We start from the raw sequence: 144,179 nt of genomic DNA, 5'->3' as shown, positions 1-144,179 counted from the left end.
TGTTATGCCCCCTTGATATTAAATGTCCATATATACTATTTTATGTATTTCCCTCGAAGGAAGTTATTCTCAAATAAAAACCTAAATAATTTAATATGTATACATATTTCTTGTAAACCATAAATACATCACTAGAGTGCTAGGTTCTTCCGGTATTGTTCTGGCAAAAGATAACCATTCAGAAGTGAACATTGCCAGATTTGAATTGTCAGGTGCCGACCCATAGTCTCTTTCCACTTCCCACTACCTTCAGCCTCACAACATACCACAATTGGGAAGCCAAAGTCCCACTGGTTCCATGCAATTGGGACTCCTGCGTGGGATTTTTTTCCAGTTTTATTCCTAGTGCCTTTTAAAAAAAGGGGAAAGAAAATTTGTCAAACAGATGGTTCTTTAGAATCAACAACTTGATATTCATAGGAGCACAAAATGTTGAAGAGGTCAGTTTAAAAAATAATAATTACACCTTTGACTTGGTAGATTAAATTGGTACAAAATATATCATGAGGACATTCTGAAGAACTTATATGAAATCTAAAATATTGTTATTTCGAGTCCATTCAATAAATAAGGAATATTTTCGAGTGATCTACCAGGAGCACAAGAGCTTAGAGAGGTGATAAAACCTTATAATTCTACGCCTGTTATATCTATCTCACTTCCCCAATCTTCACAACTTTACATAAGCTAGCGGTTTTTAATTTGCGCCTTGTCATTGGAGTTAACGCAATCTGCTTAACTTTAAGTTGTGTTGATTGCGGAATCTACATCCATAGGCGCCAGATATTATTGAGCTTTAACATTCTTCGCTTTTTATATGTTGGTTTGAATTAAATTTAAGCTTTTTTACCACGAGTACAAATTTTTTAAGTGCCAAATTAAAAATACATAACCTCAATGACAACTAATACTAATCTTGATAGCTGATTAAATTTACAGGTTTCAAGTTATCCTAGACCTAGACGAATACAGGATTTAAGATTAGATAAAATAAGTATGTTAAAACGAAGATACATAAAAGATAGATAAAAAGATACATAGTTCGTGATAAATAATTATCAAATTACATTTTTAGTAACATTTCGGAATCAGTCCTGCCTACATCCAACTACCATTTTGTCACTCTTGGACCGAAGGATGACAATTCACACAGTTTCAGCTGAGAGGGGATTTTGTTATATATTTTAGGACCGTGATATGAAAAGATTTTTTGATAAGCCGCTCTGTTGCTTGTTGGAACGGAAAGGTCATTTCTTCCCTTACTTCTGGTTTGATGTTTGTGTTCGGCTGTTTTCATTTTGTTTTTATTTTTATGATCATGGATAACATTTTTTATATAGCACTGTCGGACATCTAGTACATTAAATTCCTTGAAGAGAGCGCCGCTCGAATATCTGAAAGGTTTCCTCATAATAACACGTAAAATAGATTTCTGTGCCTTCAAAAACGGGTTTAATGTTGTTCTTCCTGTACCTCCCCACCCAATGCAACCGTAGGTTATGATTGAGTTACAAAGCCCGTAGTATATGTTTTTTAAGTAGTATTGTTTTTTTTTTTTAATTTCCCGTAATGAAATAAGTATGTGAATCAGGTTGCGCACCCTTTTAGCTACATTTTCAATCTGGTTCTTCCATTTGAGGTTATTATCAATTATAACGCCTAAATATTTAACAATAAAAACAGCCTCAATATTTCAGCCTCGATTCTAAAGATTTTAATATTAAATGATGGTGAGTTTAACTGTGAAGGAAGTAAATATACGTAACTATTTTATTTTTCATAAACAATATAACAAATAAATTTTAATTCTATATTTTACTAAACTTTTAGTGACAGATAAATGCTATAATCTTAAATATATTCTAAATATCTCACCATAATGTTTCTACATCATCACCAACGTATTTTTAACAATATGGAATACAAAGTATTATAAAATACATGGTTTCAGTCATTCGCATGAACTGTGGTTGCTTGCAAAATTAACAAACGGTCCAACAAAGTCCGAAAACAGGACTCTTTAACCGTCAGTGCATTTCCAACAGCGCGGCTTGAGAAATAAAGATGGCGGTGGCCTAGCACAAAAAACAAACAAAAAATCTACCTAGATACTTTATCAGACGATATGAACAAAAGCAAAACCCTTAACGGCCCTCCACACTAGTGAAAAAATTATTGTAAAAATGTAACAAAAGAACCTCGCCAGGAGATTCAACAGGTGCAGTCCTCCGGTCGAGAAGCAACTATTCCAAACTGCATGCGCTTTTTCAGGGTGCTGTTTAGCCTCCCTTGGCGATGCAGTGCCTCACAGATGTTGGCAGACGGAAGGGTGTATTGGTCTGCTGCCTTGGTGCACCACAGAGTAGCCGGGATGAGTCAGCGCTACCGGAGATCAGAAAACACTCTTGTCCAGGCCGTCGCCCAGTGGCGGGACGCGCCCCTACACCACAGAGGGAAAATTTCCTTCAAGTCACCGTAGTCGTAGAACAAGTGCTAAATATGTTTTATTTTCAACTTAATATCATATAATTTATTTATTTGTCATTATATCCCTCGTGTGTGCTGGCTTTTCGTTACATTTTTACAATAATTTTGTCACTAATGTGGAGGGCCGTTAAGGGTTTTGCTTTTGTTCATATCGTCTGATAAAGTATCTAGGTAGATTTTTTGTTTGTTTTTTGTGCTAGGCCACCGCCATCTTTATTTCTCAAGCCGCGCTGTTGGAAATGCACTGACGGTTAAAGAGTCCTGTTTTCGGACTTTGTTGGACCGTTTGTTAATTTTGCAAGCAACCACAGTTCATGCGAATGACTGAAACCATGTATTTTATAATACTTTGTATTCCATATTGTTAAAAATACGTTGGTGATGATGTAGAAACATTATGGTGAGATATTTAGAATATATTTAAGATTATAGCATTTATCTGTCACTAAAAGTTTAGTAAAATATAGAATTAAAATTTATTTGTTATATTGTTTATGAAAAATAAAATAGTTACGTATATTTACTTCCTTCACAGTTAAACTCACCATCATTTAATATTAAAATCTTTAGAATCGAGGCTGAAATATTGAGGCTGTTTTTATTGTTAAATATTTAGGCGTTATAATTGATAATAACCTCAAATGGAAGAACCAGATTGAAAATGTAGCTAAAAGAGTGCGCAACCTGATTTTCATATTTATTTCATTACGGGAAATTAAAAAAAAAACAAGACTTAAAAAACATATATTACGGGCTGTGTAACTCAATCATAACCAACGGTTGCATTGGGTGGGGAGGTACAGGAAGAACAACATTAAACCCGCTATTCAAGGCACAGAAATCTATTTTACGAGTTATTATTAGGAAACCTTTCAGAAATTCGAGCGGCGCTCTCTTCAAGGAATTTAATGTACTAGATGTCCGACAGTGCTATATAAAAAAATGTTATCCATGATCATAAAAATAAATAAAAAATGAAAACGATGATCTAGGCAGGACTGATTCCGAAATGTTACTAAAAATGTAATTTGATAATTATTTATCACGAACTATTTTTTTTTATGTATCTTCGTTTTAACATACTAATTTTATCTAGTCTTAAATCCTGTATTCGTCTAGGATAACTTGAAACCTGTAAATTTGACTGTCCTAAAACGAGAATCCTTCCTAGTTGGACAGTCAAAAGCATAAAATGCAATCAACATTATAAAAAATAAATAAAATAAATTAAATCTTCTTTGGTAAATAGGTCTCTTTAATTTTAAATTTTTCTTCCCGCCAAGTTTACAGCTCAGCCTGAGAAATAAAGATGGCGGTGGTTAGGCCGATGAGTGAAATAGTACACGTACTAGCCCTTTATCAAACGACCCGAGATTAACCTGACTTGTTCCAATTTAAAGTAAGTATGAAATACGGAAACTCAATTTAAAAATTCTAATGAGCTAATAATCGTTAATCTAATCAGCTTAAGTAGGAAGACATGTTTATGTATAGTAATTTCTCGATCTCTAATTGAATACCGTCTCCCGTTGCCATCCTACGCAACTTCAGAATACATTAAAATCGGATTATTCATAATGACCCCTGACTCCGCTAATTAAGACATGAGCATTGTGCTTTTTAGCTTATTTATTGTAGATCGTGCAACCATTATGCATCATAGCTCAGACGTTTTGGCTTAACACGTCTGACTCTTCCTACTCCACCAATAAAGAAAAATTATTATTATTATTAACTGGACCTAATTGACATGAGGGTTTTCAAATTGTTCCAAATATTCGGAGGACTTTTTGATTACAAATCTGACACTGACACAGGCCGGTATTTCAGTTGCTCTTTGTGCTTGCTAAGTGAGATATTTAAGTCGTTAAAGTTGCTCAGTGCAAGAAACTAGAAACCCTGACAAGACAAACCGAGTATTGCCATCACTAAAAATTAGTGATATGATACCGGGCCATATTTCTGTCTGGTAAAGCTGGGTTCCCCTGCTTATTTACATATTTTGCCTAGTTCAGATGTTTCAGTTTTAGTTGATCAATTCTGTTTGCAAGTCTGAGCCCTCTTTCAACAGAGTTGTTCAGTTTTTAGTTGAAATCTTGTTCAATTTTTGTGGATAAAAGTCAATAAACTAAAACTGAAACGTCAGAGGTTGATTCAACTTTAATATTTTTCACGATAATTTAATATCTCGTCGAAATGACTACCAGAAAGCGGTAAGTGGTGCGCATAAATCGGATTCGGTAGTTTTAACTAGAGCATTGGATATGGTCAGAGATGTGCAAAATGGGTACCCAAAACCATTTGAAATGCAAAATGGAAATGGGTCAAAACTTTTCCATTTGAAAATGCAAAATGCAAAATGGTTTTTAGAAAAGCATTTCAAATGCAAAATGCAAAATACCTATTTTCAAAATGCATTGAAAATGCAAAATGGTTTCTCAGGTCAAACAATCAAAATAATTATAGAATTTTTAAACAATTTTGTCATTTAATAATGGACATCAATGTAGAACAAACATATTACATGATGGTAAATCCAAAAACACCACAACTACATATTATGAAACCACAAAAAATTTGCGCGGGACTAATGTTGTCATCGTAAAAACATAGAAACTGCTATCTAACATTTAATATTACAGCGTCATGGCCCCATGTTCAGTATTTGAATCAGTATTTTTTGTAATGGTATCAATCAATTGCCAGGGCTCCTACCAGGGAGCAACTTGACAAATGTAAATTATCTCTCATAGCGAGGTTGAGGACCGACTGATATTTGGGGCTTATGAAAAAAAGATGAGTGGAGATAGTAGGATGAATGTTGCAAAAAAGCATTTAAAATGGAAAATGCATTGAGAAAAGCATTTAAAATGCAAAATGCAAAATGGTTTTTAGAAAAGCATTTAAAATGCAAAATGGAAAATACCCATTTTGCATTTTGCATTTCCATTTTAAATGGATTTATTTGAAATAAAGCACATCTCTGGATATGGTTTTATTGTACAATGTGGCAAATGAAGTTCTTTTTTTTACATTAACTCCACACCAGAGTCCCTGACGAAAATAATTTTCCTCAGTGCCTATGTCATCTTTGGGGATGCGGTGTGGAGGGTCTTTTTAAAGAGAGGACGGAGTGACTCCCACAACATGAGTAAGACTCATGTTGTAGGAGGAAGGAAACTCAAAGCCCAGCAAATCGTTACACAGCCGAGCTGTTGAACTCAAGATCGAGTCTTAGAAGCGACCCGTTCTCATATGAGAAATGTCAACCATGTACTATGTTGGACGGGCGTTTGGCGTGTTTCGCGTCTATGCACCGGTGCTGAAAAGATCAATGACGCTAGTTCCGCAGAGCATCTTTCATTGTAATACCGGTAGAACAATGACATCATACCTAACTGACGCCTGTGCTCTAAGGATTGCAATTCGTTTGTTGAGAGGTTCTTTAGATTGTAATCGGATGTTTTTTTTAGGCGGCCAAGACGCTTTAAGGGTTGTGGCTTGTTTTCTGTAATGAATACATGCAAATGGTAGTGGCCATCGATCAACTAATAGGTAATTATCGATAGCTGTAGTCCCGGTGATGTGCATATATACACTATTTACTAATGACCTGAAAACGTCCATAAACAATATCCGAGTCAAGGATGCCCATAGACAAGTCACCTGACCCTAATTACAGCATTTGTTCTCTTGGCTATGCATTTCCACAATTTTCGTAATTTAAAGTGACGGATGATTCACACATGTGACATGGAGTGATTACCCATCCGGGAACAACGGGGGCAGAGGTCGGGAAAGAGGCGTAAGTAATTAGTTGATTGAGACATTCATTTGCATAGACATACAAGACTCTTCATTTCTGTACATATAGTAGAATGTGTCACTCGATACCACCAATAGAGCAAGGCCGACTACAGTACCTACAGACCTTGGCGCACGACGGAGAGTGTCGCGTGATTAAGTCAGTGCCATCGAGCAACAACAGTTTGCAAATAGCGGTGTTGTTTATGCTGATTTATGTGTTTTAAACAGAGTGATTAGACTATTTAAAACATTTTAACATCCTGAAAATATTTAAATGTATCCTACTTCCACAGTGAGGTTGTCTTCTAATTTGGAGGATTTTTCTTATTTTATGAAAATGTATTAAACTTAAAGAGTTAATAACGACAATAAAATAAGTTTTTCGATATCTTCAATAATGAAGAAGTTCTGAGTTTTAATGGTGAACTTGTCATGAGTCAAAATTCATTGTAATTCAAATACTGCTGCGCCTATAATATTTGACTTCGACATCTTCGGAATTTTTCAAAAATCAAAAATCTGTTTTGAGCATGTTCTAATTAATATTATACAATTGTAAATGAAATTTAATTCCGTTGGATGAAGCAACCTCATTATAAAAATGTTAAAAACAGAACAAATAATCCGTCGAAAGTTCTTATGTAAATAGGCGATAACCGATTTATTCCATAATAGGTATCGATCACAATTCGAGGGATTATCTGTTCTGTTCAGTGTAGCTGTTATAGGTTTTCATTTTTCATACGACATTAAATGAAACAAGTCTTTAAAAATTTCCAAATGTTTATTTAAAACTGTTATCATATAAATATTTGGCATTATTTACTTTGTACAATATGTCTGGTTTAAAATAAAACAAGAATAATAATAAAAACTTCTCAAAATAACAAAGGAACATAAATAACATATTTCAAAACCAAAACGTTCATTGTTCTATTATTTCTATCTCAACTTTTAAAAACACAAGAAGAATTATTTGAAAGTTTACATTAAATCGATTTGGTATTCTTTAATTTTTACAATAATATGTCTGAGATAAACAAATAACATAATAAAACACTATCTTCTCAAAATAACAAGGAAACATAAATAATATACAAATAAGTTATGTGTTATGAAAACAAAACGTTCATTATTCCTTCGCATCTTTAAAAAAAGATTATTTTAATATGTAATCATGTGGTTTGCTTTGTACAGTATTATGCGAGTTAAAAAATAAAACAAAGAAACATAAATAATATAGGTTTACCTAACATTAACATGTTATGAAACGTTCGTTGTTCTTGACAGAAGCTGTTAGGTGAGCGCCTATTAAACGATTACGTCTTCTGACATAATCTCCAATTTGTGGGAATTATTTTTAAGTGGACAAAACTACTCCTGTCTGCACAGAAGACAATAGGTCACCAAAGGATAGGAATGGGTCAAAAGTAACGCCATCTTGTTTCTATATTTGACAATTTGACAAGGAAAATTAACGAAATTGCTTACTTTCGATGTATCATACAGAAAACTAGTAGGTAAGTAATGATTTAGTGAGAGATTTTATATTGGGTAGCTACAAAATGTGCACCAAACTGTGGCTCCATAGAAATAATTGTTGGCTACCAAATTGCTTAGGATAATTAAAATAAAGGTGAATTTAATTATTTTTGGATACCAAACAGCAAACACAATAAATTAACACCATGTTAAGATAAATGAAAGCAGTTTAGGTCGTCATAAATAACTAATTTGGAATCTTGTAAGCTTGGTATGAAAATAATTCCTGTTCATCATTGGCATTATAATAACCGGTTGGTAAAAAGGGACTGGGACATGGTCAAGCGGCTTGATCGCAAGCACGTAGTTTTTTTGTCTATTGTTGTCTATTGTTGTCTATTATTGTCTATGCTTAGCGGCTTGACAGCCCGCATCAAGCCTCTCCGTCAAGCATGGCCACGCCTTCCTGTGATTTCGTGGTGGTCTATGTATATGTACTTCTATGCCTTCCTGTCATTTCGTGACTCGCGGCAAAATGGAATCTGTCAAAGACAAAGCGTTCTTGGCTCTTACGTTAGCTTTATGTTTGAATAAAATAATAAAAAGAAACGAATTTGGTGTCAAGAATGGTACAAGTTAAGGTACCGCTTTACCCATGAGCATTTGCAAAGTGTATTACAAGCTACAGCTATTTTTTGTATGAATATCTTGTGCGGTATTCATACAAAAAATATGTTTTCTCCATTGAAAATTCAGAAAATTATTTATTCTACAGTTTGATTATTAATGACCTTGAAAACCGCTGTCATAATTATTAAAAAATACTAAAATACTTCCAAAATTTTTAAATTAGATGGATTTCTACAAATTGAACACAAAAACAATAACTAAGTACCTATTTTATTCAATTTATATCATTGTTTATGATACGTGATATTTATTTGTCTATTGTCGTTTGTCTATTCCCACAAAAATATAAATTCGCATCAAGCCTCGCCGCAAGCACGTAGAATTGCGCAATGCTTGCAAGCCAGCTTCGGTACACGGTCAAAATGCTTGACACAAAGTGCCATAGACAATAAACTACGTGCTTGCGATCAAGCCGCTTGACCGTGTCCACATCCCATTAAAATAGAATGTTATTAAATTAATATTGGATATTTCAAACATTTATCACTTTTGATGACCATATCGGAGAATAACACCATTTTTAATTTGCGACATTTTTCGAACGGTCACAAAAACGTTGATTCTCGTTAAAATATTAAAATATCAAATATTCAAAATGGTGCTGAATTTTTTGACAGGAGTTTATAACACCCCAACCATTCATAATCCCAATGCTAACATACATATTTAAGTTAAGTGTAAAATAATATTACTATTACATATTATTTAAATCGAAGTAAGCACTCTCTATTATTTTATATGATTTATTCTTCATTATTTTTTCTCAGCTGGCAGCACTGGAATATTTTCAAATTCTGCCTGCTCCAAAATATACGAAGAGTGACACGAGGGTAAACGCAGCCATGGAACCAACAGATACGTCAACATTCGAAGCAGCATTTCTGCAAACTTTTCTAACTGCGGACGTGGAGAGGTCTCTTCTGTTGAGTAGATTATGGATGCTGTGTACCACTTGCCTGCCCAGCTGCTGAGGTTCTCGTGAGAGGATCACGGAGAACAGTTGAGACTCGGGAAGACGCTGGCAGAAGGTCAGGACTAGATGATCTCCTACCGCCTTCATCACCTGAACTGTGCCGGCGAACTGGTTGTATTGGCGCTGAAGGAGGGTACCTGTGTATACATAAAAAATGTATTAAAATTATGGTTTTCAGTTGGTACCTTACCCCTATCAATGAATAATGAAAGATGATGAGGAAGGTTACTTTTGATTCGTTCCTTTACCATGATCCGTAGTTCGGCTCGCGGTTAGGCTCGCAAGTGTATATGCATCATAAGAGATTTTTTGGAATGGTTTGTGGCAAGATACAGCTTAACACGGTTAAAGTTGCAGGTTGCAGCTTTCAATTGGTGGCGCGTCGCTAGAAACTGTGTTAGTACGGATTTTAAAACTAATTTGTTGGTGCCCCCTTTAACCGGGCCAACGTGTGATGACCACAGATGATAGAAATAATGGAGATGGGCCATGAACCATCAAACATCATTCCCCATACTACCGCAAATCGCATTTACGTACAGTGGAGCCCCGCCTTCTTCACACCAAACGCATAACTTTCATTGGTTCCGCTGCTTTGATGGTCCGTTTGCTTTGGTCGTAGCTCGGTGACAGTCGGTTTGCTTCCATACTTGTTTTTGTTATATATGGTAGAAATTGAGGTGATAAGGATGGAATGATAAGTGAAGTGTCGTATGAATTCCAGTGCCGTAGCAGAGTGTATCATGACGCCACTAGCCTTGCTGACCGTTCTGCGGGCCGCTGCTGATCCAGAAACCCCGCCGGCTGTTGTTGAACTTGAGCGAGTACTCGATGTTGTTGCCCGCCTCGTCCCAGTAGAGACGCAGGTGGCGGTAGTCGCGGTCTCTGAAGTCGTGGCCGCTGTTCATGTTGCTCATGCCCGCGCTGCCGCCGTACGAGGAGCCGTACGCGGCCTGGTTCCAGTTGTAGCCGTAGTCGCCCGGCCGCACGTAACCGTCGGTCGTGGCCATCTGTAAACATATTACAACATTACAGCCTTAAAACATTACAACACTACTAAATCAAAATAGTACAACTTTACAACATCGCGACATTACAACATTTTAACTTTGGATTTTGGCAATATTACAACATTGCACAACAACAATAACAACTTTACAACAATATTTTGTTGAAACTTTGAAACTTGAAGCATTGCTGTATTACAACTGTACAACACTGTAACATAAAGATATTGCAGCATTACAACATCATGAAAACAGTTAAACTCTAAGCAATTGGAACATTGCAACATTACACAACACTATAACGTTGCAACCTTGCAAAATTGCAGTATTACAACATAACACAGCATCCACAAAATTATTTTCCTCAGACTCTCATGGGTGGAGTTTGTTAAAAAATATCAACAACATTAAAACAGTTAAATTTTTCAACATTGCGACATTACAACATTGCAAAATTCTAATATTGGAACTTTGCAACTTTTGCAACGGTACAGCGTTACGACGTTGAAACGTTGAAACTAACATTGCAGTTTTGCAACATTACAACAATGTGACAATACAACATTGCAACACTACAATATAGTAGCACTGCAGTACTGCAATATTACAGTATTGCAACATAGATATTGCATTACAACATTACATTATTTTATTATTTAATATTATGTATTTTTTCAATAATGAGTACATTTACATAGCGTGTTAATAAGGTAGATGGTCATAATAGTTGTTCCTCGCCATAAAGAATTCTAAAAAGATTCTTGTGTATGGTAAAGTAATAAGTTCAAATGATAAAATAATATAAGTAATAAAATAACATACGTAATATATCATAAGAAAACACAAAATTTATGAAAAAATAAAGTTTTAAATGATTTTAACATCTTGAATTGATGCAATGGTTCCACATTTAATATGTTTATTATTTTTGAATGATTTGTATACCGCCGTTTTTATGCAAAACTACCTCAAGGGCGCTGGAAATTGAGAATTTGGTTACTGACCTTGGCAACAATTTATTTTCCAATTTTTTATCAAAATATAGTTATAACAAAACACGTCGGTCATTAGAACTTAAATATTTTATTTATGTATCCCAGTTTAGCAATTCGTTGAACATGCATATATAAGAGGTTAAAAATATTAAAAAATTGTGTATTTACAATGATTTATATGACATATATATAAATATGTCATATAATTATATATTATGTACAGGTTTTTGTGCAAAGTTCGTCGAAATGTTGAACAAACATCAATTTACCAAATTATGGCCACCGGGCCGTGAATTATATTGTCCCTGACCGCCGGAGTTTGGCTGAAAACAGAAAAATCCAAACTGAAAAACATATCTTGCCTCAAGCCTCGCAGGAAACGAATATGGAAATGCCGACATTGTCGCGATACACAGGTAATAAAGATGGACAAGCAGAGGCGATCAGTGAGATTCTGAGCTAAGCAAACAACTTTTAAAATTACGCAATACCAGTGGCGGGTAAAAGTTTCGGCGCCAACTTTAGGAGCTAAAATCTAGTATGTCACATCCATCTTGTAAATATATATGGCGTTGGGTAGGTACCTACCCAAAAAGCATTGTTTTGTGGCCGATTGCAGAGAGATAAAGCCATAGATAAAAAATAAACAAGAAAGACGGATTGGAACACCACCATCTTTATTAATGAAGGCCCGCAGTATTATTTATTAATACAGTGGTTTATTTATATACTAAAATCTCTTAAACCCATTGCAAGAAGTCCGAAACCAGGTCTTTTTAACTGTCAGTGCAGTTTCTACGGCATGGCCTAGTTCTGAAATCTGCCAAACAGTTCACCCGGTCAAGGTTGGCGAATTTTTTTACAATCATTTCTATACAACACGAAAAAGTGAAAAGGCAATAACAAAATAATAGTTTCGCGTAAAGTGGTAAATAGAAAAAACACACAGTTAAGCGATTTAAAAAAAGTTTGCTACATGCGCGTAAAAAAAAATAATTGCGTAATGTTAAAATCGGAAAGATTCTTTCATATGTTTTCAAAACAGTATTTCATTTTCGGATGCGTTCAAAAACAGCGAATCTATTTGAAAATTAATGTCAAGCGGGAATATTTTTCTGTACCCGAGGGGTTAATTGAATACATATCTTAGCCTGAAATTTCGTACAGCATTTTTAAAGTAGATAGGTACTTATTTTGTCAGCCTAGACATAAATTAAGTATCAGGACGGTACAAATATTTTATAGTAGGTACCTATCGAATTTTCTACTTACGAGAGCATTTGGTTATACCCGCATTATTCATAAAATGAAATACGACACCTTTTGGAATATATGTTTTTTGCATCGCCTGAAATAGGCGGTCCCTGACCCCCGCATTCCCGATTTCTACGGATTTATAAGAAAATATCTATACATTTATTTTGCCGAAACGTTAACTATATGAAACTCCATCGATAGAAAAAAAATCGCAAAATAAGCTCCGAAAATTATTAAAAACACGTTTTGTTCTGTTATTTAATATGTTATAGGCATGAAAAAATTCACAGTGTATATTTAAATGCAACTAAAGCATTTGTCGAGAGATTTTTGCTCTATTTCAAACTAGTCGTGTTTTAATAAATATTTTCACCATTTTTGCTTGATTGTTATCGTTTTTTTTAATATTAGCGCGCTCCCTCTAACATTCGTATTTACATATATCCCTTTTAAACCATCTTTGAACGCTTACTACGGGGCCGTAAGTGGCAATTTTAACCATAATTCGAAATTCGTCATTGAGGAAGTGCATCGCCATTGCATTAATGCGGTGAGTATTGTGTAATCGACTTTGGCGAGTGCACTGAGCAGTTCAAAGCAATGTGTTAGTGCGTTAATGGCGTGGATGTGCGCTTTCGTGAAAATAAACGATTATTAATAAGGCAGGACGTTTTGAACATCTTTACTAATTTATTCCTTACTTTTGGGGTATTATTACGCTACCTCCTCCTTAGAGCTAACGTTTCTGACAGTATTGCGGTGTAAATCATCAGGGAAGATGTCACCGCTTTGCTGTATGCGCTGTGATCTGCTAGCCAGGCTACATTTGAAAATTATGCGACCCCCTCTCATCAATTACGGTAGGAGAAGGAGTCAGAAAAAATTACTTAGCGCCGTAATTACGCGGCTGTCTTCTGTCAAAGTGACAGATCCCATACAAAGAAATGATATTCGGCGGCAGTTCCCCATTTGATTTGACCCCCTCTCTTGAGTAAGAATATAGCGTGGTGTATTACTCCAAAATATAATAAGTATATGCTACGCCCAAATTATGTGCGCATAATATAGCGTAATGTGTCTAAAGCTAGATGATTACTGATGACGATGGAAACTGAAAGGCTGTCCGAAACTTTTGCTCAAGATAGAGAATAAAACGCAACACCGCGTAGTACCCCAAAAGACACACGACATAATATTAAAATAATTAGTCAGTGGCTGAGTTGGCATCGCGTTTGAGTCACACCCAGGTGTCGTGATTTCAACTCCTCGGTTGGCTAAGTTCTCCATCACAACAAAAACAACATTTTCTGTTTTCTGTGGTGGTATTAGGAGATTTTCAAATATTGTCAAGTTTTTCGTAACCCGAGAATGTTTGACTTCCTTTAAAAAAAAATGATATTAGATCAGAATATATAATATATTTCTTTCGATATTCGTGGCACAGTGGAGTACAAAAACAGGAGTAACGGGTTAAAAACTCGGCCAAATAATAGTTTACTTTTTATCGGTTATAATTCACACTTTCTATATTTGAACCCAATTCCATAGATGAAGACACTCTCAGAATGGCCCTGGTGAAAATAAATGTTACTTCTTTAGTAAGCAGATTTGAGTAGCTAGGTTCTTGTCAACCTTTTTTATTATTGCTCCCTTCCACCTTTGTGCTTTCTTGAACCTCAAAAGATTCCCCAAATGGGTAACAACATAAAAATGTTGAAATTTGTTGAAAATACTTAACTTTGTGTGCCGTAATTTCTGCAATCACAGTGAAACTAATTTAAAAAAGGAGTACATAAACAAATAAACCTACCTCGTAAGAAGTCTCCGACAAGTGTATGACAGGGCAGCTGTCGTACGTGATGACTCCATCTTCTTCTCTGAGATGGGGGATTATTTCAACCCCGTACCACATGCCCATTATTTGCCCCAAGTCGAGGGTATTTTGGGGCTTGAGATCCGTGCAGAAAGGCTGTTCGAAACCGGTCGCGGACACTTTTCTTGAGACCAAAGTAAACACCACTAGAGCCAAGCTGCACCACGGAACTTGCATTTTTGCTTATTTTGGAATCGAATAATTCGAATTTAAAAACCAATCTTGTTATCACTGAGTTATTTTTACATAAAGCTCTGAAACACATTTTTACACACGTTGTTATTATAATATTTTTAAAGTTTTAGGCATAACAATTTATTTTTAAAGACCCACATTCGATAGAAAAGATAGAAACTATTATGTATATGTATTGTGGATATGTAAGCGCTACCTCAAAATTTACACAATTGATTTGGAAATTATTCATTGAATAAGGAACTCCAGTGAAAAATATTATTCCACTTACATAAATATAAACGCGGTGTACCTAAATATTACGCGGAGCGTAAGATCAGAAAGTGAAAACTGACTTATTACCGTGGCGTTTGTATCTTTAAAACGGTCTTAAACCAAGCTCAAGTACCACACTAACGTTAAACCGGCGTGAAAGAATCTAATTAGTAAGAATTTATGTTAGATAAAAAATATTTTTGTAAATCAAATACGCCGATTACGAACACATAAGTTTTGTCAAACGAAAAAACTAATGTGTTCGTTTGACAAAACTTATGTGTTCGTAATGTCGCTGTGTCGTTCACATCCGGCACGTTATAGATTTGGTACGTTTTGGCGGGCCTTGAAAAATGATTAATTAATGAATTGGTTTAAAAAAATATATATGTAAGATGAAATTTATTTATAAAAATGGTCTGAAGTTCCTTATTACCAACAAAATTAAATTGAAACCAATTCTTCCTCGGGCGTCCCCGACTTCTTCTAACATTCAAACCATTCTCTTAACACTCATGACACTAATAAGAACAAACTTTAAAATTTTCAGCAAAATCGATTCAGTAGTTTTTGAGTCTTTAGGGAACAAACTAAGAATCATTCTTATAAAGATACCTCGTGGACTAATAAATGCTTGTTGAGATTGTGAGGCCTTTTTAAGATATACAATTCCGTAGAACATTATTTTGATGTATCTCATAATTTAAGCCAGAGGTTCCCAAATTGGTCTATATACCCCCAGGGGTCGATATCGGCTTGCTGGGGGTCTATGTCAGCGAGAAAAAAATTTGGGGGTCCACGAGATTCAAATGGGGGTACATACGAGCGGACCCCCATTTACCTCAAGTCAATATTTAGGAGTTCCGTAAATGACACAATACACGTAACACAAATAACACAGTTTATGTAATACTTAGATTAGACTGAGAAATTACTTATTTGATATTTGTATGTTTATATATCGTAAAGTAGTTTATTAAGGTATATAAATAGATTCTACGTTCCTTTTCTTGTCAGGATTAATATATTGAACCAAAACATTAGAAGCCGCGAATTTTCCTAGATTTCCAACTTGTTTTTGAAAACCGTCCAGGGTAATAATGACGTTCAACATTTAGATGTACTTTACACAGACTTCAAAGATAAGTTTGAGGAAATTTTGACTGTGGAAATGGAATGCTTAAGAATCGGATATCATATGACAAGAAGAACTGATCGGAATAAGCGCGAACAAAGAACTTAAGGGGCAGTTCTGTAGGACCAGCTACAGAAAGAAATTCCCGTTGCTTATCCTGCTCCACTTTCATTTGGTGTAATACCTTACAAGGGCGCCCCTGTCTACACAATGCAAAAACGGAGATACTATATCGCCACCCGGTTGTAGGGCAGGCAAGGGAAGGGAATCTTTTTACGAAGAAAATAAATGATTATCACATGGGACGTTAATAGTTTTAGGAAAATTCAATATTCGGCAGGCAGGGGGTCTACGGAAAAAAAAGTTTGGTAACCTCTGATTTAAAAACCTCTGATTTAAGCGCCCGAAAATAATTTTTTCGACTTGATTACAAAACATCGCCTTTTCTATACTTTCTATGATTATAGTCTGCATGTATTATATGTAAACCTTTTGGTGGAAATTCTCTAAAGGATAGTGAAAACCCCATCAAAATCCGTTGCGTAGTTTAGAAGAACTAAGCACACAAACAGACAGACGCGGATACCGACTTTATTTTATATGATTTGGAAAATGTTTGTCCAGCATTCTGTTCTGTTAGATTAGAATATTAGGTCATATGTGGGTTAAATATCACAAATAAGGTGTATTATTTAATAATATTGAGAAGTGAGTATCTTATTATTATGATGTTTTGTTATTATTGAGATGAAAGTTCTCAAATGGATTCGAAAACAAATTATTTTTCCTATTTAATTTTGTGTGATAACTCGATGACATTGTGCACAATCGTGTTATGTAATTAATAATGACCATAATTTTATGTAAATACAATTACTTTAGGTCAGTCGGGGGAAGTGCGGCATATAAATTAACGAGTTGGTTTCAATTACTAAATTGTAGCGAATTCAGTAAACTTTTAGGAAATAAATGGCTTATAACGCGTGAACTATGATGAGCATTGTAAAATGTAATATAATCATATTTGTAAAAGCTGTTACCTAGACGCACATACCCCGTGAAATGGGGAAAATGCATCTATTTGAAAAATATTTATTACAATAAATATAAAAATTTATTAATATACTGAACTTGTTGAAATGGACAAGTGCGGTGTACTGCTAAAAAAACATCTGCCCTGATGTTTTTTTTAATATAAGAAGTAGCGCAACTCGGCATAACACCCAAAAATAAACCACTATAATACGTTTGGCCGTGAAAATCTCAAATCATATCTGACTTTCGTATTTTGTGTTTTGTTATTGCCGGGTAATTCGCAACCTTCCCCTACCCTATCTCCATTCCCTCCCTACTCCTTATCCTGACAACATATCCCAATTGGAGATACCATAGTCTCACTGGCTACGGACAGTCGGGAGCAGTTGGGACTCTTGCGCGGAATTCACATTATAAAAGAACACGAAATACGTAACTTGATTCGTCCAAAATCGATAACAAAATTGAAAATATTAATTTAAAAAAAAATTATTGATTTTAAATTTTTGCGTCGCACTTATGCACTGTCATCGAAATATTCGAAAATAATATTTTTTAGGACTCGATTCGAACGTAAAACTTATTATTATAGTTTAAATAACTATGCAGATAACGACACTTTTATATTTTAGGTTTCAAAGAGCATTAAATGAAATATTTATTATTAAAGTGAAAACTTGTAATAATTACGAGAACGCAAGTTGAGTTCCTCACTGTTCACAGGTTCAGACACTAATAGGAAGATGAGTTTAATTCGAGTGGTTTTATCAACTCACTTGGTTCACACCTCTTCATCTGGACCCACCCACGTCCCCCCTCCACTATCATCTCTAATTTACCACTCTATACTAGGTACCTACTTGTTGTTTCATTCATCTAACACTAATCTAATTAACCGGCGCAGTAGAAATATACGTAAAACGCACGTTTCTGGATCCTTGCTATTGCTTAGAATTTAAGTGCACTTGGCGTTTGAAGGGTTAAATTTATTAGGCGCAAACTAACTACCTAACTAACCATCAGGCCGTTTCTCTGAAGGAGTAGGCAGATAACTCGGTCTTGGCACACACTTCTTGCCTCATTCACATTCATACATCATCTCATACAAATGCACCGACTCAAGTGTCTGATTCACTTGATCATGCCATGTCTTCCTCGGGCGTCCCCGAATTCTGCTACCATTCACATTTGCGTCATATATTCTACTTACACTCCTTTCTTCGCTCAAACCATCTAAGCGTCCCTTTCTTAATCTTACTCATTACGCTTACATCAGCCTTGCACTCTTTGCGGATCTCTATATTTCTTACACGATCATACATGGTTTTTTCACATATACGCCTCAGGGATCTCATTTCTACAGCATTCAGTCTCAGCGCAAACTCAAAACATCATATTGCCTATACATATATTTAATTTAGCCGTGGCTAGGTTAACATAGTAAAATTAACCGTTCCTACACTAAGGACGTGTTGTTTCGGAGAATCTGAACAATTCATCAAATTTCAACGTTCATTTTCAAGTTCTGTGAAAGATTTTTTCAAGTTCTGTTTTTATTTCAGTTTTGTCAAGCAACTAGCCTACAATGATATAAAAACAGAACTTGAATAAGTCTTTCACAGAACCCGAAAATGAACGTTGAAATTTGATGAATTGTTCAAATTCTCCGAAACAACCCGTCCTAAGTGCACTTAATTTCAAACATATATTTTTGAATAATTCAAACAAGTATCATCAAACCCTATTGTTACCCTCATAAACTACCTTCCCCTATCTGACTTTTTTTTAATCCTTAAAGATAGATCGCAATTTTTTGGCAGAGTATTGGCACATTGCTAGTCAATCCAAGGGAGCCTGCTATGCCTCAATACAAAGGATTATCCCATCAAAACCGTGGTCTCAACAATTCCCCCATTTATCCAAAAAATAAATTTCCTAACTTATTCGAACGAGGATTGGACATTGTTCTGTTCCTTCTCACCGTTTTAAAATTCACGTGCTTGACCCCTCAGATTGTACATTCTGTGTTCCAGAAGTGGGAACTTTAGAATACATATTTTTTGGTTGTCCCTCTCTAAACAAATATCTTCTCTCCTATCAAGCCTTATCTATAATTTCCTTCCCTCCATTCAATATCTCATCTCTTCTGAATCTAAATTCGACTCCAATCTTGCATATAATTTAGAAAGTTGCCAATTAAAACAAAATTAATATATATAAATTCATTTTCCTCAATCCATAATTTGAAATGATGACCTAGAATGCCCTTGAAGGGGGAAAGACAGAATCATTTGAAAAAAAAAAACAAACAAACAATACAAATCTGACTCAGGCAATTGCGTCTCTGTATGAGGGAAACTTTGCATGTGTTAGGGTGAACGGTGGTTTTACGGGGTGGTTTGATATCACAAAAGGTGTTAAACAAGGCTGCGTAATGTCACCGTGGTTATTCAATCTATACATGGATAATTGTATGCAAGAATTGAAAGAGGTGGGATTGGGCAAGAATTTGAGTAATTTGAAAGTATGTTGCCTGTTGTATGCTGATGATGCGGTGCTGATTGCTAATAGTACCTATAGATGATTTACAGTCTCTCGTGTCTAGGATGAACGAAGTATACATGAAGAATGAGTTAATGATGAATGTAAGTAAGTCTAAAGTAATGGTGTTTGAAAGAGAGAGTACGAAGACAGTGTGCAATATAGTTGTGAATGAGGAATACTTGGAGCAGGTGGATGAGTTTGTATATTTAGGAAGTATGTTCTAGAGAGATGGGAAGGCTGACAGTGATATTGAAAGAAGGGTAAATGCAGGTAACTCCGATAATGGAGGACTGAAAGCAGTTGGCGCTAACAAAAAATTGTCCAAAGAAGCGAAGTTAGCAGTCCACAATGGAGTGCTGGTACCTACGCTGATGTATGGAAGTAAGGCATAGAACTGGCAAATAAAGGATTAAAGTAGATTGAATGCTGTTGAAATGAGATCCCTGAGGCGTATGTGTGGTAAAACCATGTTTGATCGTGTGAGGAATGTGGAGATCCGCAAAGAGTACAAGGCTGATGGAAGCGTAATGAGTAAGATTAAGAAAGGGACGCTTAAATGGTTAGGGCATGTAGAGCGAATGAGCGAAGATAGGAGTGTAAGGAGGATATATGATTCAAATGCGAATGGTAGCAGAAGTAGGGTACGCCCGAGGAAGACATGGCACGACCAAGTGAATCAGATATTCGAGTGGGGCCATGTCAAGAGTCAGAATAATAGAAGAGTATATATGAGACGATGTATGAATGTGAGTGAGGCAAGAAGTGTTTGCCAAACCGAGTTGTTTTGCGGTCCGTCCTCACTGCCTATCCTTGCGGCAAACGGCGTGATGGTTAGTTAGTTTCATGCAATTTAAGTTTAATGTTGGTTGGTTGGTAGGTACCAATAGGTAGCAATGACTAAATAAAATGTACGTTATTGTACATATTTTGAGATTGCGCTTTTTCCAAGTCCAACCTACTTTTTTGAACCAAGTTAAGTACAGTTTTAATTTGAGTAAAACGACATTTTAATCGCAATATAAATAAAAATAAGCACGAGTACACAAATGTCTTAACCTAACTTATCAACTTTTTTTCTGAGTTACTCGTCGGAAAATTGTTATTTCTGTCGCATGCCGTCATTCTGAAACTAAACTGTAAAACTTATTTCTCATCTTATACTGATAAAAGTACACAATGTGTGGATACATTGATACATACTAACGTTACTCTAGCCTGTTTATATATAAAGGGTTAATTATGTGCTGATATATAATTTTGTAACACAAAATTGCTCTCAACAAAAAATTTAGTTTATACAATCTGCTTACAATTGATCTTAGTCGTGAAAAAACTTTGTTTATTTGTAAATCCCACTTGAAAAAGAAATTAATATTGACACCTAAATAAACATATTTTCACATTGAAATCCTTAAATTATCTAATACACAATTCAAAATGATAATAGAGGTATCAAAATATCTCCAAATCATTTGCCGGTGGCATAGCACTATCTTGCACACAATAAAATTATACAAAAATGTGGTTTAGTTGTTTTCTGTAGGTTTACGGCTTTCAAAGGGGCCCCCCGAACTTAATACGCCCAAGGGCCCATTCACGGCTTAAGAGAAGCCCCCGAGCAACTGTCGGCTTGTATATTTATAGTTTATTCTGACTACTTCCTTGTTCTTTCCCTGTAATCTCTATAAAAAAAATTCAGCTGTCCCCCCTAGCTTGTAATCTGGCTACGTCCCTGAGTAGGTACTTATTTCGATCGTTTCAATGTTAAGTGCCCACCCAACTAGAATTTTCGGTAAAGGTAATTAAATTAAGTAGGTATCTAAAAATTATTCATAAGTCGCGTTCAGGAATTAGAATAAGTTGGTCATTAATTAGGATCAGTAATGCTGATCGCTGTTGACAGCTGTCAGTTGATTGGGATGATTGTTGGACTTGTTGGGTTGACGAAATGCAATATGAACTATTGTTCCTCCTGACTTCTGAGGAGAATAACACGGAAGCTGTGGGAGATATATTATGTATAATGAGATGTGGACAAAGGGTCACTCCAACAGTCCAACATCATCTTGAAATTATTCAACTGAACACAATAAGTGTCTTGGATAAAGATACAACTAGCTATTTTTATTTACGGAAAAACCGAAAAATCTAAATCCTTCCACAACCGAAAATAATTACAAGTGGCTAAGGATGTTTTGAATTACCTAACTACTCATAGATATAAATTTATTTCGATTAATACTTTAAAAAAGTTAGAAAAAATGATAAACTTGATGTTTGTTTTTCACTCAAAAAAATCGCATTCGAGTTTGAGAGTTCGTTTTCAGCCCCCGCATTCCGAATTTCTACTGATTTAAATTGAACGCTTTATGATCCTAAAAAATATACGTTGTTTATGAAGATAATGTCTATACATTTTAGAGACGAAACACATTTTTATTATTTATTAAAAACACTTTTTTCTGTTATTTAACATGTGGTAGGTTCTTATTTTTTATAATTACCTAGTGTTACTAGCTCTGTACCGTTTATGTTAAGCCGTTCATGTTATGTTTATGTTAAGTTTATTTATGTTACGTTATGTTATGTTTATATTGTATAATCATCAGTATATTTATATTCTATCATTTGCTGTATTTTTTTATAAGATAAATGCAAATTGAATATGGCACCCTTAATGGGTGAAATAAATAAATAATAAGAAAAAAATAAAATAAAGCGAGCCTTAAAATTATATATAAATAATTCGATTCTTAAACGTTTTTAAAATTAATCATTTTATGATTTGTTTTACTTTGACTTATACGTGGTTTTCAGAAATACAAAATAAACGCCTTTCTTAATAATTATCTTCCTTGCAAATGCTTTTTAAAGCAACAAATAATATATAAAATTATCTTGGAATTAGAAATTTTGTAATGTTCCAATAATTTCTGAACACCGTTTGGTTGAAGTAAAAAAAATGCACTTGGAACATTTAACAACATTATCTTGGTGTTGCCATTTATAACCATTTAAACAATCACAGCCACATCAAATTTCTGACTACTAAAATAATGTCATACATATACTTTTTGTAAAAACGTCACATTGCATGCTGAAAGTAGGAAGTTACTATGTTTCTCATTATTATGTTATAGTAGAAACCTAATTATAATGTATTTCCCTTTTTTTATGTAGATTGCACCTCCCTCGAAGAAAATTTCCATGGCAGCTATTATGGTATTAATTAGAGATGGGCGCACAATTGCTAAGTGAGTTAAGCCGAGGCCGGAGGATCAGTCATGTGTTATTGCTTACTCCATACCTCTATACTTCGTACAGAATTACCTCTGTACCCACTGGGGTGATTCAGTACTAGGCTAGGGAAGCTAAACTGTAGTCCGCGGACCCAATATGGTTCGGTAACATATTCAAGGGCACGAGGATATTGTCAGCGCCACGGTACCTTGATACGTCCGCGCCCGGAGCGGTCTGCTCAAATATGCCAAATGACTTAGGGTAAGCAAGAACGCCAAAATGTCAACATAGATATGATGACAGTTTTATTCAACAATCACTTTATACATAGTTTTAGTGATTTGTCTTTTATGTTGTATAGTTTTAGTTTTTATTTTTTTGTCCGGGTTAAATCTGTAGCGTCGAGAAAAATCTAGATTAACTAATTAATAATAAACCGCTCGACCTACTTAGTACCTACTCCCGAATTATGTACCTGCAGTCGAAATCGCATCGTAAACAAAGCAATCTACGTACTGCAAGCATAGGAAAAACTAAACCCTTCCACACACTTTTCCACGAATGATCATCTAGTCAATCAACATTATGCAAGTGCATTATATAAGCAAAATAAATACAAAACAATACTAGAACAACACGTCAACTCACCAGAGATCAAATGGGAAAATAATTCACCGACTCCAGATATTTTCATATCAGAGGGTTCGGCTCGGTAGAACTTCTAACAGGGCCTATAAATCCTACTGATCCCTCAACATAAATATTTAAAAATTCTTTCGTTATGCTACATGTATTCAAAATGACCGACTTTTGCATCTTTTATGTTACTGTTACATGCTTTAATAATATTGTTTCATATTCAGTTTAACTATATTTCATGCTTCAAAAACTTTGTGTATAATTTTTCGATAGCTCACTAGATATATTATGTTATAAGCCCGGCTGGGCGTATAAACAAATAAAATAAAATAAATAATGATAATTACTGTAATTAAATAACACTTCTTTCTAGAATGGCATTTTACAGTTGCAATCGACTAAGGTAGGCGACACATTACGCTATACGGACCATGGCTCGGTCTATTTCAGCATATCGCTCGCCATTTGCTACCAATGGGAATGTAAGGTCAAAAATAGGCCAAGTCACGAAAATATAGCGCGCTTATAGTGTGGTCTGTCACAGGCTTAAAACATGATCAGTAGATACCTAAATATATCGAGCCAGTTTGCTCCTTAGATGCTTGTCAAAGAATGTATATTATTTATTAATTTTCGGAAAATCGACAGGTTACATTTATTTGAGTTTGTACGTAAGTATTATATAGCCAAAATAAAACCAATTATGGATTTCCTCCTTGTGACTTTACCTATACCGAGAGAGTATAATAAGGAATAAGTAATTTAAATTTGTAAGAAAGGAATATGAAATCAAAAATTTATACAAAACAAAAGATTATATAAAACGAAAAATTTAGAAAACAAAACATTTATCAATACATTTATAGCCATGGAGAGAGGTTGTAGATATAAATCAAATCATAATAGAAATATAAACAATAGAGACATTACATTATTCACAAACCATCAGAGAAATATTATTTTATGGACCTCTTGTATTCGGTAAGTTCGCAACTGAAAATATCTATCTTGGATAATACGCTATTGTAATTATTGCATAGTCTGTTCAGAGTGTTCAGGCAAGAATTCTGCTTGGAGTTCGTTTTGCACCGATCCACCCTGAACATGACAAATGAGCGTGTTGTATTATTATAGCTAAGACCAAGGTTCATAGAAAATGTACGCTAAATACATTTTCTAGGAACCTTCACCTAAGTCGATTAAAATCGCGCGGAAATCAAAATAATTGTTTACTTTTGAACGGAGGCAGATTTGTTTCTGGAAACAAAGGTTCAACGTTCATGATATCACTGGCAGGTACCAATCCCTTTTGGTTGTCTGTGCGTCCTACGTAACTCTGGTTCAATTAACTCAAATTTGTTTTGAATTTAAGAGTCATTTTCAAAATCATACTGGTTGTGTGAAGAATTCAGACAAGCGATAGAATACCTATCCATTATATAATATTTTTACAGAAAGTTATTTAAATTGTGTAATTTTCAAAATTGGAACTGATTTGTCAAGAATACAGACTATCCTGTGATGTTTCTCGAGTCTGCGCCGGTATAATTAATAAATTCCGTTTATTAAAACGAATTCGTCTAAATTTAACGTTTTAAAACGACAAAGTAGCCTAACAATTGAATTTGGGAGCCACCTCTGGGCTGGAGTCCCACAATACTTGATAAAACCTACTCTATTCTGTTCAAAGGAGGGCAGTCAATCTGATTGGCAATCCATTGTTAACATACCGATTGCCACCTCTGATGCACAAACGCAATGTTGGCATGCTGAGTCTGTTCTACAGGTATTTTAATGGAGGCTGCTCTAAGGATCTAGCAGCATTAATCCCCGATGCACGTGCGTGAAGCTCGAGGTACACGAGAGGAACACCCGTTCACAGTTAAAGTTGGATTTGTGAGAAGGGGCCGCTTCTTCGACTCGTTTTTGTATATTACTCGTATGTCAAACGAGTTACCGGTATCTGTTTTTCCTCCTTCGTATAATCCGGGACACTTCAAGACCCGCATTGATAAATCCCTCCATACAGCCCCTATCTTAACCCGCCTCACAACGCTGACAAACCGGGTGGCGACATAGCTTCCCTGCCTTTAAACTGTACAGTCATGGGTCCTCTTGGGAGGTGTCACATAAAAACATCGATAGCTTAGTTTGTCGTATCGATTCCGCTCTTACAATATTAAAGTCAATGTAGTTGATCTTAAAAATGTATTGACATGTATTCGCTGCGATAAATATGATTTAAGGCGATGCCATAGGTAGTAATGCAAAATCATGTGTTTTTTGTTTGAAAATTTGGTCACCTAGAAATTTTTCAGATGCTTTAATTAAATACTGCGAGTAGAATACATCTTGGCCTTTGAAATAATCGAGTATTTTTTAGATAAGTCTTTTTATAATCCCAGAAAAAAATAATATATAAGGCCTATGAAAACTGCTTTAAAGTTCAAAATCTCCTACTTACGAACCCATTTTCGGTTATGATTTTATTGTATAATGTGGAAAATTAAGTTATTTATAAAATTAAATATTTATGACTGAACATCCACAAAATAAAATAAAAGGCACTTTTTGCCATGTTTTTTTCTTGCATAAATCAAAACAGGCGGATGGTGTTAAGCGGAAATTTAAACCTTATCGCCATCTACGTAAGGGTTGTTATTGATGGCGGCTCAATTTAAAATATTACACGACGTAGTGCATCGCCTTAAAGCAATCCATCATGAACGTAAATAACATCCGACCGTGTCATTATTGTAATCTCTAAATAGTATAAAATAAAGTCGCTTTTCGCGTCTGCCTGTTTGTGCGCTTAGTTCTTCTAAACCACGCACCGGATTTTTATTTTCACTATCATTTAGAGAATTTCTTCCGAAAGGTTTACATATATAAGTACGTGTATATTATAGTTATAGAAAGTAGAGAGAAGTCGATGTTTTAAGATAAAGTCGAAAAAAAAATTTCGGGCACCACATTGCTAACACTGTCTAAACCTTGTGAGATACATCCAAATGATTCACTATGGAATTGTATATCCTAAAAAGGCCTACAGAAATGTTCCTAGTGGTATATGTCTATCTCCTAAGGATAACCCGCAGCAACGCCGGGTACACATCAGCTAGTTATTTATAAAATGACATGAGTGGTTTTGGCAAGAAAAAATGGACACCTCTGCCATAGACAAAAAAAATAATTAAATATTTCGGCATTAATTCGAGTTCACCCGTCCTCCCAAACGGCCAAATCTCGTAGGCCGTTTGGGGGTCAAAGGTTACCCCGTCTCTGCTGGTGGCTTGCTCATTTTTGTGTGAAATTATTATTGTAGACATAATAAGAAGGCCACTGAAGATATTAACTGACATACGTGTTTTGTAAGCGTGTCTGTGTGCTCGAAGTAAGCTCAATTTTACCTTACTTTTTGTGAAATTGAACAAAAATTTCAAATATCAATATTCCTTCTTGAACAAATAATTTAACCACCGCCATCTTTATTTTTCAGGCCGTGCCGTGGACTTGGTGGGAGCAAAAATTTCAAAGTAAGGATACCCATTTACACAAGAAGGGAAGAAGTAAAAACAACATTCCAGCCTCGATTATAAAGATTTCAATACTAAATGTTGGTGAATTAACTGTGAAGAAAGTAAATATACATAGATGCATCTCATAAGGTTTAGCTAGCGTTAACAATGTAGTGCCCGAAAATATATTTTTACAACTTGATTATAAAACATCGACTTTTCTCTACTTTCTATAAATATAATACGCATGTATTATATATTTAGGCCTTCCAGAAGAAATTTTCTAAATGATAGTGAAAACTCTATCAGATTCCGTTTCGTAGTTTAGAGGAGCTAAGCGCACAAACAGACAGACGCTAAAAGCGACTTTATTTTTATGCCATTTAGAGATTTGCTTTAAGGCGATGCAATATGTAGTAATGCAAAATCATGTGTTTTTGGTTTGATAATTTGGTGGCCTAGAAATGTTTCAGATGCTTTAATTAAATACTGCGAGTAGAATACATCCTGGCCTTTGAAATAATCGAGTATTTTTTAGATATGTCTTTTCATAAACCCAGAAAAAATAATGTATAAGGCCTATGAAAACTGCTTTAAAGTTCAAAATCTCCTCCTTACGAACCCATTTTCGGTTATTGTATAATGTGGAAAATTAAGTTATTTATAAAATGATTGAAAATCATTTAAATATTTATGCCTGAACATCCACAAAACAAAATAAAAGGCACTTTTTGGCCATGTTTTTTTCTTACATAAATCAAAACAGGTGGATGGTGTTAAGCGGGAATTTAAGCTTTATCGCCATCTACGTAAGGTATGTTATTGATAGCGGCCAGATTCAAAATATTACATGACGTAGTGCTTTCCTACAGCACGGCTTGAGAAATAAAGATGGCGGTGATTGAATCCATTGGACTTTGAACTGTCAGCTTCGTGTAATTTTGCAACAGTTGCGTTCGCCACAGATTCATTTCTAGGGATTGTTTGTTCATTGGAGGAGGCCCATCTTTCCTAGACATAATTATATATAACATTCATATAAATGTCTTCTGTCAATTTATAGTTATGTAGGATAGGAAAAAGGATTCTGACTAATAATGAGCCAATAGTCATTATTAAATTACATCTTACAGCTTGACACGCTTAACTTTGCAGTTGATGACGTCATCTCTACTCTTGGTATTGGGGATACTACAGCAAAATAATTCTCTGGACTTGGCCATATTTTTACTGAGCATCTATTGATCTATTTGAATTTAGGTTTGGTTTCCGTGAATGAATGAATGCAAAGCTTGAAAGTGGAAATTAACTCACTTACCGACACCCGATTGAACTGAACCTCTGCAGATAGGCTCGTTGTCGATGACAAGGCACTCTATCAACTTTAAGAGAAAATCACACATACACACGAGAACTTATACGCATTTCTCTGAAATACTAAATAAATTTCGGTCCTACTCAATTGGGATTTGTCCCAGTAGTTAGTACTGTTGACTTCAGTTCCTGGGGAGGAAGATTCGATTCCAAGTAAAACCATTTGTTACAAAGTTTTATTAAACATTTTATATTGATATGGCTGAAGTCGTGAACTCCATCAAAACCTTGTTCCTGTCTTGACTTGACATTATCTCTATTGTTTTTGTGTCCTATTTTTGTCATTATATATTTTATTGTAAATTTTTTCCTTGTATCAACATTGTGTAATATCTAATGTGTTAATTGGACTTGGTCCGTTAGTCACATATTCTTGTTGCTCGGGTCACCAACGTGTGGATAAGTCCCTTCTTCTGTGCTGGTTTTTTTTAAAAGTTGTTTCTAAAATCTTTTAGAGTTTTTTGTGGATCTTAAAGGGAGGTACACATGTAAGCGAACATAGCACTCCAATGTTAAGGGGAATTTAAGCCTGTGACACATCGCGCTATAAGATCGCTATATTTTCGTGGCTTGGCATATTTCAGCATATCTCTCGGCATACATTAACCATGTATCGCTCGCCATGCATTCCTATTGGTGGTTAGTGAATGCCGAGCGATATGCTGAAATAGACTAAGCCATGATGCGTATATTAGAGTAATGTGTCGCCTACCTTAATTTAGAGTTTTTAAAATAATAGTTAACAATTAAACATTAAAATGCATCAATTTATTTATAGCAATCCATTACAAAATCAAATAATATAAAAATGTAATTCGGTAAATAAGCACAAAATCTCTGAAATGAGTAATATTTATTTTCACAAAGCTGACGATATACTTTACATTGTAAAACAACCCAATTGCAAATTTTTAACAGCCTATTAATATATTTTTTTAAATAAGTAGGTACTCACATTTTAAGAAAGAATGTTTCAAATCATAAAAGCAATGGAATTATGTTTTATTATAATATTTATGGGGAATATTTTACTCAAACTGTGACGCTTTTGTTAGATAAATTTTTTTTTAATCAATTTAAAAAAAAATAAAGCATGACAGAAAACTAGCCAATCGTTGCTAAGCGACCAACCGGTGTGTACATAGATTACACGTTAGCATTACTTTCTAGTGGGAAGAGGTTAAGGCTGTTATCCCACGGGTCGGTAAAGAATCGACAAAAACCGAGTACTGTACGGAAGCGGTATACCGAGAACTCACTGATACATTTGCATTGGAGCCTGCAAACGGATCGGGGGGCGAGTGAGAGCATACAGCTCTCTTCACTTATACAGCTTTTATCCTACAGCACTCGGTTTATGTTGATTCCTTACCGGCCCGTGGGACGACGGCCTTGTAGGTTACTTTGTCTCTTTCTCGCTTAGGAAATGCACGCACAGCAGCGTGAATCGGTACAAACAACATTGGTAACGCGGTATGAGTAAAATTTTCACCCTTTGAATGTAATAGTGATCCATCAGAACTCTCTAAATGTAAAAGTGACCCATCATGAATGAAGTGTTATTCATTTTAATGATGAAGAAAAAGGGGTGGTTGGCGAACACGATCTCCTCGGCTATGGGAAGCTCTTCGTCACCTGAAAATCAGTGAAGATTTTAAAATAAACCACTTGAATGCATTTCTAATTGAGTTCGTTCTACTGAAAATACGGAAACGCAAAAAAAAATGATCAAATGCAACAAATCCTTGTGTTAACTCACGATGACCCTGAATTTAAGTTAAAGCGATGCAATACGTAGTAATGCAAAATCATGTGTTTTTGGTTTGAAAATTTTGTCGCCTGGAAATGTTTCAGATGCTTTAATTAAATACTGCGAGTAGAATACATTCTGGCCTTTGAAATAATCGAGTATTTTTTAGATAGGTCATTTTATAAGCCCAGAAAAAAATAATGTATAAAGCCTATGAAAACTGCATTAAAGTTCAAAATCTCCTACTTACGAACCCATTTTCGGTTATGATTTTATTGTATAATGTGGCGATTTAAGTTATTTATAAAATGATCGACAAACATTTAAATATTTGTGCTTGAACATCCAGAAAATAAAATAAAAGGCACTTTTTGGCCATGTTTTTTCTTGCATAAATCAAAACAGATGGATTGTGTTAAGCGGGAATTTAAGCCTTATTGCCATCTACGTAAGGTGTGTTATTGATAGCGGCTGGATTCAAAATATTACACGACGTAGTGCATCGCCTTAACACACTCGTTCCGAAGAGGCTAATGCACTTACCCCACACGGGGATTTTTAGCAATACTAAGGACGGGTTGTTTCAAATAATTTGAATATTTCAAGTTGATTTTCAAGTTCTGTGAAGGTTGGACAACTGGCCAATAATGATATTATAACAGAACTCTAATAGAACCTTGACAAAACTTGAAATCATCTTTGATATTAAGTTTTTAAGGTCTTAATTTTTTTTTGCATCACGCACCTACTCTATAATTTAGGTAGGTCATCCCAGAAAAAAATATTCAGTAATCAACGTATGTATTCGGTAGATGTGCATTTAAAAAAATGATCTCGTTACTATTGTATAAGATAATAAATAATAACACTATCGAATTCCAACGACATTACTCGCCCTCCTATATAACTCGCTTTTTGATAAGAAAAATAACACATCGACTTACAAAATATCATATTCTGGTTCATAAAAATGTTTCGATTTCGCAGAAGTATTAAAAATAATCGTTACCCGTGTCCTTGAAAGCCCCCCTTCCCGCGTCTGCCCACAATTTAATCCTTTGAATAGCATTGCTTACAGGCATATTTTTACCTCCTACAATCATTCCGTCCATTTGAGCTGTCTTAGTGAAGATGTTCTTTATTCCCATCTGAAACAGTAATAATGAATATGCAAGATTATATATATTCACGGTAGATTCCATAGACAATAAAAACAAAAAGAGATAAGGCACAGAAACTGCAAATCGACGAACCGGTTTACGTTATGAATGCCATAATTTTTTCTTTGGATAAGTTAAAGTTTTTCCTACAGTTTCGCATTAGCAGAATTAAAATAAAAAATTTCATTACACAATAAAAAATATAAGCGTGAACCACCAAATTATATATTTTTTTATAAAAAAATATGAACGCATATGAAAACAACTTAAGGCGATGCATTACGTCGTGTAATATTTTAAATCGAGCCGCTATCATTAACACCCCTTACGTAGATGGTGATAAGGTTTAAATTCCCGCTTAACACCATCCGCCTGTTTTGATTTATGCAAGAAAAAAACATGGCCAAAAAGTGCCTTTTATTTTATTTTGTGTATGTTCAAGCATAAATATTTATTTTTTTTTCCGATCATTTTATAAATAACTTAATTTGCCACATTATAAAATAAAATCATAACCAAAAATGGGTTCGTAAGTAGGAGATTTTGAACTTTAAAGCAGTTTTCATAGGCCTTATACATTATTTTTTTCTGGGCTTATAAAAAGATTTACTTATCTAAAAGATACGCGATTATTTCAAAGGCCAAGATGTATTCTACTCGCAGTATTTAATTAAAGCATCTGAAACCTTTCTATGCGACCACATTTTCAAACTAAAAACACATGATTTTGCATTACTACGTAGTGCATCGCCTTAAAAAATACTGTTTTATAGCTAAGATTATTTGTGATAGTTGCCGTCGATTGACTTTTTTGTTTCTTGTAAAATTATTTACAAAATAAATAAAAACCACTTTATTTCTAGCCTGTGCTTGCCAACTAATTTTTATGACCATATTCGTCGTGATACTACATATACGTACAAATTAAGAATAGACAAATGTTTGGCTTGTATATTTCTCATACCAGTAATGTTGTTCATATCCCATCTCCTTAGTTTCTATTATCTATGGCCAACTCGTTACAAAGTTCCTATTGATTTTGTGTCTACCAAGCTTTGACCGAGAGCGCGAGTAAACCGGAGTGGTAAAATCAGTTCAAACGAATCGTTGCTCAACGTTTAACAGCTAATCAATTATAAGAAGTCGATCCTCAAATTACGAACTAAGCCACTATGGCCCCGTATATCAGTATTTTTTTGTAATAGTTTCACTAGCCAGGGCTTCTACCAGGGAGCAACTTGACAGAAGTAAATATCTCTCATAGCGAGGATAGGGACTGACGTATATACGGGGCCTATATTGGGCCGAAGCCCAATGATCAACAAGGTCTCACCAAACTTGCAAAAGTATTTTGCAATACGAACTTGGCGAATTAACACCTTTTTTAATGTCTGAAATTTCTAAGGTCGACGAATTCAATAACGAATCCATTTTCAGCTAGCGATGTTATTTGCATCTTGGGTTGTGGAGGTTTTAAACATCAATTAAACTGTAAAATATAAGACAAGATGCAATATTATATGCGACAAGAGAAGAGGGTTAGATACTTTCAGTATCGCCATGATGAAAGACCATTACCATTCGCTGCTTTGAAACGCTGCTTGAAATGATTTTAGCCGTGTTTGGTGACCAGATATTTATTTATTTTTTTAATATTCTCCATAAAACGGTTATACACCAATATATCATGGAGAAGATTACAAATTAAAATGTTTACAGAGGCAGTTTTACTATTTTGTGACATGTGTTAAAAGATAGTTACTGAATTGTCTTATTGGCGCGTTCTGATAGGCAGAAGTCCTCGCTTTCGGAGCATATAAGAGTGCATGGGATCTCCCTCGAGTATAATTGTTAGGGACATAAAAGTTAACCTCTTTCAACATAGGCGGATTGTGTATTGTACCAGAGATTAACTTAAAAAAGTGTTTGCCTAAAAATATTTTTCTGCGGGCTTCTAATGTATTGAAATCGAGCATTCCTGTTAAGAACAAGGATGGATACAGGAATGGATAATATGTATATTCCCTCATATACAGGTAACGCATAAACCTTTTTGTACTTTTTCTATTTCTAAGATATGGTTTTGTTCAGAAGGGGCCCAAATAATGGAGCTGTATTCCAGGATGCTGCGGACAAGTGTTATATGTTCATATTTTTATTTTTATTTTTATTTTATTTTATTTGGAAAACCAACAGTTATAATCATTACAAGGTATGGTGTAGTAAGTGTTAAATTATTTAACCAATAATAGGTTTTCACTAAGGTATTTTAATTATTTAGTGAACATATATAATATTTATGTTAGAAAAAAAGTTACAATTAGCCTATAGGGATGAGATGGCGGAAGGGAGGGGGATGGGATGGATCTAGTCTGTGTAATGTGTAGCATTTACGTATGTGTATTAATAAAATAATAATAATGATAATATAATTATTTATTGATTTTAGGTTTAAAATTGTGGGGTGCTGAGTTAAATAAGTCTAATTTACTGTATGAAGTATTAAAATTGTATGAAGCACGGTGAATAAAAGCATTTTGTTTTGAGTTAGTGTTACATTGAGGGATGTTTAATGTGTGATTTTGTCTGGTTTGTCTGATGGGTACTCTTAATTGAATTCTTTCTAGTAATTCCGGGCAATCTATCACAGAGGTGGCAATTTTTTGTAAAAATAGTACGTCTGCGGAGTTTCTACGACTTTCCAGTGACGAAATCCTGAAAAACGCTGCTGACTCCTCGTGACTCAGATGAGGACGATAGGCCCGAAAATCAAGGTATCGTAGAAAACGATATTGCACTTTCTCAATCCTTTCTATGTGTGACTTATACGTGGGATTCCAAACTTGAGAGGCGTACTCCAGAGAACTGCGTACATACGCAAAGTACAGCATTTTCATGGTATTTACTTTTTTAAAATTTTTGCATGTTCTGAGTACAAAGCCAAGTACCTGGGAAGCTTTTGCAACCATGGATTCGATATGGCGCTCAAAAAGTAATTTTGAATCTAACACTACTCCCAGATCCTTAGCCTCTGTCATTTTGCTCAGTATTGTGCCGTTAAGGGAGTAATTAAAAGAAATGGGATTTTTATTTCGGGTGAAGCTGATGGTGCCACATTTTTTTACATTTATTTGCAGGTTGTGTTCTGCACAATAAATATTTAGGCGATTTAGATCTTCTTGCACGCGGGTACACTCATTGATACACGTGACAGGGGAGAATATTTTCATGTCATCTGCGTATAATAAAGTTCTGGAGTGGTGAAAACATTTCCCAATGTCATTAATATATATATTAAAGAGTAATGGTCCCAATAATGACCCCTGGGGTACTCCCGACGGCACGGTTTCCCAGTTCGATTTATAGCCACCGACAACTACTGCTTGGCTACGGTTTTCAATATAGGACGAGAGCCATCTGAGGAGGTCTCCGTGTACACCGATTTGTAAAAGTTTTCTCAGCAAGATATCATGAATAACTAAATCAAAATCAAAAGCTTTGCTATAATCAGATGAATATGAACAGCCAGTCTTCATCTCCTTCCTGCCCCACTACTTTAAGCATTACAACATATGGAGATGCCATAGTCTCACAGGCTCCATACGGTTGGGAGCAGTTGGGACTTTTGTGAGGTGATTACATAAAAGGTGTGATACTGGGAGTATGTGTCTATGTTAACCTTTTCCAGTTTCCCAGGTAGCAGCACTGCCATCTCCAGCGCAAACCTCGGCAGGCTGACTGCAACAGGGGTGGGCCTGGTGAGGTTTTGGGCTAGAGCCAGGATGTCCTGGTGCTGCATCACCCTCTCTTCGAGGGGCAGCAGTCCACCCACCTGCCTAGGAAGGAACACGACCATGGATATGCCGGGAGTGATAAAGGGGATATCCACTATCTGAACAAATCGAATTACATAATTCATTACCATTAAATGTCACATAATTTACAAAGGGTTCTAAAAACAATTTTTTTTTTTAAATTTAGGATCGCTACAATATTAGAAGAAAAAAAAACAACAACAAAAAATTAATACAGATATAAACGGTGTCTGGAAATTTTTAGTATAAGCGGGATGTGAATCTATATTACATTTTTAATAAATTTTGTGTTATTTAAGCCGGATTGTGGGAACCATTTGAAAAGAAAGAAAATGCAATAAATAAGACATTTGTAAACATCAAAGTACAATTGGCAAAATATAAAAAATAAATAAAATAACTTTTTTTTTTTTTTTTTTTTTTTTTTATTGAAATTTTTTTTTGATACATATATATACAGGTACATACATAATAACAAAAAATAAAAGAGAGTAACAAAAAAAATCCCACAAAGGCGAGGCCTGTGCGTGGGCATTATTATTTGTATGTGGATATTTAAAACAGTGGTTTAAATAAAAATAAAATATTGTACATGGTGATTGATTTTACCGTAATTTCAGTTACTTTTTACTAAAATTCCAAAAATATTTAAGTGCTCAATGAATATTAATTGGTACAACAAGTATTAATTGATACAACAAACACATAGCAGACTTTATTATATATCTACTCTTAAAGCTAATTAGTTGTAAGTATAATTAATGGCTTTGTTAATAACTTATAAGAAAAAAATATCTATTTTGGCTGTTTTGAGCCAAGTTTTGATATATTTTTTATATGAATGAAGATTTTGACGAGTGGTCTCTTTAAGGGTTGAACATACTGAATTATAGATTTTTGGAGCAATAAAACTAATGTGTCTCTGGGCCTGTCTAGTTTTACAGTGGGGTACAACATACTCACAGGCGCCACATCTTCGACTGGAACGATTAGTAGAACATTAAAATAACATATAGCCTTTCTTTCCCCTATTCATTTTATCTTTTCATTGTTGTCATTGTCTATGTCTATTATTTTTTAATGACACCATTGTCTCTATTGACACCATTGTCTATGTCTATTATTTCACTATTGACACGATTGTCTATGTCTATTATTTATAATTAGTATTATTAAAACACTGAAGAAGTGAGCGTTGCTCATGAAACATGTTGGTAAACAAAAAAGTGGTAAAAACGAAGTATTTTATTAATTTCAATTAAAACAACATTGTTTGATTTGAGCTTTCGCTCTCGAGTAAATGGAGATGAGTCCGAAGTTGGAATTTTCTAGGCAATTTGAAAAAAATCAGTCGCTAGGGGGTTAATATAAACTGTTTAATGTCAAGTGCATCGAAGCGTAGACTCGGCTACGAATGCTTTTTTAAACCCTAATAAGATATGTGTTCCGAATCACAATAATAAGCCCCAATATAACACTGTCAATAAATTAACTGAATTGAAACGACCGATATGAATACCATATCAACCAAATTTAAATATAAAACAACAGATATTATTACCATAGCAACCAAATTTAAATATAAAAATACCGATATAAATACCATAGCAACCAAATGATATTAATAGCATAGCAACCAAATTATATAAATCCCATAGCGACCAATTTTAAATATAAAACAACCCATATTAATAAGATAGAAACAAATTTTAAATATAAAACAAACGATATTTATACCATAGCAACCAAATTGAAATGTAAAACAACCGAAATTAATACCATAGCAACCAAATGATACTAATACCATAGCAGCCAAACAATATTAATATCAAAGCAACCAAATATAAATATAAAACAACCGATATTTATACCATAGCAACGAAATTTAAACGTAAAACAACCTATATTAAATCAATAGCAAACAAATGATATTAATACCATAGCAACCAATTTTAAATATAAAACAACCGATATTTATACGGTGGCAACCAAATTGAAATGTGAAACAACCGATATTAATCCCATACCGACCAATTTTAAATATAAAACAACCGATATTAATACCATAGCAACAAATTCAAAATATAAAACAACCGATATTTATACCATAGCAACCAAATTTAAATGTGAAACAACCGATTTTAATACCATAGCAACCAAATAATATTAATCCCAAAGCGATCAATTTTAAATATAAAACATGTGATATTAATACCATAGCAACCAAGTATAAATATAAAACAACCGATATTAATACCATAGCAACAAATTTATTTATAAAACAACCGATATTAATACCATAGCAAGGAAATTTAAATATAAAACAACCGAAATTAATACCATAGCAATCAAATGATATTAATACAAAAGCAACAAAATGATATTAATACCATAACAACCAAATGAAATTACCATAGCAACCAATTTTAAATATAAAAAAAACGATATTTATACCATAGCAACCAAATTGAAATGTGAAACAACCGATATTAATCCAATAGCGACCAATTTTAAATATAAAACCACCGATATTAGTACCATAGCAACAAATTTTAAATATAAAACAACCGATAATTATACCATTGCAACCAAATGTAAATAAGAAACAACCTATATTAATACCATAGCAACCAAATGATATTAATCCCAAAGCGACCAATTTTAAATATAGAACAACTGATAGTGTTACCATAGCAACCAAATTTAAATATAAAACAACAGATATTAATACCATAGCAACCAATTTTAAATATAAAACAACCGATATTTATACGGTGGCAACCAAATTGAAATGTGAAACAACCGATATTAATCCCATACCGACCAATTTTAAATATAAAACAACCGATATTAATACCATAGCAACAAATTCAAAATATAAAACAACCGATATTTATACCATAGCAACCAAATTTAAATGTGAAACAACCGATTTTAATACCATAGCAACCAAATAATATTAATCCCAAAGCGATCAATTTTAAATATAAAACATGTGATATTAATACCATAGCAACCAAGTATAAATATAAAACAACCGATATTAATACCATAGCAACAAATATAAATATAAAACAACCGATATTAATACCATAGCAACGAAATTTCAATATAAAACAACCGATATTTATACCATAGCAACCAAATGATATTAATACGGAAGCAACCAAATGAAATTAATCCCATAGCGACCAATTTTAAATATAAAACAACCGATATACCATAGCAACCAATTTTAAATATAAAGTAACCGGTATTTTTATCATAGCAACCAAATCGAAATGTGAAACAACCGATATTAAAACCATAGCAACCAAATTTAAATATAAAACAACCGATATTAATATCATAGCAACCAAGTGATATTAATCCCATAGCGACCAAAAATATAAAACAACCGATATTAATACCATAGTACCAATTTCAAATATAAAACAACCGATATTATTATTATTTTTTATATTAACTCCACACAGGAGGCCCTGAAGAAAATAATTTCCCTCAGGGCCTATGTCATCTTTGGGGATGCTGTGTGGATGGTCTTTTTGTGGAGAGGAAGGAGTGAACATGGGTCTTGAAGAGTCCCATGTTGTAGGAGGGAGGAAACACAGAGGCCGGCAGTTCGTTCCACAGCCGAGCTGTTGAACTTAAGAACGAATCGTAGAAGCGACCCGTTCTCATGTGACAAATGTCAACCGTGTACAAATGTTGGGCGCGCGTTTGGCGTGTATCCCGACTACGCACCGGTGCCGAAGGGATCAATGACGCTAGTTCCTCAGAGCATCTTCCATTGTAATACCGATAGAACAAGGACAGCATACCTACCTGACGCCTGTGCTCTAAAGATTGCAGTCCGTTTGTTAAGATTGGGGAATCTATCAAAGGGACCGCCCGTTTTTGCACAGAGTCAAGGGTTTTTTTCAGGTATTTAGGGGCGGCCTTTCAGGACAGTAGGGCGCACTTGCGATTTGTACAGGGTCAGCAGTTGTGTACTATTAAAGTATCTGCGGGCCCTGTACAGTACGCCCAGCTTCTGAGAGGCCAGCTTTACTCTGGCTTCGATGGAGCCCCCATACCTGAGCTGGTCACTTATAGTTACACCAAGCATATCAATGGAAGGCCTGTTCGGAAGATTGCTTCCGTTGAAGGAGACTAGGTTATCATTTAGATCCCTTTTAGACGTAATCAGACAGGATTGGGTCTTTGAAACATTAAATTCGACGAGATTATTTTTACCCCAGGAGGAAATACTCTCGAGATAACCGTCCATTCTCTGCTTCAAAGCCCTCCGAGCCGTTGGAGTTTGTGTGCTCTTTGGGGGCTTGTCAAACAAAAAGCTATCATGAACTGTACTGTCATCCGCGTAACAATGAATCGGTGCACATGTCAAAAGGTCATTGATGTGCAACAAAAACAAAGTCGGAGACAGAACCGATCCCTGTGGGACGCCAGCATTTATAGAGTGTGAGGATGAGGTGAAACCGTCAGCAACTGCCTGAATCGACCTATTCCTTAAAAAGTTAGCAATCCACGTACACAGGGATGCGGGAAGTCCGTAAGAAGGCAATTTGTTGACAAGTCCTCGGTGCCAGACCCGGTCAAAGGCCTTGGATATGTCTAGTGCGACCGTTTGGGTCTCACCGTGATGTTCCAGGCACCGCCCCCAAACATGCGACACATACGCGAGAAGATCACCGCACGAGCGGTTCCGCCGGAATCCGTATTGACGGTCGTTGATAATTTTGTTCTTCTCGAGGTATGTGAGCAGTTTGTCATTGATCACACGTTCCATCACTTTGGACAGAACTGATGTGATCGCTATGGGGCGGTAGTTGGCCGGGTTGGAGCGGTCACCTTTCTTGGGAATAGGGTGAATGACAGCTTTTTTCCAACCAGAGGGCACAGTGCCACACTTCAGGGACATTTTGAAGAGCTTTGTCAAAACTGGAACTATTTCCGCAACACACCTCTGCAATACCAGGGCAGGTATTCCATCAGGTCCACTAGCTTTGTTAACATCGAGCCCCCGTATAACGTGGAGTACATCCCGATGCCGGATCCTCAGCTTTTTCATATAGAAGCCGCAGTGAGGAACCGACGGCGGAACAACACCTCCGTCATCGAGGGTCGAGTTTTCCGCAAACATTTTCCCTAATAAGTTACCCTTTTCGGTGGCGGTGTTTGCTAGTGAGCCGTCAGGTCTGGTAAGAGGTGACAAACTGGGTTTGCAAAGATTCCGACCTATTGAGCCCGCAAGGGACCAGAATGCTCTGCTGCCATGCGGGCAGGCAGCCAGCTTTTTGCTGATCTGCAGGTCGTGTTCGAATTTTGACCTATTAATGATTCTCTTGCATTTCTTTGCCGATTTGTTGTATGCTGATCTGCTTTCGGGCGTTCGAGATGTGTTGTAGGCTCGGTAAGCCGCGTTTTTTCGTCGAACTGCTTCGGAGCATTGTCGACTGAACCACGGCTTTGAGCCCACACCAGTTTCTTTAGAAGTCGATTGTATGAAGCCATCCATCGCCGATTTGATGACTTCACCAATCTCCTGGGCACATCTTGAAGGGTCCGAAGTCCGAAAACAAACAGCTGACCACGGAAAAGCATTGAAATGGGCCCGCATACCGAACCAATCTGCTGACCTATAGTGCCACACTTTTATCCTCAGCCTCTCATTGGTTGGTCTGAGGCTAACGGGGATTGATGTCGTCACTAGGCAGTGGTCAGATGATCCCAGAGGCGCTGTGACGTCAATTTTATAACCGTGTGGCACAGTAGTTAAGAATAGGTCTAACAGATTGGAACGGTGAGTCTGGACATCAGGAACCCTTGTAGGCTCCTGAACCAGTTGCTCTAATCCGTAGCAAATGGCAAAGGATTCCGCCTGTCGGCCAGCCGAGTCCGTTGGGCCAGAGAACTTCAACCATGGTTCGTTATGAACATTGAAGTCCCCCAGAACAATAAACTCGGCCGAAGGGTAGCGGGGCAAGAGATCATCAATAGTATCTCTCAAATGTTTGAAGAGCTCGGAAGTGTCTGATTCGCTATGGTTCGGTGAGCGGTATAGACATGCGTAGAATCTTGCCGTACTGGAAAGATTGACGCGCACCCACATTACGTCGAATCTGGAGTTTTCCAGACTCAATAGTCGTACACAGTTGACGTCAGCTCGACTATAGAGGCAGACTCCTCTTTTGAGTCGGAACTTGCTTGCAAGGGTAAAGCCCGGGCAGTCCAGATAGGAGGAGTCTGGCGGCTCGGCTATCTGAGTTTCGGATAGGAAAATAAGGTTGTAGTACGAGAGCCCACGACCAAAATTTTTGTCTTATAGCAATACGGCCAAAACCGCATCAAATCGATAGATATGATTATCCTGAACTCGAAAATACCAATATCAGACATTTTCCGCGTAGCGTTTGATCTGACCGAATTTTCAAAATTGTTAAAGAATTTTACCGAACTGCATCATAGCAATATGTCTGATTTGCAGACTGTAGTTGAATGATAGTTCTGAGATACCGGAAACATATTTTTCAGACGTTAGTGGTGTAGAGCAAACCCGTAAAATCACTTAAAAAAATTAAAAATGAGACAAAAAAAATGTCTCATAGCAATACGTCTGAAAATCTTTTTTATTAGTAAATTTTGGTTATTTGATGCGAACAAAACAATTTTCAGACGGAAATGTGAACGCATTAAATTTTGAGACCGTTTTGAAAATGTTAACAAATTTTACCGATCGGTATCATAGCAATATGTCTGAAAATTGTTGGACATGATAAAATAAGTTGTCCACATGTGAAAAAAATTTATATCAGACAAATTAAGTAGTGTAAGTAGTGTAGCACCTTCTCTATCAGACAACTTTTCGATACTCAGATATCATTTAAAAATCGTATTGAGGCATCTTGAATTTTCTGTTACAAACCAATGAATACGTTGCGACCCTGAATTTATTAGATGATAATTAACAAAGAAATAAGTAATGACATCTGTCATCTGTCAAAGTACATATAATAGACAAGGGAGATTCTTGAATATCTATGAAGGCTGTAAATTTAAAAAAAACATTTAACAGAGGCGTCGGCCAGGCGACTGCGAAACGTTATTTTCGTTTTTGGGAGTATATGCTACACTTAAAGTGTCTGAAAACAGGTTTTTGGTAATCATGGCAGCAATACGAAAAGTTGAAAAAAAAAATTATCCGTATTGCTATGATACAGGTCGGCTAAATTTGTTGACATTTTCAAAAATGCGCTCAGGCTATATGCTACGCGCAAAATGTCTGAAAACAAACTTTTTCGTAATACAATTATAAAATCTATGTACATTTTCACTATCAGACGTATTGCTATAATACCGACTGTCTTTTTTTTTGACACAGCAGAAATGGCCTCCCACGCAGTTGCTACACTTTCGACCGTTACTACATACCTAGTCGGGTTCAGAATCATACAATCTAACGATTTTATAGGGTTTTTGCCGTATTGCTATGAGACATGGTTTTGGTCGTGGGCTCTCGTACTATTGGGACGTTGGGACAAAAGATGGTGATGACAGAATTTAAATTAGTGTGCAGACCGCGAATGTTGGTAAAATTTACCAACAGTTTTGGCCCGCACCGGGGACGCCTGCTACTCGCCGCTGTAATGATGTTAAGTTTGTTTTTATGTATATTCATGATTTTAATTTTTTTTTTTAAGTGTATGAAGTGAAAGGAAGGTCGGGAATGGAAAGGTATGAGGGGTGGGTAGGAATATGGGGTTCAGGCTGTCCAGGAGTGATGAGCGTTTGGTTCCAGCCCACTCACTGCGGTGCTAGGCGATAGGCTGGGAGAGTCCGGCTGGAGAGGGCATCCAATGCGCCCCAAACGCTGCTGCTGGGTCCCCTCCGGTCACGAACCGGCACAACAGCAGTGGCGGGGTTTTTTCACTCGCTGATGGGGCAGCCCACCCTTAGTCGTGAGCCTGAGGGTCGGGCCCCTGTACTATCGAGCGGCCCGGACAGCGGTCACCGGTTGTAAAGGGTCTCCCTCAACCAGCATCTCCCAGCCGGCCCGCCACGCAGAAGGTGGGCCGACGCACCCGCCACCAAGACCTGGGCAAACCTTAACCCATGAACCCGGGCACCCCTGCTAAGTCACCAAACGTAGCGAACCACTTGGGGTGACCTGTGGCAGAGGTGTTGGTCATCCAATAAATGGTTCCCAGGGCGGCGGTACCCATTCCCGCCTACCAAATTGAAACCATAGCAACCAAATTTAAATATAAAACAACTGATATTAATACCATAGTAACCAATTTTAAATATAAAACAACTTATATTATTAATGCAACGAAATTTCAATATAAAACAACCGATATTTATACCATAGCAACCAAATGATATTAATACGGAAGCAACCAAATGAAATTAATCCCATAGCGACCAATTTTAAATATAAAACAACCGATATTTATACCATGGCAACCAATTTCATATATAAAATAACCGATATTTATACCATAGCCACCAAATTGAAATGTGAAACAACCGATATTAATATCATAGCAACCAAATATAAATATAAAACAACCGATATTAATATCATAGCAACGAAATTTAAATATAAAACAACCGATATTAATATCATAGCAACGAAATTTAAATATAAAACAAGTAATATTAATCCCATAGCGACAAATTTTAAATATAAAACAACCGATATTTATACAATCGCAATCAAATTTAAATCTAAAACAACTGATATTATTACCATAGCAACCAAATGATATTAATACCATAGCAACCAAATGATATTAATACCATAGCAACCAAATGATATTAACCCCATAGCGACCAATTTTAAATAAAAAACAACCGATATTAATACCATAGCAACCAATTTTAAATAAAAAACAACCATTATTATTACCATAGCAACCAAATTTAAATATAAAACAACTGATACTAATACCATAGTAACCAAATGATGTTAATATCAAAGCAACCAATTGATATCAATCCCATAGCGACCAATTTTAAATATAAAACAACCGATATTTATACCATAGCAACCAATTTCAAATATAAAACAACCGATATTTATAACATAGCGACCAAATTGAAATGTGAAACAACCGATATTAATACCATAGCAACAAAATTTAAATATAAAACAACCGATATTAATGCCATAGCAACCAAATAATATTAATACCTAAGCAACCAAATGATATTAATCCCATAGCGACCAATTTTAAATATAAAACAGCCGATATACCATAGCAACCAATTTTAAATATAAAACAACCATTATTATTACCATAGCAACCAAATTTAAATATAAAACAACTGATACTAATACCATAGTAACCAAATGATATTAATATCAAAGTAACCAATTGATATCAATCCCATAGCGACCAATTTTAAATATAAAACAACCGATATTTATACCATAGCAACCAATTTCAAATATAAAACAACCGATATTTATAACCATAGCAACACAATAGATAGATATACCATAGCAACCAATTTTAATTATAAAACAATCGATATTTATACCATAGCAACTAAATCGAAATGTGAAACAACCAATATAGTTACCATAGCAACCAAATGATATTAATATCATAGCAAACAAATGATATTAATCCCATAGCAACCAAATTTAAATCTAAAACAACCATTATTACCATAGCAACCAAATGATATTAATACCATAGCAACCAAGTGATATTAATCCTATAGCGACCAATTTTATATATAAAACAACCGATATTAATACCATAGCAACTAATTTTAAATATAAAACAACCGATATTATTACCATAGCAATCAAATTTAAATCTAAAACAACTGATATTATTACCATAGCAACAAAATGATATTAATACCATAGCAACCAAATGATATTAATACCATAGCAACCAAATGATATTAACCCCATAGCGACCAATTTTAAATAAAAAACAACCGATATTATTACCATATCAACCAAATTCAAATATAAAACAACTGATATTAATCCCATAGCAAAAAAATGATATTTATCCCATAGCGACGAATTTTAAATATAAAACAACCGATATACCATAGCAACCAATTTTAAATATAAAGTAACCGGTATTTATACCATAGCAACCAAATCGAAATGTGAAACAACCGATATTAAAACCATAGCAACCAAATTCAAATATAAAACAACCGATATTAATATCGTAGCAACCAAGTGATATTAATACCATAGCAACAAAATGATATTAATACCATAGCAACCAAGTGATATTAATCCCATAGCGACCAAGTTTAAATATAAAACAACCGATATTAATACCATAGCAACCAATTTTAAATATAAAACAACTTATATTATTACCATAGCAACCAAATTTAAATATAAAACAACTGATATTAATACCATAGTTACCAAACGATATTAATATCATAGCAACCAAATGATATTACAGTCATGTGAAATCCTTACAAAAAAAGATTTTGTCATCATTTTTACTGGGACAAATGAAAAATCACCGAAAAATATAATTAGTCACTTGTACTACATTGTAAATAATCTTCACCACACCAATGTTATAGTGCACTCGGTACCTAAAAATAATCATTTGAATGTTTCCAAACTCAACCACGAAATAAGGTCTCACGCTGCTCTATTCAAAAATCATTGTCAATTCATCGGACCAATTTTCCACGACCGAATGAATGAATATGATATCTCGAAATCGATGAGTTTGGCAAGAATAAACATAATTGAAATAATTAAGAATAACCACCGGAAAATTTTATATAATATCGAGAAGGAAATAAACAAACATGAACCCAAATCTACCTATACGCAAACTCCAAAAGACTGGATCCCGATAATGCCGGAAAAATCACCAATTTAATGTTAAATTAAAAAAAAACATTAAAAAAAAAAAAAAAAAATGGACGAAATGAAATCTTATAATAATAAAAAAATAACGAAATAGTCAATCGACGACCACCAATCATATCGAAACTTACTATTTAGAAACAAACAAACTATTTTGACGGCCGGCATAGTCCAGTGGTAACGCATTGGACTGCCATTCCGAAGGTCGCGGGTTCGAACCCGGCGTGCGCAAATAAATTTTATTTGATTAATTTGTGTTATTTCACAATTAATTAATTAAAATAATATATAGTATATTTGCGGCACGTTCCAGAGTGGAAGATACTACCAGTATCGCTCTGGTGTAAGACCACCATTCAGAATTGAAACGTTGCTCCAAATGGCTTTAGCCGTGTTTAGTGACTAGATCTGAATAGCCAGGTACTTCCCCACCTTCCTCTTTCCCTTCCCCACTTACCTTCAGCCTCACAACATCCCCAAATTGGGGATGCCATAGTCTCACTGGCTCCAGACAGGAGCAGTTGGGACTCTTGTGAGGTATTCACTATAAAAAAAAAAAAAAATTAAAAAAAAACTACATACACGGGTAGATGACGTAACTCTCTACAAACAGTTGGCAACAAACAAAAACCAAACTTCAATCTCATTCCTATATCTAAATATTAGAAGCCTGAAAGGAAAAGTCGACGAGATCCTGTGCTTATTAAAAACCATTAACTACAAAATCAACATCATACTTTTAACAGAAACTTGGCTCAAAGAAACGAACGTACCATATATCAATATTGAAGGCTACAAACACGAGGCATCCTGCCGACCTGAGGGCATCGGTGGTGGAGTATCCATATTTATTGAAGAAAACTTAGAATATAATTTAATCAACAATATAGTAGATCCAGACAACAATTTCCTCTGGATACAATTAAACAAACTAAACTTAAACATTGGAGAGATATATAAAAAACCAAACACCAATTTCCAAGATTTTATAGATAAGTTAAACACACAGCTGAAAACTCACAAAAGGTCCATAATACTAGGGGACTTTAATATCAACTTACTTGACTCCACAAACATACACACTTGTAAATACACAGAAATCATCAAGTCAAACAATTTCAATATAATAAACAAAAAACATGCGACACGTATCACAGAAAGCACCAACACCATTATCGATCACATCATCTCAGACATAAATCTTTCATATTCTATAACAAACTGTGACACTTCAATATCTGATCACAACCTACTGATTCTTGATATACTGCACACCTACACTAAAAAGAATTCACAAAAACCCTCCTATAAATATACGAAAATTGACTATGATAAACTAGAAGAGGATATTCGACAAAACCCCTTTTCTATAAATAATAACGAGGACTTGGAACTGAACTACAATAACTTTGTAAACTATCTAATAAACAAAATTACTTTTTACAGTTCAACAATAATAAAAACAAATAAAACCTGTCTTCCTGGTTGGATAACAAAAGACTTATTAAAAATGATTAATAAAAGAAATAAAACACTTAAAAATAAAAAAAGAACCCTGTAACATATTACTGAAAACAGAATTTACTAAAATACGTAACCAAATAACTATACAAAAACAAAACTCTAAAAAACAACACTATAGCAGACTATTTAAAAAATGTGAAAATAATACCAAAAAAACTTGGAACCTAATTAACAACATCATCAAGAATCAAACAAACACGCAAAGCAAACCATGTAAAAAACTAAAGAGAGATAATGAAATTATCACAGAAGAGATCAAGATATGCGAATGCTTTAATAACTACTTTTGTAATGTTGGCGCCTCTTTAGCTGGTAATATAATTAACAAATACACCCATGAACTGGATGAAAAAATTACATTAAAGTATGAAAGTACGGAGTCAATATACCTACAACCCGCAACTGAACCCGAAATAATAGCTTTTATAAAATCCCTAAAATCAAATGCGAGTGCTGGTCATGACCAATTAAAATGTGTAACAGTACAAAAACTTACCCCGCTATTAACACCTATACTAACTAAACTGATTAACCTGAGCCTAAAAGAAGGTCAATTTCCGAACAGTTGTAAAATCGCAAGGGTTATCCCAATATATAAAGGGAGCTCGAAAACTCAAACATCAAACTACAGGCCTATTTCTGTCCTACCAATTCTATCAAAAATATTCGAAAGAGTAATATACGATAGGCTAAACAACTTTCTGAAAAAAAATCATTTCTATATGCCAAACAATTCGGTTTCAGAAAAAAGTCTAACACTCTTTCTGCAACTAATGATCTTATAAATAAACTTAGAACTAGCATAGATAATAGAAAAAATGTCATAGCAATTCTTGTAGACCTTCAAAAAGCCTTTGACACCGCAAGTCATGAAATACTGATTAAAAAAATAGAAAAAACAGGAGTAACCGGGCCAGCTATCAAATTAATTAAATCATATCTATCAAACAGAAAACAATATGTTAGCATACAAGATAATAACAGTCAGTTAGAGAGTATAAACTATGGAGTTCCGCAAGGATCTATACTGGGACCCCTCCTATTCCAAATATATATAAATGACATCTGCCAGTTGAAACTACATGGTGAAATATTTCTATACGCTGATGACACTGCAATATTTTATTTCGGAAAAAACTTAGAAACTCTATTAGAACAATCTCAAGAGGATCTTAATATTCTAAACAGTTGGCTAATAAAAAATATATTAACAATAAATATTAATAAAACCGGCTACATGATCCTAAGCTCACCTAAAATAATAATACCGTCGCATAAACCTCTACAAATAGAAGAAAGGGACTTGCTTATTCTAGACAGCGAAAAATACCTTGGCTTACATATTGATAAACATCTGATATTTAAACAACACGTAGAAAAATTAAAAGCAAAAATCATCCCACTAATTGGTGTATTTGGTAGAATTGCCCATCTCCTACCAACGGAGGTAAAGAGGGGCTTATATTTTAGTTTAATCCAGTCCCATCTAAATTATTTAAAAGAAATATGGGGAAACACATACATTACATACCTAAATGATTTACAAACAGAACACAGTACAATACAGAACAAAGTTATTAAAAAACTCTTCAATTATAAACCGGACACTCCCACAAAAAAACTGTATCAGAAAATGAAACTTTTGAACATTAGAAAATTGTACGAATACAACATATGCCTCCTAATCTACAAAATCCAAAATGGACTTATACACACAAACACAACATTTAAACAAACGTCACAAGTACACGAACATTATACTAGGCAACATAACAAATTGTACACACATGCTGTAAGGACTGAAAGTGGCAAAAGAGGCATTGGCCACGAGGGTGTACAAATATACAATCTCCTTATAATAAATAAATTATTATTATAAGGAGATTATAACATAATAACATTATCTCCAGATAAACTTAAAACGGAGAGTATAAATGTATTCAAGAAAAAAACTTTTTAATCTTAAGTTATTAGAACAATATTAGAAAACTATCTATTTAATGTTATATATTTAAGTTAAGAAAGTGAAATGTAAATTACTTTTAACTTAATAAATAAATAAATAAAAAATATATAAATATTAATCCCATAGCGACCAATTTTAAATATAAAACAACCGATATTTATGCCGTAGCAACCAATTTCATATATAAAATAACCGATATTTATACCATATCAACCAAATTGAAATGTGAAACAACCGATATTAATACCATAGCAAAAAAAATTAAATATAAAACAACCGATATTAATACCATAGCAACCAAATGATATTAATACCATAGCAACCAAATGATATTAACCCCATAGCGACCAATTTTAAATATAAAACAACCGATATTAATACCATAGCAACCAAATGATATTAATACCATAGCAAAAAAAAATAAATATAAAACAACCGATATTAATACCATAGCAACCAAATGATATTAATACCATAGCAACCAAATGATATTAACCCCATAGTGACCAATTTAAAATATAAAACAACCGATATTAATACCATAGCAACCAATTTTAAATATAAAACAACTTATATTATTACCATAGCAACCAAATGATATTAATACCATAGCAACCAAGTGATATTAATCCCATAGCGACCAATTTTAAATATAAAACAACCGATATTTATACCATAGCGACCAATTTTAAATATAAAACAACCGATATTAATACCATACCAACCAAATATAAATATAAAACAATCAATATTAATATCATAGCAACGAAATTTAAATATAAAACAACTGATATTAATCCCATAGCGACAAATTTTAAATATAAAAAAACCGTTATTTATACCATAGCAACCATATTTAAATCTAAAACAACCGATATTATTACCATAGCAACCAAATGATATTAATACCATAGCAACCAAGTGATATTAATCCCATAGCGACCAATTTTAAATATAAAACAACCGATATTAATACCAAAGCAACCAATTTTAAATATAAAACAACCGATATATTACCATAGCAACCAAATTTAAATATAAAACAAGCGATATTAATACCATAGCAACCATATTTAAATATAAAACATCCGATATTAATACCATAGCAACCAAATGATATTAATACCATAGCAACCAAGTGATATTAATCCTGTGATGTTTTGGACATCCACAAAAATAAACGATAAATAATAAAATAACGTGCTCTAAAAATTTTTTGTTTAAACAACGACGGAAGATTTATTGACAGACAGGCCTTGAGTAAACAGATTCCCACGGGAAAGGAGAGATCGGAGGACAGTCGAGTTTTGAACTTTGGTGGATTGACAGCCCCGAGAAAGGGATACAAATCAGAAGTGTTGTTTGAAATTGCAGTTAATTATTGAATTCAAATGGTATTAGAGAATATTGCGGAATATTGAATTAAAGTGAAAGATTATTGATCCGGTGTTTGTGTGAAGTGAAAGTGATTCGACTCAGTGGGAAAACAATTAATAATAATGACAATAATAATAATTGGATAATTTGTAGAGCGCCGTTTTGTAAAAACCCACCTCAGGGGCGCCAGGTGTTGTGCAATCGCGATTGTGTTATAAAGTTGTGTTGATTTAAACGTGATTTCGTATACAGTTCGAACTAGATTGCTTGTCTTAAAAACATGAAAATAATAAAAATATTGATTGCGTTTTAAAATAGAGTGAATGTACTTAAAGGCAGGAAGTGTTTAATCGGGCTAAGTTATTGATTTGGCGAGATGGCATTCTATCCACGGAGACCGAAAACCAGAGAATCAAATAGATTATTAACTGTGGGTTCGAATCCTAACAGATTAGGGAGGTACAATTTTATTTACAGGAATATTTAATTACCCTTTTATAAGCGTAGGGAGGAGGTCGAAAATTAAAGTGATTTAGCTATATAGTGTAACCAGGTAAGCTTCACGCTGAGAATGAGAGGTGCCTAACTGGGTGAGTTTTTTATATTATTTATTAAATTCCAGAGGACCCCCTTTAAAAGACGGATTGTCAATCAGCTGTGAGTGAGAGACAGGCCAATGACTTTTCATATATAGGCCGAGAGGCGCGGAGTACAGTCAGTCAAAGGGGAAGTTTTGCTAGCGTATGCCGTCCCAAATTGAAAGCGATCGGATGCAACCAGACGGAACAAAATGAAAACTTTTCTTCTGTTATTTGACTTTCTAATTTAATACTTTTTCATCTATTGTTTGACTTTCTAAGTTACGAATTGGGATGCACGAAAACAAATCTAAAGTCGAAAGAGGGAGATGGTAATCTCCGAAATAAAACTACCAACCGAACAACTTTTCTCAACAGGTATCTTTCGAGAGGTAGGCAGCCTCTTTAAATTAAATGCAAAAAATCAAACCAATTATCCGTTTATACCTTACCTGAGAGGATAGGTATTCAGTAGAAGTTACCCATACCTAATACACGAGGATGCTAGTAACCTCATAAAATAAATACTGGAACCAAATATTAAAATACAGACAGTCCTCATCCCAAATTTGGCATATCGAGTAGACCTTACATATATCTCACATGATAATTGGCTGAATGGGTAGGCACACAACCTATCGTTAATAAGCAGGCAGAATGTCGACAAGATCGTCGTGTGTTATATGTGTATTGACCTAGAAAGGGATGTAAATCCCCGACGGCGTGGGAGTTACAACGTTTTCTGGAGGTGGCACGTAACTTAGGACCTTGCGTGTCACATTTTCGCGACTAGATTCGTGATAAAGGGATGTTATGGTTTTCCCCTTCTACACTCAGTAAAGTAGTTTATCCTGGAGGTGTTTGAGATTGGGGCAATTCTGAAATTGGTGAAGAGACCTGGTTTTCTTTATTCTGGCGTGAAGGTTGCCGATTTGGAACAAGGGGAGACCCGGCCGGTTGTGATATCCAGACACGCAGATATCGATCGCCTTGCTCAAATTATCATCCATCAGTTTTGTTTGGTAAGCGGAGGAGCCAATCTTAACTTGAAAAAAATTCATTTCCTTTCCTCTCCTTCCCCTCCCAAAATATATACATGGATGGCGCCGACAACTAACACCATAAATTTATCGTATGTATATCACATATATAAAATCTAACACTTTATTATATTCACATTACCCTACGATAGGTAGAATCGAGTAGCTAGGGGGGGGTGAGCAGGCGACTTAGAAGATAAGGTTTATGAAATGGTTTTGAAAAACAGCGGTAATGGATTCAACTCACTCTATCTCAAAAGAACCAAGGGATACCACACAAAACATAAATAACTAGGTTTCTAAACCGAGAAACAAAAACCCAACACAACGTTCGGTGAAGCCTTTTTATACTGAACCGTCACGTGAAATGAGTACGTTCAAGGTCGTACGTCGCGTAGACAAACTAGGATGTACACACTTGAAGGGGTGTGTAATAAAGAGAGAGGCAAGGGATTGAAAGACGGCAGGGAGGACCTTCCTACCCCGGATATATACATAACCAAAGCCTTATGGAAAAGTTACCTATGGGACTTAAAGGAAAATTTATCGTAGAAAGAAGAGAAGGAAAGGTTTGAAGTAGAAAGGGCAGATCATTACATCTGATGCCGCAAACCAGGAGAGATAGATATAAAAGCTGGCTTGAGTTCATTACTGTTGTTGAGAAAAAAAAATGGATTTCATAAACCTTATTAATTCACATTAACAGCAAAAGAAATGGTACCTATCGTCAAAAATGATAACAGAGACATCGTACTTCAAAGGCAAAATAGAATAAACAGACAGACCCGGAAAACATTGAATTCATTGTGACGACAAAAAACATCTAAAATGTTCATAAACAACGAAGCCAAAGGATAAACAAACATCGAAATCGGATTAATTATAACACAAGAATAAGATAGCTGGGACAAATCTAAAATAAACATTGCATCGGATATCGTGAAGTATATGGCATATTTTATACCATTGATATTAGAATAACTGTAAACAATTATTGTTTATTCCAGATCTAAAAGGCAGAGAATGTTTAAGTCATAAATAACACAGACGGACAAAAAACCATCGGATCACAGCCGAGGACACAAAATAAAAACAAATCAACATGGAAATAAATAACACTCGAATATAATACAAATAACGCATTGAGATGAAAAAACACAAAGTTAAGTCAAGTACTATTATGTTTAAACAAATAACTCAGAGTTTAAAAATAAACAAGTGTGACATGACATATTGAATTTCTACCCATAGAGAGACAAAAACACTTGAAAAAGCTGAGGGCGGAAAAAAACTCACCAGTAGAACAAGCCGATAATCACGGGAACCAAAAAAATAAACAGATGCTAGGTTAGAAACGAAGAACAGGGGCGCTCAACATTTTGGAAGAATTAAAATAAAATTTAAAATAAAAATAAAAAATAAATACAGAGGTATTCGAGAAACGTAAATTACCTATAGTTATTTCTAATCCCATCGACTAACACGAGGAAGCGAGATTACCCGTTGGGCTTAGAACTAAAGGGAGGCTGTGATGTTTTGGACATCCACAAAAATAAACGATAAATAATAAAATAACGTGCTCTAAAAATTTTTTGTTTAAACAACGACGGAAGATTTATTGACAGACAGGCCTTGAGTAAACAGATTCCCACGGGAAAGGAGAGATCGGAGGACAGTCGAGTTTTGAACTTTGGTGGATTGACAGCCCCGAGAAAGGGATACAAATCAGAAGTGTTGTTTGAAATTGCAGTTAATTATTGAATTCAAATGGTATTAGAGAATATTGCGGAATATTGAATTAAAGTGAAAGATTATTGATCCGGTGTTTGTGTGAAGTGAAAGTGATTCGACTCAGTGGGAAAACAATTAATAATAATGACAATAATAATAATTGGATAATTTGTAGAGCGCCGTTTTGTAAAAACCCACCTCAGGGGCGCCAGGTGTTGTGCAATCGCGATTGTGTTATAAAGTTGTGTTGATTTAAACGTGATTTCGTATACAGTTCGAACTAGATTGCTTGTCTTAAAAACATGAAAATAATAAAAATATTGATTGCGTTTTAAAATAGAGTGAATGTACTTAAAGGCAGGAAGTGTTTAATCGGGCTAAGTTATTGATTTGGCGAGATGGCATTCTATCCACGGAGACCGAAAACCAGAGAATCAAATAGATTATTAACTGTGGGTTCGAATCCTAACAGATTAGGGAGGTACAATTTTATTTACAGGAATATTTAATTACCCTTTTATAAGCGTAGGGAGGAGGTCGAAAATTAAAGTGATTTAGCTATATAGTGTAACCAGGTAAGCTTCACGCTGAGAATGAGAGGTGCCTAACTGGGTGAGTTTTTTATATTATTTATTAAATTCCAGAGGACCCCCTTTAAAAGACGGATTGTCAATCAGCTGTGAGTGAGAGACAGGCCAATGACTTTTCATATATAGGCCGAGAGGCGCGGAGTACAGTCAGTCAAAGGGGAAGTTTTGCTAGCGTATGCCGTCCCAAATTGAAAGCGATCGGATGCAACCAGACGGAACAAAATGAAAACTTTTCTTCTGTTATTTGACTTTCTAATTTAATACTTTTTCATCTATTGTTTGACTTTCTAAGTTACGAATTGGGATGCACGAAAACAAATCTAAAGTCGAAAGAGGGAGATGGTAATCTCCGAAATAAAACTACCAACCGAACAACTTTTCTCAACAGGTATCTTTCGAGAGGTAGGCAGCCTCTTTAAATTAAATGCAAAAAATCAAACCAATTATCCGTTTATACCTTACCTGAGAGGATAGGTATTCAGTAGAAGTTACCCATACCTAATACACGAGGATGCTAGTAACCTCATAAAATAAATACTGGAACCAAATATTAAAATACAGACAGTCCTCATCCCAAATTTGGCATATCGAGTAGACCTTACATATATCTCACATGATAATTGGCTGAATGGGTAGGCACACAACCTATCGTTAATAAGCAGGCAGAATGTCGACAAGATCGTCGTGTGTTATATGTGTATTGACCTAGAAAGGGATGTAAATCCCCGACGGCGTGGGAGTTACAACGTTTTCTGGAGGTGGCACGTAACTTAGGACCTTGCGTGTCACATTTTCGCGACTAGATTCGTGATAAAGGGATGTTATGGTTTTCCCCTTCTACACTCAGTAAAGTAGTTTATCCTGGAGGTGTTTGAGATTGGGGCAATTCTGAAATTGGTGAAGAGACCTGGTTTTCTTTATTCTGGCGTGAAGGTTGCCGATTTGGAACAAGGGGAGACCCGGCCGGTTGTGATATCCAGACACGCAGATATCGATCGCCTTGCTCAAATTATCATCCATCAGTTTTGTTTGGTAAGCGGAGGAGCCAATCTTAACTTGAAAAAAATTCATTTCCTTTCCTCTCCTTCCCCTCCCAAAATATATACATGGATGGCGCCGACAACTAACACCATAAATTTATCGTATGTATATCACATATATAAAATCTAACACTTTATTATATTCACATTACCCTACGATAGGTAGAATCGAGTAGCTAGGGGGGGGTGAGCAGGCGACTTAGAAGATAAGGTTTATGAAATGGTTTTGAAAAACAGCGGTAATGGATTCAACTCACTCTATCTCAAAAGAACCAAGGGATACCACACAAAACATAAATAACTAGGTTTCTAAACCGAGAAACAAAAACCCAACACAACGTTCGGTGAAGCCTTTTTATACTGAACCGTCACGTGAAATGAGTACGTTCAAGGTCGTACGTCGCGTAGACAAACTAGGATGTACACACTTGAAGGGGTGTGTAATAAAGAGAGAGGCAAGGGATTGAAAGACGGCAGGGAGGACCTTCCTACCCCGGATATATACATAACCAAAGCCTTATGGAAAAGTTACCTATGGGACTTAAAGGAAAATTTATCGTAGAAAGAAGAGAAGGAAAGGTTTGAAGTAGAAAGGGCAGATCATTACAATCCCATAGCGACCAATTTTAAATATAAAACAACCGATATTTATACCATAGCGACCAATTTTAAATATAAAACAACCGATATTAATACCATACCAACCAAATATAAATATAAAACAATCGATATTAATATCATAGCAACGAAATTTAAATATAAAACAACTGATATTAATCCCATAGCGACAAATTTTAAATATAAAAAAACCGTTATTTATACCATAGCAACCATATTTAAATCTAAAACAACCGATATTATTACCATAGCAACCAAATGATATTAATACCATAGCAACCAAGTGATATTAATCCCATAGCGACCAATTTTAAATATGAAACAACCGATATTAATACCAAAGCAACCAATTTTAAATATAAAACAACCGATATATTACCATAGCAACCAAATTTAAATATAAAACAAGCGATATTAATACCATAGCAACCATATTTAAATATAAAACATCCGATATTAATACCATAGCAACCAAATGATGTTAATACCATAGCAACCAAGTGATATTAATCCAATAGCGACCAATTTTAAATATAAAACAACTGATATTAATACCATAGCAATAAAATGATATTAATATCATAGCAACCAAATGATATTAATCCCATAGTGACCAATTTTAAATATAAAACAACCGATATATTACCATAGCAACCAAATTTAAATATAAAACAAGCGATATTAATACCATAGCAACCATATTTAAATATAAAACATCCGATATTAATACCATAGCAACCAAATGATATTAATACCATAGCAACCAAATGATGTTAATACCATAGCAACCAAGTGATATTAATCCAATAGCGACCAATTTTAAATATAAAACAACTGATATTAATACCATAGCAATAAAATGATATTAATATCATAGCAACCAAATGATATTAATCCCATAGTGACCAATTTTAAATAAAAAACAGCCGATATTAATACCATAGCAACCAAATTTAAATATAAAACATCCTACATTAATACAATAGCAACCAAATTTAAATATAAAACATCCGACATTAATATCATAGCAACCAAATTTAAATATAAGACAACCGATATTAATACCAGAGCGACCAATTTTAAAAATAAAAGAACCGATATTTATACCAAAGCAACCAAATTTAAATATAAAAAAACGATATTAATACCATATTAATACCTTTTTTTTAAATATTTCTAAGATTTTAACTGTGACATGTTATCATTGTTTATGGTATATTTATACCGTTGATATTAAATAAGTAGCAACCAAATTTAAACATAAGACAACCGATATTCATCCCATAGTGACCAATTTTAAATATAAAACAACTGATATTAATCCTATATCGACCAATTTTAAATATAAACCTACTGATATTAATACCGTAGAAACCAATTTCTTTTAAATTTGTATACTATCTACCTTAAAACACCTTTGCCTAGTTCTTCAAACCTTCATTGGAAAATAATGGATTTTGATGGAAAAAAATCTCTAAATATTTCTAAGATTGGACTCCATTGCATTTCATCATTTAAATTTTTTTACACTTGAGCGGTACCTACCAGTTAAACGCCGATTCTCGGCCTTTTTCCGCTTTTGATTCAATTTTTATCAGCTGTCAAGCATTACGGTTAAATATAAAAAAAATATTAGAATTGTAGAAACATACAAAAATAAATTACTTTTTTTCGCTCTACTGAAAGTTCGTATAGTGACGGAGGAATCACAATCTTTGGAATATAGACAACAGGTAAGTGGGGATGCTGTGTTTGTTCCTTTTTTGTGCTCCCGAGAACTAAGAAGGCGTATTCAAGAGGCTGTAACGATTCACCAAGGATTAAAGTGCCAACTGTGGTAATGATCACAAAACTAGGATTTATTTTCTTTTATACAGGGTGTATCGGCACGTGCCCGACAAACTTTATACAGCTATTCCTTAGCACATTTGGAGTAAAAAATGTTATGGGCACTTTGCTGTGGGGTAACATTTTTTTTTCAATTAAAAACAAAAAAAAAATTAAAAAATCCACACTCCATCACTGACATTGGCATTGTTTCTCGTGTTCAACGGCTGTTATTAGCAAGTATGTCAAAAAGCGTCCTCGCTCTTTCATACACACTAAATAATAATAGTTAAAAATGAGACGAATGGTGCCATCCCATTTCGTTGTGATTGTAAAAGCGCGCCAATGTATGTAGGTACGTTCGTACATTATTCAACGAAACTCGAATAAAATATGGCCAGATGGGTTTTCAAACTTTGACAAAGGATAAAACATTGGTGACATGTGGTGAAAATATGAATAAGAAATTTTTTATTTTAAAAAATGTTACCGGACAGCAAAGTGCCCATAACATTTTTTAGTCCAAATGTGCTAAGGAATAGATGGTTAAAGTTTGTCGGGTATGTGCCGATACACCCTGTATAAGTATGTGCTTATATTAAGGCTACGTAGTAAGCAATCGAAAATAAGAAGAAGATGATTTAAAAGGGAGATTTGAACATACAAATGTTAGAGGGTGCGCGCTAATATATAAAAAAAACGATTATAATTCATGGGGGAAAGCGAAAATGTTTAATAAAGCATGACTTATATAAAATAGAGCAAAAATTTGTCGACAGATGTCTAAAGTAGCATTTAAAGAAATGACGTAAATTTTTTCATACCATGAACACATTCATGTTATGTGTTACATAACAGAACAAAAAGTGTTTTTATTGAGTTCGGAGCAAACTTTGCGATTTTTTTCTATCGAATGAGTTTAATTCAATTACCGTTTCAGCTCTACAAATAATGTATCGACATTATCTTAACAAATAACACATATTTTTTTAAGAGCTTAAAAACTTAATGTGTTCAAATCGGTAGAAAATCGGAATGAGGGGGCTTAAGTGGGTAAAATGTAAAATAAGTCACCTGTGCATCCAATTCCTCGTTATATCCATAAGGCATAACTCCGTTAACTCTGTACATCTTGACTTTAGTATGGTTGACTTTATCAGCACCCAGGATAAAGTCCCAGGTCCCATTCAGTACTGTGGGAGGGTACAGCCACCTGTTTTTGTAATACACACTGTTCACAAAAATTACAGACGTCCCCGCAGGATCTAAGTCACCCTCGTCGAATATCTCCTTCATCTTTCTCTTAGTTTGCGATGCTACCTGGTGAAAAAAATAAATTTGTACACCAATCATGAATAATAGAAATAATTTATATGGCGTGCGGAATGTTTCAAACTAATATTGCTTCCATGCCCCATCTCTCTTGTTTCTATTGTCTAAGAATGTTTCTAAGACACACAGAAACGCCCACAACTCGAAAACAATAAATACATTACAATAATATTTTACCAATGTGTTCAATGTTTTCACAGACTCGGTTATATTGGTGAAATCGAGTCTGTTGATTGACATGTTGAAAGTATTCGTTGCTACGTCCTTAAAATGATCTGTCACTTGCAGGTCCTTTCTTATAAACATCATGTTCTCAATTTCCAGCTTCAAATTCTGATCTCCCGGTGATAGTTGATTCATGTAATAACAAAGCACGTCTTCTTTTTGCTGTAAACCAAAATATATTAATACACCTGTGTTCCAAGCTCGGGGCCGGCCCTGGGCAGGCGCAATTGGGGCAATCCGCTCTGAGCGCCGACTTGCCAAAGACGCCAAGGAGCCAAGGTGCTGATAACACCTAACACAGCACCCTTGAGGTTTTTATTAGTACCAGGCGCCGTTTGTCACAGGGCTCAGCTCCCTGTCCATCCTCATACCTTCAAACTTTGGGGAGTGTTATTCTGTGACAGTTTTTTTTTCATTAGTGCATAAAATACACAAAAAATTTATGTTAAATTTATTATTTTTGTGCAGTTTATAAAGCGTTTGTATAAACACTCCTTTATAAATATTACTTTTCCTTGCACGGTTAGCTGTTTTAATGTTCTGTTGAAAATTAATTACATTGATTATGAATTTACACAATTTTATTTGTTTACATTTGGAACATGTTTCCAAATGAATAACAGTAGTTTTAGCATGTACCTAACAACTCTCGGATATTAACCAAACACGTGCATTACAACTTTCAAAAGTAAAGCTATTGCTATGTACACATGTATACATGGTGTCCGGAAACTCGTAGTACAAGCGGGAAACTGGTGAATCTACATCACATTTGGAGTCGATTTTGTAGTGTAATTTTTTTTGATTTGAGCTTTGTTTTCGAGTAAATCGAGTCAGAAGTTGATTTCTTTTTGATCAAATTCTTATAAATTATTACTGAAGATCAAAGTACCCAACTAATTAAAACTATTTAAAAATTTAAAAGTAAAACAAATAATGACGAAAAAATTTGAACCCTGAAATAGCCGAAAAATATATTTTTTTGGTTTTTTTTTTTTTTATAAAAATGCTCAAATCAAAAAACTTTATGTTTATTTGGGTTCCCCGTGTGGTATACATTCTCCAGTTTCCGGCTTGTACCACGAGTTTCCGGACACTATGTATATTCAAGCTCGACGGATTGGTTCCATCGAACATATTGACATGGAACCATACTCGTCGTTGCGTCTACACGCTCGAGCAGCTCGACACAAGACGCCATAGATATTCATCTATACGCCATCGAGCAAGAATTACGGACCTTGAATCTTTTTCACATTGAACATCGAGCGAGACGGTACACACATTGAGACATGTTCGAATATGATTACACCAGACAATGTAACAGACTAATAAATGTTGTTTGTTATGATGGAGGACGAATTGAACCCATGCCTGCTGGGTGGGAATCAAATATGTTGCCAACTCAGCCCTTGACCGTCGAGAGATAGATAGAGTAATGTAGCAAGACTTTACCTAAAAAAGAAGTTTCCTACCTTCGTGCTCATATTCAAGAAAGTCCCGTTGTTCAGTTCTCTTAAGGTATCTCCTGAAGTTCCCAGGGATATGGTAACCAGAAGTAACTCTAACCAGAGAGGTGACACAACAAAGCTGAGCGATTCCTTTCCCAGGTATTGTTGCGCTTTCGCTGATACATCGTGAGATGATGCCTGTAGGTTAAGTAGATTTTATTATCAATACGTAGATCTGACAGCTGCTGTGCGCACATGCACAGGTGGGGCCACCAAATTTCTATTACCAAACTGGTTGCGCAAAAATATAAAGGTAAACATATATATGTACTTTCATTATGCACACATTAGTTTTGCGCCCCTTGAATTTTCGGTAACACTAGTGTCGTGTGACTATTTTCATTTTGTAGAACGTAATCAAATATCCGTTCCGTTAATTACCCGGCGGGATTGATGAGGTCCACAAAACAAAGACTGGCTCGTAGACGTAGATAGCCCTCTCTGACCCCCTCACACACGAAAGAAGAATTATTAAAATGTATCACTTTGAGAATTTCAGCTACGTAAGTACTGGAAACTATGCTCATCCCCCTGTTCTTTTCGGGTTGGGGTATGGGAATCTATTTGACAAGGCACCTCCAGACGAGCTCGTCCTGTCCCCATTTCAGTGGCCTAGGTCCAATGCAGGCCAAGCCTCTCTTTGCACATCATCTGGAGTTACTTTCCCCAATGTAAATATCATTTAATAGTAAAATATTTGGCAAGTAATTTATTTCACAGACGAGGAAATCAATAATCTGAAAGTATGTTTATGATACGATGTTGATTTCATTAACAGTGTGGAAAAGATCTGAGATAGACAATAAAAACTGGTTATCAACCGATAGCCACCATCGACCTGGATATAAGAATTCCATAGAACATTGACACAGCAACGAGTTCAATAGAAGACGTTAGAGTTTGGACTAAATTACTGGACTTCAACTTGGCCAAACTCGTCAGTGTCAGTAGTGGAATAAGGTATTTTTAGTATATGAGGCGTAATTTCAGCATATGTATTCAATTAATTTTAAGTATTTAAGTGATGATATTATTGTCAGTAAATACACTCTCGGAAGGACTGACGCGGTAGCCAGGCGGCTACTGATGTTAGCTTAATTCTTCAGCAAAGTATGGAGCCACGGCCATAGCCTGACTCCTACAGTGGTGACGCCGACTTGACCTGACTTCTACAGATCTCCTAGTCTCTCGGGTCTAGGATGAATGAAGCACGTACCCAAGCAGAAGAAATTAACGATGAATAATAAGACCCTTAAATAATTTGGACATGTTGAGCGGATTTTCAAAATTTCATTTATTTTTATATTGACTTCACACAGGAGGACCTGACGAAAATAATTTCTCTGAGGGTCTACGTCATCTTTGGGGATGCTGTGTGGAGGGTAGAGGAAGAAGTTAACATGAGTCTTGAAGAGACCCATGTTGTAGGACATAGAAAACACAGAGGCTGGCAAATCGTTTCACAGCCAAGCTGTCGAACTCAAGAATTAGTCGCAGAAGCGACCCGTCCTCACGTGGCAAAAGTCAACCGTGTAGATACATATGTAGGATGCGCGTTTGGCGGCCGAAGGCATAAATGATTCCAGTTCCTCGGAGCTTCTTCCATTGTAATACCTGCAGAACAAGGACAACATACCTACCTGACGCCTGTACTTTAAAGATTGCAATCCGTTTGTTACGAGAGGGAAATCTACCAAACTAGCCCGATGAAAAAGGCAGGGACACCCAGGTTCACATGATATGGACAAGTGATGACATGTTGTCTTATTCTAATAAGTGAATAATTACAGTCAAATCCCTTGAAGCCAAAATTAATCAAAACTAATTACTAAAAATCGGTAACCTACTGTGTTTCGAGAAATTAACTTTAATAACTATATTAGGAAATGAAATGCCTGCTTTTAATAATAACTGATTGCGAAATGTTAGGTTTTATCAATAGGTAGAATATTTATGATGTGCGACAAAATTCTTATCAAGTGTGTGAATGCATACCTTAAAAAACGGGTTGTCAAAATATGTCAAAGCCGTTTGAAGATTTGTCCATAATTCTTCTTTGCTGGCCGCACTAGCAAAACACAGAATAAACAAAAACGTTACACTCTGAACACATCTCGCCTTGTGAAAGTCAGCTGTTGAAGAAACCATTTTAATAAAATCTTTTGTATACGTAACTAACCATTTTCTAAAGCAGGCAACTCTTATCGCAAATAAAGCTACTGTGACGAAATTGTTTATAAACGTAATTGAAACTATTGGAGTAAGGTTCAATCACTATTATATATTTGAGCCAAGGTCTATTTCGATTTCTAGAGGTTACTAACTATAATTTGTTTATCCTCGGACAGAAGTCAAGTCCCTTGAAGTTCACCAGGTAGAGTTGAATGTTTGGTTATGTCTCCTGGTTCCACAATGTATTTTTCCAGTTGTCTTAGCCTTTTTCCCGTCAAAGCGGGATATTTTTTAATTTGTTTTTACGCCCAGCCGGGCTTTTACATGGATTTTAAGAACAGAATTTACCTAGTGAGCTATCGAAAATTATACACAAAACTTTTAAAGCATGATATAACAGTAAACGAATAAACTGAATGTGAGACAATATTAGTAAAACATGTAACAGTAACAAAAAATAATATAGAAACTAGAACAATACTACATATAAAACAAATCACTAAAACTACATTAGAAACGCTACTATAATTTGTAGGATTCAACAAAGTGCTGGTATAGATTACGCTTAATTCTATAAATGGAATCTAAAACTTGTTGCCCAGATCATGCATCATGTCATCATTGGTTAGCGAGTGTGTCTGATTAGTTGGTTGTGTGTGTATTGCAGAGGAATGCTACATTTTCTCTTGTGTTTCTAGTCGGCACGTGGAATTTAATAGTGGCAACGATGGCAGGACTGTCAATTAAGTTGGGACCATAGGTGAACAGGTGTACGTGTCTACATCCTTTCCGGAATTTAATAGTGGCAACGATGGCAGGACTGTCAATTAAGTTGGGACCATAGGTGAACAGGTGTACGTGTCTACATCCTTTCCGGAATTTAATAGTGGCAACGATGGCAGGACTGTCAATTAAGTTGAGACCATAGGTGAACTGGCATACGTTTCTACAACCTTTTCATTTTTGCTACAGTTGATAATGATTTCAACTCCCAGCTACATGTGTCTCCTGAGGTGGCAGTGTCATGTAAGTAGTCCTAAAAACTAACCTTCAAGCGGCCTTGGCAGGGATATGACCTACGGTAAGGTTGACATTTGTTAGATGAGAAAGGGTTATTTCAACGACTCGTTCTCGAGTTCAACAGCACATCTGTGAAACGAATTACCGGCCTCTGTGCAGAAAGGAATGAACATGAGTCTTGAAGAGACCCATGTTCATTCCTTTCTCAAAAAGGCCCACCCCACAGCATCTTCAAAGATGACATAGGCTCTGAAGAAAATTATTTTCCTTCATGTGAAGTTTTGGAACTCACTCCTAGCTTCATATTCCGTTATACTGACCCAACATGACCCAACTCAAATAATTTACTTGATCGTGCCATGTCTTACTCGGGCGTTCCCGAAATCATCTACGACTCACTTTCGTGACATATTTCATTCTCCTGAATTTTCTCTGTATATCTGCTCAACATGTCGGTTTAAGTGTCTCTTTCTTAATCTTGCTCATTAAGCTCACTTCAGTCAAGTAAAAAACATCAGTAAGAAAGTCATGCAGGTTTATCAAAAAATATTTATTTAACAGTTATTAAATAATACACCACTTACAGCACATTCTAAAATTTGTATGATATATGTGAAAATACAACGGAATGTTTGATTAAAAAAATTATTAAATGTTGGTACTACAGATTGACAGACGTAACTTTGTAGATATTGAAGAAACCAGTAAAAAATATCTCCTCTGCTATTTAACACAATGCTAAAATCTCAACTTTGTCACCTGGCAACTCATAAGAATACTACAATTACATATTTACGTTTTCAACAAGAGTTCATTATAGTTCATGGATGCCAAACCTTTAGAATAATGCATCGCTCATCCCTTTTCATAAGTTTCCCATTTTTATTGCTTAACCTTTGGAACGCCAAGCTCCTAAAATCCATAGCGCGCCAAGGGTAAATTGGCTCAGTCATAGAACAAAGAATAACACTAGAATTACCTTCATACAAATTTGAATGGAAACCAATGTTTTATTTAGCCCAATAGCCCAGCGCTCCTTCTCACTTACACTCGCCTGACATCGTAGATTTCCATCTCATTTGAATTTTGTAAAAAATTTTGAATTGGAAATTTAAGCCTCACGGAATCAAGGATCACGAAACAAGCCCACACGGCTCAGTCTATTTTCGTAATAACTTGTTTTTTTGCAAAATGATGTTTTTATGATTTTATTATATTTTCATAAAACTAAATAAACGAACTGTACAATAAATACAAATAAATATTGAAAACTATTGATACAAAGAAGATTGTCTATGGTGGGCGGCGTGGATTCGATTTTTATACAAATCTACAGTTTTATTCCAAGATTGATGAAATTTTTGCACACTAAAAACAAGAGAAATATGAGATTTCTAAAAACCACACCCATCCCCTTTTGATAATGATTGTATTCACCTCTGTGAATACAATTGTTGTCTTCGTGAGAAAATCACCTCAAGGGCGCTTAACCTCTCAGACAAAGGCATTTGTATGCTATGTGTTCCTTTGCGAACTGTCAAAACGCGGAAATTTTTGTGTTATTCACGACTTTTGCTAAAAGCATCATAACTCACGTCTTGGGAAACGTAGCCTCATTCTAAAAAATGTTTTGGAAAGATTATGAAATTCACTATCGTATTGTTTTGTTATACGTAAATATTTGCGTTTCTAAATATACATTTTCTGAAAACGTCAAAAATATGTAAAAATCGCTGACCATTATTTCAAAGCTGTGAAAAATGTACTTTTTTCTGAGTATCATAAAGAAATAACACTTTATATATTGAAGAAATATAATTAAAAACTATTGGTCACCTCAAAATATTAACCGTCCAAACTAAAATATTTTTAATAAATTATTTAAAAACGCAATAAATTACGAACGAACAAGCTGACAGATTCAATCGACTCAGATAATGCACCTCAAGATTCCATAGATATTTTTGAATGCAGACGCGTAGCGTTATTCATTATCGATACTCTGTTTTTTAAATCATGGCAATCCGTATACTAGTGATGGAAATAAATCGATTTTTGTAAAATCTCGCGCGCTTACGTGAAAAGACGTACTAATGTCTTGACCGCTATTATCATATTTACGTCTTTTGACGTTCTAATGTTCCGAGTGGTTAACAACTTAATTTATGCATTTAATCTATTCCTATCACTTGACTTATAACTTATTACTTGGGGCTTATAACTAAGTTTCATAGCTAGTGCCTTACTTCTTGATGAAATTTAGTTCACTTGACATTCAAAATAAGAGGAAAATGACTGTCTATCGTTGATGATGCTTCAACAATCACGGCGCAGGTGTCCATAGATAAAATAAATATGTTGGTAAGTCAAAACAAGAATATTTTCGAATGTCTTTATTATAAATATTTTTTATAACATTAGAGAAAAAAAAATATTACTAGGAATATAAGTACATATCTATCCTGGGAAAATACGTAAGACATATACATCTTTTAATATATTAAAAAAATTATCTTGTAAGACTGTACAATTTACAAAAACATTTTGCTAAAAGTAAGTAAGTAAGAAAATCAGCCGGCATACAGCGGGCGATTGGCATTTTACCCTGGGCACAAAAGGAGTATAAGGTCACGAGAGGTTGGCATTCCAAGGGTTAAAGGAACTCTGACCTATACATTTTTAAAAAAAGATCATTTGTTTCACTGATTTCACTTTTTATCTCTGTGGTTAATATTGTCTCTGGTTTAATACTGTCCATTGTCTATAGTACAATGGCCATGGTACATAGTCTATACCTATTTGTCTATGAGCGTTCCTCTGATCCGTTTGGGCTCAGCCTCGTGGGGCCCGGGAGTCCCCACGGGCCTCTTGTTCATGCCCTTCCTCTCGAGCTGCTTCTCGATGATGCGGGCATTGTTGGCGTAACTGTCCGCCACCTCTCTCTGAAACACACAGCCATATATTGAAAATCAGGCAAAGCAATAAGCAGGGTACTCACCAAGAGTGTAGCACCGTGTAACGTGTAAATAGGGTTGCCAGCTCCCGTTTTACGAATTAGAGGATTTTATACAATTAAATAAAGGACATTTGATGAAAATAAAGGACATCAATATTTTTTTTAATAAAATGCTGTTATGGTATCAGTAGTTACATTTATTAATTCTTTAGGGTGAATTGCCTAACACAAAAAAAAAAAAAAAAAAAAAACATTTATTAATAAAAAAACAATGTTAATACACAATGTTAATCGAAGCCAAGTAAGTAGTACAACCTTAATTAGTCATTTTGCATTTAAAATAATAAATAAAGTTAATACTTGGTATTACTTGGCTGCTCTAAGAGCTTCTTTGTTTTCATAATGAAATTATAAAATTGTTTGCATTTCATGTTGAAGTTCGACTTTATTTGTAGTTCTGCTTTTACAGTATCAATATTTAACTTATTTCGGTTTTTGGTCCACGTATTCGTACACAAGGAAAAAATCCTTTCGGCTTGGGCATTAGAAACGGGGATGGAAAATACGTATTGTACTGTTTTTAGCAGATTCTTGTTTTCGTCTGTAGATTTGAGAATACAAAGTATTGTCCTCTATTGAAGATTTTAAATTAGAGGACAAGATCAATTTTTGGGTCTAAAATAGAGGACGTCCTTTAAAATAAAGGACGTCTGGCAACCCTACGTGTAACGTAACTGATACTGTATCAATCTGCAAGTGGGTACGCCTTTAGTGTTCGCAGTGTGATCGCAGTGAATCCGCCGTCGGCGGCTCGCTACGATCACACTGCGCTCCACCCGCGAGCGGCTCGCAGTAGGCTCGCGCCTACGTACTCACTTGATACACTATCAGTTACGTTACACGTTACACGGCTAGATGAGTACCCTGCTATAGATGTACATAATATGTATATGTATAAAAATAAGTTGACACAACACCAAAGTTTCTCCTGTCAAGTGAAGTCCATTGAGCCCCACTCGCGGATTCACTACATTAGCTGATTGCCGAATGCAGTTCATCATAGTATAGGGAGTACACATATTATCGACGCCTGTATCCATCCTTGTTCTATCAGGAATGCTTGATTTTAACACCTTAGAAGCTTGCCGAAAAATATTTTTAGGAGTTATTTTCTAGAACTATGGCTGTAATCCACCAATATTGAAAGAGGTCAACTTATATGTTCCTAACAAGTATACTCGTGGGAGATCTCATGCACTTTTTTATGCTCAGAAAGCGAGAACTTCTGCCTATCAGAATATGCCAATCAATAGAGCGACTCACTTGCTTAACAATGCTGCATTGTCCATGGACATTTTTAACGTCACTTACAGACGGTTTAGCTTTTATCTTTTGACTCATTTCATAAAATATATATGAAACTGTCTCCATGACCTTTGAATAGTTCTACTTAGTTGTATTTTCGTATCAACGTTTTCTAGCTGTACCATTGTAACACAATAACATCATGACAGCATACTCGCGGCCTTGTGTCGGTATCGGAAAGAGCCGAACCTATGGTCCCTTCTCCGCACAACGCACACGGAAGTGGAATACACTTTGAAATGGCATTAGCGTGGGCCTAACAACTCTATATTATAGAGCTCTATGGGCAAAGCCAGGAATGAGTACCAGATTTCTGCTTTGTAGCTAATTTTATATTTGAGTTGACAGATTCAATAAAACACCAAACAAAATGCACAGTGCACAACTCACCGCTTCTATCTCATCCTCCTCCTCGTCTATGGTGGACACTGTGACAGAGCTGAACTTTCCCATGTTCTTGGTGTGCTTGGTGACCATGATCTTCTTCGGCTGCGCCACCGCCACCTGGCGGTAGATGTCTGTTAGGGGGCCCTCGCCCGATGACTTGATGAGGGAACCTGCGAGGCAATTCAACTGGTTATTGGAGAACTTGCAAATCAACCCGCCAATTCCCCAGATAACCCTAAAATTGTCAGAACAATTTGTTGGGATTTTGGAGAACTTCGCAATTAATCCTCCATCCTCCAGCTAACCTAACAATTGTCAGGATAATTTTTTGGGTTATTGGAGAACTCGACAATTAACTGTCCAATTCAGAAGTCAACGTAACAATTGTCAGGACTTGTGTTGGGTTATTGCGGACTTTGACAAGTAACCCTCCAATTTTGCAGTCAAACTAACAATTGTCAATTGTCAACCTCACTAAACCGCCACAGTCACTGTGCGTATATGGTACACAAACGGAGCATAAATGATTCTTTATTGCGTTAATGTGGATATTTTCAAACATCCTAGAAGAATGTCCCTTCAGTTTCCCAGATGCACATTTGAATTGAACCAAGTGACTCCTGATGCTCTCGACTGACTGAGTAACCTCAGAATCCCACTTTGAACTCCACCACACGAAGAAGAATATGAGACAGATATTAAAAAAATAACTGAAGATATGTGATAAGAGGAACTCAATGATAAGGGCATACGAAAATAGCTGCCCTCTGAAGACAAGTACCAAGGACAAAAGAGGACTGCAAAAGCTATGGAAACTAGTAAAACAAGCTTTCAACATGGCCAAAAAGTCTGGAAACTGGGATGCTCTTTAGCAATACCAGAAAGAATACAAGGAAGCGATCCGGAAAGCCAAAACTGGCTCCTGGGAGAAGTACTGTGGGGAGGTGGAAACTATCCCGCAGGCAGCAAGAATTCAGAAAATTCTTGCTAAAGACCAAGGGGCAGCTAAAGGCCCATTCCGGAAAGTAGAAGGAGGCTTTACCAACAATTGGGAGGAGGAGTTGGAGGAACTGCTGGGGAAACACTTTCCCGGTTACAAAAAGTTAGAAGCAAATGACACCGGTCCACCACCAGCCCGAGTTACACGGGATGGTAAGAACTGGAACACTGCGACTAAAACAATAACTCCCTCCAGAGTTAAATGGGTGATCAACGGGTTCGACCCATTTAAAAGCGCGGGAGAGGATGGAATCTTTCCAGCACTTCTACAAAGGGGCCTAGATACAATCCTACTTCCTGTGACTAAGATATTGAGGGCATGCTGTGCCTTCGGATTCATGCCCATATCATGGAGGAAAACAAGGGTAGTGTTCATACCTAAACCGGGGAGAATCGAGTATGACCAACCAGGCGCATTTTGCCCAGTTAGTCTCACCCAGTTTCCTCTAAAGACTATGGAGAGGCTAATGGATAGGCACATAAGGGACGGGGCACTGAGAGAAAGGCCACTCCATGTGTTGCAATTTGCCTATCAACCAGGTAAGTCACAGAGATCGGTTCAAGACTGAGGGCAATTAGTCCAACAGCTGGAATGAGGCAGGAAGGCAAACAAGCCCAATACTTCTTCAGACAGCAGTTTATAGTGATCTACCTCACAAGGGAGGAATGGGACACGGTTCCAGGTCCAACCTCCAAACAGGAACTGGTTCACAGATGGGTCCAAGATGGAGGAGGGAACAGGGGCCGGGGTCTGTCTACGGGGTTCCAAGAGGAAACTTAGTATACCTTTAGGGACACATTGTACTATTTTTCAAGCTTAGAAGGAGGCCATCTTAGCCTGCGCACAGGAGAATGTACGTATCGGGTAAAGGAATAAAAACATATGCATATGCTCTGATAGGCAAGCAGCCCTAATGGCACTGGAAAGCAACTCCAGACTGGTGATGGAATGTAGGACCATTCTTGAAGAACTTGCTACCATTAATAAAAAAACACTGATCTGGGTACCGGGACATAAAGAAATTGAGGGCAATTAGCTGGCTGATGGACTAGCAAGGAAAGGGGTGAAAGCATCACTTTGCGGGATCCAAGCCGGCCGTAGAAGTAGCAGCTTGCCACACCAAAATACATATTGAATACATATCTCGGCACTGGGAGGAATGTGAAAGGGCACCCGGAATGAGGCAATCCAAAGACCAGCCCCTAGGCGAACCAGGCAACTACTCAATATGGACAGAAACTCACTGGGATAACTGGTAGGACTACTAACGGTATACTGCCATCTCAGGAGACACATTCAGTTTTTGGAAGTGGAAAACACCAACAGATGCGGAAAATGTGAAGAGGATGTAGAGACTCCAATTCATCTTTGGTGCTAATGTCCTGCTCTGTTGGGAAAAAGGCTCAGATACCTGGAAAAAAACACATTGTAGAACCAGAAGACATGGCCACATTTCCAATGACAACCCTGGTGAACTTTATAAAAGAGACCAGGTTACTGTTAAAGGAACGAGGTAAAATGGGAGATAGCACAATGGGAAGCACAATTCTCACGGGAACTTTATGTCAACCATGTCCTCTTTAAATAAAAAAAAAGAAGATGTGTTACCTTTGATAATGAAATTAATATTGCTGGCGCTATCATGCTTGTAATATATGGGCAAACTGCATTTCTTGCACTTGAGCCTGAACTGGCGCTCTATTCCCTCAGGCCACTTGAGGTAGACAGGTTCGTCTTCGTCACAGGTTATCTTGTGCGCATGCTTCGCTCCGTCTATCACACGCGCACCATCCTTCTTACGTAGGGGTAACTTTTCAATGGCGCAGTCTGGAATTATACAAAATAAGGATATCAGAATACATTCAATTCTGTTTGTACACTGTATTTTTTTTTTCCAACTAATTTATCGAAACGACTCTGTGTTCGAGACACAGAGTATTGAGAATGAGGTCATCTTCCAATTCCAGATTGTTTCTATATTTCGTTTTTATCGCAACCATAGAAGAAAAGTTGAGCCCGGGTATATATGACAATGGAATCAATATTTTCAGGGCTTCTGCTGTAATTTCTGGTTATTCATTCCGGTTATTTCAAAGTATGGAATGTATTGCATTGCAGTATCCCTGCATACATTCCGGAATACACTCTTATTATTATTTCCGTTTAGTCCAAAATTGATCCAATCAGTTGCAAACTCTAATTCTAATTTTAACAATTGGTCTGACATTTCAAGATTTTTTTGACCATTGTAGAAATTAATGCAGCATGTTTTTTGTGAAAAATGAATAAATTAAAAGGCCGGGGGGGTCACGTGGGGTGATAAATATATTTTTATACAAAGGCGCCTTTAAAAATTTTGAAAACCACTTTTCTAGATAATGTTTTGTATCACTAACGTGGCGTGTAGATTCTATTTAGAATTATTTTTTAAAATTGAACATTTGTTTACATGCTAAAAATTTCTGTTAGACCATAGACAACATAAATAAATAGTAATATTCAATCATTTAATTGTTCCAAAAGAAAAATTTTGGCAACTTACATACAGAATTTACACTTTTATACAATGTATATTATAAAACCAAAAAATATGAGATAAATGGTGAAATTTGGATTTATTGGCTTTAAACTACAGTCAGCAGTTTTATGTTTATGATTCCGTATTAATATTCCAAATCCAAAACCGAACGCCTGGAAATCTCTATCCCTCGAGTAGTTAACTAACTAACCATGGTGAGAGAAAGCTGGTGGAACGCCACACGGCTTTCTTAAGTTTAGCTCCTTGCTTATTTGCATTTACGCATTGTCTCATACATAATCTTCTGTTATTCTGAATCTTGACAGGACTCGACTCAAGTATTTGATTCACTCGGCCGTACCATGTCTTCCTTTACACGTCACCGACTTCTTCGAACATTCATTTACGTATAATATATTCTCCTGGTGCAACGTATGTTAGATAATAACACAATGTATCAACTGTCAAACCTAACAATTTCAGACTTGCAAATTGGTAACTTTGTATTAGAGCTGTTCAAGGTTGCTCAAATTTCCTAAAGAATAAATTAGAGCCAATGAGGTGGGATTAGTCATATTTCCAATTTGTATCTCTCCTCACTGACGTAAACTATGTGAATATCAGAACTATTAGCAGGTTGGTCCTACAGGCAGCCATCTATGTTGATGCCGTCTTCCCGTTCTCCTTCCCGAGCCAAGGACAATGTCCCCAATATACCCACCCCCCTCATATCAGCCTTAACACAAACCAGAGCGAGTGAGATAACCGCTCATTCGCTCCAGTATATACCAAAGCTAAAATGAGGGCGATATGTACACTAAAGACAAGCTAGTCAATGATAAAGAACGGGTATCTGCCTCCAGGAACAAAGATCAAATTTTGATTACTACCAAATGAATAAACATCGAAGCGTAGGGGTAACGTTTTGCCATAAAGATAAATTATAAAACATTTTAGAGGTTATACGATACCTAATATCAACGACATTTGCCCGCATAAACAGTAGTAGATGTGCAAAGGTTTTGTTTCGCTGTATTCCTCCTGATCTTTGGTGTCTGAGCACACAATACTGCGTGAAACTACTTTCGGCATTTTGGCAAAAGATGTGTTGAATAAACCAACAAAACCGACTTTGAACGTCGCTTGTCAACTTTGTTTTGAGTTTTGACATATGAATTATGATTCAAATGTTGCCATCATAAATCATGGCTATGTTGCCATACTGCAGGTGCAATGTTTAAATTTTCCTGAATAGGGATCCTTTCAAATTTTATTATTACGCATTGTGGAAAAATAAATTATATTTAACTACACCCTACAAATATATTAGACAGAGGAAACAGTTATGATTTTAATATTCATTTAAAAAGCAGTTTTAGCAGAAAAAAGGAAACAGCTTTTATTTTTAAGCATTGACAGACCTCCACTTTACTCAAGGGTAGGGTAAGGTCGTAATATTTACTAGCAAGCTGAAGGTCATGGGTTCAAATCCCGGCATGTGTAAATAAATTTTAGAGTAAAATTAAAGAGTTATTTGTGTTATTTCACAAATACTCATTTAGAATAAAATATAATATATTGGCGGCACGTTCTAGAGGGGATGATACTTTAAGTATCACCCTTGTGTAAGACCACTATTCAGAAATGAAACGTTGCTTGAAGTGGTTTTAGCCATGTTAAAATAATGTAAAGTATCTCTGCGGCACGTTCAAGAGAAGTTTCTGGTAGTTTCTAGTAGATACTCTCAGTAAAGCCCTAGTATAAGACCACCGTTGAGAATTGAAATGTTGCTTGAATTGGCTTTCGTCCTGAAATAGCTTACTTCCTCACCTTCCTCGTCCCCATCTCTTCCCCCCCACTACCTTCAACCTCACAACATACCACAATTGGGGATGCCATAGACTAGTTCCAGACAGATGGGAGCAGTTGTGCGGTTTCATACTAAAACAAAAAGAACTTGGATAATAAGTGACATTTTGGCTCGTTTCACAATTTTTTCCAACTTCGTTTAGTATCACAACAAAGATTGCTTTACTATAAAACTTACAAGATAGGCAAGTACTTTTTATGATGATTTGTAATTTATTTATATATCGACAAAATAAAGTCCATACAATCACAACACAATATGACAACACCAGTATATGTGTGTCAAAGCCAGCCAAAGCTGTCAAATAGTATATGCCAAATTGGCCAAATGGCTAATTCAGCGTAATGCCGCCTATATCCTATATTCGGCAGCGTAATTTGCAAGCTAGAAATGGAACCACTAAAAAGGGATCTTCCACGAAGCAGAGGACATCCACAAAGAGTTTGATCCCCAAAACCGCTATGAAGCATGAGGAATATCGGTAGGTATATTTAAATTCGCCGCAATCTCTTTTTTGAATATTTCATTGGCGATACATATTGCGCTGTGATGTTTGTGCTTATCTCTGCATTTGTTGGGGTCATTATGTCACATAAGCCGAAGAGCGTTTTGTTTTAAAAATCGATGTTCATTTAACCTTTCTTGCTGCTTTTATGTTTTTCTCGCCGGTGTGATTTCTAAACGGTTTGTTTATTGACTTGATTGACTGTCGGGTTTGGAAGAAGCTAAACATTTTCACTCAAATGTTTTATTCTCCTACATGTGTGTTTGCTTATTAATTACCAATAATTCTAAAGTTTTCACATTTTATTTTTCTATTTCTTAAAATTACAATCGCAAGTAAATACCACCTTTTCGTAAATACCGATCCAGTCTCAACCTAACCACACATCCTCAATTATTCCAGAGTTTGCTTCTGTTTAACTCTTGGAGTGCCAACGCTAAATTTTCGCCTTGCGCCATCTGGTTCTATTTTACATAACTTACTTATTTTTTGCAAAATGATTAATTGTAAATTGTTTAATGTTTAATTGTAAATTGTACCATCTAAACAGATAAAGTGTTTATATATTTATAAAAAATAGTTCATATTTTAACATATGTACTTTCCCCAGAATAGCTAGTTATTTAAAAAAAAAAGATTTTTTAAACATATCCAAGGATACGCTCTAGCGCTCAAGAGGTTAAGAGATTCTGGTCAATACAAACACACAACATATTGCAACTGCATCAGCTGTGTTGAATGAAAATCACAAATACATTTTTCATTCCATAGTGTTGTAAAAGCGAGTCTTGCCAGGTGGTAATTTATTCCAACTAACCGAACTTAAAAATATTGTCGAGGGATAAGACTCTCGACTGCCAATCTGAAGATCGCGAGTTCAAATCCATTTGAAACGTTGCTTGCAATGACTTTAGCCATGTTTTGTGACCAGATCTGAATAGCCAGGTGAGTACCTGGCTGGAGTACCGGGGGCGTCCGGGGGAGTCCCCCGCCTTCCTCCTCCCCATCTCCCTCCCCTCTCCACTACCTTCAGCCTCACAACATACCTCAACAGGGGATGCCATAGTCTCACTGGCTCCAGACTGTTAGGAGGATATTATAATATTGTAGGATTTATGAAGCTGAAAATATTAAAAAAATATATTTGCCTCAGCATTACCTTTTAAAAGAAGAAATTTACCCAACAAATGTTAGGACGGGTTGTTTCACAGAATTTGAACAATTCATCAAATTTCAAAGCTCATTTTCAAGTTCTGTGCAAGTTCTATTCAAGTTCTGTGAAGCAACTGGCCCATGATATTATAATGAATTGATGAAAAAAATAATGACCATCCAATGAAAGTATAAAAATATAGACACATTATATTCATACTAATCGAACAAAAAATATAGCACCGCTTTTGAAAAGAATATGTATATGAATGGGCCGCTAAAGTATGTCCACTGGACCTAGTTCATTGAAAACACGCGCATTGTCTTAGTAATGTATCATCACTCTATTAATTCATACAACTATCTCTCAAGCATTTGAACAAAGGAAACACGTATTTCAAATAAAGAATTATTAATTCGTAAATTTATTTTTGTGCCTACTTTATCGCTTGTTTGATATTATGATAAGTATGAAGTTACTATTTTTAAAATTAAAGTTCATTGAACTTGAATAATGTTACACGTTACATTTCACATTACTTACTTACCCATGCACCAACGACCAAAATGTATATGTTTAATGCCCGTGTACATTGTCCGTATTTTGAGTTTTAAGTTGTGTGTGTGTTGCAGAGAACTGATGGCGACGGACGCGCCATCCAATGTGGCGGGGTTGGCGCTACCGGGGGGCGCGGCCGCTTTTCGGGCGCTTGTGTCTGCCCGCTTCTGCGCCGCCGTGTGGTGCCACGTCACGGACTGCGACGAGGTCTTCAACTACTGGGAGCCTCTCCACTACCTCAGTAATTACTGCTTTACATCACATTAACAAACAAAATCAGCTTAACTGTTGAATAGGAGAGGCATATACAAGACGTCCTGGGGTAAAGTGCACTAACTTCGGGAGATGAATCTACATGTTATAGACTTTGACAAAACATTTGACTAAGTCGACCATGATTTTTATTAAAAAAATCGAGTGAAGTCGGTTTCTCTCAGAATTTTCTCGCTTTCATGGCTAGCTACTTAGCAATCTTTGTCAGTATTTCAGTGAGAGATAATCGGGAATCTGGTGAATCTCTATCACATTTTGATTCAATTTTGTGGTATGTATAACCTTTTTAATTGCAGCTTTCGTTTTGAAGTCCAAATTTTGATTTTTTTAGAAGATATTTAAACAAATCAGTCACCATGGGATTAATATCAGCTGTTTATTGACTTTTAGAATGCTTTGAAGCGTAAACTCTTTTTAACCCTTTAGTTTGAAAATGAAGAAAAAAGTTTTTTAGGTTTAATGACGCAGATACACCAGCTTCCCGCTTTTACCCGTCCGAGGTATAGGAACGTATTACGATCGTGACGGAGATCGTGGACTTTGTTAACAATCTTTTTAAAGGTTTTGAAATTATGTATCGCCTAGGAAGAATGTGCATTCTTTCTCAGGTATACAACAATGAAACAGTCACATTAAAATGAGATATTACCTCTGTTTATACTTATATACAAAATACATAACAGCAGAAGATAAAAACATGTGTGTGGACAATTTTTAACAGTTGTGCGGTCGCACAATTTTACATAATTTATTTATTTATTTATTGGTAAAGGTAAGAGACAAACAGCTTATACATAAAAGATAAATATATACATGTTAAATACAGTCAAGCCAAAAAAGAACTTAAAGGTAACATTGCTTATAACCCAATCCTTTGTATATATTTGCAGTATTCGGCAGTGGCCTCCAGACCTGGGAGTACAGTGCCGAGTATGCCCTGCGCTCCTACTCCTCGCTGTGGCTGTTTGGGGCCCCTGCAGCGCTCCTGGGTCACGCGGCTGGCGCCCCCATCGCCTTCTATGTCACCAGATGTGTTCAGGCCCTGGCAGCCGCCAGTGCAGATCTTTACTTTTACAAGTAACTTATTTAATATCATGAACTGTGTTAAGTTACAATACAAAGTGTAATGTCTTTACCCTTTGAGAGTATGTGTGAGATGTTATTTATGAATGTGAATGAGGCAAGGAGTGTGTCCCAAGACCGCGTTGTTTGGCGGTCCATCCTTCAGTGAAAGAGCTGAAAGTAAATTTTAAAAGATTAAAGTGTAACAATAAAAGTGAATCTTTTTTTACTTAATAAAATATGTTGAGGAGGGGTGGGGGAGGATGAAGGGGTTTACAGGAAGAGGATAAAGGGATGAAGGATGAGAGTAGATGGGAAGATAGATTGAGTGATCTAGTTTGAGTGTGTTGGTCTAATGGATTTTCGTTTCCTGTCCCGTATAATCGAGTTAAAAATGTCAATTTGGTATGTTTTTTTTAAGTAAGATTTTGTTGATCCATAGATAAATAGAGTTGGTCTTGCAAAGAGGGAGATGAACAATAATATAATATTATCTCAGATGTCAGGTGATAACGAAGTGACAATAGTCAGCCTTGCACTCTCTTATATGCCAACATAATAAATTTTTTATTTAAATTTTTTTATTGTTTTTATTTCTTGCTAGAGCAATCCCAATGAGTTACAAAACTCATTGTAAGACGAGAGGAACTTACAATACATAGGTGGGAGTTAATAGGTACAATTTTACATTGGTATTTTGATATCAAAATAATATGTTTCACATACAAAGCAGCACAAAAATAGAAAAATAATCAAAATTATAAGTTTCACAAACAAAACATTACAAAAATAGAAAATGGGAGGTGTAGAACAAACAAGATGAAACAAAAAAGGAAATATGTATACAGGAATATGCACATAAGCACAAAGCCAAGGTAGGAGTTTACAAGAACGTACTTACCCACTTATACATTGGTAAAAATAGATTATGCTCGATTACAAATACACGGGATAGGAAAGGAGACAGAAAGAAACAATACAAAATTCATCGCAACAAGACTTACATACTTTTTGAATGAAGCAAGACTTGGGTTTTTTGGTGTAAAAAAGGGAAAAATTAGGAAACGTAAAATCAGTGTTTTTATAGTAACAGATCTATTCTATTCAGTTAACATTGTATTTATAATTCCAGAGCCATCAGCCAGGAGTTTGGAGTACAGGTGGCGCGCCTGTGGTTAGCCCTGACCCTGCCCAGCGCGGGGGCCTTTATCAGTTCGGCGGCGCTGCTGCCCAGCTCCTTCTGCGGTATCCTCAGCACCATGGCGCTAGCCGCCTGGTGGAGAAGGGACTATCCTGTGGCAGTGGTCGCGGTGGCCGTCAGCACGCTGCTGGGTGAGAAAACTACACATAACCACAAATACTGGCTACTTTATTTATTTATTACCATTCAATTAGACCATTTACACAAATCTTCTTCCCATTGCCCTATTTGGTTTGAAAACCATAGTATCGACGAGGTACCTCCGAACACAAAATTATAGAAACAAACAGTACAAATTTACAGAGATTAAATAATATACAGGAATAAGATACTTCATGTTTAGTACCTATGATATGTTTCCTTGTAATGTCTGCTAAGTGGTATGTTTATTCCTTAATTACCAGGTGACTTGTGTAGTTTATAGGTGTGTGTATAATGAATGTGTGAGTGTTTGTGTGTGTGTGTGTGACTGTATGTATGCGCATTGAATACTTTAAATTATTGACGTGATGCCACGTTTGAATTTGGGCAGTGAATCCGAAAAATGTCAATGTTAGAGTTACGACAAATATTATTTAGAGTTGAGGAGCTCAGTTAATTGGCGAATTAGATGCTGCATTGGTTTTATAATTTAGCATGTGGATTAGCACTGTATGTCGTGTACGTCTCAAAGGTATGTGACATATACATGACACGGAAGTTAGTGGTAGAAGAAGTAGAAGGAAGACATGGCGCCATAAAATGAATCAAATACTTGAGTGGGGTCATGTCAAGAGTTAGAATAACAAAAGAGAATGTATGAGACCATATATATATTGTACATTATCTCCACGCAGAAGACCCTCAGAAAAATCATTTCCCTCAGGCAATAATTTCATTGGGGATGCTGTGTGGAAGGTCTTTTTAAGGAAAGGAAGGAGCGGAAGTTCTGGGAAGGAAAAAGATATGAGCGGTGGGCTGGAATTGGGGGGGTCGGTGTGTTCCGGAGTGATGGACTTATGAATAATCCACCAAGACCTGGGCAACCTTGCTGTGTCACCTGCATTAGAATTATTGAATTAAGAGAGTGTGCCTATTTCCTCTGCCTACCCCAGCTGGGAAACGGTGTGATGATTAGTTAATTAATTTAACCATTTCTTTTTCATCTTCCAGGATGGCCGTTTGCCGCCCTCTTGGGACTTCCGATCGCTATAGACCTGGCATTCCGCCAGCCCGGCCAGCGGCTGACTCTCGTCCGCTGGAGCCTCTTCAGCATCATCTTTCTCCTGGGCCCCGCCGTCCTAGTGGACTCTGTGTACTACGGCCGTCTGGTCATCGCGCCCTGGAACCTAATCAAGTACAACGTCCTGACTGATCACGGGCCAGATCTGTACGGGACGGAGCCGTGGACCTTTTATTTTGTGAACGGCTTCTTGAATTACAATATTATTTGGGTAAGACGCTTTGAAAATATGGATAACGACGTTGCAAAGGTAAAAGAAGACGAGCGAATTAGCTTACACCAATACCTAAATAATAATTTTAAACACACCTATTTTCACCTATACATATATGGAGGCAACAGGCTAATGAATCATCTACCATCAGTGCATCAATTGCGTGTTATTCTTATCCTCTCCTCAAGTTGCGCGCTTATATAAATGCCATGCGCCGCACAAACACTCAGTCTAGTCTAGTACTCAAACACAATTCAGTGCAGTATTACTCATCCACTCTTGCGCCTGGCGACATCTCGCTTGCCTACGCTGCGCCGCGCCAACCAGTTCAGTCCAGTACTCACAATCAGCTACGACTTCGACTGGCGACAATCGCTGGACTATGTTGTGCAGCGCACCGGCCGTTTGACACCGACTTATGCCTCCGGCCTCGCGTACATCCAGCTGACTACAACATGAAGACTCGTGCTTCTAACCTATTGTTGCGACCATCCGTCGGAATTCACCACCGTTAATCTGGATGATCATTTAATTTAACTTTAATTTATGTTATTCTTTTAATGCTTTTTTTATGTTATCATCGGGTACCTACCTATTATGTTTTTTTTGTTTATCTTATTTTTATTTGTCATTGTTATTTCTCTCTTGTATATATATCATATAATATTGCAGACTGGAATTGCACTAACCTCCTAGTCTTTCTAGATGAAAAACTTAAACAAATAAAATAAATAAAAATGCACAGATGCACATACTAAGGAACCCACCTTACAGTCTCTGGTTAAAACTCAGGCAGCCAGTTGTCAAAAGGCCTTAATATTTATAATTTCGTGTTACAGTAATAATTATGAATTATTTTTGTAGCTGATGGCCCTACTGTGTCCCCTGTTGTTGGTCTGCTACCATCATCTGCCCAACAGCCGTCCGCGGGCGTTCTTCTGCAAACCTTACGTGCTCAGTCTCCTGCCCCTTTATTCCTGGCTGGCTGTGTTCTTCGCACAACCGCATAAGGAGGAGAGGTTAGTCTAGTATTCTTGTAGCTAATAATTTAACCCTGCTTTGACTAACCTAATTTAATAGTAGTCTAATTTAACTTAATAGTCGTCTAACCTAACTTAATAGTCGTCTAACTAATTCTTAGTGGTTGTTGCATCCGAAGCTATAGCCGGTTGACTATACAGTTTCAGTTTCAGTGCCGGCAACCCGGGCGTTTATTTAAGGTTGGTTCTGTACAGATGTTTTTTTTTTCATTACCCTCCTCACTAGACATAGTCTGTTCTGAGGCTGGTAATTAACAATTTATATATAAACTAAATGTTTAGTAAAAATTATTTAAAAATAATAAGAAAAAATAGAAGTAAAAAAATGAGTAATATAAAAATAGAAAAATAAGTGTAGTAGTTACTATATGTGTTGAAGAATTATGTATAAAAATATGAAATGAGTATTTCGTATTATAATAAATTGTAAAATTTTGTAATTTTGTTAGAATTTGTGTGCAGTATGGTTTGTAAAATGCATTAGATGTTTAGAATATTTCTAATATCTGTTCTTTGTTTTATCATCAACCAGTTTACAAATCTTTTGAACACCCAATTCAAATTATTTGGTAAGACGTAAGTTTTAGTTTGGGTTAGGAACATGTTGAATATGTGAGGAGCCAGGTAAGATTCATGTCTTTTAGCGAAATTTGATTTGATATACGGTAGGTACTTGTAATTGTTTGTGTGTGATTGCTCTCGTGTTTTGCGAGTGAGTTATGTGATGTGGTAATTTTTTTATGCAGTTTTTGTAGATGATCTTCTTTATGAATAGTTTATCTATGTCTAATAAGTTATTTTCAATCATTAGCTGTTCTGTCGGATGTTGATAAGGCTTTCTGAACATAATTCGAATTATTGATTTATGGTTAATTTTAAGGGATTTGAGATGAGTGTCTGCTGCTACTCCCCATACTGAAATACCATACATTAGAATACTTTGACAAAGTGCAAAGTATATATTTTTTACCTGGTTTAATGACATAATATTTCGTATTGTTTTGAAGATGTATGATAGTTTCCGGATTTTTTTTGTTATTAGGTTAATTTGGAGATCCCATTTTAGATTATGGTCAACAGTTAAGCCGAGATATTTGATATTATCCGCATAATCTATTTTGTCACAAGTACAGCGTGTGTTATTTGTGGAAGTGTTGGTGCAGGGGTGAAGATGTAATTGTGGGCGACTATCTGGCTGACCAGCTTTTGTTTTACTAAAAGTCAAGTATTTTGTTTTAGAAATGTTGAGTGTAAGAAGATTATTCATTAGCCATTTATTTATTTCAGTCATCCCTGCTTCTGTGTGTTTGTAGACCTTTTCCCATGATTGTGCTTTGAATAAAATTACAGCATCAGATGAACTTGAAAATGGACTGTATAACAAATAAAAAAAGAACGAAATGGTGTTTGATGAAATTGGATGAAAGTAGATGTAGGATATAAGCAAGATTTGGGAGGAAAAAGGATAACCAAATATCTTACCGATTAGCATTTGTGAAGGAGTTCAGACACACAAACACAATCATTAAGACCGGTCAGTGGCTGAGTTGGCATCGCTTCTGTGTAACACCCAGGCGTCATGAGTTCAATACCCCAGCTGGCTAAGTCCTCCATCACGACACATGCAACATTTTCCGCTTACTGTGGTGGTATTATGTAGAAGATTTTCAAATTCTCAGTCAGGTTATTCGTAACCCGGGAATTGAAAAAAAATTATGAAAGAACTACGTCCTTCCTCTTGGTTAAAAAATTAGAAGCTTTCGAACTTGCACAATCTTCTTCCAAAATGTTCCATATTCAAAACAGTTTCCAACTAGTAGTGATGGTTAGGGAAAGGTAGGAACTGAATAAATGACTTCCCGGTAGGAACTAATCCTATTCTCATTTCGAGACCAAACAGTAAACCTAGCTTAATTCCAGATTCTTGTTCCCCGTGTACTCCATGATCTGCCTGTGCGGGGCCGTGGGGGTGGACTGCATGCAGAAGCTGTACTTCAGACAGCGGCCGCTGGTGGCGCAGCTGTTTGGGGGGCGCCAGGATCCCCCCGGGGGCCACTACGCCCAGCGCACCACCCATCTTATGGTGGCCTTCATCGTCATCGCTACTACGCTGAGTGAGTTCATATATTTCAATTATTGTGTGCTTTACACTATCAAATCATAGAATAAAGAAGTACACAATAAATGTGACATGGGCGTGTTTTGTGATCCAAAAGTATGTCAAAGTAGGCCTTAAATTTCCAATACGAAACTGTTTTATCATCATTTTGAAATTCATGTGTGTTGGCGATATGAGTCGTCAAATTACAATACCTAAAAATATTTTGACAAAAATGATCAACCAATCAGATGCCTTCATTCAAATAAAGATGCTTAAAATCAAATATGGCCGCTTTGAGAAATCACAGTTATTCAGAGGAAGCCGGATCAGTTTTGATTCCATGAAAAAAGGTCTTTGTAGTTGAAACAATGGATTTATCTTAAATGAGTGTGAGGGAATCTCTTCCTATTGATTGAAGGAAACTTTACATAAGTCCAGATGATAATACGCAATGACAGGTATTTAAAGTTTTGACATTTCACATTGTATTATATGACACATGACATCATAAATAACTAATATTAAAAAGTAAAAAAAAAACTTTTTTCCTATTTCTTTTTCTCAAGGTTCTGATCGTTTTTTTCATAATAGCAATATGATTGACTAGTAACAATAATGATTTGACGAAAATTAAAGAACATAACTTAAGAAGTTACTTTTTACTGGTATTCCGTTTTCAGTGCATTTCTTTAAAAAGAAACGATATTTGGAAGTTTCACGGTTCATTTATGCAACTAGGAAGAAATTAACTCAGGGTGTTTTGTATGAAATATGAAAACAGGAAAAAATATTAACATAAAATGTCATTCGTCAATGTTATTCTATTTAGATAGTTGCGTAATTTGTATATCATTTCAATGAAATGTGCATTATCTCACAGTAAAAACCACGCGCTACTGTATTTTAATTGTCATACCTACTTTACGATGAACAAAATCTGCTCCGTCAAAATAAGGAGTTGCAAAAGCCACTCCGGCGATAATTTTGTAATGATTATTAATATTTGTGGGCCTCCCAATGATAAAATACATTACCCTTTGTCACTGTATCATGATCCTTTATATAATTAGTGAAGATATTATGTTACTTTTACATTTTATATGTCCTAAATAGTTTTTCGTGATTATTTCGGAACCAACAAAAGCTTCCAGAGCGGGTTTTGCAAGTCAACAACTCACATGCAATGTCAGCAGGTGTTAAATGGGCTAGAAGCAATAGATATTATTAGTCAGTGGCCACATTGGTTTCCATTCAAATCTATATGGAAGGCGTTTTTAGCTATTTATTTATATATTCAGTGGTAGGAATAAAAAATAATGTTTTTTTTATATCCTGGAGTGATTTTTATACAATAATATGTAATACTATTTAGATGATTTGTAAAGTGCTGTTTATGTGCAATATCACATCAAGGGCTCATGGAATATAATATCTACCCTTTTCCTGTACATTATGTAAACAACCTTTTTTTAACTGTTTAACTAGACGGTCGGAATATTTCCGCTTTGCAATAAAATATGAATAAATGATATATTTCTGACCCTATTCGAAAACTAAAAACTGTTTTTGAAAGGAGAAGCAATACACTCTCATATTTTATTACTAGAAATAAACATATAATCTTTTAAATATTAAAATATTTAATGCAAACATAAAAAATAATGGCTCCCTTTACGTTTTTTGCAATTAAAATTACTGATAGCGAAAAAATATATAATAACACACTTATTTTATTAGACGTATTATAAACATTATCGTCACCTCACTTTTTTGTCATTTCATATGAAAATAAGGAAACCACAATGAGTCCATTTGAGTTTTTCCCAAAAGTTAACAAATTAGCTTGAAGGGTTAGCCGGTACTTTGTGTAAAAAAGTTTCAAGTGTACAAGTACCTCCGTAGTTCAACGTATACGATCCTTATCTATGAATTCGGAGGTTGTCGGTTCAAACATCGGCGTGTGCAAGTAAATTTTATCACATTATTATTTCGCAATTTATTAATTAAAAATAATATGTAGTGTATTTGCGATAAGTTCCATAGTGGTAGATACTTACAGTATCACCCTAGTGAAAGACCACCAATCAGAATCGAAAAGTTTCTTGATGTGGCTTTAGCCGTGTTTGGTGACCAGATCTGAATAGCTAGGTATTTTCCCACTATCCTCTTCCCCTCCTCACTACTTTCTGCCGCACAATATACCCCTATTGAGGATGCCATAGTCTCGCTGGCTCCAGACGATTGGGAACAGTTGGGACTCTTGTGCGGTATTCAAATAAAAATAAAAACATGCAATTATTCCAGGCGTATCTCGCAGCGTGGCCCTGTACCGCAACTATCACGCTCCAATGGACATCTTGCGCGGGCTGTCTGAGGAACCGGAGCTGCCCAGCGTCACGGTGTGCTACGGCAAGGAGTGGCACCGCTTCCCTTCCTCATTCCTGTTCCCGGACCCGCGCTACAAGGTCGGCTTCCTCAAGACGCACTTCGACGGAATGCTGCCGATGTATTATTCGGATGCGGAAAACGGTGAGTTTTAAATAAATTCAGCAGAAACAATAATTAATTACCATTCGTCACCACTTTTCACTGAAACCTCTTAAGAATTGTATTTTATTAATTGTATCTCTATCTATATAAATAAAAATTTAAATGTTAGTTCTTAGCAACGTGTGGCTGGGAACGGCTAGTATATAAATATAAAATATATTTTATATAGTATATAAAACCAAAACTAAATACATTGAATTTAGTATTAATCCTTCCTTAAGAAACCCAGAAAATCAAATTAAAATATGTGCTTGCAACCTGACAAATACGATAATATGTGATTGCCCTTATTTAAAACAGGTAACTAAAATTAAATACTTAGGTATTATTTTTGACAGCAATTTAAAGTGGAAACAACATATAACCACTACAGCAAACAAACTTAGAAAATTCATTTACTTTTTTAGACAAACTCGCAACTTTCTCAACCTAAGCCAGCTCAAAACAATCTACTATGCACTTTGTCAATCTTTAATAGAATATGGTATCATAGCATGGGGAGGAGCAAATGCTGCCGCCATTGATCCAATATCTAAAGCTCAGAAACTTATAATAAAGATTATCCTCAAACTACCAATCACAAGCAGTTCGGATGAAATCTTTAGGAAAATCTGTGTTATGGACATTAGGCAACTTTATGCTAAAAACATACTAACATACCTCTTCAAACACAAAACTACTTTTGACAATATCCAAACTGCTCGTGATACTAGAACCAAAGGACATAATTTCTCACAAATCCCTTTCGCTAAAACAACTTTTGGCCAGAGAAATTTTAGATATTTTGCAACAAGGCTATATAATGCTCTCCCACTAGCCATTAGACTGAACGAATTTTTTTTAAAATATAAAACAGACATCAAGTCTTGGATCATCAGCCAAGACAGATCCATGATCAAAAATTTTATAAAAATCCCTACATAAGTATGTACTCCAACTAGATGCTGATTAACAAATTTATCATTTATTATTATTATTTATTATTTTGTATCTTTTTCACAATGTCATTTAATGTAATGAAATATTTTATGTATCAAAAAATATGTAAACATTAATTCATGTATCAAATACGTCTGTCTCGACACAGGTTTATCCTAGTGAGACAGACTTCGAAAAAAAAAACCTGTAAAAAAAAACTTTATATTGATAATAAAAAAATATAAATGTAAATGTTCGTTTGTTCAAAATCTTAAATCTTCAAAAGTTCTTCACCAATTGCTTTGAAAACATGACGTTGCATTTGAATATCCGTGTGTGTTTTATATACCTATATTATATAGATGTCACCTGTGACAGGTAAAACTTGCTTTTTTAAAAAAAAAAAATCGCCATCAAAATAAAAGCAAAATGTGTTATCGTTTCTTTATCTACAAAGACATACTTTATCCACAGCAACGCGTAGCGGGGTACAGCTAGTTTTAAATGTTATAAAACCTTACTTGTTTCGTTTTTACCATTTTCCCCCAAACTAAAATATTGTTAAATACAACGATAGAATAAAGAATAACATAAGTTCCTTGTGGACGTGTTTCATGAACGAAATATAAGCCCAATTGATGTATAAGCTTCAAAATATGCTCCCAAATTATCTGCAAAGAAATATTATGTACCATGAAAATGTTCACAATTATCCTACGAGAAGACGCAGAGATTTTAGGCTTCCCAAAACTAAACTTTCATGCACACAAAACAGCGCGTTTTATAAAGGGCAAAAACTTTATAATAACCTACCAAATGTCATAAAGGAAGCCCCAAGCCTTAGCACTTTTCGTACGACATGTGCTTTTTGTTGAACATGCTCACCAATATTATTTTATTCACCTAGATATCTTATATAATGTAATTTTGTGTATTTATCTTTTTCTCTTAAAATGTAATTGTTATTTTTTGTACATTGTTTTTTTTGTATTTTTTATATTTTCCTACTAGATGTATGAAAAAATTTGCGTACATCTAAATAAAGATTCAAAAACAAAACAAACAAACCAATTTGGGTCTATATTTCCACACAAAACTGTGTTTTCCCATGATTACGAAATTCAAATGGGATGGCGATATACAATTTCAGGCAAGTCTAAGAGAGACCAGGCCAAGTGCTAAATGGTCTAGAACCAAAAGCTATTAAGTCAGTAGCACATTTGTTTCTATTCAAATTTATATGTAGGGCACTTCTAGTTTTCTTCTTTATTCTATGGATACAACATTATTTTGGGCAAGGGCTCAATTATAGATGTACAGTTACAGTTTTTTATTGTATAAAATTTTTAACATTTTTGTATGTTTCCAGCCACCAAGCTCTCTCCGGACCATTTCAACGATATGAATCTCGAAGACACGCGCCAGTACACCGACATCGCCAGCTGCCACTACCTCGTCAGCTCCACAGTCGGGGAACCATCAACCGTAGAGCCGGACTACTCCTTGGACACCGACAGGTGGACCATAGTCACCTCACTACCGCTCCTCGATCCGGAGAAATCTGACAAGTTTTTCAGAGCGTTCTACGTACCACTGCTCTCTGATATGCACACTACGTTTGGTGAAATACAATTGCTAAGGAGTACTAAAATTAAAGTCACTTGAGGTTAGTTTGAAGCTGTTGATGATGATGAAGATGAGGCCAATGTTGATTTTGATGATCTTGATGTCGGTATGATGTTGATAGTAGATAACATAATCAAGGGAGATATTATTATTTCGAAACTAAGCGCGTAAAAGTGTCGCCAACATCTCTCACCCATACTACATAAATCGCATCTATGCACAGTGGCGCCCTGCTTTTGTTTCTACCTATACACCAAATGCATAACTTTCATAGCATGGCCACCTCGATGGTCCTTGCAGTTTGGTCGTAGCTCGGTGACATTTGGCACACTTCCATGTCATATCTCCTTGTGTTTCTATTATGTTAAAGTCAATATTAATGATGTTGATATCAATATTGATGACGTTGATGTCAGTGCTAGTTTTGATGTTGAGCTCAATGCCGATGTTGATGTCAGTATTAATGTTAATGTCTGTGTTGACATTGATGTTGAGGTCGATGTTGAGGCTGCTGTCAGTGTTAATGTTGATTTTGAAGTCAATGTTGATGTTGAGGTCGATGTTGATGTTAAGGTCGATGTTGATGCCGGTGTTAACGTTGATGTTTAAGTCGGTGTTAATGTTGAGATTGGTGTTGATGTTGATGTTAAAGTCAATGTTGATGATGAAGAAGCTGGGCAAGCCTTATATCAGTGCAAGATCGACAATCCATTCGGCAATGGGCTGATAGTGAATGGATGTGTCATATGTGTTCTTATGTTTAAATGAGTTTGTTTCTTATACTTGTGTTTCTTTCAATAATGTAATTTTGATGTATTGGTAATTTGAATTTGAATGATGATTGATAAAATAGAGTAAAGTTGGCCTCTCAGAAGCTGGGCGTACTGTACAGGGCCCACAGATACTTTAATAATACACAACTGCTGACCCTGTACAAATCGCAAGTGCGCCCTACTGTCGAATTTGGCAGCCATCTCTGGTCCGGAGCCCCTAAATACCTGAAAAAAACCCTTGACTCTGTGCAGAAACAGGCGGTCCGTTTGATAGATTCCCCAATCTTAACAAACGGACTGCAATCTTTAGAGCACAGGCGTCAGGTAGGTATGCTGCCCTTGTTCTATCGGTATTACAATGGAAGATGCTCTGAGGAACTAGCGTCATTGATTCGTAGTAGTCGGGATACACGCCAAACGCGCGCCCAACATTTGTACACGGTTGACATTTGTCACATGAGAACGGGTCGCTTCTACGATTCGTTCTTAAATTCAACAGCTCGGCTGTGGAACGAACTGCCGGCCTCTGTGTTTCCTCCCTCCTACAACATGGGACTCTTCAAGACCCATGTTCACTCCTTCCTCTCCACAATAAGACCCTCCACACAGCATCCCCAAAGATGACATAGGCCCCGAGGGAAATTATTTTCTTCAGGGCCTCCTGTGTGGAGTTAATATAAAAAAAAATAATTTACAAATGATTTTTTAATATTTTAAAAATCTTACAGTCATTATATAATATTTTTAAATCAAAAGCTGTATTTGAAAGAGGATGTCTTTGAAAATATTTAAATATATAATTAGCTCACGAAAAGTAGATTAAATAGAAAATTATAAATAATATACAAATTAATGATTGATAACATTTTAAGACCACCTCAAAACTTTACGGTTTTCTTCACAAATACGAATTTACAAATCAATATATAAATAATTGATCTCTGACACCACGATGGTAGAAATATTATGTAATTAGGGTTTAATTGGATTGTTTCTGAAATCATTAATTGAAAGACAGTATCTAAAGTACTCCTATTGGTAAAAAAAATAATACTTAATGCTTTTTATCTTAGCGGAGAGAAGTACTAAAAAATGGTAATTTTTCAATGTTCTCAGATTAAAGCAATTATCCCAAAAATACAGTTACATACTATTGTATCTCTGGGTTTTCTCACAAACTACTAAAGAAAACTACGGTTCAACAAAATACTTGGACTTTTAATGTGATTGATTGACAATGGGCTCTGACATCTTAATAGCGGTTGGAATAATGTGGACCCCGACCCTGAGGTTCCCATCTTATTTATTTTGCCCTCAGTCTCTACAATACTCGTCAGCTAAACTCCATCTATGGGTAATCTAATAGACTACTGCTAGTGCCATCTATGGGTGAGCTCTTGCACTAATATCAAGTATATTACGCATACATTGGAGATGTCAAAAAATTAATTTTGCTGTCATTGTTAACTCTTTAAATACAGGGTTTTCCAATAAGAGGTGTTATTTTGAATAGCCCGCTATTTCGGCAGATGTTACTTTTGAAGCTGTCATTTTTTGACATTTGACAAGTAGAAACTACGCCTTTAATAAAAATGGAACGATACACGCTTCAAAAACGCATTGAAATTATTAAAATTCACTTGAGTGAATCAAATGCAAATCATTTTGAGTGATGAGGCCCATTTCCACCTCGGTGGCTTCGTCAACAAGCGAAATTGTCACAATTGTCTCTCAGAAAACCCAAGAGTTATTGTTGAAAAGCCTCTCTATCCTCAACGTGTGACTGTTTGGTGCGGTTTATAGTCCGGCGGAGTCATTGGACCTTACTTTTTCGAAAATGAGGTTGGAGCAACAGTTACGGTGAATGGATTGCGCTATCGAGAGATGATTAATGATTTTTTATGGCCGGAATTGGATGGTATTGATCTGATGGTATTGATACTTTCAACAAGACGGCGCTACATGCCACACAAGCAATGAAACCATTGATCTTTTACGATTGAATATCAAAATAACACCTCTTACTGGAAAACCCTGTGTAATACATTTTCATCACAATAAAGAATTGGGAGATTCATTGCAGCATTCTCATTTTTTCTTTATTTTTGCTTGTTAGACTGTACTTTTGTGATCTTTTTGAAATTCTGTTTTTTTTGTTGTCCAAAAAAAACTTAGCATTTGTGCAGCTCAAAATTTTTTAAAGACACAATGTCGTAAAAAATAAAATACTTAGAAATAAATGGAAAATTTTCACCTAGGCGATGCCTTTTGATTGATAAAAAATTCCATTTTTAACTAATAATATATCTTAGTATAAATTTATACCAAAGCAATGTCTTTTTGGATACACATTTACTAGTTTTAAGACAAAGATTAATATTATATAATTTCTGGTTTCTTTTAGATGTTTATTAAAAATGGCCATTTTGAAATGTTTGCCTACAAAAATAACATTTAGGTTAGGTTGGATAGCCATTAAATCGACGATCAGTGCCATTTAAATGATGGTTGATTCGATAGTCATTAAATTTGGCGAGAGTTTGAAACATCGATATGAAAATCTTTAGCCTGTAGTTCACTCTTCTGGTTGCATGCAAAGTTAACCATGTCAAGTTATAAAATTGTAAAAGGTTGTATCTACAGTGAAACTCTCATAAAGTTTTCCAAGAGACTACATGAGAAAAACTTGGTGGTAACTTTATAAGTAGGTTTCACTGAATATATATATGTGTTAACCTTAAACATAATTTGCAATATTTTTGTATGTATCTACTGATTTGAAGATATATTAGTCACAGATAGGTCTGCTACATAAACAATTTAATTTTTTTTAAGTGTTCGATTCGAAAATTTCCCACCCTCTTTCAAAAAATCATATTTTAATATGGAGACATATAAACTGCTTATAGCGTTAGAGAGCAATTGAATTCATCTGTACTTAACCGTTTATCCTATATTTTTAGGATTCATAAAAAAATCATTAAATTTATAAACACATGATTTCAGCATATTATTTACTTTAAAATTGCCATTCATGGTACTTACTTGGAGCAATGTTAACATTATGACTTCTGTGTGTGTTGTCTATGGCCAAGTTGATGATCATAGATATAAATTTAAATTCTTACATACATTTTTTAATATGTAAACACATGATTAATGATTTGTAAGAAAAAATGTTTCAGTAATTTCGTTTCGCGGAATGTCAACAATAAATAAGTCAAAAGAAATGCGAGACATCTTTTGTTAAAGTGTGAAACTACTAAGTTAGCTTTGTGATCAATTGAAGAGGATGATCTTTGATGACGTACTTATGACCTCTGTCTGGGACTACTATATGTATATATTGTACAATATAAAAGTCATTGGGTTTTTGTTTTAGCCCAAATAACTCCTCCAAATATGTAACACGAATTGCCGAAATACTTTCCATACGTACTTAAAGTAATATATGTAATAATATTTGACCAATGTTTAATAGAAATGTAATGTTTTTTAAAAAATGGCGATTTTTTATGTGAACCTTCAAATCATATGCTGTTTAAGAAATACAAACATTCCCGGGTCACGAATAACCTAACAATATTTTAACAACTTCTACTACCATCGTTATTAGCAGAAGTTATAGCTTGTCCAATGATGTAGAACTTAGCTAGAAGAGGAATTGAATGCATGACATGGATGAAAACCAGACCCATTTGACAACTCACAAATAACCAGTGTGCATGAAATAACTTGTAAAACCTCTTGATATTAAAAGATATGCCAACTCTGTTTTTTTAATATATTATTTATGATTTTTATGGTATTTGTACAGCTGGTCCAATACAAATACACCGTGTATGTTTAATTTGTATGTCTAGTCTTGTTTTGTTTGAATAAATTTTTATTGATAGCAATAATATTGTGAGTCGTTTTTATAATCCTTCATGACATTCCTATAATTTATTGATTATTCACAAAGATTATGAAAATGCTACAAAAATGTAAATTTTTATATGGCAACACTGCTTCAACCTATTAAATTAATAATATTATAGCATTTGATATTTCGGCCTCTTGGAATAACAAGGTTTCATATAACACGGCAATATTATACGATAATGAATGCGCTGAATGTTATTATCTTATCATTGTCAAATTGACTCACAGGTACTGTTGTAAGAGTACTACTGTAACGTCATATTTAATATTTTAGTATAAATTTTAGTTCGACAAGAGACTGAGAAGACGGCCAAATGGCGCGTGAACATGGAAACAATAACTAAAGACTGAATCAAGTCAGTCACCAAGTTACAATGAGATTGTGGATTTTTTTTGTGATATTATTAATGCGCCTAAATAATAAAGCCTTTATAATATTTTTAACTAAAATAAATGTTATTGGTAAAAATGATAATTAAAAGGTCGCTACGTGATACCGGCGGTGTCGTGATAAATATCGAGCACCCACCAAAACCTAGTACCGCTAGCTGTATACGGGAAGTACAATGTATCTCTACCTTTCTCTCCCCCACCCGATTGCACTGTTTGCAGGATCCAATACATACAAGCCCTGTTTATTTATGGGGGTACATCAAATACATATATTATGTAATCAATAACTGTATTATATTTATTTGTAATTCGTGTATCTTTTTGTTAATAATAAAAAAAAATATATTTATAGATCGGTAGGCTCTCGGTATACCGCCCTCGGTTTTTATCGATACGTTACCGACCTGTGGGTAAAATGCTACAAAAAATGTATTAATATTTACTTGCGGTTTTTTTTATATTTTTTTATAATATTATGGCATTTGATATTTCGACCCCTTGCAATAAACAGGTACTATCTGACACGGTAACGTTGTACGATAAAGAAATCTAAAGTTTCCTTCTCTAGAGTCAATTATCGCATGACAAGAAGGAACCTTGTTATTCTAAGTGGACGATTTTATAACCAACCACACCAAAAAAAAAAAATTATGACTCATAACCTAAACAAAATAAATTCTTATGCGAAATGAAAAACTGAAAAATTAAATTATTTCAAATGACCAAATCTAATTTTTTTCAAATGGGAATGACAGCCTATTCGCAGGCGAATATGACTTTACAGGCAAGCGATGAGCATTTCTGTATGCATTTACGCTGGACAGATCATCTTCACATACAGACAGTCAGGAAATATTCACTACATTGTTACCCATGTACATAAATAAAATGTGGATAAAAAAAACATTGAGGTGTGATTTTATTATTAGGTACGCTTTTTTTTTTCTTCGTATTTCTGCTCAAGTATGCGACAGTCACTTCTAACTAAAGTATTCTTAGGGGCTATAATTGCATTAAATATAATCAAAAATCCTTATAAATGAATTAATTAACATAATATTTATATTACACGAAAATAGCACTAATATACGAATGTGTTAATGACTATATTACAATTTGCATGAAAAACTTACGATTACCATCATTCATAATCTTATTACGAGTAGGTAGGTAATGGTTTCATCACAGACATAGGAATTAATAGACGAGAAGATAATGGCGAGGGGTAAAATCAACTGTTGAAGAACGAAGGGGGTAAGGCTGACTGTGATTCGTCAATAAATCAATCTGACAGTAAATAGGCATCTCGCATTATAATATCACCATTTAGTTCTTAAAAGTAAAATCTGCTTTTGAATGAATAGACATTTTTACATGGGAGCGCAAATTACTCGCCACGTTATGAACTAATTTGCGAAGTCCAAATTCGGCAAAGTAAGGCAGCTTCTATTTTCAGAGTCGTAGTTAGTTTCAGAGTATTTAGTTAAGACACTTTTACAAATGTTTCATAATTTACTTACCCCAGTAAACAACGATGAGCCCACTTGAGAATCGCTACATTGTGATGTGATAGTATATGTTTCTAAAACTGATCCATATAATACGGTGTGAATAAGCTTAAAATAAAGTAAAATAATGCTTACTTATGGAATGTAATACGACAATTGGGTTTATTCTCTTTTTCACATCTATTTTTACAAGTTTTCATATCACAAGTCAACATTTTGCAGTGTTATTTCGTAAAATGAACCGATGATGCCTCGACCATAGTTCGCACAAGAATGATGACGTCACGTTTTCAAATTTCACTTGAGGCCCTACGCCATCCCTACGCGAGCACAGCCGGCGCCAATGGAACCGGTATGGGGAGTGGGGATGATACGCTTTTAATCACTTAGGGCAGGTCTACTAATATTCATATGTCTATGGGTTTCATAGTCGATCGATCCATAATTATTTGTCAATAATTTTGGGGTTATAAATAAGAATTAGTCACTGTAAACTGTTGCAAATCTCTAAAAACGTTAAAATAAATAAAATTATAATCGCTAATAGGGCATTAGGGTAACAAACAAGATATTTTTAAAATGTATCCCTTTTAACTCACATTGTTTTTGTAATTGTAATTTTAATCTAATTATATTTAAAGTGTAAATATAAACGACTTATTCATAGAAATCTATCACATTGTCGCAAAATAACCAAATTAGTTGACACATTTTTAAATAATATAACTTTTTTGACAAATGGTACTTGATCGACTTCCAACACTTTAGGTTATTGTAGCCCCTCGTATAAAATGAGAATTATTTGGACCAATCAGGTTAAACCACGAAAAGAGATGGAGTGTTGTGCGTGTGTCACTTTTGTATTAATCTAGCAATATAACAGACAATTTAGTAAATTCTTTAGAACTTTAGATAGTAACCAGCAATGGACAGTATACAAAAAATTTGTAGGCACAAATTAACGCCATGTTTATTATTACTAGTACTAGAACTTTTGTTCGATGGTGAGTAATGATAGTGAATTTATATTTATAACCTATGTATTGTCATACAATTTTGACGTTTGCTTTTCTGTTTTGTTCATAAACTGTTATACCAGTGTACGTGTACTTTTAATTGTCTTGAAATTATGTTTTGATCATTTATTTATGTGCTTTGTTAATTTTTTCGTTTTAGTTGCGGAATCTGCAACATCGGCCGAAGTAAATAAACATTTAGAATTAGGTAGAGATTTTCTTTCCAAAGGACAATTGTCAGATGCTCTTACACATTATCACGCCGCTGTCGGTGAGTTTATGATTTAAATACTATATTACTTCTTATCATCACAGTGACAAGTAATCAAGTCTTCAATTTCAGTCATAAAACAGACGATTTCAACCCTCACATATTTGTGTTAAGTTGACCATTTTTTATGCAATTATGATAATTAATAGAAACAACTATTCACGTCGGGGAAGATGGAAAAAAACATGCACAAAAGGTTCTGAGTTCGGGTTATTTTAATAATTTAGGCATATTTCCTAGCCTTTACCTAACTTCTAAACAAGCGTCTGATGATACAAATAGGAAAAATCGTGGTGGTCACGCATGAATTTTTTAACTTTGATCGATAAAAAAGTGGGACTCTTTTTTACCATCTCGCCCGACATCAATAGTTGTTTCTTGTAGTAATTAACACGTTCCCGGACAAGCATGCTATAGCATTCGCATTGCATAGTTTAATTATGTCGCGGATGCTATAGCATTCGAAGTTTATTGAGTTTTTTTTGTCAGATATGCTTGAGCAGTTGCTTTATCCTTATAAAATATAGGTAGTCTATTTCTTACTGTCACTGCTGACACAACCACAGATCGCTTACTGTCACATGAGACCTTTTCTGCACACAAAGATAAAACAGTGTTTACCCCTTCCCGTACAGCTCGCCCGGCGTACCCCGCGTGGTTACGTATGCTATAGCATGCGTCAAATGTATTGAGATACGTCTGCTATAGCATTCGCGTCGCACTTGATGGTGTTGGTTGGTACGTATCATGACGGAAATGCTAGAGCATTCGCAAAAATCTAATACAAAAAAATAGTGCCAAAGTAGGGTGACTCACTGCCCGCGAACGTGTTAAGTTGAAATCGAAAATTTTTGCGTATTTGTTTTCGGAAACTGAAAATTTTCCCTTCAACATGTTTTAGTGTTGCTAATATTACTTTAAAGTCAAATGATTTACATTTTATGGTATATACATTAAAAAGAAGATAAGATTATTTGCAGTTGTTAAAGTCTTGATCATTTCCAATATCAATGTATTTTGCATGCTGACGAAAGAGTTGGGATTGGGCGCGAATATGAGTAATCTGGAAGTAAGTTGCCTCTTGTATGCTGATGATGCGGTGCTGATTGGAAGATCTACAGTCTCTTGTGTCTAGGATGAACAAAGTATTTATGAAGAATGAGTTAATGATGAATGTAAGTCCAAAGTCGTGGTTTTTGAAAGAGACATTATGAAAACAGTGTGCAATAGAGTTAATGAGGAATACTTGGAGCAGATAGATGAGTTTGTGTATATAGGAAGTATGTTTACGAGAAATGGGAAGGCTGACAGAGATATTGAAAGAAGGGTAAATGGAGGACTGAACGCAGTTGGTGCTAGCAATAAACTGTCCAAAGAAGCGAAGCTACGTCCACAATGGAGTGCTGGTACATACCCTGATGTAAGGCAGTGAGGCACGGAACTGGCAGAGGAAGGACGAAAGCAGACTGAATGCTGTAGAAATGAGATCTAAGAGTTTGTATGAATGTGAATGAGACTAGGAGTGTGCCAAGACCAAGTTGTTTGGCGGTCTGTCCTGTCTGCCTACCCCTGTGGGAAACGGCGTGATAGTTAGTATTTTTAAAATTTGCCTCAGGGATTTCATTTCTACAGCATTCAGTCTACTTTGTTCTTTAACCCTTCAGGCTAATTTGTCTTTTAACCCTTCAGTCTACTTTGTCCTTTAACCCTTCAGTCTACTTTGTCCTTTAACCCTTCAGTCTGCTTTGTCCCCCAACCCTTCAGTCTGCTTTGTCCTTTAACCCTTCAGTCTAATTTGTTTGCTTTTGGGAATAACTCATATGGTCTCATAGAAATCGTTATATCTCCCTTACTGTCATGGTAAGAAATATTATGTTCTAAACGGTGTTAGAAAGAGAAAATACCATGCTTTATATTCAAATATAGAAGTTAATCACAGAAGAATTAAAATGTGCACCTTTATGAAACCAAAGATTCCAAACGCAATATGGAAAAAAAATTATGAAACTTTGTGAATTTTTTATCAATTATTTTTATATGAAACTACAAAAAAGTGAGGTGATAGTAACATTTTTTTTACATTTTTCTAATAAAATGCAGGAGTTTTTTTTTTTTCATTATTAGTAATTTTAGTTACAAAGAACGTAAGGTGAACCATCTTTTTTTTTTTTAATGTTTCCTATTCAAAATTTTAATACATCAAAAATATATTTTTATTTGTAATAAAAAAAATTGAATGCGTATTTTATCACCTTTCAAAAGCAGTTTATTAGTTTTTGGATACAGTCAGAAATTTTCCATTCGTTTGGATTTTATCGCAAAGCGAAAATACTCCGACCTTCTGTCAAAATAATGCAGAAGTCTGAGGAGTTAATTGCATGAAACTAACACAATTATATTTTAAATCTATTCATAACTGTTTAAACCTATTTAACAACAAATTATTTGTAACTATAACTGAAATTGCAATTTATTACAAATCAACGATAGAAAATTATACAAGCAATGTACTTAGATAAATGAATGTGAATATAGTTAGCGCAAGACATTATTGTCATTATGACATATGAAAACCACAATTGTGGAAATTGTGGAGATATTTCTTTTTTTAATAATTTGTCTCAGGACCTACGTCATCTTTCGAGAGAAGTTCTGAGAGGTCAAAGGGTCGCCTCTCAGTTGGTGGGCATTCGCCACTAAGACGAACAAACCTCTCCCCATGAACATGTGTGCCCTATTAAGTCACTAAACGTAGCGAAGCACTTGAGGAGACCTACGGCAGATTGGTTATACAATGTATGGTTCCCGGGGTGACAGTACCCATACCCGCCTCCCAAATTGAAATTAATATGCAATGCAGATAATACCGTGCAAGCATTTGGAAACAATATTATACATCTGTCTGTTCAAAAACCTTCTACGGTGTTTACACCTATTGATAATATTATTTTATTATTGAAGACAATATTAGCGATTTCTACACGAAAATCTGAAACAGAAAAATCAGAAAAGGATACGATCTAGGACTCGAACCCAGGACCATTGTCTTGCCGGGACACCGCTCTACCGCTGAGCTAATGGGACCCTATCCCCCTCGATCCTAAGACAAGGGTCTATCCCTATCCCTCTCGGTCGCAAGACAAGGGTCCTGGGTTCGAGTCCTAGATGTGACCGTATCCTTTTCTGATTTTTCTGTTTCAGATTTTCGTTTAGAAATCGCTAATATTGTCTTCAATAATTAAATATTACAATTTGAGGTTTTACTCAATAAAGTTATTCCGAAAAATAAATATTTATTCTAGACTTGCAGAAAAGTCAATAGATGTCGCACATTAAAAATAAAAAAATAAGATAGGTTTATCTAAAAAGACGCTGTCTAGATTGCATTTAGTTCGGGTTGAATCTTGCGATCATACATAAAGATAGTTGCCAATAAAAATGTGTGCTGGAAAAAAAATGAAGACAATGTTGGTAGTTCTTATTCGAAGTATGATACAGTTAAAAGTGACCGAGGGGGATAGGGTCCCATTAGCTCAGTTGGTAGAGCAGTGTCCCGGCAAGACAAAGGTCCTGGGTTCAAGTCCTAGATGTGACCGTATCCTTTTCTGATTTTTCTGTTTCAAATTTTCGTTTAGAAATCGCTAATATTGTCTTCAATAATTAAATATTACAATTTGAGGTTTTACTCAATAAAGTTATTCCGAAAAATAGATAATATTATTCTTCAAGGATTCGAAATATTGTATGAACTGTGCTAATTTTCAATGTTTGTAGAATTTTCATTTACTGATAAAATTTCAAAGCCAGATAAGAATGGACATAAGTCATAAAACTAGATTAGTTTATTGTAAATTGTTTCACATTGAAATCTCAATTTGCAATGTTGATTCTTTTATGTTAATGCATTGGTCTGCAGTAAGTTTTATAATATGATGTTGTCAATTTGTAAAAACCAAAAGACAGAAGATACTAGAACAACGACTTAATGTACAACCTCTCCCTGGACTCCCTTTTTACACAGTGGGTACATTTGACCCAATTCCGTGTAAAAAAAATAATGGTTGATAGGTTTCCTTGTATAAAAATAAATTGTTAAATAAATAAATTACTAAATTCAAATTCTGATTTAAAACAAAAATTGTATTATCGATCGCTGTGACTGTTTTTTTTTTTGTGATTTCTTTGTATGACTTTTGGTAATGAGCAACCTGTCAAATAACGTTGAAATTGTAGAGATTGTTCTGCTTTGTCGTCATTTGTTATAAAATCATTTAAAGAGTTTATTAGCCAGTTGAAAACCTTCAGGCGCGATTTGCGCCCAGCATGCTTTTTCCGCCCCGCTTTCCGCACACCTCTCTGTGCATAGTACATACTGAGTAGTAAGTAGATGCAAGGAATGTAGCACCATTATTCATGTTCTATATTCAATATTGCAAGGAATGTAGCACGATTATTCATGTTCTATATTCAATAATTGCAATGAATGTAGCACCATTATTCATGTTCTATATTCAATATTGCAAGGAATGTAGCACGATTATTCATGTTCTATATTCAATAATTGCAATGAATGTAGCACCATTATTCATGTTCTATATTCAATATTGCAAGGAATGTAGCACGATTATTCATGTTCTATATTCAATATTGCAATGAATGTAGCACCATTATTCATGTTCTATATTTAATATTTACCCAGAGGGCGACCCCAGCAACTACCTCACATACTACAAGCGTGGCACGGTGTACTTTGGCCTGGGCAAGGCCAAATTCGCACTGCAGGACTTCAGCAAGGTGCTGGAGATGAAGTCCGACTTCACGGCCGCCCGTCTGCAGAGGGCGCACCTCCACTTCAAGCTCGGCTCCCTGACGGAAGCGCAGCAGGACTATTACGATGTGGTGAGTTGGCATTTCTAAATTTCTATGGATCAGATAGTCAATCATCACTGCGGTGCTACATCCCAGGTTGGAATTTGGCCTCTTCTACAAATGTTCTCCACTGGCTGCGGTCTGTCGCCATTGGCATCCAGTCCTCAGTCCTTCCCGTTCTGCTTCAATCCTACCCCACGCAGTCCATCCATCTCTTCCTCGATATGCCTCTGGGCACCTACTTCGTCATAATTTTCGGTGTCCTATCATCTGGCATTCTTTTTACGTGATGCTTTCACCAAGAAGCAACGAAAATTGCGACAAATTTTCTATTTTTAGCTTTTTCCATTAAAAATTAATATTTTGGACATGTTTTTGTTTTATCGTATTGTAGCCACTTCTGGCCATAGACAACAACCACTAACAACTTATTCTAGCAACCTGATTTGATGGCCTCCATGGTCAAAGGGCTCCCAACTAGCAATCCAAAGGTGGCAGGTTCAAATCCCGGCGTTTGCATTACATTTATTTTTGATTGATTTGTGTTATTTCACAATTTAATCATTTTAAATAATAAAAGGTAACATAGTGGATGATAGGGGGAAGATGGGGGGGGGGGAATAGAAGAAGAGATATTTAACATGAATTAAATATCTCTTCTTCTGTGCCCACCGTCCCATGGGTCAGAAAGTAATGGACATTAACCGAATGCTGCAAGACCCTGCGCAGACAACACCACTCTGAACTGTGCTGCAGACCGTTACCTTACTGTGGCGAACTTAATTTTCTGCACAGGATGTTGCAGCATTCGGTTGCAGTTTACCGACCCGTGGGATGACGGGCTATCTCTTCGTTAGGTATATTTAAACACTGTAATATTATATGTACTCTACTTCTTGTTAATTGGGTTAGCTGTTAAAAATAGGATGTACTAATAAACTGCATCCTTTGTACTTTATTTTAATAAAAAAATACCAACTAAAGCGATACATACCCAGCTTAAGGAATATGATTTTTATGAATTATAAATTTTAAAATTGTTTTTATAAAACTTTAAAATATGGAATAAACGGTAAAATCTAGGTGGATTCATTGGCTTTAAACCACAATAAGCAGTTCTTATGTTTCCCTATTAATATTTGCAGGTATGATATTAATTAATCGAATGGCGGAATCGAAAACTGAACATCCATCACTCCATTAGATAAAGGTTTTTTGAATTTGAATTGATTGGCATTTGCGACTCTAGATTTGGACGAAATGCATTCCTTCAGCTTGTTTACTTACTCGTTTATTGTAAGTTGTTAGTTGTTATTTTCGTTCGCAAGAGTGGCTACAGTATACTCAGGAATATATTTTGGTATTATTAATGCAAATTTTGTCATTTTTTTGAACATGTAATTTCAATGTTTGTTTGGTAAATTTATCTGTAATAAAATATCTTCCTTCCAGCTCGTAGCAGACCCCTACAACGAGGAGGCGAACGTGAACTACAACCGCATCACGGACACGTCGGAGGACATGCAGCTAGCCGAGGCGTATTACCGCGGTCAGGACTACCAGGCCTGCGTGGAGCTGGTGCAGCGACTTCTGGAGCTGTGTCCCTGGGCTGCCAACCTGCGTCAGCTCAGGGCCGAAGCCTATATCGGACTGGTGAGACTGAATTTTACTGACTGTGTGTAGCCAACTCATGTTTTAACTCCATTTGGCATTTCATTTGTCCGTTAGGTTGTTACATTCTGATTTTAAGATGGTGGCCATTTTAACCTGTCATGCGCCGCAGTAGCCGATAGGCATGACAAAAAAAATCATTTCTCCGAATATAAGTTGCAATTCTGAGGAAAATACTTAAGTTGGATTATATACTATTTTTATATAAAATATAAACACTTCTGGTAAGATGGAAGAATTTACTAAAACTACTCGGTCTTTGCACATACTCCTTGCCTCATTCACATTCATACATTGTCTCATATACACTCTTCTATTAAACTGACTCTTCACATGGCCTGTCTCAAGTATCTGATACACTTGATTGTGCCATGCCTTCCTAGGGTGTCCCCGACTTCTTCTTCCATTCACATTTGTGTCATATATTCTCCTAACACTGCTTTCTTCTTTCATTCGCTCTACATGCCCAACCATCTGAGCGTACCTTTCTTAATCTTACTCATTACGCTTACATCAGCCTTGCATTCTTTTTTGCGGATCTCCACATTTCTCACACGATCATACTTGGTTTGCTGACCACAATTTGTTGAAAAGAACCTTTCAAATATAAAAAAAAACATTATTTTTATTTTGTAAATATTAGAAAATTACAATTTTGGTGACTTTCTCAACTAGCATACTAGGCTCATGCCCGTATTATGGTAGTCTTATATGAAATATGCATGAATAACAATAACAAAACATAGTGGAAAAGGAAATTGTTATGGTAAAACAAAAATTTAAAAAATGTATATTATTATAAAAACCATATTAGAAATAGAAATAAAGATAAAACTAAATAAATGATAGTGTTAAAACTTTATTTTTTTAAACTGTGTTAGGAACTCATGTGTTCTTTAAAGAAGGAGATTTCAGCGCCCTTGAGGTGATTTTGTACAAAAACGGCGCTATACAAGTCATCCAAATATTATTATTATTATTAATGCTCGTCCTCAATCAAATAGCCAATGTTGAACACGGATAGTAAAATGGGATATAGAATTAATTGACTTTATATCTGTGTTTAAAGCATTGTATATTTTAGGAGCGATGAACCAGAATTGTCGTTGAGCGAATGTGATTCTAGTTTTAGGTAGCATGCATCCCTGGTTTGATGAAAAGCGGGTGTGTGCTTGATGTTGTGGAGACACAAACAGGTTATTTTTCTGTATGTAGCACAAGCTTGTCTTAGTAAATAACTGGCGAAAAAGACCTTAATTTTAACAAATAATGGTCATTCATTGGTTTGACATCGTTGGTTTGATAGACACAACTAATTTGTATCCATTACTCTTTGATATATTGTTAAAATGGCTAATTTAACCTAAGATCAAATAATATAAGTATTTAATTTGTGTCATGTGTTTTGCAATTTTACATTAAATATTATCAATTTATTATTTAAATACTGATAATACATAAATGCATCGCTTCAATCTATTTAACATTATCAATACTGTTATATTAATCTGGTGTTTGAACACTGTGCTTATTCCTTTACAATGTTTTCAACTAATATTATTGTGTTTCATTATAATATTATGAGATTTAAACATTCGTAATCTCTGTGAACTTACGATTATTTTATGAAAAGTAATAAAATTTCACGTTGATTTCATTTATCCTTCAAAACAAATTCATAATAACTCGTCCAAATCGAAATCTAATATATTTTATTTTCTGCTTATTTGACCTAGTAAGATTATGTATATTATTTTCCTTGAGTATTTTTAATTTCCTTAAACACTCCAGTTCTTCATTACAAATCGCCTTTCGGCGCCATTTTTTAATTTTTCACTTGTAGCTAACACTTTGTGGGTATACATAATTATAATAAAAAGTTTGTTTGAATACCACTTTATTATATATATTTCTAACCAACCCGAACCTTCATCAGGGTTTATAAAAACATATATGTATATGTTCTGTACATATATCTGTTTTTATAAAACCTGATGAAGGTTCAGTTTGAACTGAAACCGGTTGGTTAGAAATATATATAATAAAGTGGTGTTGAAACAAAGTTATTTAATTTTTAACATTTGAACGAAACCCATTAATCGTAGAATCTTACCTCGTCATAGGTTTGTCAAATAAAAATGAATCGGGTTATTTAATCACTTCGATTAAGTCATCGAACATTTCGGTCATAAAACTTTCTGCAAATTCTGACGGGTTAAGAATCTACAGTTAATATTACAATTACGAGGCTAGCAGTCCTCAATGTAGTGTTGATACTAACCCATATGGCAGTAAGACATTTAACTGGCAGAAATTATGTTGGTATCCCTTGTTCTTGTTACGTTGCTATGCGTGTTCTGAAATGTTCCGTTTTTCAGGGTGACGTGTTGGCAGCCGTGTCGGACATCCGATCAGTGAACCGGCTGCAGCAGGACTCTACGGATGGCTACTTCCGGTTGGCCAACCTGCTCTACTCTCAACTTGGCCATGTTGCCGACTCGCTGAAGGTAATTCATCTATTTATATGGCGAGGGTTTGGAGATAAAAACGCTTGTGTGTAAAAACCTGGGTTTTGTAAAACCCAAGTATATTTGGTTTAAATATTTCATATCTAGGTACATATTCCTTTGGATATTTTTCACCTCAATATCAAATCGGCGGTTTAGGATCACAAGGGCCTACCTACAAAAACACAGTTTTGAGATAAACGCTAATAAATGTTAGAATCTGCGATTGTGATTGTTTTTTTTTACATGGTTATGTATCTATTTATATAAAGTACAGTGTTTTGGGCGAACGGGCGGCCGCGCATCGGACATCAGGCGGGCGGCGTTATTTTTATTTTTATACAAATTTACAGTTTTGTTCAGAGATTGATGAAATGATTGACCTTCAAAACAAGAGGAAGGTCACTGTCCACATGGAATTTAGAAAAACTCTTCGAAAATCCCGGGCAACGCCAGGGACTTAAGCTAGTCATATTTTTAACATAAATAAAAATGTAAAGGTTCGTTAGTTCAAATCTTAAATCTCCGAAAGTCCTTCTCCAATGGCAGGATATTTTGAGTAGTTCACAAATTGACACCAGTTGGCGCTAGTGTAAATGTAGACCAAAATACGAAAAGAGAACTGTCAAAACTTTGTTTCGTCAATTTTTGTATGTTTTCTGTAGGTTCGAAGCGATTATTTATGTGAATTCTGACATTCATAACAATGCCTTCACTATGTATTGTACCGCAATGCTCTTCAAGAACATCTGGGCATTGTTTTCCTAGCAATAAGTGACCGAGCATTATTTGAAAAGTGTGGTGTAACTTTTTAATAAAAAATGACATTGTGCTAGCTGACAAAGGATTCCAAATTCAAGATCTTCTTGCACCCAAAGATGTAAAGGTCAATATGCCTGAGTTTCTTAAAAAGAAGTGTGGTCAGCTTGAACCTGAACAGCTTCACCATTCCAAAAAAACTTCAGCAAATAGGATACATATTGAAAGAGTTATTGGGTTGGGTAAAACATACCGAATCCTCAAGGGAACTCTTACTTAAAATTTAGTGCCTATTAGCTAGCAGAATAATTTTTGTCTGTTTTATGCTCGTCAACTTTCGCCAAAATATAATGGAAGGAAAAGAATGTGTTATAAATAAAAATTTCAATGATACCTGTGTTTTTTAAATTTTTATTTTCAATAAAACGTTTCCTAACTAAATTATCAAAGCGATAAATAATAAACCAAAAATTTCTTCAACTTAACTATAAAAACAATATATTCTTGGTATGTGCCAAGTTAAATGCTCTCTAAAATTTAATATTGTATAACATACAGTTGCAACATGCTTACATACCGATCTGGTGCCTTTGCCAGCGATGCATTCACAGCTTCGTTCGATAATATTTCCTACTAGTGTAATAGCTAGCTTAACAAAATAATATGTCAAACTCTTTGTCATTTCAATATTAACTTGTGCTCGAAAGAAACTATTTTCTTTATTAATAGACACAACTAAAGCTACCAAAAAATATTCCTTCATCATATTGTATCCTTTCCTGTGAACTGGTGCATACATTGTCATTCCTTTCTGCCCTTTGTAAACTTGAAGAAAGTATTGGTTTATATGAACTATATCTATTTGTGGCAATACAGTCGAATTCAATTCATCTGGGGGCCAACATATACCCACTATCTCACTTTCATACTCAAAATCATTTATTTCCATAAAGTTACTATTCCGGTCATAGGCAGCCAATCTGGAATTAATAATTATGATTATTGGGTACATTATAAACAAGCAACGTTAGCTAAAGTACCTATAATTATTACAAATACGACACAATTAATGTGTTTCATAGAAGTTCAAGAATGAGGTTATGTCCCAACCACTTAGCTCACCTCTCGATTAGAACTTCTTTCTTGCCAACACATTTTGCCTTTCTATTCTTTAATTCATTTTTTAACTCCTTCACAGTCCAGCTACCGTATTTATCCACCATTTTTTAATATTACTTCCAAAATGCACACGCAAGCCAGATACAAAGCAATATCAATTATGTCAATAATTAACAATGACAGATGACAGGTCTACAACTACACCAGCGCGCCGCCAAGCGGGAGATGTTAGCACAGCATTCTGCCATTGCTTTGAAATTTTGACACAACGTTACATTCGAATACGCACATATATATGTATTATATAGATGTTACTTGTGACAGGTATAAACATGTTTTTTTGAAGAAGAAAAAAAACGCCATCTGTTGGACGTAAAAGCAACACGCGCTATTGTTTCTCTATCTGTCCAAACAGACTGAGCCACAGCAACGCATGGCTGGGTTCAGCTAGTTTAAAATGAAAATTTTCTTTATATTCAGTAAGTTTACCATTTACCACTGTTGAACCTGTGTACATATTTTTAATCAATAATGACTAAGATAAAAAGGTAGTGTGTTTTTACCATTAAACAAAGCCTGATTTCATGATTAATTTTAGTTGTGTAAGATTAAATAGCATACATTATATGTTATTGGAAAATGTAAAATTTGAACCAACATTTAAAAAAAATAATGTTTTACATTTCTGAAATAGAATCTGTTACTTCCATTCCGAAACCATATTCGTGTACTTATAAGTGGAATGTAAAAGTAACTTAATGGAATGCATAAAAACATATTTATTGTTATTAAGTTTAATTTGTAGAACTCCATTTTAATTTTTATTTTTTATATATTCAATAATATTGTTATTGGGTTTATAAAAACAGTTTATTTTTAAACAAGTTCTGCTGTGTAATTATTATTACGCGTGACAGCTGTTTCGCCTTCAGAAGGCCTTCAGAAGGCGAAACAGCTGTCACGCGTAATAATAATTACACAGCAGAACTTGTTTAAAAATAAACTGTTTTTATAAACCCAATAACAATATTATTGAATATATAAAAACATACACAAACTTTGGCGAAAAAGCCCAAAAACAAAGTGATTAATTCAGTTAACCCATTTTTCCTATCCGCTACAAAAATGTTGAATTCAGGAGTGAATTATAGCCTCAAATTTAAATCTACTATATTTTGTTATCATAGTGTTGCCATAGTTATGAAATTTTATTTCTATTTCATTAAATTTCTACACTTTCTTAATAGGTAGGTACATATATTAATGTATTATTTGAATAGGAAATCAGAGAGTGCCTGAAGCTGGACCCGGAGCACAAGGACTGCTTCCCGCTGTACAAGAAGATTAAGAAGATAGATAAGTTTGTGAATGACGCCCAGGCAGGCCTGGAAGCCGGCGACTTCAAGAAGTGCATCGAGTCCGCCGAGAAGATAGTCAAGAATGAGGAGGAAGCCACCATGGTCATCTGGGAGGCCAAGAAGATGCTGTGCGTCTGCAGCAACAAGGTTAGTTCAAATATTTATCTTCGGCCCTCATTACAAGCGATGCAAATTCAGTCGGCCTTCAGTGATGTGCCTTCTGGACGATCTGTCAAATTTATTTGCCATTTGGAATATTATTGTGAAATCTTTCCCCCTTCATTAAATGAAAATTTATAGTATAATGACATCCTAATGTACATCTTATACATAAAAATATGTGAAATGATTACTATGTACATTGTAATATATTTTCCTGTAAATAACGTAACATTATATTTTTTTGATAAACATGTTTATGAACACATGACAAATTAAAATGTTATTAATTTTCTTCCAGGATGAGCAGTGGACACCGGCCGTAACCCACTGCCGGGAAGCCATCGAAATAATGAAGGACATTAACCTGTACTGTGAGTTTGCAGAGGCGCTCATAGGACTGGAGATGTACGATGACGGTAAGTCAAGCAATGTTATGCTTTTTACCATATGACTGTGAATAAAGTGTATAGGCGCGAGGTAGGGAATGCAATCCCGGTATACCGGGATCCCGCTGGACTGGCAGAGATTACCCGCTGGACTGACAGGATTACAGAGAAGAGCAACTCATACGTGTTACTCTGCGCGCAGTGGCGAGTAGACTGGGAGGGAAGCGATGCGAGCATTGCGAGCGAGGTAGGGACGGTCGACGGTGTGACCGTGCGGGGCGGGGCGGGGGATTGATAGCTTGCCTGCGCCCTGCGCCTGCCAGTCACAACAGTAAATTTGACACGAGCACAACGCAGTGATTTAGACATTCATTGAAAATTCATTGTTTTATTTTAGATTAATCAAAGTGAACTGAACTTTCTAGGTTTCTTATAATGTTAAATAAGTGAAAATAATGTCGCAAACAGTGTATAAAGAGTTTTGTGGTATTATTCCTGTATGGAAGTATTTTTTAAAAGCCGAAGATTCACAAACTGCAAAATGTAAGTTGTGCAAATCAATAATTAAAACGACAGGACGTTCAACAAAAGGTTTACACATGCACTTGAAGTCAAAACACAAAATTGACACTGTGAGAAAACCAGATGGAGAAAGTGATACTGCTTCTACAACTGCATCGATGTCCAGTTCTTCCACATCGGCTCATTGTGAACCTCAACCATCAACTTTGGCAAAGAAGCATAAAATCACTGACCATTTTTCAAGCGAAAACAATACTGTCGAAAAGAGGGTATCACGAATGGTGTCTAAAGATGGTTTACCATTCCGAGTTTTCCGTACCTCGTCGGATTTGCGAGATATTTTTAAAGCCGGGGGTTTTAACTTACCAACATCGTCTAATTCAATCAAATTAATGGTTATGAATTACGGCAAGACACTAAAAATGATGGTTATTCAAGATCTTTTAAAGCTGAAAGAGAGCAACGACAGATTTACCCTCACATTCGACGAATGGACATCCACGAGAAATCGGCGCTATATAAAAGTAAATGTTCACGCCTTTGCTAAGGAAAAGCCTATTGTCACGTCTGACGTCACGTCTGATGAGCGTCTGATGAGCATGGACCCTTGTCAATCACCAGGGCTATTATGGGGCTAAGGCAAGAAGACATGATGTGTAAAAGCATTGAAGAACCTTGATCATGTTGTCATGTCTGAAGGTGTTTGGAGAGTCCGCCAGCGGTGAGCAGGACGACAGGTCTCCGCGAAATCCGTTTGAGTTAGCTCCGGGTAGAGATTCGTGGGGTGGAGTGCGCGAATCCATCCTCAATTAATCAGCATCCATTGAACGTTTAAAGGGACAATGATGCTTCATCTTTGCGTCACCTCGACAGCATGCTTGGTAATCCAGTATAGTCTCCAAGGAATTACCCTTCAAAACCACTCACAAATAAAACCATTTTTTATTTCAAACAACCGATTGTATATTTTCATCTCTTCAAGCCACAACACTTGAACAAGCACAGGCCGATCTCACACAGGAGTCGAAACGTTGGTTTTGTGTTTTTGTAAATTTAAACGGAAAGTCTCCGAAGGATAAGTTCAAGGTATCCGCGCGATCTTTTTCTCATAATTTCAATCTCCATTTTTTCTCGCCTAACGCCACGCGCACCGCGGAATCGTCGTCTCGCGTATTGTTCCCCAATCTACCTACCCGCGTAATTTTTGCTCGCCCGTCAAACCGATCGCAGGGCAGCCACCCGAAAAACTCTCAACAAAACAATAATCAGGCACTACCGTGGCAATCCAAACTTGCACAATTCTTTGACGTTACACTATTTTCTGGAACTTTGGGCTAGTGCGGATTTGTGGCAGTTTGCCTGCAGAAACCTGTATTACAATCCTAAAAGAAAAACTATCAGAATACAAGCTATTCTTGGATGAGGATATAATCTGTATCACCACAGATGGTGCCAAAGTAATGGTAAAAGTTGGAAAGCTGATCAAACCCGATCAACAACTTTGTTATGCTCATAGGATCCAATTGGCTGTTGTGGATATTATTTACAAAAAACAAACTTCTTCACCTAGTTGCCCAGAAGCCCATGAGAATCGTGAGAATGACTCGGAAAATGACGAAAATGACAATTTTGATTTGACGTTTCCTACACCTACAACAAGCGAAGTAAACCTGGCTATAGAGTACGCAGACGTTATTAATAAATTAAGAAAGGTAGTAAAACTATTTATAAACTATTTATAAGGTAGTAAAACTATTTTATAGTACTAAATGTTGGTTGTGATGGACCAAAGTCACAATCCAAAGAAGATGGCGCAAAATAGCATGGCAGAGACATCTATCGGAAAGATTACGTATGAATTGAAGGGGACTAATTTTTGGCTAAGGATTTTCTATCAAGGATATTTTAAGAGGAATTAAATTGCCCAATCGGAAGGGAGGAAGAAAGAAGGCGGAGCAAGGTCTGACAGGACAAAGAAGATGCCAGAAAATGAGTGAAGTTACGCTTTGATTAATACCACGTCGACCTTGAATATACTCCCATCGAATGTTTGGCTGAACTAACTGCCTAGAGCCACTCAAAAATCAAGGTTGATCGACTTCAAATTTTGAGGGTTCACAATCTTTTGAACTCCAAGTGCAGGTACAATGCCAGGCAGGGTTGCAACAGAATTGTTATTTGCGATATAGGTTTCCGATTTTTTTAGAATTCGAGTGAAAGGATTTAAAAAAAATTAGTTTAAGTATATTAATTATAATTAGTAACCACAGGAATTATCGCGGAGAATGGAGAACACAATTATAAAAAATCCATAAAAGTAACGGCATGTCAACATAAGAAATTTATAAGAAAACAAAACGAAACAAAGCGGAACAAAACGGAACAAAACGAAACAAAACGAAAAAAAAAAAAAACACAAAACGAAACAAAACGGAACAAAACGGCACATGATAGCACAAAACGAAGACAAACGCTACCAAATGGCACAAAATTACACAAAACTAAACAAATGAAAAACGGAACAAAGCAGCCCAAAACAACAGAATAAAATAAAACAAAACGGCACAAACAGCACAATACGGCTCAAAACGGAACAAAGCAGCCCAAACGGTTAAAATCGGAACAAAGCAGCACAAAACGGCACAAAACAGACAAAACAGCACAAAACAACACAAATCGCACAAAACGGCACAAATCGGTACAAAACAGCACAAAACGGCACAAATCGGCATAAAACGGCACAAAACGACACAAATCGGCACAAAACGGCACAAATCGGCACAAATCGTCACAAAACAGCACAAAACGGCACAAACGGCACAAAACAGCACAAAACGGCACAAAACTGCACAAAACGGCACAAATCGGCACAAAACTGCACAAATCGGCACCAAACGGCACAAAACAGCACAAAACGGCAAAATCGGTACAAAACAGCACAAATCGGCACAAAACAGCACAAAACGACACAAATCTAAACGATACCAGCATAAAAAACGGAACCAGTACAAAATGAAACATAACATAAAACAAAACGGCACAAACAGCACAATACGGCTCAAAACAGAACAAAGCAGCCCAAAACGGTGCAAATCTGAACAAAGCAGCCCAAAACGGTGCAAATCTGAACAAAGCAGCACAAAACGAAACAAATCTAAACGATACAAGCATAAAAAAGGAACAAGTAATAAGTAACAGAATAAAATAAAACAAAAAGGCACAAAACTGCACAAAACGGCACAAATCGGCACAAAACGGCACAAATTGACACAAAACAGCACAAAACGTAACAAATCGATAAAAAACGGCACAAAACGGCACAAAACAGCACAAAACCGCACAAATCGGTACAAAACGACACAAAACGACACAAATCGGCTCAAAACGGGACAAAGCAGCCCAAAACGGTGCAAATCTGAACAAAGCAGCACAAAACGAAACAAATCTAAACGATACCAGCATAAAAAAGGAAGAAGTAATAAGTAACAGAATAAAATAAAACAAAACGGTACAAACAGCACAATACGGCTCAAAACGGAACAAAGCAGCCCAAACGGTTAAAATCGGAACAAAGCAGCACAAAACGGCACAAATCGGAACAAAACGACACAAAACGACACAAATCGACACAAAACAGCTCAAATCGTCACAAAACGGCACAAAACAGAACAAAACGGCACAAATCAACACAAAACAGCACAAAACGGCACAAAACAGCACAAAACGACACAAATCTAAACGATACCAGCATAAAAAACGAAACATAACAGAACAAAATAAAACAAAACGGTACAAACAGCACAATACGGCTCAAAACGGAACAAAGCAGCCAAAAACGGTGCAAATCTAAACAAAACAGCACAAAACGGCACAAAACGGCACAAAACAGCACAAAACGGCACAAAACAGAAGAAAACGGCACAAATCGACACAAAACTGCACAAATCGGCACCAAACGGCACAAAACAGCACAAAACGGCAAAATCGGTACAAAACAGCACAAATCTGAACAAAGCAGCACAAAACGAAACAAATCTAAACGATACCAGCATAAAAAAGGAACAAGTAATAAGTAACAGAATAAAATAAAACAAAAAGGCACAAACAGCACAAAACTGCACAAAACGGCACAAATCGGCACAAAACGGCACAAAACAGCACAAAACGGCACAAAACAGCACAAAACTGCACAAAACAGCACAAATCGACACAAAACAGCACAAAACGGTTCACATCGGCACAAAACAGCACAAAACGTCACAAATCGATACAAAACAGCACAAAACGGCACAAAACAGCACAAAACCGCACAAATCGGTACAAAACGGCACAAAACGACACAAAACGGGCACAAAACAGCACAAAACGGCACAAATCGACACAAAACAGCACAAAACAGAACAAAACGACACAAATCTAAACGATACCAGCATAAAAAAAGGAACAAGTAATAAGTAACAGAATAAAATAAAACAAAAAGGCACAAACAGCACAAAACTGCACAAAACGGCACAAATCGGCACAAAACAGTACAAAACGTCACAAATCGACACAAAACAGCACAAAACGGCAGAAATCGGCACAAAACGGCACTAATCGACACAAAACAGCTCAAATCGACACAAAACAGCACAAATCGACAAAATACCACAAATCTAAACGATACCAGCATAAAAAACGGAACCAGTACAAAACGAATCATAACAGAATAAAATAAAACAAAATGGCACAAACAGCACAATACGGCTCAAAACGGAACAAAGCAGCCCAAACGGTTAAAATCCGAACAAAGCAGCACAAAACGGCACAAAACGACACAAAACTGCACAAATCGACACAAAACAGCACAAATCGGCACAAAACGGCACAAATCGGTACAAAACGGCACAAATCGGCATAAAACAGCCCAAATCGGCACAAAACGGCACAAATCGGCACAAAACGGCACAACTCGGCACAAATCGGCACAAATCGGCACAAAACGGCAAAATCGGCATAAAACAGCACAAATCGGCACAAAACAGCACAAAACGACACAAATCTTAACGATACCAGCATAAAAAACGGAACCAGTACAAAACGAAACGTAACAGAATAAAATAAAACAAAACGGCACAAACAGCACAATACGGCTCAAAACGGAACAAAGCAGCCCAAACGGTTAAAATCGGAACAAAGCAGCCCAAAACGGTGCAAATCTGAACAAAGCAGCACAAAACGAAACAAATCTAAACGATACCAGCATAAAAAAGGAACAAGTAATAAGTAACAGAATAAAATAAAACAAAACGGTGCAAACAGCACAATACGGCTCAAAACGGAACAAAGCAGCCCAAACGGTTAAAATCGGAACAAAGCAGCCCAAAACGGTGCAAATCTGAACAAAGCAGCACAAAACGAAACAAATCTAAACGATACCAGCATAAAAAAGGAACAAGTAATAAGTAACAGAATAAAATAAAACAAAACGGTGCAAACAGCACAATACGGCTCAAAACGGAACAAAGCAGCCCAAACGGTTAAAATCGGAACAAAGCAGCCCAAAACGGTGCAAATCTGAACAAAGCAGCACAAAACGAAACAAATCTAAACGATACCAGCATAAAAAAGGAACAAGTAATAAGTAACAGAATAAAATAAAACAAAACGGTGCAAACAGCACAATACGGCTCAAAACGGAACAAAGCAGCCCAAACGGTTAAAATCGGAACAAAGCAGCCCAAAACGGTGCAAATCTGAACAAAGCAGCACAAAACGAAACAAATCTAAACGATACCAGCATAAAAAAGGAACAAGTAATAAGTAACAGAATAAAATAAAACAAAACGGTGCAAACAGCACAATACGGCTCAAAACGGAACAAAGCAGCCCAAACGGTTAAAATCGGAACAAAGCAGCACAAAACGGCACAAAACGACACAAATCGGCACAAAACGACACAAAACGACACAAAACAGCACAAATCGGCACAAAACAGCACAAAACGACACACATCGGCACAAATCGGCACAAATCGACTCAATACAGCACAAAACGGCACAAATCGGAAAAATAGGCACATAGCGGCACAAATTGGCACAAATCGGCACAAAACAGCACAAATTCAGACAAAACGGCATAATTGGACACAAAACCGCATAAAACGGTACAAATCTGCACAAGGCGGCACAAATCGGCACAAAACAACACGAAACGGCCCAAATCGGCACAAAACGGCACAAATCGGCACTAAACGGCACAAATCGGCACAAAACTGCACAAAGCGGAACAAAACGACACAAAACAGCACAAAACGGAACAAATCGGCACAAAACAGTACAAATCCGCACAAAATAGCACAAATCGGCAAAAACAGCACAAATCGAATAAAAACGAAACAAAGGGGACACAATTAATACTATAACTTTTTTACGAAGCTATTTCCAAAATAATGTTTAATTAAACTTATGATGCTCATTGTACAAAATATTGTTTATCGTGTGAACGTTATTATTTAAATTTACGTTTCAGTTCAGTTTCAGTTTCAGTGCCGGCAATCCGGGCGTTTATTTTATTTTCATTTGTGTACATAGATTTCTTTTACCCACCTCACTAGACAAAGTCTGTTCCGAGGCGGGTATGTTATGTAAATTTATGTCTTATCTTATTCTTTGCCAATTTATGACTTAAACTTTACCTATGTCTCACTAAAGGTATGCCTATTAATAAATCATTTAAAATGTCCCAAATAACTTGTTTTATTATAGGTATAAATTTAAAACTCTAAAAACAAGGTTGGTAGATCGAGGTATCAGGTCTTTATTATACGATTGATTAGATATCTACGTCCACTCTGCTGGATCCCGCAAATACCTGGATCCAGCGGGACTAAGATTGTTCAGTCCCGCAAATACCTGGATTGACATTTTCTTGCGGGATTGCATTCCCTAGCGCGAGGTGACCATGTACAAATACTGCAGGTCCCAAGCTTAGCTCATTTGAATATTTTCTCTTTTGCTGTGTAATACACTTTTATAAATAAGAATACATCTACTGAATATTGTATGAAAAGAACTCTGAGGGTCGGTATATCAGTTGCCTTTTAAGCTCGGCTTAAGAGATATTTACGATTGTCAAGTTGCTAACAGGTGGGAATCCTGATAACCCAATCTGACTCATAACATGAAAGAATACAGTGAAACTATCTAACTAGTACATACTTCTGTGAACAGTAGACTCCGTGTCCAAAAAATTATGTTGCAAATTTTCTCTTATTTAATAAATCTAAACCAGAACTTCATCGGAAATCATAAGATTTGTAAATAGGTACTTAATAATAAACCATATATTTTATGTAATGTTTTTCATACTTTAAATAAAGAATTATGCAATCTGTCCAAAGAAACATTACTCAATGACAATTCTTTTTTAAAACTTTCTTTGTTCAGGTAGGTACCATAATAGTTAAAAATGCAAATAAGAAAGTCGAAGTAAACACTGTTTTAACACAATGATTTCACACTGAAAAAAAGGATCCATTAAAATGGCCACCATCTTGAAACTTGAAATTTACAGACAAATGTAAAACGGTCATGTTAAAGTAATACTTTGCTACGCTCAGTCCAGGGGGGTATAACTCCGATCCAAAATTATATCATTATTAACTATATCCACCATATATGTCAACTTTATATATATCAACTTTCAGAGTTTTTCATTGGTGTATGTATAGTATAATAAGTAGGCTCCGAATGATAATTGGACTGTCTATATTTTGGCATATCTATGGTTTTTGGGACCAATTTGTTTCATACAAAAAGCTTGAAGATATTGATCTAGTGAGTGGTTTATTTATGGCACAGTCATTAAGGTTTTTTCAATGGACTGGGGTATGGAAAATTCTTATATTATGTGGGTTCTCAATTAGACCATTTTTATTTTGGTGCTGGGCAGACAAACAAAACTTAAAACTTTGAATGTTTACACATTCATTATAGACAGTGAACTGAAATCGATTTTCGCCTCCATAGGGTCAATTTGGAATTACATAAATTAAATTAACCGCGCTTTGTGCGGACACAATTGTTATCAATTCTCCATCAAATTTTTTTACGCAATAATGCTTGTACATAAAATGTAACAACGTACAAGGTATTACTTAACAATTCACATAGCAAAATTCTTATTTTTTCCTGGATTAAGTTAATTATTGTATCGTGTATTTTTGTTTCCAGCTATTTATAAGTACCAGGATGCTCTGGCAATGGACGACTCCAACCCTCGCGCCAAGGAAGGAAGGCAGCGCGCACAAAAGCTGCAGAAACAAGCAGAGAAGAGGGATTATTATAAAATACTTGATGTTAAAAGGTTGGTTATCCATTCATACAGAATCACCCTGTAGATACTCTCAGAATTACTCCGGTGAGAGACTGGCAATCAGAATCAACACGTTGCTTGAAATGGCTTTAGCCGTGTTTAATGACCTGATCTTACTAGCCGTGTTCTTCCCTACGACATCTCCTTCCCTTCCCTACTACCTGTAGCCTCACAACATACCCTAATTGGGAATGCCATAGTCCTACTGGCTCCGGTTAGTTAGGAGTGGTTGAGACTCGTATGCAGGATTTCACATATATTTTTTTTTAATAGCATTACACTACATTTTCAATACATTTAAAATATTGAATCCATATAAAACAGGCGTACTTAACACTTTTGACTAACTTAACCTTTTGAACGCTGCCGTAACAACAGATTTTACGGTGGGAAATCAGTATTGTTGCAACCCTTGATATGGCAACTTTGGATGCCGATGCGCGGATCATCAATTTGTTTTCCACTAGGCATAGTAAATCTAAATATATTGCAATGCTTTATTAGTGAAAATATTAAAATAAAACATTTTTATTGTGACTATCATGGCGGCGAATGCGTCTGCCCACCTGCTATGTGGTAGGCCAGATTTAGAGAGACTTGTTGAAGGAGATCTTTTTACCTCTCCAGCGGGAGTCTCTTGATCCATCGCCTTGCACCACTGTGGGAGTGATTAATTCAAACATCAATTAAAACAATTTGTAACAGTATGTATCTGTACTGGACGCTTCGACTGCGATTTGCCAGCTTCCTTTTGAGGGTAAAGATTTGCGAATGAAGACTAACTAAACTGATTGGGCCAATTGCTACACTTGTTAATATGGAGCAATTATTCTTATCCCCAAACAGGATACATGGGGGCATTGAGAAACAGAGAAAGAGCCGAAATTTAATTATTCAGGTGTAACGGTTGCGGGTAACACCACATGCGTAATTTCAAAGATGAGTCATCTTGTAAATACGAGAGAACAGATAATCAATTATTTTAATTAGAACATTTTTGGTAATAAGCTTCTGTTGTCGAATACAGTATCCCTCATTTGTGGAAATATGTAGGGTAGGTATTCCATTATGTAGCGTATATGATTTTGGTTTGTTACATTTCAGATCAGCTACAAAGCAGGAGGTGGTGAAGGCGTACCGGAGAGCAGCGCAGAAGTGGCACCCGGACAACTTCCAGGGAGATGAGAAAAAGGTGGCGGAGAAGAGATTCATCGATGTTGCGGCTGCCAAGGAGGTAAGCGCATAAAACTGTCTCACCATTTAATTATTTATTTAAGTAGGGTTTAAACATATTTTTTACTGCGCCTGTCTCACTAGGGATATTCTGTGTCTAGATAGGATAGTTTACTGCGCCTGTCTCACTAGGGATATTCTGTGTCTAGATAGGATAGTTTACTGCGCCTGTCTTACTAGCAGAGATGTGCAAAATGGGTACCCAAAACCATTTGAAATGCAAAATGGAAATGGGTTAAAACTTTTCCATTTGAAAATGCAAAATGCAAAATGGTTTTTAGAAAAGCATTTAAAATGCAAAATGCAAAATACCTATTTTCAAAATGCATTGAAAATGCAAAATGGTTTCTCAGGTCAAACAATTAAAATAATTAAACAATTTTTAAACAATTTTGTCATTTAATAATGGACATCAATGTAGAACAAACATATTACATGATGGTAAATCCAAAAACACCACGACTACAGATTATGAAACCACAAAAAATTTGCGCGGTTCTAATGTTGCCAACGTAAAAACATAGAAACTGCTGTTTGTTGTTTTTTTGTTTAATTCGTAGAACTCCATTTATTTATTTTTTTAATTAAATTAAAATCAAATTTAATAATATAATTATTAAGTTCTGCAAGTATTTTTTGGTTTTTTTTTGCAAAAACCAAAAAATACTTGCAGAACTTATAATTATATTATTAAATTTGATTATAATTAAATTTAAAAAAAATAGAAACTGCTATCTAACATTTAATATTACAGCGTCATGGCCCCATGTTCAGTATTTTTTGTAATGGTATCACTCAATTGCCAGGGCTCTTACCAGGGAGCAACTTGACTAATGTAAATTATCTCTCATAGGGAGGTTGAGGACCGGCTGATATTTGGGGCTTATGAAAAAAAGATGAGTGGAGATAGTAGGAAGAATGTTGCAATGCAAAAAGCATTTAAAATGGAAAATGCATTGAGAAAAGCATTTAAAATGCAAAATGCAAAATGGTTTTTAGAAAAGCATTTAAAATGCAAAATGGAAAATACCCATTTTGCATTTCCATTTGAAATGGATTTATTTGAAATAAAGCACATCTCTGCTTACTAGGGATATTTTGTGTCGAGACAGGATAGTTCATTGCGCCTGTCTCACTAGGGATTTTCCGTGTCTAGACAAGATAGTTTGCTGCGTCTGTCTCACTTGGGATATCTTGTGTCGAGACAGGTTAGTTTAAAAATATCTTATTTTATCAATATTCAAGGCTAATTTCGATAGCTACATTTTTTGATAAGTTGGAAGAAAAATATTTGATAGAATCAATTCAGGTTGGTATTGGTAATAGTAATGGGATTAGAGAACTTTTAATCTAGATTTGGGCGAGTTGACTAATTGTTGATGATCCAATGTTTAGGCCAAGATTTTAAATTTTTTAATTGTCTTGTTTTGTCAGGTATATTTGTATGGTTTAGTTTTTGAAATTGTTTTGGGTATTTGAGTAAAAGTTACATTTTTTTTTTTAAAGAGATGGTTTTTGTGTAAATCTGCCAAATATCTGGTGCATGAAATTTGTGCTTGTTGAAATCTACAGTGCTTATTATTATGGGGACTTTGAGTATCACTTTAATGATTAATTTTAGAGCCTTCGATAATCTATGGCTGATAGTGTTGTACCATTGGGGATTCCATAGACCCACTGGTTCCAGTTAGTAAGGAGCAGTTGGTGAAGGCGATTTCTAAATAAAAAAAGAGATAAAAGTTACTCAAAGTAAATTTGAAAAATTCTTTATGTTTTTTTATCTTTTCAGGTTCTAACAGACCCCGAAAAGCGCGCTCAATATGACGCGGGCGACGACCCCCTGGATCCGGAGAACGGGCGCGGCGGCCAGGGCGGTAGTCCCTTCCACCACTTCCACCACGGCAGCCCCTTCCAATTCAAGTTCCACTTCAACTGATGCACGCCCCGCACTGCATGTCCGGTGACCCCCGCCGACCCCTCCCCACCTAACTCTTGCCGCGCCACCATGAGTTACTTCGACGGCCAGCTCGTCGTGTCACTGCAGGAGAAAACAAAAGCGCTTAGCGTCATCGACTTGTTCGCCAAGAAGCGCAGCTGAGGGTGGTTTTTTTCTTTCTTTTTAACGGCGTGCTTTCTCCCTGTACTTATAAAACTTCAAACATAAACAATATATTTACAAAAAAAATCTAAAGTGCAAAAATGTATAGTGAAATTCTCGTATAATTTTTTTTGTGGAAACCTTATATAAGGGTTTCACTGTATTTACATGGATTTTGTATAATATTGTCATTGACATAGTGCACAAATGTGTTAGTGCAATCCTAGTGAAAATTTTGCTTAAAACTTTAATATAAGAATTAAAGCAACACCATTACTATTGATATCGATGATAAATTAATTCTTTGTGAATTTAGTAATGTAGTTTTTAAATCATCTTAAGAGACAAGGTATCTTTATATTTACATTAAATTGCACTTAAGACATTTTTGCACTATGCCATTGATATGTATGTGCATCATCAGTCAGGACATTGTAATGTTGATTATTCAGATTGGAACATTAACCTTTTACATTCGATCACATCACACCTTTGCTACGATGGATTAGGCCGTATCAACCCTCGATACAGCAACTTAGGTTGAAGATAATGTGTCGCTTAGGGGCATTGTAAAACCTGAGGTGGTTAACACAGTCAAAAGGTTGATTTGGCATTACAGCTTTCGCAAAGGACATTGAAGAATAGCTAAAAAAAATGGGGAAAAAAAATTGTGGTGTTTTTGCTTTGTACGTTCTTTTGGTTCTTTCGTACAAGCGAATATATACTTTGGTTGGTGGCGTCAAATATCGGCCGTGATACTACTAATAATTTAGCAGTCATAGATTTTATACAAATCTCAATTATATTTGTTGATTTTTTTTTTTTGATGGCTCATTGCTAACGGGTTTTTCATGCTTAATATATTATGTAATTACATGCTCTATTTTGTGTTTCTAATCTTACTGAATGGAGACTAAGAGTACCACCATGATGAATGATATTAAATATCACTAGCAAATGGTTCCTTCTAATTTATATCTCACGAATTTTACCGTGTGTTCAAAATATTTTCAAATATACATAATAACTCTATATCTGTTTGTTTGCTGGCAGATGCAGACTCATGGTTTTTCAAGTTAGGATATTTTTTTTTTATTTATAGTGTATTTTGTTTCATAAATGTAAAAAATATCCTCACTTATGAAGCTGTGAGTTTGCATTTATCCAAAGAACTTAAGCCTTAGTATGGACAGCCAACGAACAAGAATTTTAACTTGGCCACTTGTCGCTGTACGCTCACAATGTAAATCAAGGTTTGCACCGACAGATTGGCCCTCAAAGGGTTAAAAAAATGGTTCTTACTAATATTACTATCGAAAAATTCGCAATTTAGTTTTCAGGACGGGGCCTGATTTAATGAATTCTGAATGGGTTAAAATTGAACATTTAAAAAATTATCAATCAGATTTAAAAAACAATTTATGTATTATGTATTTTGCTAAAGTATACGTCTTCGATGAAAGAGCTTATTTGTGACAATCTATCGCTGTTTAAGAGAAAATAATAATTAGTTCTGCTTTTAGCAAAGAAACAGTACAGGGCCGATATTTTGCCAATAAAAGGCTTGCTGTCTAAATTATGTGCAATAATAGATTTAAAGAAATTGCTGTAAGTTGACAGTGAATAAATTTAATGATGACATAAGACCTTTTATGTTTCAATAACCTGACACTTGGTTTTCTGTGCCATTAAAGAAGGCGCTCAGCGGAAGAGCGACTCAACCACCGAAAAATTCATAATCAGCGAAAACATCAAATTGTTGAAACTAATTTAGTAATGAAATGAACAATATTATATAGCGCCATCCTTTCAAATCAGTTAAAACTAAAATTAGGCCACTGTGACTATATAGATATTACAAAAATCTATAACAATCTGATGTTTTCGCTGATAAAATTTTTTGTTGGTTGGGCCAATTTCCCGCTGAGCGCCTCAACTAACGTATTAGTACTATTGTCAGTTGGCCAAGAACTACCTCGGTTTGTGCTTTTACCAACCTCGAAAACCCAATGTTTCTATGTAACATAACTTGTAGTGGAAGAGAGTTGTTTTAAACATTTTTTGTTTATAACGGCAGTAACACATCAATTTTGTAAATAAAATTTACACAAGTAAAACTACACAATAATCTTTTGATAATTGCAATTTTTTTAACGCAAAATTTAAAAAAAAACTTTGCTTCTCTGAAAGACTGATTTAATTCTTTAAGATTACTTCAAAAGTTACTACATCTTCAAAGCACAAATTCAATGTTATCCATGAAAAAAATAATATTTTATAAATTTTAACCTCAACAAAAAACTGTTTTACAGCATTTTTTTTTCATACTAACTTTGACTACACATTTACTAACAAAGTCATGCTTGTATTTAATTTGTAAGATGATTAATTTGATTGTGTAATTTTATTTTTATGAAATTGTAATTTTTGGCCTCTAAGCATTGAAAGCTTATAATTATTTGATAACAATTTATAAATAATTATGTATCACATATTGTAATAGGTAACAAATGAAACATAGTATGTACATAATAATAAATTTTATTTATTGTAGTTCTGTTGTATTTTTTCCATTCCGTTTTAGATATGTAATTCTATTATGTATATAAAATAAAATCAATTTAATTCCATTTTACAATATTGTGTATTTGAATAATATATTTATGCAACCACTATTAAGCAGAAAATCTGTGCGTATGAAACAGTAATATGTAGTTTACTCTCGAACAGTGAGTTCTAGAATTTGCACAGCTTTTTCTGCCGGGAAATTCTAAACACATGGCATACATTGTGAGCCGTGGAGCTTAGAAATAATTAATTTAAATGTGGCAAGATGCCATATTTTTTATTTCAATTCTTGGGCGAAACCGGGTAGTAAATAGTATAATTACAGTTTTGTAGTCACCGCTAGAAAATGATTCATTTAAAAATGGAAAATTAATTTTGTTTGTTATTGCCTAAGATATTATATAGACAATTTTCAGTTCTTATGGCCTGAACACAGTCTGTTGCAATTATTGTATACTGGTATGTATAAAATTAAATAAGGTTACCAAATGAAAATTTGTAGCTTAACCTTCGGAAAACTGTTTGTGCACCAGTGAATTTTTTCCTGCCGACAAATCGTTAACGCGCTGCTGGCATTGAAATTTCGCCCTATCTGGAACTTTATGATATACAGTTTAAACCTGTATGCCATGAGAAAGTGCATACAATTTTTTGACAGAATCGCTTGCACTTTAGAGTTCATTTTTTTATTCCATTTTTGTTTTCCCTCAAAAAGGGTCTGGTGTTCCAAAGGTTGTAATATTATAACTTCTTATTGTATGTAATTTTCTTTGAAAAAACATCTCAGCTCCAAATTATGAAAAGATGAATAAATGAACATAATTTTGAGTGTCAGGAAGAAGGAGAGTCAAAATTAAATTTTATCTATAGACATTCAAATTGTAGACCAACCAATTAGGGAAAAGGGAATAAACCCAAGTTGCGCATACATGGGAAGCGGCTTGACCGTCTCCATTTCTGTTATTTGTCAATAAATTAATCTGACAGTATACAGACAACTCGCATATTAATACCGCTATTCAGTCCTGGAAAATAAATCTACTTACGAATTACTAGTCCTTTTTATAAAGGCACGCAAATTGCTGGCTGCGTACTAAAAACTTAACTACAAATCCGGTAAACAAATGTTCTGGATTGGGAAATAAGCCAGAACTTTTTTACACTATTTAGTTAGACCTTTTTACAAACTCGTTACAATTTACCCACCTCCCACACATATTTGCAAACCTTTGCCATAGCGAACTTTACTTTTCTGCGCAGGGTCTGGTTATTTCAATGTATGTTCTTCGGTGCTCAATGTACGACTGGTGTCGTAGTTTATTCAAAGCGTTCTCGAACCCCCCTGGTGCCAAAAATATGGTCACGTGGTTTGTCGCCAGCTCGTCAAAATGATACCCTGATTTCGTGTTAGGACAAGTCTATCGAATTTGGATGTCTATGATTTTATCGAAACAAAGAATATTATGAAACGATTTGTGCATTTTTAAAATGCGACAAAGATTTGAGTGAACATATATTTTTTTTATTTTGACCTGCCTCTTTCTTCCATTTGCATAGATTTAACTGTTCCATAGATCAAGTTTCTTTAGCCAGGATATTTCTTTGTTTTCCTACGATGTTTCTTTATATTTATTCTTCCTCATCGTTCTATGACCAAAGTATTGGAGTTTTCTTCTCTTTGTAGTCATAATGTTATATTTGTTTGTAAATCTTTCCACCTACAGGATGTTTAGCACTCTAGAGTATATCCACATTTCAAATGCAACCAGTTTGCGGGTGGTAGCTTTTATCAGGGTAATTTTTCCGAAAAAGCAAGCTTTATTCAAGGTCAATGTTTCCAATGAAGCAAGCTTTATTCAAGGTCAATGTTCCAATGAAGCTAGCTTTGTTCAAGGTCAATGTTCCAAGGAAGCAAGCTTTATTCATGGTCAATGTTTCCAATGAAGCTAGCTTTAGAGGTCAATTTTTTCAACAAAGCTCGCTTTATTCAAGGTCAATGTTTCCAATGAAGCTAGCTTTATTCTAGGTCAATGTTTCAAATGAAGCAAGCTTTATTTAAAGTTAATGTTTTCAATGAAGCTAGCTTTATTCAAGATCAACGTTTCCGATGAAGCTGTCTTTTGTCAAGGTCTACTTTTCCGATGAAGCTAGATTTTGCTAAGGTCAATTTCTCCAATGAAGCTAAATTTTGTCAACGTATCCGATGAAGCTAACTTTTATTAAGGTCAAATTTTCCAACTAAGCCAGGAGGTGATATTTCCAAAGTAATGTCATAAAAAATTGTATTGTCGTAGTACAAAGTGACTTGATGTCACTTTGTATTTATTAATACATGTATTGTATTATTTTTGAGGTGTAATATTTTTATAAAATATTCGTAAGGCCATCTCTAGTTCAATGCAGTACCTTTAGGTGGGACTTTTATCAGTGTGTGCGTATGTTTAGTGATTGAGTATGTTGTAAATATTTTTATTATGATTTAATAAAATTATATTGTTTCTTAATCCTTGTTTGCTACTTATTTTCCTACCCTTTTCAGGACATGATGAACCTGGATTATATTTTTAATTTTGAAGAGATTATTCAATTTATGCAAAGATCGCTGTCTGAAGCCAGGGGGACTATGGTACGAGCAATTTGGGAATGTTGTGAGATGGAGAAAAATTGAGAAGGGCAAGTGGAAAGTACCTGTTAATTAAATTACTCTGATTTAGACCTCCGTGGTCGAGAGGTAAGGCTCTTGACTAGCAACTCAGAAGTTGTTGGTTCAAATCCCTTGGGGGCATTAAAGTTTTATTTAATTAATTTGTGTTGTTACACAATTAATTAATTAAAAAATAATATAAAGTATACTTGCGGCATTCCAAAGTAGAAGATACTCTCAGTATCTCCCTGGTGTAAGACCACCATTCAGAATTGAAACATTGCTTGAAATGACTTTATCCGTGTTTGGAGACCAGATCTGAATAGCTAGGTACTTCCCTTCCCCACTACCTTCAGCCTCACAACTTACCCCAATTGGGGATGCCATAATCTCAATATGAATTAATTGCAGATTTAAAATGTTTATTTTTAGCAGGTATCAGAAAAATACTAAAATGAACTGAATAAATTTCTTGATGATATTCTGATTGAGTTTGATTCTGAAGTTATAGAAATACAAATTAAGTAGGCACCTATTTCAGATCAAAAGTTGACAAATAAAGTAAATTTTAAATAAACCCAACCAATTCTTCAGAACAATTAAATAAATAATATAAGGTGTCAGGGGGTAAAGTGAATCAACTTCGGGGGTGATTCTACATGATAAATGGAAATTCCAACGTTTTTAGGTAAAAGAGTTGATTTTTTTGTATGGGAAAATAAATATTCTTCTGTGGAAAAATATTTTTGTGCAGGAAAAAAGAAATTGGAATTTCGAAAAAAGGTTTTTTTTCTTTTTTACTTCTACAATCATGTAGAATCACCTCCCGAGGTTAGCGCATTTTTCCTCCGGACACCCGGTATGATAATATTTTTTTGTTAGTAAACTAAAGTAACCCAAATAATAAAGTCATCACGCAAGTGGTGACACAAAAATTATGAGAATAAATGTGCTTTTATTAAATTTTTCAGAATTCCTCAAATCTAATTTGAATATTGTTTTTTTTGCTCCACTACTTACTTATTATGTTGGAGTATATAATTTAATTTGCATCCAGCAATATTATCATTTCTGTAGCCAGTAGATTTTTACACATATATAGTAAACATTTCAAAGCAATGTTTAATGTTAAATCATGATTATTATAATTTATTTCAAAAGTCATATTTACCTGAAAAAAGCTAAGACTAAAATATTTTTCATTCTACACTTTCAGAATACCATAGAGAAATTACATTTTCAAATATTGCGCCGCAAATAATTTATATTTAGAGCCCATAGACTAGAGCAACAAAACACACGCGACATCTGCCGGAGTTTACTTTCTTTCGCTTTTGATATCAATTTCCGGTACGTATATTCCGTCGACTGTGATATTAAAATAGGTATTTTTATGAAATAATAAGTGAAATGAGCGAAATATTTATACAGATTTGTGCATAATATTCCCGTGATGGTGCCGGATTTGTGTTTTTATTAAATTGGTTTTCCCAAACATAGGATGTTTCTCGATTACGAGACGTCAGATTCATAACCTCTAAAAGTTCCAAGTAAGTACACATGTCACTTCGTTTCTGATTGTTTTTGTGGTTCTTTCAGCAATGGCCGATGCGGCAACAAGTAAACCCAAGCCGGCGAAGGCTCCCAAAGCCGCCAAGGCCCCAGCGCCCGTGGTAGAGGCTGCCTCCAAGACAGTCAAAGTTGCCAAGAAGAGGCACGGAAGATTGTACGCCAAGGCTATCTTTACCGGATACAAGCGCGGTCTTAGGAACCAACATGAAGGCACAGCCCTTCTGAAGGTATGTTACTTCATCATCTTATCAATTACTTACCATTTTTCGATAAACAAAGTGCTGCTTGAAATGATGTTTTGACATTTGAAACCTGAAGGCAAAAATGCTCTTGTGGACAAACTTTTTACTGATCATGACAGCTTTTTACGGTATATAATCTATCTTTCCCTAAAATGTGATTTTTCAGTGTGAACAAACCGGATTAGTGATGTGATTTTTATTTTGAGGTTAATCCCATATAATTTGTGCAAATGTGGTGAACATGTACTGCAAAGTTACCGATTCGGGTTTCAAATTTTTCCCCGATATCTAAACAGAACATATTGAAAAAGTTTTTGAAACATTTCACGTATTGTAACACAACCTTTCAGCATTGAGATTCTGGGATGCCAAAATACAGAGTTTTAATTAGATTATGTTAAAATTTTACCAAAAAATTTCCAACTCGGAAATAATTTTATGGCCTCAGATAGTTTGCATGTAAATGATATAGACCGAAAATTAATTTAAGTCTTATAATGTACTTCACCTCATCAAAATATTATCAAAGCGTTGTTAATTTAATGGTGAATCCAGTAGCATAATTAAAGTATTTTATATTCTATCTGTTAATTATTATTATTCGTTAAGTAGGCAGGGTGGTAGTTGGTGGATAAAAACCTTTCTTGACATGAATCATGTTTTTATTCCTGCAAGCGCAAGGTGTTCTTGAAGAAGTGAATTGTATTTTTGAACACTGAAACATGCTTTGTAGTATATTTTTGTCAGACCCAAATGTTACCAACACATGGAAACTTATTAAATAAATAAATTTACACTACGCCCAAATGAAACATTGTATACACGCAGAACATAAAATAAACAAAACATTAATTGTTGAATGTGCATTTGTTGAGACCTGCCTTCTTCAAATCAATCTGTTGTAATATGTGTTTCATACCAATAATGCATGATTTAGGTATGTTTCTTGTGACAGTGCTCAATTGTATAAATTCAGTGAAAATACTCCATTCAATATGGAAACATTACTTGAAATGTCTTCAATCAGATCTGACAAATGTTTCGCAACTTTTATCTTCACATCTTCCACTCCCCATTATTTTCACCTCACAACAAACCCAGCACCCAGGTAAGTGCCGGTATTTAAAAAAAAGTGTTTTGATTAATCTGTGGATTTATGATGTATTCCAGATCGAAGGGTGTCGCTACAAGGACGACAGCGCCTACTATGTTGGCAAGCGCTGCGTGTATGTGTACCGCGCCAAGAAACGCACGTGTGTGCCCGGAGGGGCCAAGGGCCGCAAGACCAAGGTGCGCGCCATCTGGGGCAAGGTCACCCGCCCGCACGGAGGCTCCGGGGCCGTCCGCGCCATCTTCAAGAGGAACTTGCCTGCCAAGGCCATGGGACACAGGATCAGAATCGTAAGTACACCTGTTCTGTTCGGCGAGATGGCAAAAGTGCTATCGGTGTATTATAGTTGAACTGGTCATTTAGTCTTATCACCTAAAGGCTTTTAGTCTAGTGTTTCAAAGGGTTGGGTTTTCGCCATAGAATAAAGAAAAACCTTCCTTACTAATTTGAATGTAAACAAATGTTCCATTTAGCTCAACAACCCGATGCTATTTCACATCACAGTGCTATCCCATTTGAATTTCGTAGACAAATTTGTATTGGAAATTTAAGCCTCTATTAAACAAATGTTTGGATTATGGAGCACGCCCACAAGTCACTTCTTGTGTTGTTCTTTAGTGTATGATTCGCACCCAGGCTTTGCGGATTTAATCCTCTGTTATCTAAGTCTTCCATCATTGCACAATTAACAATTCTAGCTTTTAATGATAGTATTATGGATATTTTAATTGGGCATGTAGAGCAAATGAACGAAGATAGGAGTGTAAAGATAATATATGGTGCAAATGTGAATGGAAGTCAGGGATGCCAGAGGAAGACATGGCACGATCAAGTGAACCATATACTTTAGTCAGGTCATGTGAAGAGTCAAAATAATGGGCTTTTTTTTTTTTTTTTTTTACAATGCTTATTCCTATCCACATATTATAGAAACTATAACGGGACATACGATCATGATTTTCGTACTTACGATTTTATGTTTATGGACAGTCAGGATAAAAATGGCAACACTGAGCATAACCGTAGATCACAAGAAAACATTCGTAATTTGTCATTGCCATCAACAAATCATCAAAAATACAGTCGAAATTCACAATTCCGAACAGTAATAAACACATTTTGACCGGTCGGTGGCCGAGTTGACATCGCGTTTGGGTCCCACCCAGGCGTAGTGTGTTCAATTCCTCAGCTGGCTAAGTCCTCCATCACAACACAAGCAACATTTTCAGCTTACTGTGGTGGTAGTAGGAGATTTAATATTGTCAGGTTATTCGTAACCCGGGAATGTTTGTCTTTCTTTAAAAAAAAAAAAAAACATGTTATAGTTTTTTTATGTATGTTTTAAATATGTTTTAAATATGAAACGAAATAAACATTTCCAGCTTTGAAACAATGACAGACAACAGATTTCAAATAATGTCCACCATCTTGAATTGTACAATAATAGAAATAAAAATAGAAAACATCCTGAATCCATTTGAAAAGATGACACATGGATGTGCCAGGAGCTCTTAAACAGTGGGTTGAATTGTAGAAGAAGTTGAATATAGTTTTCCGGAATGAATGCAAATCTAAATTTGATTTTGATAAACAATACCAACACAAATAAGTTATTTGAGGAATTATCTCTGCACTGGAATTAGATATGGAGTGGAATTAAAGTAGATGTAATGTAGTTTTTCAGTAACATTGTGAATTTTATCATCCTACGTGTCAATGGTAGAAAAAGCACCTTATGCACCCAGTTTTCAAGTTATTATTATTTTTAATGATAAACTTACGTATGATAAGGTTTTTATGCAAAGCACAATGGATAACATATTCATTAGCACTTGACCGGCAATTAGAAGGCTGCGGGTTCAATTCCCGTTGGCGGTATGTATTTTTTTCCAATTTATAGTTAAAAATAATATATTATTATTTACTTTGTCTGTAATCTTCAGATTCCAATGATTGATTTTTGCGATAGTAAGCCGTGTTGTGCTTCCTTTCCCAACTTTTTACTGTCCGACATCTGTCCTGATGATGCACTACTGCAAGACTGTCGGAAACGTTGACTAAAGATATTGAAGGATCCATTAGGTGTTCGGAATATACATATCTATACATAACTGTTTTTCTCTTTATAGTTTAATCGTCTTGGAAACATCTTTTTGTTCAAGTGGACCAAAGTGAATCCCATGTGGGGAGCTTTGACATCCATTTTATTTAAAAAAAGTCATGTTTCACAGTGAAACAAATAGTGATCCAGCTAAAATTATGTACTGTGTTCGTAGTAGTTTTAAATTGTCTGAAAATATGGATACCTTTTTATCAATTAGTGCCTTTTATGAGGAATGACCTTCCTTGTCTAATAAATGATGCTTTTGACATTTGAAACCTGAATAAATAATTCTTGTGGACAAATTTTTTTACTGATCATTGCCACCAAGCAAATTGCTATTCAATTTCCTTTTGCAGCTTTACTAATCAGTTTGTGTTTCTGTCTTTCCAGATGATGTACCCATCGAGGATATAGGCGCTTGACATGTAATTAATTTTATAAGATTAAAAAATACACCAAAAAAATCTGAGCTTGTGTTTTATTCAGTTTACATATTATTATTTTCAATGGTAAATCACAATTGTTGCTTAATCCGTTCGTCGGCGGTAATTAACATACAGTTATCGTCTTAACGCTGCATCCAAGGGTGGGATTTGACCTTCTCTACAAATGTTCTCTTCCGGTCCACTTCCACACAATATATCCATCTCTTCCTTGGTCTTCCTCAGGGTGGCTTCTTTTATTAAACCTTAAAATACAGTACAAAATAAGCAGGGAATTGCCGACTGCGCCTTTTTAAATTGACATTGAAATTGTCACTCTTACGCTAAGTATTTTTAAAATTTTTTATTCTAAGTACCTTTTCCACAGGAATATGCAAGTATCCGGTACTGATGTTGTGTATTCACATTGCAAACACAGTGTACACGTCACTATTGAAATCACGAGACCTTCGTCGCTATCACCTCTTAAAACATCAGAACCAGCTTTCGTAACTTCAACTGCTTTTGTAGCATTTTGTTGTTCCCAGCACTGAACTAAAACACACGCATTATTGAAACATGTCTGACACAAGTGATGATATTACTATCATATTTATTAATTGCTCCGCCGTGTTTAAAGTCGCGGGAGACTAGCTTCACCGACGAGTTAACAAAATGCAGGCAATGGGTGCTTGTGTATGGACCTCCGAGCAGATGTATGGCGGTAGTCACCAAGCTACTTTAATCATCGAGTATCGAATACTTTCATATCCCTGTGTAGGAAGGGCCTAATTCATTCTATTGAATAATAATGGTTTATTGAAGTAGGAGTCAAAATGTTTCCAATGAATTTGAATTAATTTTCAATAATTGACAGGGCATTTTGTAAGGAGCATTATACAAGATTTAATTGATCTACAACAGGCAGTAGCGGAAGATGTAATGTGAAAGAAGACAATATACACCTCAAGGCTTTGAATCCTATGTGATTGGTACAACAGCCGTATCGTTGAGTTGTTCTGGCAGCAGACTGAAGATTGAGGAGTACAATTACTGGTACACCAGAAGAAGGTAAATTTACAGTTTATTTCTGACGCGAGACTGATGTGGTTATCAAGGATGTAGTAGGTACAGCTTAACACTTGTCTGCAGGTATCCAAAAGAGAATAAAGATTTTAATCCAATGATTTTTGTACAAGTACACAAAATCTACAATAACAGTGGGCCGCTTTAAGCATGCAACTGGTGTCGCGAGTGGGCAAGAGAAACGAGGGGTGTTCATAATCATATAGCCGTTTCATCCGTACACATATTCTTTGAATGGCTATCTCTTTCTAATGCGTTCCGTTCATTTAGGTATGAATTATGTTATTTTTAGATATTTCATCCATTCACACAAATTCGCTGTGGCTATTCTTTTCTCGTGCGTTTTCGTCATTCGATTTCAATCTAGAAATAGGAACGTGCCATATTTTTTGTTCGATTAGTATGAACATAACGCGTCTTTAATATATGTAAATCATTTCAAAAGGCAACTTAGTTCAGACCTATTTGCTAATTACTAACTTTTACTATTTCTCATCTTATTTTAAATATTGTCTCTTATCTCACGAGTACAACACATTCTCTTTTTAGTTTTATTTATTTCTAACACACATATTTATGATTGTTGTGTATTATATTAGATACCATTTATATAGGTCAACTTATACCACTAATTTTCTTCTTTTTAAATTTTTTCTCTCTTATAATATTTATAAATTATTAATTTATTTATTAATTGAAATGCCTTGAGGGGTTTTTACATGATACACATTTTACATGATTTTTTTGCATAATACAGTGACAACAGAAGGTTTTTATTTTTAAAACAACAAAATAAATAACTAAAAAAATAACATAATACAGAGTAAATATAATTTACATTATTCTATACCATACGACCAATTTTTTTCTTCTTTATTTAATACTTTTTTTCCCATTTTTTACATTTAGTGCATACAATATTATAAAAAATCAATTAGAATAATGGGATCCCACTAAGGCGCAGCCTGTGCGTGGGTAATATAGTTAAATACATTATATTATTGTACCTAGAAAGAAACAAACTGAGGGCATATAAAACAAAAACAAGATTACAATTTGTCTAAGCGGTTTGTATAAAAAGTGTTTGCAAAAGTGTATAGTGAAGTTATAAGCGTTTAGTGTAATATATGATCAGAGATGTGCTTTATTTCAAATAAATCCATTTCAAATGGAAATGCAAAATGCAAAATGGGTATTTTCCATTTTGCATTTTAAATGCTTTTCTAAAAACCATTTTGCATTTTAAATGCTTTTCTCAATGCATTTTCCATTTCAAATGCTTTTTTGCAACATTCTTCCTACTATCTCCACTCATCTTTTTTTCATAAGCCCCAAATATCAGTCGATCCTCAACCTCGCTATGAGAGATAGTTTACATTTGTCAAGTTGCTCCCTGGTAGGAGCCCTGGCAATTGAGTGATACCATTTCAAAAAATACTGATTCAAATACTGAACATGGGGCCATGACGCTGTAATATTAAATGTTAGATAGCAGTTTCTATGTTTTTACGTTGGCAAAATTAGTCCCGCGCAATTTTTTCGTGGTTTCATAATCTGTAGTCGTGGTGTTTTTGGATTTACCATCATGTAATATAAAATATTATTTTTTTGGTAAACTAATGTTTAAGACAAGATTTTTTATGCATAGCACAAAGATACATGACGCCAACGGGACTTGAACCCGTGTCCTTTCGATTTCCGGTCGACAGCTCTGACCACTGAGCTATGGCGTGTAATAAGCAGTAATTGTTGAATGAAACACTAGTATATATTGAATTATTTCGCGGATAAGAGATAAGCCGCCATAGCTCAGTGGTCAGAGCTGTCGACCGGAAATCGAAAGGACACGGGTTCAAGTCCCGTTGGCGTCATGTATCTTTTATCAGGAGATTTTTCAATGTGGATGAGTGTTTCAGGCTAATAATTATTGCTTATAAAATAATCATGTAATATGTTTGTTCTACATTGATGTCCATTATTAAATGACAAAATTGTTTAAAAATTCTATAATTATTTTAATTGTTTGACCTGAGAAACCATTTTGCATTTTCAATGCATTTTGAAAATAGGTATTTTGCATTTTGCATTTGAAATGCTTTTCTAAAAACCATTTTGCATTTTGCATTTTCAAATGGAAAAGTTTTGACCCATTTCCATTTTGCATTTCAAATGGTTTTGGGTATCCATTTTGCACATCTCTGTATATGATGAATAGCTTATGAGAAACATAAAATAATACAAATTAAATAAAAAAAAGTGTCAACTGCTGTATTGAAAAGCCATAGCCAATTTTAACTCTTTTAAATATTGAGGAAGTTTAGTTAGCACTAGAATATTTTTCGGTAAAAGATTGTCCAATGAAACTGCAGTGTGTTTTGTGTTCGTTTGGGGAGTATAAAATACAATATTATTTCTAATGTTGATCCTGTTTTCATCTATTTCGAATTTATTTTTGTTTTTAAAGACTTTAATAACATAAAAACTATAAAATTACTGTACACGTCTCTGATTAGAAGTCAGGTTGAATACAATGCAACCATTTGGTGTCCTCATTTCAACTCATTGTTTACAAATTGAAAAAATTCAAAATAAATTTTTACGTTTTATTAATTTCAAAATTGGTATTCCTATTATTGAAATCAATTATGTCAATTTACGCAGTAAACTTAACTTATCGAAATTATCTGAAAGGCGAAAAATATTTGATCTTCTTTTATTATATAAAATTGTTCATTCTAGGTTAGACTGCCCTGACACTATAAACTTGCTATCTTTACATATACCTCCAAAATATACTAGACGGAATATTTTATTCTACAACAATAACTTCGCTACGAATTCTGTGTTAGAAAGAATACATAGGTTGGGCAATGAACTAAGTGATGTCGCTGACATATTTAATTTAAACTTCAATACATTTAAAGCCAAATTAGTCCACCACTTTTTAAATGTAAATAATGTATAAGAAATCATTATATTTTATTTCGATTTTCTATTGTTTGTTTTATACTGTTGCTAAAAATGAAATTTGTAATTTTTATGTACTTAAAAGCCCAATAGGGCGTCAATAAATAAATAAATAAAAATATTTCATAGTTTGCAAAATAAATAGATTACGGAGAATAGTTTAGATTCTTCGTATAACTCATCTGTTGGAAATGTTCTTTTCCGATTATACATAACTTTGATGATATAATTTTGTTATTTGTAAAGGTTTTATATGTGCGTGAAGCGCACCGCCCCATCCTATTATTCCGTATATGAGTGAAGATTGCACCAAAGAAAAATAAATAATTTTCAGTTTTTCAACATTGAGCACTTCTTTTAGTCTGTAAAATTTGTATGTAAGATATCTTAATTTACAGACGGTGTTATTAATTTGTGATAACCAATTTAATTATGTATCAATATATATATACCCAAATATTTGATCGTTTCAATTTTTCCAAGATGAGCAAATTTCTTGATTATAGTTAGCATTAGGTATGTATTCTAATTTTAAGGTTATTGGTGGGTTTGTTTTTACTATTTTTATAAAATGTTCAACGTTTTTTTTTTACAGAAATGCAACTATTTTTATAAAAATATTTTATTTTAAAAAAGACGAACTTTCCTTCCCAAGGACTGGAGTCAACCGCGCTAACAACTGAGTCAAATCCCGAGTTGGTAGGACCAACATTTATTTCGTATATTAACTGCTTTAATGTCATCCAATTTTAGGGAAATGCGTATACGTCATCGTGTTTGCGTGACTGGCACCAAAAGTTGATTTAATGCATTTTCATCGACAACGAGTCTATGTATCGAGTTTCAGCTCGATTGGATGTCGCGAAGTGGGTTATTTTCCACTTAAAAGATTTGCATTAATTCATTTTCAAAACAAAATGCGGAGCATAAAGAAATATTTTTTTAATTGACACCATAGAACACGTTCCTTTTGAACCTTTGCCCACCTTTGAAGTGTAATTTTCTTCAAGGTGTATGAGCGTAAACAACATTAATTTCGTTTCATACCCACCCATATGAAACGGAACCCATTTAGAAATGCCAACCATAGAACGAACAAAATTTTACCAGCCCCAAGGACGACAATCAATAAATGCTGTTGATTATTATCGTTCGGAAAGTCTCATTCCAATGAAATAAATTCCATTAAACGTAGATCTCAATAAAAAGCGATGAATTATCGCGAGAAAACGCAGCATGGCATAATAACCCAAAAATAAATCATGATAATACTTTTGGCTGTGAAAAACTAAAATCCAAAATATCTACAATGTTCTATTTCAATGTTTATTCAGATCAACACGGCCAAAGTAATTTCAATTCGAAATGGTGCTCTTACACCAGGGCGATACTGAGAAATAACACAAATTAATCAAATACAATTTACTTTGAGCACGCCGGGATTTGAACCTGCGACTGCTGCGACCTCTCAATCGTGAAGGACGTCAAACTGAGGTTACATAAATAATGGTTCACGGCCCTTCTCCCTTGATTCTTCTATTGTCTATGGTTGACATTATTGTACATTGTACCCTTTTTGAGCTTCGCTAAATTTTTTAAATATTTTCACATTTACTCGATTCATACTTCTTTGGTAAAATAATTCTTTTAATTTTCACGAGAAGTAGGTAAGTACCTACCTAACTAGTTTTTGCATTGTCAATAAATGTCTACATAAGAACTTTGAGACTTCTACAAAAACTATAAGTGACCTGCGTATCTATCTAATTTTACTGCTCACGGTAAGAACATTTTTTTATAATGTTATTGTAAATTTTTCATCTGCTAATTGTATGTCTAAAGGTTAGCTATTGGGTAAACTCAAAAGAATTCATAATATGATATTTAGTAGTTTGCACCAATTTAATTGTTTTATTAAAATACAGTTTTTTACGAGTTATGATTTAAAATATTAAGGCGAATTATTTGTTGGCGTACATACGTATTATGAATATGAATAAATAGTTTTGTTCGTATAAAAACTCAATTCTTTCAAGCAAGGCATACAAACACACTATAATATTGTATTTAATCATCGATACAATATTGTATTATATGGTTTTCTTGAAAGAATTTCTAGATAGAAGAATAGAATTACTTTCCCAGGAAAACAAGGTCCAAACAAAATAATTTATTCATATTCACAATACTCGTACATACCTACGTACCGGCGCAAACAAATAATTTTGACAAAGTGTATTTTAGTAAAATAATTAAATTCAAGCCATCTATGACCGCGTAAATTATAACGTACCTTTCCTTTAAACTTGTACTGAAATTTACCAACGTCAATAAATCCATGTAAAAGTCAGTGTTTTTTTTTGATGAATTCATGAATATACAAATTTATAGTAAGTACCTCTGCAACAAATGACCATTATATTATTTCTGGATAAGGTAAGCGAGTGTGGTAATCCAAATTCTGTTTTATCACACACTTTTTTCTTCATTCACATTCATAAACATCTATTAATTCATATTCATATTGCATGTGTACGGGGCGCAAACAAATACATCGTCTTAATAAGTTAAAACATGCTTGCAAAACGTGTATTTAAGAGGAAGCTACAAGCCAAAAATGTGTATATTATTGGTATACCTTATATTGTAGGTAATAGGCATTAAAATCGCTTGACAAACGGTGTCTAGAAAAGCTCGATTTCAAGCACAAAACTGGTATTTATTTATTTTGTAAATAATTTTATAAGAAAGCAAAAAAGTTAATCAAGTGGAACTGTCACAGATAATCTTAGCTATAATACTGTATTTTTAAAATTTTGTTTCCTTTATGCGTTCATACATTTCTATTGAAAAAATGTATTTTTTTAATAGTTTACATTAAAAATTTTTATTGAGTACTAAATTTTTTTTATTTGTATTCTACTTAAGCGAAACGATAGGAAAATCTTCAATTTATCGAAAGTATATTTTTTGGTATTCATAATGTATGTACCTACACCAATTCGTTATAAAGATTGATCAAAATAGTGCTTTGGCAATAAGCTTCGCCTTAAGTGAAATAATTAAAATTAACGCCATCTATGAAAGAGTTTATTATGAATTCCTTAAAGGTTACACTTAAAAGTTCCTCAAAAGTATTGTTATTATTTAATCACGAGCCGGTTGTTTCACAATAGGTAGATATTTGGATAGTTACGAAACTTGAATAGAACTTTCACAGAACTTGAATGTTAACTTTCAAATTTGATGATTTTTTTAAATTCCATAAAACAACCCGTCTACTATTCGTATGTAAAAAAGTGACCGGAAAAAAGTGATAAAAAGGCGTGAAAAGTAATGAAACAAAAACAAGGTCAAATAGGTTACGTTTATTGGTTAGTTTTTTTTTCCACCGCTAAAATCTCTTTAAATTTTAAATATATTATTTTTCGGTAACCCTTGAAATTTATAATATACATATTATAATATTGATTCCTTAATTTACTGGTAAATTTCCGTATGGCCTGAAAGCAAAGCAAGTATGATTAGGCCTTCGTGCTGGATAAGCACCTAGGTACCTACCATTAAATTAATCATTAATCATTACCAATGGATTGTATTTACTGTGATTTACCTGTAATTTTCCAAATTATACCTTAACTACATGATTATTAAATAAATTGATATTGAGGTAACTATCTACCTATATCAACATCATTCAAATTGATAACGTATTTTCATTAATCTCTATTAAAAATATTTTTTTATTTAGGTTTATTCAAACTTAGGTGATAGTATTTATTGTGTAAACCCGTGAAAAGTGATGCATGAACCAGTATTCAAGGTTGTGGCATCCTTGAACTTTGAAAACTTCTGAAAAGTGATGCACGAACCACTATTCTCAAGGTTTTGGCATTTTTGAACTTAGAAAACCTGTGAAAAGTGAAGCGCGAACCCTTATTCTCAATGTTTTGGCATTTTAGAACTTTGATAACCAATGAAAAGTGATGCACGAACCATTACTCTCAAGGTTTTGGCATTCTTGAACTTAGAAAACCCGTGAAAATTGATGCGCGAACCATTATTCTCAAGGTTTTGGCATTCTTGAACTTAGAAAACCTGTGAAAAGTGAAGCGCGAACCCTTATTCTCAATGTTTTGGCATTTTAGAACTTTGATAACCAATGAAAAGTGATGCACGAACCATTACTCTCAAGGTTTTGGCATTCTTGAACTTAGAAAACCCGTGAAAATTGATGCGCGAACCATTATTCTCAAGGTTTTGGCATTCTTGAACTTAGAAAACCTGTGAAAAGTGAAGCGCGAACCCCTATTCTCAATGTTTTGGCATTTTAGAACTTTGATAACCAATGAAAAGTGATGCACGAACCATTACTCTCAAGGTTTTGGCATTCTTGAACTTAGAAAACCCGTGAAAATTAATGCGCGAACCATTATTCTCAAGGTTTTGGCATTCTTGAACTTAGAAAACCTGTGAAAAGTGATGCGCGAACCATTATTCTCAAGCTTTTGGCATTCTTGAACTTAGAAAACCTGTGAAAAGTGATGCGTGAACCATTATTCTCAAGGTTTTGGCATTCTTGAACTTAGAAAACCTGTGAAAAGTGATGCGCGAACCACTATCCTCAAGGTTTTGGCAAAAACGTAGGTATAGGTAGTGGGTACCTACCTATTCATGTTTATATTTTTTTATAACAGCTGATGGTGTACAATGAAAAAAATTATTCCTTTTTTTGTGTTCAAAATTTGTTTTGTTAATTCTTATTCGTAACCGACTAAATTAAATAATAAAATAGTCTAGGTGAATTATTCTTGCACTGGCTTTTCTAAGATCTACTGCAAAGTTATCTGTAACAAGAGCTGTAGGTTTTGCCCAAAAATATTCATAAACAAATTTATGCGGCTCATTCTACAATACAACACAAAAAGAACCGTATCATCATAACTCAAAATGTAATTTTTCGTTGATAATGAGATTTGTATTAAAAGGGAGCTAGATTTTTTGAAAATCGAGCTACGAAGCTAAACCACTTTTTTGGAACTGACGGCTTCAATTTAGAGCTAAATTTAGCTCTAAATGAGTTGCCAACACTGTGTGAGCAATACAGAAAGATTTTGAAGGTCTCTCTTTAGAAGCAAACATTAACTACGTAACTAGGAACTTTAAATAATGCATGTTATATAATGAGTAGGTAATGAGCGTGTACCCAGTTAGCAATCTGTAGAAATTCATGTCAGACTTTATACGCGGAAGTCAACTTACGAAAAATGCGTGAATTATGTATGAATTATTATTTTTATCGAGACGAAATAACAAGGAAGCGACTGTGAATGGAAAATAACACAATTAATACAAAACTTAATGATGTAACTTTCTTTTTGTTGATTGACGGATTTGTAATGCAACGATTACTGTGCTAAGTTAATGTGATGCTTTGTTTTCCTGTCTGTTACATTAGTACATTTAGTTAGAGGTGTGTATATAGGGCTGACACCTTTCAAAAAAAGTAGACCCGGAGATTTTAGAAATATAGTTTTTTTTATGAAAATAAAACTTTTTTAGTATGAATTATTCAATTAAGGCAAAATGTCATGGTAAATTACCATTGGTAATGTTTTTTTAAATATAAATGACCTAGCTAGTGCTAAACCGACTTGGACCAGCTTGACACTTAAAATTACATTTTCATTCTGAAGGGGTTGTTTAAGCATCTTTTCTTGCTCAGGTTTCTTCAAAAACTTCAAAAATTCTTGGCAATTCATATTGTAATTAATCTTCACAATTAACTCTACCTTCACCATGTTCACTGACAAGCAGTTTCGCTCGTCTGTCCACAAATTTCCCACTAAAGAAAAGACGCGTTCAACAAAAGCATTGCTTATAGGTATTGAAAAAAATTACAATTATTTTTGGCAGTTCGGTGAAGGTTGAGGTGACTTTGAATAACTGAACCCATCGTAATTCAACAGGCAATGTTGAATCACTAGATTGTACAAACTGAGGAAATACTTGGTTTAATTTCCGGGCCTCGTCATAAAGTTTATCTTCGTCGACATTTTTCAAATCGAGTGATTCGACAGCTTCCACAGTATCTTCGTAACTTACTGCACTTGTTAGATCGAATTTGAAAAAGATTTTGAATACAGGATCCTCAAAATCATAATATTTCTTCATGTATTCAAGAGTTTTCCTGTAAACTTCATTGGCTTCTTTTTTTAATTGATTCTGATCAGAAGGCCTCAAAAACTTTATGTTTCTCATTATTTTGGCACCGTAAAATTCATCATGCATTCACTCAGTCAGAAAGTCACACCGTGATGGTCGTATGTCGCATCGCTACCACCGCCCGGTCTGACCCGGAGATATTGATGTTAAACCCGTAGCCCGGACATGCACCATGCAAACCCGTAGACTCCGGGTCAAACCCGGAGAGGTGGCACTTCTTCTTCTGAAATCAAATATCTTGGTGTGATCATCGATGAAAATCTGAAATGGAAAAGCCATATTAGGGAGTTAGTAAAGAGAATAAGGAAATGTATATATATATTTGTTAGGTTAAGAAATATTTTAAATGTGAAAATACTAAAAAATGTATATTATGCTCTTGTCCACTCCCTGCTTATTTACGGAATCATAGGTTGGGGAGGATCTTATAAAAACAACCTAAACTCAGTAAAAGTCTCGCAAAAAATTATTATAAAAGTAATACTTAAAAAAAACTCTACTTTCCCAACAAAATTGCTTTTTAAATTGTTTCCAGTACCAAATATTGATGATATATTTAAGCAAACTTCCATTATAAAAATGTGTAAAGAAAAAAATAACACAGAATATCAAGAATTTTATAAACTCATGAGAAATGGAAATCAATTTATTACGCCAATCTTTAAAACAACTCAAATGCAAAACCATTATATTTACCAAGCCATAAAAAACTACAATAATCTCCCTTCCGAATTGCGCTGTATTACGAACCAACAAGAACAAATAAATAAAATCAAACTTTTTTTCCAAAAAAACTTATATTAAACAAAAATAAAAATATATATATATTATTATTATAATATATATTATTATATTTTTATTATTATATCTCATTATGAATTATGAATCTAAGTAAGAATCGTGGCTCCCTTATCAGGCACAAGAGCTCCTCTTTTCTGATAAGGTATACATGACCATATATGAACCTTAATATTATATTTTGCAAAATATGTATGTATTAATGTAACCCATATGATGTATATTAAAATAATAAAAAAAAAATAAAAAAAAAAATGACTTCGCTACGAATTCTGTGTTAGAAAGAATACATAGGTTGGGCAATGAACTAAGTTATGTTGCTGACATATTTAATTTAAA

At 35.1% G+C, this 144,179-nt stretch overlaps 6 protein-coding genes across 8 annotated transcripts; 3 read left to right on the top strand and 3 right to left on the bottom strand.

Moving 5' to 3' along the window:
* Positions 1 to 8,497: 8,497 nt before the first annotated feature.
* Positions 8,498 to 17,966, bottom strand: LOC149411338 (uncharacterized). Of its 2 annotated transcripts, none has more exons than XM_089647057.1 (4): positions 17,882 to 17,966; positions 14,509 to 14,825; positions 10,206 to 10,449; positions 8,498 to 9,576 (listed from the first exon to the last, which is right to left on the bottom strand). In XM_089647057.1, the coding sequence occupies exons 2-4, from the start codon at positions 14,746 to 14,748 to the stop codon at positions 9,254 to 9,256; spliced, it is 807 nt and encodes a 268-aa protein (XP_089503183.1). In that variant the 5' UTR covers positions 14,749 to 14,825; positions 17,882 to 17,966; the 3' UTR covers positions 8,498 to 9,253. The 2 variants fall into 2 exon arrangements, with proteins under 2 accessions (XP_089503183.1, XP_089503182.1); XM_089647056.1 differs by having other exon boundaries at positions 8,499 to 9,576; positions 10,197 to 10,449.
* A 12,011-nt stretch (positions 17,967 to 29,977) lies between these two features.
* Positions 29,978 to 62,887, bottom strand: LOC149411337 (serine protease inhibitor 42Dd-like). Its single transcript, XM_089647682.1, has 7 exons — positions 62,867 to 62,887; positions 61,431 to 61,604; positions 59,908 to 60,117; positions 59,473 to 59,718; positions 35,096 to 35,308; positions 31,266 to 31,404; positions 29,978 to 30,141 (listed from the first exon to the last, which is right to left on the bottom strand). Exons 1-7 carry the CDS (start codon positions 62,885 to 62,887, stop codon positions 30,032 to 30,034), a joined length of 1,113 nt encoding a protein of 370 aa, XP_089503808.1. The 3' UTR covers positions 29,978 to 30,031.
* Positions 62,888 to 67,029: 4,142 nt separating this feature from the next.
* Positions 67,030 to 74,038, bottom strand: LOC149411336 (STING ER exit protein). Its single transcript, XM_089647536.1, has 4 exons — positions 73,856 to 74,038; positions 71,975 to 72,193; positions 69,370 to 69,536; positions 67,030 to 67,600 (listed from the first exon to the last, which is right to left on the bottom strand). Exons 1-4 carry the CDS (start codon positions 73,974 to 73,976, stop codon positions 67,454 to 67,456), a joined length of 654 nt encoding a protein of 217 aa, XP_089503662.1. The 5' UTR covers positions 73,977 to 74,038; the 3' UTR covers positions 67,030 to 67,453.
* Positions 74,039 to 75,029: 991 nt separating this feature from the next.
* Alg9 (alpha-1,2-mannosyltransferase Alg9) lies at positions 75,030 to 93,948 on the top strand. The gene is made up of 9 exons (XM_089647124.1): positions 75,030 to 75,235; positions 77,045 to 77,211; positions 78,134 to 78,320; positions 79,438 to 79,637; positions 80,659 to 80,939; positions 81,807 to 81,961; positions 83,903 to 84,096; positions 86,388 to 86,612; positions 88,921 to 93,948. The coding sequence occupies exons 1-9, from the start codon at positions 75,099 to 75,101 to the stop codon at positions 89,214 to 89,216; spliced, it is 1,842 nt and encodes a 613-aa protein (XP_089503250.1). The 5' UTR covers positions 75,030 to 75,098; the 3' UTR covers positions 89,217 to 93,948.
* A 2,655-nt stretch (positions 93,949 to 96,603) lies between these two features.
* On the top strand, positions 96,604 to 127,173 carry P58IPK (dnaJ homolog subfamily C member P58IPK). The gene is made up of 10 exons (XM_089647090.1): positions 96,604 to 96,779; positions 96,952 to 97,062; positions 101,762 to 101,961; positions 103,384 to 103,584; positions 105,981 to 106,109; positions 109,268 to 109,492; positions 109,806 to 109,923; positions 118,629 to 118,761; positions 119,875 to 120,004; positions 121,793 to 127,173. The coding sequence occupies exons 1-10, from the start codon at positions 96,701 to 96,703 to the stop codon at positions 121,937 to 121,939; spliced, it is 1,473 nt and encodes a 490-aa protein (XP_089503216.1). The 5' UTR covers positions 96,604 to 96,700; the 3' UTR covers positions 121,940 to 127,173.
* A 1,417-nt stretch (positions 127,174 to 128,590) lies between these two features.
* Positions 128,591 to 132,811, top strand: RpL35A (ribosomal protein L35A). Of its 2 annotated transcripts, none has more exons than XM_089647379.1 (4): positions 128,591 to 128,663; positions 128,913 to 129,112; positions 130,298 to 130,528; positions 132,733 to 132,811. In XM_089647379.1, exons 2-4 carry the CDS (start codon positions 128,915 to 128,917, stop codon positions 132,754 to 132,756), a joined length of 453 nt encoding a protein of 150 aa, XP_089503505.1. In that variant the 5' UTR covers positions 128,591 to 128,663; positions 128,913 to 128,914; the 3' UTR covers positions 132,757 to 132,811. The 2 variants fall into 2 exon arrangements, with proteins under 2 accessions (XP_089503505.1, XP_089503506.1); XM_089647380.1 differs by having other exon boundaries at positions 128,633 to 128,698.
* The last annotated feature ends 11,368 nt before the right edge of the window (positions 132,812 to 144,179 follow it).

The sequence above is a fragment of the Hesperophylax consimilis genome, chromosome 26 (genome assembly GCF_061612785.1).
Source record: "Hesperophylax consimilis isolate HC1 chromosome 26, BYU_Hcon_1.0, whole genome shotgun sequence".
Lineage (NCBI taxonomy): Eukaryota > Metazoa > Arthropoda > Insecta > Trichoptera > Limnephilidae > Hesperophylax > Hesperophylax consimilis.
This window is presented reverse-complemented; position numbering and strand designations above follow the sequence as displayed.

What these genes read in the sequence shown, in the direction of transcription:
- LOC149411337 (XM_089647682.1), bottom strand. Translation starts at nt 62,887, where the DNA reads ATGGGTCTCTTCAAGACTCAT. An exon ending in TCTTGAATATGAGCACGAAG is followed by an intron (nt 60,118 to 61,430) that starts GTAGGAAACTTC and finishes TTTGGTTTACAG; the next exon opens with CAAAAAGAAGACGTGCTTTG. An exon ending in TGAAAACATTGAACACATTG is followed by an intron (nt 59,719 to 59,907) that starts GTAAAATATTAT and finishes TTTTTTCACCAG; the next exon opens with GTAGCATCGCAAACTAAGAG.
- P58IPK (XM_089647090.1), top strand. Translation starts at nt 96,701, where the DNA reads ATGGACAGTATACAAAAAATTTGTAGGCACAAATTAACGCCATGTTTA. An exon ending in ACATTATCACGCCGCTGTCG is followed by an intron (nt 97,063 to 101,761) that starts GTGAGTTTATGA and finishes ATATTTACCCAG; the next exon opens with AGGGCGACCCCAGCAACTAC. An exon ending in CCGAAGCCTATATCGGACTG is followed by an intron (nt 103,585 to 105,980) that starts GTGAGACTGAAT and finishes TCCGTTTTTCAG; the next exon opens with GGTGACGTGTTGGCAGCCGT.
- LOC149411338 (XM_089647056.1), bottom strand. Translation starts at nt 14,748, where the DNA reads ATGCAAGTTCCGTGGTGCAGCTTGGCTCTAGTGGTGTTTACTTTGGTC. An exon ending in TGTCGGAGACTTCTTACGAG is followed by an intron (nt 10,450 to 14,508) that starts GTAGGTTTATTT and finishes ATATGTTTACAG; the next exon opens with ATGGCCACGACCGACGGTTA. An exon ending in CCCGCAGAACGGTCAGCAAG is followed by an intron (nt 9,577 to 10,196) that starts GCTAGTGGCGTC and finishes ATGTATACACAG; the next exon opens with GTACCCTCCTTCAGCGCCAA.
- Alg9 (XM_089647124.1), top strand. Translation starts at nt 75,099, where the DNA reads ATGCCGCCTATATCCTATATTCGGCAGCGTAATTTGCAAGCTAGAAAT. An exon ending in ATGAAGCATGAGGAATATCG is followed by an intron (nt 75,236 to 77,044) that starts GTAGGTATATTT and finishes TGTGTGTTGCAG; the next exon opens with AGAACTGATGGCGACGGACG. An exon ending in GGCCGTCAGCACGCTGCTGG is followed by an intron (nt 79,638 to 80,658) that starts GTGAGAAAACTA and finishes TTCATCTTCCAG; the next exon opens with GATGGCCGTTTGCCGCCCTC.
- LOC149411336 (XM_089647536.1), bottom strand. Translation starts at nt 73,976, where the DNA reads ATGCCGAAAGTAGTTTCACGCAGTATTGTGTGCTCAGACACCAAAGAT. An exon ending in GCAAATGTCGTTGATATTAG is followed by an intron (nt 72,194 to 73,855) that starts GTATCGTATAAC and finishes GTATAATTCCAG; the next exon opens with ACTGCGCCATTGAAAAGTTA. An exon ending in AGGAGGATGAGATAGAAGCG is followed by an intron (nt 67,601 to 69,369) that starts GTGAGTTGTGCA and finishes TGTGTGTTTCAG; the next exon opens with AGAGAGGTGGCGGACAGTTA.
- RpL35A (XM_089647379.1), top strand. Translation starts at nt 128,915, where the DNA reads ATGGCCGATGCGGCAACAAGTAAACCCAAGCCGGCGAAGGCTCCCAAA. An exon ending in AAGGCACAGCCCTTCTGAAG is followed by an intron (nt 129,113 to 130,297) that starts GTATGTTACTTC and finishes GATGTATTCCAG; the next exon opens with ATCGAAGGGTGTCGCTACAA. An exon ending in TGGGACACAGGATCAGAATC is followed by an intron (nt 130,529 to 132,732) that starts GTAAGTACACCT and finishes CTGTCTTTCCAG; the next exon opens with ATGATGTACCCATCGAGGAT.